Source organism: Triplophysa dalaica, chromosome 6 (genome assembly GCF_015846415.1).
Source record: "Triplophysa dalaica isolate WHDGS20190420 chromosome 6, ASM1584641v1, whole genome shotgun sequence".
Lineage (NCBI taxonomy): Eukaryota > Metazoa > Chordata > Actinopteri > Cypriniformes > Nemacheilidae > Triplophysa > Triplophysa dalaica.
In genome coordinates this window covers 25,844,432-25,966,327 of record NC_079547.1, presented here as the reverse complement: position 1 = coordinate 25,966,327, position 121,896 = coordinate 25,844,432, and the positions used below count along the sequence as shown (strand labels likewise).

The 121,896-nt window shown below is 38.8% G+C and overlaps 10 protein-coding genes across 22 annotated transcripts in view; 6 read left to right on the top strand and 4 right to left on the bottom strand.

Moving 5' to 3' along the window:
• The first annotated feature begins 295 nt into the window (after positions 1 to 295).
• Positions 296 to 10,658, top strand: LOC130424830 (SAM pointed domain-containing Ets transcription factor). The gene is made up of 6 exons (XM_056750779.1): positions 296 to 556; positions 6,231 to 6,672; positions 7,726 to 7,923; positions 8,018 to 8,065; positions 8,143 to 8,277; positions 9,708 to 10,658. The coding sequence occupies exons 2-6, from the start codon at positions 6,237 to 6,239 to the stop codon at positions 9,884 to 9,886; spliced, it is 996 nt and encodes a 331-aa protein (XP_056606757.1). The 5' UTR covers positions 296 to 556; positions 6,231 to 6,236; the 3' UTR covers positions 9,887 to 10,658.
• A 363-nt stretch (positions 10,659 to 11,021) lies between these two features.
• Positions 11,022 to 19,036, bottom strand: LOC130424568 (uncharacterized). 2 transcript variants are annotated; one of them, XR_008906958.1, is made up of 2 exons: positions 11,277 to 19,036; positions 11,022 to 11,105 (listed from the first exon to the last, which is right to left on the bottom strand). XR_008906958.1 is itself a non-coding variant. In XM_056750346.1 (2 exons), the coding sequence occupies exon 2, from the start codon at positions 17,644 to 17,646 to the stop codon at positions 11,752 to 11,754; it is 5,895 nt and encodes a 1,964-aa protein (XP_056606324.1). In that variant the 5' UTR covers positions 17,647 to 18,353; positions 18,525 to 19,036; the 3' UTR covers positions 11,022 to 11,751. The 2 variants fall into 2 exon arrangements, 1 of the variants encoding a protein (XP_056606324.1); XM_056750346.1 differs by having other exon boundaries at positions 11,022 to 18,353; positions 18,525 to 19,036.
• Positions 19,037 to 20,862: 1,826 nt separating this feature from the next.
• Positions 20,863 to 29,949, bottom strand: pacsin1b (protein kinase C and casein kinase substrate in neurons 1b). The gene is made up of 10 exons (XM_056750347.1): positions 28,931 to 29,949; positions 27,425 to 27,544; positions 26,417 to 26,573; positions 26,083 to 26,318; positions 25,563 to 25,718; positions 23,981 to 24,156; positions 22,873 to 22,993; positions 22,641 to 22,771; positions 22,385 to 22,569; positions 20,863 to 22,297 (listed from the first exon to the last, which is right to left on the bottom strand). Exons 2-10 carry the CDS (start codon positions 27,482 to 27,484, stop codon positions 22,188 to 22,190), a joined length of 1,332 nt encoding a protein of 443 aa, XP_056606325.1. The 5' UTR covers positions 27,485 to 27,544; positions 28,931 to 29,949; the 3' UTR covers positions 20,863 to 22,187.
• A 7,702-nt stretch (positions 29,950 to 37,651) lies between these two features.
• Positions 37,652 to 40,022, top strand: rps10 (ribosomal protein S10). 2 transcript variants are annotated; one of them, XM_056750499.1, is made up of 6 exons: positions 37,652 to 37,806; positions 38,498 to 38,647; positions 38,895 to 39,069; positions 39,195 to 39,272; positions 39,770 to 39,825; positions 39,944 to 40,022. In XM_056750499.1, exons 2-6 carry the CDS (start codon positions 38,498 to 38,500, stop codon positions 39,983 to 39,985), a joined length of 501 nt encoding a protein of 166 aa, XP_056606477.1. In that variant the 5' UTR covers positions 37,652 to 37,806; the 3' UTR covers positions 39,986 to 40,022. The 2 variants fall into 2 exon arrangements, with proteins under 2 accessions (XP_056606477.1, XP_056606478.1); XM_056750500.1 differs by lacking the exon at positions 37,652 to 37,806 and adding an exon at positions 37,904 to 37,927.
• Positions 40,023 to 40,624: 602 nt separating this feature from the next.
• nudt3b (nudix (nucleoside diphosphate linked moiety X)-type motif 3b) lies at positions 40,625 to 46,429 on the bottom strand. 2 transcript variants are annotated; one of them, XM_056750498.1, is made up of 5 exons: positions 46,137 to 46,429; positions 45,400 to 45,510; positions 43,263 to 43,307; positions 43,091 to 43,175; positions 40,625 to 42,987 (listed from the first exon to the last, which is right to left on the bottom strand). In XM_056750498.1, the coding sequence occupies exons 1-5, from the start codon at positions 46,233 to 46,235 to the stop codon at positions 42,791 to 42,793; spliced, it is 537 nt and encodes a 178-aa protein (XP_056606476.1). In that variant the 5' UTR covers positions 46,236 to 46,429; the 3' UTR covers positions 40,625 to 42,790. The 2 variants fall into 2 exon arrangements, with proteins under 2 accessions (XP_056606476.1, XP_056606475.1); XM_056750497.1 differs by having other exon boundaries at positions 40,625 to 42,999; positions 43,094 to 43,175.
• A 1,012-nt stretch (positions 46,430 to 47,441) lies between these two features.
• hmga1b (high mobility group AT-hook 1b) lies at positions 47,442 to 50,717 on the bottom strand. Its single transcript, XM_056750766.1, has 5 exons — positions 50,424 to 50,717; positions 50,064 to 50,162; positions 49,887 to 49,964; positions 49,412 to 49,462; positions 47,442 to 48,865 (listed from the first exon to the last, which is right to left on the bottom strand). The coding sequence occupies exons 2-5, from the start codon at positions 50,151 to 50,153 to the stop codon at positions 48,797 to 48,799; spliced, it is 288 nt and encodes a 95-aa protein (XP_056606744.1). The 5' UTR covers positions 50,154 to 50,162; positions 50,424 to 50,717; the 3' UTR covers positions 47,442 to 48,796.
• An 884-nt stretch (positions 50,718 to 51,601) lies between these two features.
• tusc2a (tumor suppressor 2, mitochondrial calcium regulator a) lies at positions 51,602 to 54,023 on the top strand. 6 transcript variants are annotated; one of them, XM_056751243.1, is made up of 5 exons: positions 51,619 to 51,677; positions 52,324 to 52,380; positions 52,538 to 52,743; positions 52,937 to 53,057; positions 53,447 to 54,023. In XM_056751243.1, exons 3-5 carry the CDS (start codon positions 52,595 to 52,597, stop codon positions 53,510 to 53,512), a joined length of 336 nt encoding a protein of 111 aa, XP_056607221.1. In that variant the 5' UTR covers positions 51,619 to 51,677; positions 52,324 to 52,380; positions 52,538 to 52,594; the 3' UTR covers positions 53,513 to 54,023. The 6 variants fall into 6 exon arrangements, with proteins under 6 accessions (XP_056607218.1, XP_056607217.1, XP_056607221.1 ...); XM_056751242.1 differs by having other exon boundaries at positions 51,637 to 51,688; XM_056751240.1 differs by lacking the exon at positions 52,324 to 52,380 and having other exon boundaries at positions 51,602 to 51,677.
• Positions 54,024 to 56,525: 2,502 nt separating this feature from the next.
• hyal2a (hyaluronidase 2a) lies at positions 56,526 to 61,563 on the top strand. 2 transcript variants are annotated; one of them, XM_056751237.1, is made up of 4 exons: positions 56,526 to 56,864; positions 57,426 to 58,394; positions 59,828 to 59,917; positions 59,998 to 61,563. In XM_056751237.1, the coding sequence occupies exons 2-4, from the start codon at positions 57,450 to 57,452 to the stop codon at positions 60,385 to 60,387; spliced, it is 1,425 nt and encodes a 474-aa protein (XP_056607215.1). In that variant the 5' UTR covers positions 56,526 to 56,864; positions 57,426 to 57,449; the 3' UTR covers positions 60,388 to 61,563. The 2 variants fall into 2 exon arrangements, with proteins under 2 accessions (XP_056607215.1, XP_056607214.1); XM_056751236.1 differs by having other exon boundaries at positions 56,527 to 56,864; positions 57,429 to 58,394; positions 59,998 to 61,562.
• Positions 61,564 to 62,227: 664 nt separating this feature from the next.
• Positions 62,228 to 67,413, top strand: hyal1 (hyaluronidase 1). The gene is made up of 4 exons (XM_056750469.1): positions 62,228 to 62,315; positions 63,495 to 64,423; positions 65,150 to 65,239; positions 66,289 to 67,413. Exons 2-4 carry the CDS (start codon positions 63,497 to 63,499, stop codon positions 66,631 to 66,633), a joined length of 1,362 nt encoding a protein of 453 aa, XP_056606447.1. The 5' UTR covers positions 62,228 to 62,315; positions 63,495 to 63,496; the 3' UTR covers positions 66,634 to 67,413.
• A 44,323-nt stretch (positions 67,414 to 111,736) lies between these two features.
• cacna2d2a (calcium channel, voltage-dependent, alpha 2/delta subunit 2a) overlaps positions 111,737 to 121,896 on the top strand; it is a 132,490-nt gene continuing 122,330 nt past the window's right edge. For all 4 annotated transcript variants that reach the window (XM_056749912.1, XM_056749911.1, XM_056749910.1 and 1 more), the window contains exon 1: positions 111,737 to 112,069. In XM_056749912.1, coding sequence (XP_056605890.1) covers positions 111,948 to 112,069 — 122 coding nt within the window. In that variant the 5' untranslated portion in view covers positions 111,737 to 111,947. The remainder of the gene's footprint in view (positions 112,070 to 121,896) is intronic.

Sequence of the window (121,896 nt, the reverse complement as noted above, 5' to 3'; positions counted from 1 at the left end):
GTGGTTATACAAGTCTCATGAATTTCTAGTGAATTTCCATTTTAATTTTTAAAGGAGGAAATGCTCTTAAACCATATTTGATGCTCTGCATTTATTTCACCATTTAATGTCCATCTTGACATTTCTGAGACATTTTGAGTCTTTTTCTTCAGGTGGGGGGGGGTTTGGTCCAGAGGCGTGCATGTCAGAAGCCTGGAGGCATAGAGCCCTGAGACAATGTTTGCTCAGCTTAATAAGGCCTGTATAAAAGTCAATGAAGCAGGCATTCCTTCACTTACTCTCACTTGAAGTCTTGTGCACACCCACATCACCCTGACACACACGCTCACACACACGCAGGCCAGAGGAAGGTTGTCACCAGCAGTGTTAGTCATTATTAGAGTTAGTAATGCAGCTCTCAACAATAGCATTTCATCACATCCACACTTGTGTTAGATTTGAAAGCGTCTTGATTCTGTAAGACCGACCTTAGGCCTCCAATCATCTTCACCTGTTCGTCTGAGAGACCAACGCAAACTTAAAGAAGCGACTCGCAGCGCTCTCTTCACCTGGACAGGTAAGCCTAACCTTCATATTCATCCTCTGTCAAGAAATAAATCATCTGTTTTTAAGAAAGACAAGCAAAGAGTGTGTTTTGACTTTGGAGACACCTAATGTCAAAAGAGCTACGGGTTCATCTTTAAATGCTTCAAATATGGGGATAGCTGGAAGGAAAAAGCAGCCAATAAGAGTCCAGAGTAGATACGACGTAGCCTTGCAAGATGGTTGTGAGAGCGAATCTGTCATTTCTCCTGAAAACCTCATATGACTAACCATAGTCTTACGACAGTAAACAGGTTTTTTATTTGTAGGAATGATTCATTTGCCCCAGGGAAGCTCAAACCGTGGTGTGTTTTAAGGTCACCACATAATTCTTATACTTGCATTTGTTTCATTCTAGCTGTGATGATTTGTTTTTTTAACGTGCGTGTAAACCGTAATAATTGAATATCGTGTTGTGGTTGTGAGTGCAGTTGATGTGTTATGTTGTACATGAGGAGAGGCGGGTGTTTTATTTGGGTGTGCTTGAGTCAGTGTTATCGTGAACATTGTTCTGATTAATTGAGGCCGATATGAGCGCACCTGTTCTCAAAGCGACATCACTCACCTGTGCTTCATATTCACAGACATTCGTGTCACCCCAAAATTAAAGCTCTTAGATTCTCATCTGGCTTTCCCCCAGAAAAACCAACAAACCGCAGATGACTGTTTCTTTCTCCCTGAAGGAAAAAGTGTAAGTGACTTTTATTGGCTGTTGTCCAGTTGCTTCAGAAGAAGGAAGAAAAGCTCAATCGCCAAAGGCAAATGTAAACTTTTAATAGACTGCTCGAAGGCTAAAGAGGCTATTGTGGCTGAAATAGAGTCAATAACTCTAAACACATAATGGATATGTTGAGTTGACTCACAGCTCATGTCAATTATTCCTTAAAGAAATACACCAGTATCCCCAAAATTGACTGATTTCTATCATTTGTCACACGTGTTGTGCACAAAATACCCCAAAAGATCTTTCTGCATGCAATGAAAATATAAAAAACAATGGAAATTTCTAACCCATTGTCTTGAGAATTGGCATTTACACCTGCTGCAGAAACCAATGACATGTTGATTTAAAGGGACAGTACATCTCAAAATAAGAATTCTTTCATTTGTAATCTCATGTCAGTTTGAACCTGTGAATTCTGACCTTCGTCAGAACACAAAAGAAGATTTTTTCAAGAGTAGCCAAACAACACTGAAGCCACTAAGAGCAAAACCACAAAGACATTTCTTGAAATATCTTCTTTTGCTTTGTGATGTCCCTTTAAGAGAATATCTTTCGTTAATGTTATATGGCTTCAAAGGACTTAGCTCACATTCTTTTATCTTTCGAAGAATAAAGTCATTCAGGTTTGGAATGACATCAGGAGGATGACAGATGACGTGATGTTGGATTTCAGCCATTTGGAGATTGACGTGTAGATAAGCCAATAAGAAATGAGCTTGAGAAAAGCTGGCACAAGTGCATCACACCTGCCGAATGAGATGTTGAGGAAGCAGTAAGAACGTTCTAAAGAGAACGCAAGAAGTACCTGAACAATCACCCAAAGCAGAGGATTTTTTTCGGTTCTCTGCCAAAGAACTAAAATTCTTGTGCTTGGAAAGTACTGACGACAAAACACTTTACTCTTAAACTGACGACAGCCAAACGCTACTCATGAACCAAATCAGTGAAGGTTAAACTTAAAACATGAAGCGTAGCATATTTCTGGCATCAGGAAGAAGAATCTGTTGAATATACTGTATACGGTTGTGATGGTTTCTTCTTTGACCTTGAAGGCCGGTCAGTGGCACTCATGGCGATTGTTTAAGATTCAGCCAATGATTCTGCACCACATCACTGGAAATCGGTCACATGGTCGGGAAACTCCACGCTAAACGCTTGTAATGATTGCCAAATATTTTATGTCCTCATGATGTGAACAAGCTGAGAATAAAGCAGATGTTCATGAGCTCAATGAAGCGCAACGCTCATTAATAATTAATCTTTTCCCACAAAACCATCCGTAAATAATAACACACTTTAAAGGGAAATTCTTCTTGTTTTGTTGGTAAATGAGATTCTCCAAAGTCTGTCAAACAGAAATAGATTTTATTTACAAAAAGTTTCAATCTATAATAAAAGGAAGTGTTTGACATCGCAATCAAAACGCTGTGGGTGCTTTGGCATATTTCCTGGTCCCATGGCAACGGAAGCTCTGATGGGTGAATTCCTCCTCAGGATTATGGGTGGTGGAGTGATGCAGTTTGGCTTTTATTGTTCAAATTTTCATTTGTTCAAATGAAATCTTGTAGACCTGCGGCTTCTAACAGAATCACAATCGGGTATCGGTCATGAAGGTTTGATGAAGAACACGACTGAGACTTTGTGAAACCTGCGGTTGGTTTAACTGCACTGTCACACCTGACCTACACCAGCACATTGATATGAAAATGTCTCTTTATTTACCAGGAAAGAAAAACGTCGTTGTTTTCTTGATGTTTTTACTTGGGCGTGAAGTGTGTAAGCAGAGAAGTTATTATTTGATGCTTATCTGTAACTGCCACAGTCATCAAGTCTCATATCTCAGTCAACTCTTAAAATTACAGGTTGAGAATTGAGAGGAAGAGTTTCGCTTTCAATGAGAAAAATGTTAATAGTGCAAATGGTCTTGAAAGGAATAGCAGGTTTACTTTTCGTGATGTTTTATTTTTGTGTTTACATGTCAAGTAAGACTCTTTTATACCCTAAAGTTGGATGACTTGTACGATTTCCAGGCTGTTTTTGTCTCAGCAGAAGGTAAATCTGAAAAGCCAGAGACTCTGTTTTCTCTTTATTTAATCTCAACGCAGTCTACGAGAAACACACAAGACATTAAAGATTGATTTCTCGTTTCTTTCCTCGATCACTGACGCTCTTCTTTCTTGAACCGTGAGAGGCCGATAAACACTAGAGGGTTGAATGCTATTGACCTGGCCAACGGTGCGTCTCTTCACCCTTCCAAAATGAATTCTGGAGTCTTTAACCAAACTCATTTAAGGCTCAGTCATGGGTTTAATCCCTGTTTGCATCTGCTGTCCACAGTCAATATGACTAAATGTGCCTGTCTAATGGGTTTATGGCAAGCTGTTACGAGCAGACTGGACACCGGCTCACAGACTGAAACTAAGCCCCTCGCACATGAATCAAACCTCCATCTTTACTCTGGAATAGTGGGTGGGGGGGGGGGGTGAAAGCAGCAGGGGGGACGGAGGATGAAAACAAGGATTCTTAAAGAAGGATAACTTCATTTCCTTTAGCGTTTACCCCACTGGATCTTCAAAGCCGTCCCGGGCCTCGGTTTGTGTACACGTACAGAGAATGAGAGACAAATGGTTTCAACTTTGACCTTTCAATACATGCCAGGGTCCTCAGCGCCAGCATCGCAGGATAGTCATAAATGTGATGTTTTTACCGTGGTCATAACAATAATAATGTAATTTCCTCTGCTGGGTGTGGAGCCATCTCACACTTTTATGAATGAATGTACAAACAGAGAGTCTCAGAGAACATGTGGCAGACACCAGATTCTGTACACATGACCAAATGCTTCTTATTCTCCATCTGACGATTATGGGCACATATTTACTTATGATATGAACAGAGGACATTACCCAACAAATACCTACACTGACCTGTACATTTATGGCTGGTTTATGGCATAACAACACGTACAAAATCCAGAAAATTACTGAAGACTTACCGAAGAAGAATAGTGCGAGGTGGTAAAAAAATGGAAATTGGGTGGTCACAGATGAGATCGCCTTAACATCTCAGTTATTTCTCACAGACATCAATGAGATTAAATGGAGAGCAAACGGAAACTCGTCTGCATCTCAGATGTTTCTCCAGAGAAAACTAGTCAGAAATCGGACAAATGTGTCTGTCATTAGAGTTTGAGAAGAGATGTCGACAATGTGTCAAACTGAGCTCAGATTTGTCTAGTCTGCAATCAAAAATACAAACACTTAAACCAGCTCATTACTAGTTAAAAACAGCAAAAAAACATCTTAAACCAGCATATACCATCTTAAACCAGCACAGACCAGCTCAAACCAGCTAATGACTAGTTTAAACCAGCACAAACAAGCTTCAACCAGCTAAAACCAGTATGCTTCAAAACCTACCTAATCAGCCTATGCTGTTTTCTTCACATAGTATGTAAATGCTTCTTAATATAAAGCTGTAGAGTAAATAAACGCTGTAAATGTCATCTTTATATTTGTTTGATGAGCGTCTTTAATCATGAAAGACCTGAAAACATCACTTTGCACTTCCACAGATGCAGTTATATGAATATTCAACATGTGCACACGAAGCAGCACGCTGCACAACACTTCACCGACTGTCTGTCATGTAAAACCAAATGATTTATGAGGCTTGTTTCTGAGAGTCTGTGGTCGTTCCTCAGTGGCTTTGGGACATTACAGCGACAGAGCGTTTAATTCTTAACACTACAAATCATTCAGGAGATAATCATCTCAGCTAGTTCTTCCCCTGAGGACCATCGCTCACAGGTTTCTCTTGAGATTTGATGGAGGTCTGTTGTGTTTCATTCAAGTATCAACTAAGTCTCAGATGTTTCTCCTTAAAATAAAAAATAAAACAAATGAAAACATATAAAGCGTCTGGAGATGTAAATGAATGTGGATTGTAGAGGTCAAATCATCTGTATTTAATGAGAAATGTTTGAGTTGACATCGAGATCTTCAATAATTTTGACTTTTGATTCCAGACGAGACAAATCTGAGCTCAGTTTGACACACTGTTGACGTTTCTTCTCAAACTCTCATGACAGACACATTTCCGACTCATTTTCTCAGGAGAAACATCTGAGACACACGTGAGACTTAAGCAATCATTTGTCCTTCATTTAATTTAATGAACATCTAGGAGGAATAACTGAGATATTAAAGATATTAACCCTCCATAAAACAAGCAAAACATCTCATAATTTTCCTGAGCGTGTGGGACGTTTGCCCTGGACACCCTTGACATGTGACTTTGAATGTTTGACTTTTTGGAGGAGCAAACACCGGTCACAGTGTCTTTATTAAAAGGGATTATGTCAATTTCACTCAGAAATCTTTCTGGTTAAACACACTCATCGTATTTATTTATCAGATATTTTTCTGAAAGTCTTGTGTAATGCGAGTCTGTTGAGGTACGTTTGGCACTACAGATATGCTCTCGACTCATCTAAAGCATCTTTAACTCCGTCTTCAGTTTGATTAAAAACTCCCGCTGTCACAGGAGACAAGAGACTCACATCGGCACCTTAAAAGCCGACCTCAAAATCACTGATGTCACTCGCCATTCTGTACAGATGACCCAGAAGTAAACCGTTCAGTCAAATCCATTTGGTTTCCCCAATGCTGAACGCTCTTTTTCTTCCCGATGCTCATTTGGGAGCGTCCCGGGACTCTTAAAGACCCCGCCGCCGTCACACAGACTCACAGTTTTCTTTGAGTAGCTTGAGGTGGTTGTGTTGCTGGCAATGCGTGCGACAGAACTCTTGTGTATGACCGCTTGTTTCTACTAACAAAGTCAAAGGAATCGATCGACTTGATCCTTTCTTGATTTTCTCAGATAATATTGTGGTGTGTGATTTTCATTTCTTCATCTTCTGCAGGAGACGATGGCCAGTCCAGTTCGAATCCACACGGACAGTTCAGGTCTTCAGCTGCCGCGCTTCACAGAGAGCCCGCCGTCTTTCCTCAAGCGTGAGGACGGAATAGTGCAGACATCAGACATGCTCGACCTCAAACCTCGTCCAGACGCCTCAGACCGTGGATATCCAGGACTCTATCTGTCCTGCTTTGATATGTTGTTTACAGAAGACACCACGTGGCTGGTGAGGCTGTCGGATTCATGCGGGCCGGCGGGCGGCGTGCCCAGACTGGAACCCGAACAGTGTCCTGTGATTGACAGCCCGGGTCTGGGAACATCTCCTCTGTCTCCTACACTGGAGGAACAGGTGGAGGAGAGATCTCTGGAGCAGGTGCAAAGTCTGGTGGTGGGAGAAGTTCTGAAGGACATCGAGACGGCTTGTAAACTTCTCAACATCACACCGGGTGAGATATTTCTTTTTGGAAGTCTTTCTCAGATGTTTCTCTCCAAATGTCCCAAATGTGTCCGTCATTAGAGTTTGAGAAGAGATGTCACCAGTGTGTCAAACTGAGTCTCGACTGCAATCAAAAGTCGATATGATTGAAGATCTCAATATCAACTCAAAGGTTTCTCATCACATTGACTCTAATTCAGATGATTTGACCTCTTCAATCGACGTTTATTTACACCTCCGGACTTTTCGTGTGTCTTCTACAATTTCGCTCTCATCTGTTTCTCTTTTTATTCCTCCTAAGAGAAACATCAAAGAAGTTTATACATCAAATAGAAGAGCATTTTTCTTCCGAGTCACGATATGACCACATCACTGAGATAATAAAGTAAAAAAAATTATGCAAAATATGATTAATGAACTATTACGGTGCGTTGTTACATCGTTTGTCACATCTCATCAGGAAAACAAAAGAGCTCGATATCACGGTGACACATATTCAAATGAAGAAGTCATCGCTCATCGTTCGCGCTCGATGTGAGACAGCTTTAAGTTATTATTGAGCCGTGTAAACACAAAGAATGAAACTGTTAGAAAAGGCATTTAGTGAAGAAAGCCTGAGGGCGGCTGAAAGTAAACCTACCAGGATCTGTGTAATCCTCCCAGTTTCACCGAATGGATGTGAGCTTTGTTCCGCTGTCTTTCCTTCAGGACATATAAGCCACTCCCATCACCACAACAATCATCAACCCATTCAACAAAACACAACACATCCAACATCTCGTTCACTGCGGTTTAAAGATGAATATCGCTGCTTTTGAATTCAAATCATCAGTGGATTTCAGGACATATTGCTGTCGATTTCCTGGTGTCATGCCATAATGAACGGCTTTAAAAGGTCACACCACCTTGTGTAAACACCCGTCCCGCGTGTTTGCTTTTTCAAAAGCGCTCTCCTCAGCTAACTTTCTGTAAGACGTTTGAAAACATTTGGAGACTGTCCAAACAAAACCCAATCCCGGCGGCCTGGAAGGACGGTTTGACTCACTCCTCTCTGACGTTTCAGATCCGATGGAGTGGAATTGTGGGAATGTTCAGAAGTGGTTGCTGTGGACCGAGCATCTCTACCGGCTCCCGCAGGTGGGCAAAGCTTTCCAAGACCTGGACGGCAAAGATTTGTGCTCCATGAGCGAGGAAGACTTCCTTCAGCGCTCGCCGCAGTGCAGCGAAACCTTACACGCACATCTGGAGATATGGAAATCAGGTACACGCCTAAAACATGTGTTTGAAAACAGTACCGTTTACTCTCTAACCGGGTTTCTAAACACGATTGTGTTTTGGTTTCTTCATGTCATCAGCTGCCTGGATGAAGGAGAGATGTGCAGTCGGAGATACGAGGATGAGAGGTACAGCACGCGCTATGTATCTGCAAACTTTACCACGCTTTAACCATATCCACTGATGTAATGATGTGATCCCACAGAAACAGAGGAGCTGTGGTCTGAGGCCGACTCATCTTGTTCTGGTCAACCCATTCATCTGTGGCAGTTCCTCAGAGAACTTCTCCTCAAACCTCACAGTTACGGCCGCTGTATACGCTGGCTTAATAAAGAGAAAGGTGAGAACACAACCTCCAGCCCAGTTGATCACTTCACCTTCATTTGATTGACTTCAGTTCAGGTATATTTGAGGTATAGTTCAGGTAACGCTTTACAGTAAGGTACCTTTTATAAATATGTTATTAACGATGTCTAAGTCCTTTAAAAATGCATTATGAAGCGGTTATAACTATAGGATAGTGAGCAGGAATAGGAAAAAAATAAACACATCCCTGACTGTCCAGTCTGACGGCCTATATCGCAAACCACATCAAGAGAATAATGAATCTGCTTTCCCATTAAAATAAAAATGAATAAATACATTTATTAAGAATTTATGGTCACACTTTATCTTAAGGTCCACTTCTCACTTTTAACAAACCATTAACTTCAACTTTTGCTTCAACAAACTTCTAATTTGGTGGTTATTAATAGAAAGTATGATAGTTATGAGGTTTAGGTTTTGGGTAGGAATAGGGATGTAGAATATGGTCACGCAGAGTATGTGCTTTATAAGTGCTAATAAACGGCCAACATTCTAAGCATATGCATGCTAACTTATTAATAGTGAGAATTGGTCCCTATACTAAAGTGTCACCACATTTATAACATGAGGATGTACTTCATTAGAATCCCTCTTTTTATTCATGCAGTTATAACTGCTTCATAATGCATTTGCAAATGACATTTATCATTAATGAACACATTTATAACTGCTTTATAAAGGGTACGTGAATGTAAAGTGTTACCATAGTTTAGATAGTAAGCAAACGAATGTCAGTAGTACTTTTCAATGCTATTACTACAAAACTGGCCCATTAAATAGTTTATTAAAGTAAACCTTTAAGTGCACTTAAGTGTAAGAGTCGTCCATTTTAAATTTAAAAAAAAAATGTTCCTTTGTACAGTCACTAGTAAGTGAACTTACATTCTTACTTACTTGCATTTTTGGTACACTTTGAAGTACACACGCATTAAACTTTCTATGCTTCATATATTCTTTAAATGAACTAAACGTCGGACTTATAGTTTACTCTTTACTTATTATTGTGCACTTTATGTATACTACTGCGTTTACTTTTTTTATTTTTTAAATAAGCCTTGAAGTATCCTTAAGATCTGAAGCTTTAGTTTTACACGTGTTTTATTTGCTCTAAACTATTTCACCTCAAAACTAAACTTGACGTATTTAAACTTTAACTTGAATGAAAAACATTATTTAATAGAGTAAACAGGAATATACATCAAGTACACTTCGAATACTTCATTTTACTTTGACAGAGTTGATCTCCATCAAATGATCTAAGTGTAGAGCGTACAATCATCTAGGCAGAATACTTTTGTGTTTCATTAAAAGTTTATTTGTAGTATTCACTATGTGGTGCTGTCTTTTGAGTGAAGGTTGTCTTCTATGATGTCATCATGGAATTGCTCTGGTGTTTTTACACAGGAATCTTTAAAATCGAGGACTCGGCTCACGTGGCTCGTCTCTGGGGTCTGAGGAAGAACCGTCCGGCTATGAACTATGACAAACTCAGTCGTTCCATACGCCAGTACTATAAAAAGGGCATCATCCGCAAACCAGATGTCTCTCAAAGACTCGTCTATCAGTTTGTCCATCCAGTTTAAGAGATGAGACAACGGCCTCTGAACTGACAGACCTTCAACATTTCATTCAATCTTTATTAAGGAGAACTTTAAGATGTCAATCATTTTCTAAGCATCAAGTGTGTTTGATTTTAAATGCTTTAACACGTGTTACAGATGTGTTGGCTCTTATCTGTTACTTTAAGACCGTTCTGTCACATCATTTATGATGTTTAATAAGAGGTTAAAAACAAGAAAGGTTCTTGGGGTATGTTCAGAAGAGAAGATCACTCGCAGCGTCTGCCTGTTAGTCAACACCACAGAGGGTGGAACCTTCATTCAAATATTGTTTCTCTTTGCACCTTTATGTACATTCAGGACGTTCACATGAGCGTGTGAATATTTTTGAGCAAACCTTCATGACCCAGCCCATGATCTTCTGGGGAAAACCTTCCCCTTCCTCTTAATCTCCGGCCTGCGCCCAGCAAACATCACAGTTTTTCTGGGTTTGTGAGTAATTGTACAGCAAAGCTTTTAACTCTGCCAATGTTAATTCAGCTTTAACTGAAATGATGAATGTTCACCTTTACACACACACACCGCTTAAGATACACGTCATACGTGACGCCCGTGAAATGATGATAATTGATGTCCTGCATCAAGTTTACGTCAAATATCAGTCTGTATGTTTCTGGGGGTTTTTCTCTCGGGTTCTCTTGTGAAGAAATTTCAGTAACAGTTTTACTCTTTTATTACAGATCAGAATCATTTTACGTGTTCATTCTGTTGTGCTCAGACAGTTCTGAATTCATTTATTAAAAAAATCTTTATTTGTTGTTATGTTTTGTCTGTTTCTCTTGGCTTTACTAAACTTGAGTTTAAACCTCACACCAGTAAATATTAAATCCCACTGCACACTTGCTGCTTGAAACGGTTCTTCGATGCCATAGAAGAACCTTTTGGTTTCTTAAAGAACCTTTAACATCTTTCGTGAAACAGAAAGGTTCTTTAGATAGTAAAAAAGTATGAGTTTGTTCTTTAAAGAACCTTTGGCTGAATGGTTCTTTGTGGAACCAAAAATGGTTCTTGAAGGGCAGTGCTGTGAACCATCTTTTAAGCACATCTTTATTTAAGAGTGTAACTGCACTGATCCAATAAATCACGGCCACGAATCATACAGATGTCTTTTAGACTTTTATTTTGCTCTCTCTTTCCTGTGTCGATCCGAAGATGTCACGGTCTAAGAAAGACACCGTGAAAACTACAAATAAAAGACATATACAACTTAAACACACCTCTTTTACAACAGAATCCCATAACAAATAGTCCAATTTGCCTCATTGTTACAATACAGAACACGTTACATTACACACATTAAAGCACATAAACTCAAACATAAAAATTATAACATGCAACAAATATAAACAAATACCGTGTGCGCCTTTAGGACCATATGCAGAGATTATACGTTTTGAAGGAGCCGCACGTGTTACGACCTGTTCGCATCCATTGCTCTCTGACCCACAGTTCTTCACTCCCTCTCTTAGTCATGTGACGCATTACGCATTATTAAAGGAACATTACATACAGAAAAGCTTTTCATTTTTAAACACAATATAAACAATTTATAATCAACAATTTTCTCTAAACATTGTATTTTAACCATGTTTCAAAAAACCTCAATGAACTTTACAAATCATATCAATAAGCATTACAATATGTCATCGGACATTTACACTCCCATCAAATTACTATGATTTATGATGAACTTCAATAAATGTTTGAATAAATCCAGTAATTTTCAAAATCAAACATCAGAACAAATTGTGTTTTTACTTATCCATGTTCATGTTAAATGAGTACTTCAAATTCCATGCATTATTGCATTTAGAGATTACCACACAAATTTAGTTGTTTTCTACAAGCACAACCAATTTATGAATTGGACGTTCAAGAATAGAAAAATTATTGTTTTTGCTTTTGCCCTCTTTACTCGCCTTTCTATCGCCTAATTGAATTGTGACCTTTCGCACCAATCCATCTTCATCTGTACGAACATCAAGCACTCTTCCTAGTCTCCAGCCATTGCGTGGAAGTGCGTCCTCTTGGAGAATGACAACATCTCCGATTTTTACATTTCGTTTTGCGGAATGCCAGCGCTGTCTGAGTGCTATGTTTGCCAAGTACTCCCTTTTCCATCTACCCCAGAATTGCTCTGTCAAGTACTGGACTCTACGCCACCTTTTTTTGGAATAAAGGTCTTCTGCTTCAAATTTTCCTGGTGGTGGCAGCGGTACAGAAGCTTTCATGGTGAGCAAGTGGTTTGGGGTAAGAGGCTCTAGGCTCTTTGGGTCATTAATGGTATCAGTGGTGAGTGGACGGCAATTTATGATAGACATGGCTTCATAAAGGAAGGTTCTTAAGGAAGCATCATCTAATCTGCCAGCACTTTGAGAGAGGACCCAATTTAAGACACTCCTAATTGTTCTGATCTGCCTTTCCCAAATACCCCCCATGTGGCTGGCATCAGGTACATTGAATGTAAAGTCACATTGTTTTTGGGCTAAGTATGCAGTTAGTCTCTCTTTGTCCAACTCGTTAAGTGCCTTCGTCAGTTCATTCTTTGCCCCAATGAAATTTGTGCCTTGATCTGACCGGATTTCTCGTACAGCACCACGGATTGCTATAAAACTCCGCAGAGCATTTATGAAAGCATCAGTAGTAAGGTCTTCCAGCATTTCCACATGAATTGCTCTAGAAGAGAGACAGGTGAATATGAGGCCATATCTCTTGTACTCTTTACGGCCTTGCTTGGTGTGAAATGGCCCGAAACAATCCATGCCACAGTAGGAAAACGGTGGCGAGGGATCAACACGGTTAGCAGGTAGGTCTGCCATCTTCTGTGTTTCTGTTGGCCTGCGAGCTCTTCTGCATGTAACGCACTGCTTAATGTAGTTAGCTACAACTTTACTGCCACCAACAATCCAGTAACCGTTAGCTCTCAGTTCGTTAAGGGTTTGCCCTCTGCCTTGGTGTTGAGTTTTCTCATGGCAGTGACCCAAAATTAGACGTGTCACCGAACCATTCTTTGGCAGGATTATTGGATGCTTCAAGTCCAAAGGTGAGGAAGCTTTGGTTAAACGCCCCCCTACTCTGAGAACGCCATCGTGCAGCACTGGATCAAGCTGGAAAAATTGATTGTTATTTGGAAGTTTGCCATGACTTAGTGTTTCCATTTCTTTTTCGAATGCATCCTTTTGTGCCAATTTTATAAGCGCGACACCTGCTTTCTTTAAGTCCTCGACATTTATGGGCTTTGGGAATTTGTTTCCTTTAGCTAGTTGCTGGATTCGAGCGACCACTTTCAATGCTGTATGCCATTTTGAGAACCGACTGAATCTGTCCAAAAATTGTTCTTCCTTTTCTAGCTTGGTTTGTAGTACCTGTGTCACTTTTACTTCAGGATCACCCACCAAGAGCTCTGGATCTGACTCCGACGTGACAATCTCTCTTTCCCACAAAAACTTGGGTCCAGTAAACCAATTTGAACTGATCAACTCTGACACACTGAGGCCTCTGGAGGCATGGTCTGCTGGATTACTGTCACTATCAACGTAGTACCACTGTGCGGGGTCTGATGTTTCTCTGATTCTTTGAACTCTATTGGCTACAAAAACGTGGAACCTTCTAGCTTCATTATTGATATAGCCCAAGACTACTTTTGAGTCTGTCCAAAAATATTCTTGGTCGATTTTGAGTTCTAGCTCTTCCCTTAACATACTGCTGACTGCTGAAGAAACTACTGCAGCTGATAACTCAAGCCTGGGTATTGTCACAACTTTAGTGGGTGCAACCCTTGCTTTCCCAATGACTAAAGAGCAGTGTACTTTGTCTTCACTCAGCAATCGTATGTATGAGCACTGACCATACCCTTGACTACTCGCATCGGAAAAATGATGAAGTTCAATTCTCTGGGTCGTTTCCATTTTTCCAGATGTGATGCATCTTGGAATCTGAAGACCCTGCAGATTCTTTAGATCATTTAGCCAGCTTTCCCATCGTGGCTTTAATTCTTCTGGCAGTGGTTCATCCCATTCAATGCCCTTTCGGCACATGTCCTGTAGTATTTTCTTTCCCAGGAGGAGGAAAGGAGCTAGAAAGCCCAGTGGGTCAAACACAGAAGCTATAGTTGAGAGAATTCCCCGCCTCGTTGCTGGTTTCTCATCCAAAATAACTTTAAATGAGAAGGTGTCACTATTTGCACTCCACTTCACTCCTAACACAGTTTGGACTGGAAGGTCATCATGCCTGAGATCCACGTCATGCATTTCAGTTGCTCGTTCATTGTCAGGTATTGACTCCAAAACTTCTCTGTTATTGGAGATGAATTTATGAAGATGCAGTCTTCCTTTGGCACACACAGTTTGTGCTTCTCTCACTAGGTTTATGGCAGTGTCCACATCTTCAACACTGACGAGGCCATCGTCAACATAGAAATTTTTCCTTATGAAGTTGGCTGCTGCAGGATAGTCTTTCTCATTTTGGTTTGCAAGATGCTTCATTCCATAATTTGCGCAGCCAGGTGAGGATGCCGCTCCAAATAGATGGACTTTCATACGATATTCCTTTGGCTCAGAATTCGTATCCCCGTTCTCCCACCACAAGAAACGTAAATAATCTCTGTCCTCCTGGCTTACATGGAACCTGTGGAACATCTTCTCCACATCACAGATGACTGCTATAGGGTATTTGCGAAACCTGCAGAGCACTCCAGTCAGTCCATTTGTAAGATCTGGTCCAACGAGCAGATGATCATTTAGTGCAGTGCCATCATACTTGGCTGAACAGTCGAACACTACCCTAATTTTGTTTGGCTTTTTAGGGTGGTAAACACCTTGGTGAGGGATATACCACACATTTCCTGTTTCAGATTGTTGTTCAGCTCTCTCAGCATCACCATCCTTGAAAACACCTCCCATGAATTTGACATAGTCTTCCTTGAACTTTGGATTTTTCTCAAGCTTCCCTTTTAACCGCTTCAGCCGTGCCAAAGCCAACCGCTTATTTTCTGGCAGGTGTGGGCGTGTCCTAAAGGGTAGGGGCATTTCCAAGTGACCATCCGCATTGTAGTTTGTTTTCTCATTTAATAGTTGCATGAATTGTATGTCATCTTGTGACATGCTCCTTTCTCCAGGGTTGGTATCCTTGAAGTCTGATTCAAGAGCTCTGATGATGGTGGCTGGTGTCAATGGTGGAACTTCCTTGACGTGTACGCGATGGCACAGACCTATTACTTCTGTAGACTTTGCAACCTTTGGTGAGCTACCGACAATACTCCAACCTAAATCTGTCTTAATGGCATAGGGCTCATCTTCACCTCCTGTGATGACTTGTCGTGGTGCCAGTGCTCTTGAGCAGTCGTAACCTATCAACAGTCCGACTTTGCAATCCATCAGCTTTGGCATTTCCTGCACTATACTGTTTAGATGATTCCACCTTTTTGCAGTCTGAGAGGTAGGTATGTGGGAACGTTCAAGAGGAATGAAATCTCTGGTATAGGCGGGTGGCAAGTTGACAAGACTTTGAGAGAGAAGCCCTTTAACTCGAAGCCCATTGACTCTCTCACTCTGAATAATGGAATCTTTTCCCATCATTGTGGTAAGCTTTAACTTAACTGGCTCTAGACTCGCACCTATCTCTTCACATACTTCTTTGTCTACAAAGGTGTTGCTGCTTTGGGTATCCAGTAAGGCATACACCAGGATCTGTTTTTCTGGATTTGTAGATGAAGAAATCCACACAGGAACTATCATGGATGTACTCCCACCACAACCTCTGTCAACAGAGCAAGAAAGGGAAGAAGTTGTTTCTTCTGTTTCGATAGCATGAGAGGATGTGTCTGCTGCAGCAGAAGAGCGTTCTTCATGAAGTGGGGTTGGATGACGTTTCTTACAAATGCTACAAATTGCCTTGCTTCTACACTCTCTCGAATTATGTCCTCGTCTAAGACACCCAAAGCAGAGATTGTTATCAAATATAAGCCTTTTCTTCTCTTCCACTGGCTTATTGGCAAACGTCTGACATTTGTGGATGGAGTGGCTGTCTCCACAACACAGGCATGGAACTGGCTCTGAAAATGGCGATGTGACATTTACTTTATTTGATTCCTTTGGTTGATTTTCACCGGCACTGTTCGACCTCATCACTGTACAGAACTTATCAGGTGCCTTTACATTTGTTATAAACGCGTTGGCCCTTTGGCGCTTTACGTCTCTGATGGGCCTTTCTTCTGTTGACTTCAAGGCATTAAAGGAAGTTACAGGGTTGCATGCCACTTCTGCCTCACGGGCCACAAATTCAGCAAACTCATTGAACTTAGGGTATTCCTCCGTTTCTCTTAAGTGCTTTGTGACATAACGGTTCCATTGAGAGGTTACCCAATCAGGGAGTTTTTGTACCATTCTCTGATTCTCTTCACAGTCATTTAACACCTGAAGTCCTTTGATGTGTGGTATAGCATTGTTGCAGGATATCAGGAAATCACTAAATTGTCTCAATTTAACTGACTCCCTAGAACTAATCTTGGGCCAGTTATTTAGTTTTTCTCTAAATGCCCGCTGTATTACAAAGGGATGACCATATCTAGAGTTCAATAGCTCCCATGCCTGTTCATAGGCTTTATCATCCTTTCGGAAAAAGCTTCCCTCCAGTACACATTTTGCTTCACCACTGATGTATTTCTTTAGATAGAATAACCTATCAACTGGATTTGTGCATCGTCTTTCAATCAAAGCTTTAAAACTTGAACTCCACTCTAAGAATGTAAGTGGATCGCCTGTAAAGACTGAGGGTTCGGGTGCTGGTAGTCTGGTAAGAACCATTGCGTCATGCAAGGCTTGTGCTAATGATCCATCATCGTTAGATTGATTTGGTTGCACTTTGTCAATGTTAATGAATGTCTGTTCCTTTTTCATTTCTTTAGGAGAATAAATGGGACTATTGGCCACTTCACTACCTGTGGTTCTACTTTCGTCACTAGAATCAGCTTCAGAGTATGCTTTAAGCTTTGCCGCTATTACTTGTAGATCTCTTTGGTTTTCCAGTCTCTTTAGCTCCTGTTTTTGTGCAGCTATAGCTTCTTCCATCTTAATTTCAGCCTGTTTTGCTGCGAGTTGTGCTGCACATTCTGCTCTTTTTGCTGCGATGCTTAGGTTTTCGGACGAACATTTTGAATGGCTACTTTGGACAGTGTGTTTTGATTTTGTACTTCCAAATATTGAGTTGGCGTACTCTTTATCCAGCACCATGTGAATTCTTGCATTTTCTCCTGTAGCATCAAATTCCTCTAACCCGACTTCACACATACGTACTTTCAGTAGCCTCATTAGGTCTGCTGTTACTGCTGTACAGGAATCCATCTTCCTTCTAATTTCGGTAGAAGGTGCTGTTTGAGAACGAATGGTTTCATACATTTCTTTTACTTGTGTCTCCAGTCCTTCTACGGCATCCATCATTTTACTTAAGTCTTCCTCAGAACACTCATCCTTTATTTTGACACGTGTATCTTTCGCTTGATCTTTCCAACTTTCATAAAGCTTGATCCACTTAATCTCCTTTTGAGAAATTTCTTGCTGCTTAAGCTCCAGCATTTTTTCAGTTAGTTTTCTTTCCCTTGAAGACTTTCTTGGTTCTTTTTTAGAAGGGGCAGAAGTAGAACCTTTCTCTACTTCTTGTATTGTTTCTAACTCTGTCTGACTGGTCTCCATTTGCTCACCTTGCAACAACCTTTCATTATTTGACATTGTGCCTGGCACTTTATCTTCTTCTTGTTTAATTATTTTTTAGCTCTACTTTATATACTCTTTGAGACCAAGACAGTGTTTAACTGAAAAATCCCAGTAACACTTAAAATACCATTTAAGAACTCAGATCATATAACAGAGCAAGAACATGAACAACAGTTGAATTGTACGATGTTGATAATAATAGAAAGTGTAAATGTAATGATAATCAAATAAACACAATTATATTTAAATGAAACGTTTCCCTTTTATCAAAGTCCTTTTAAATGTCCAGAAATTTTAAAGTTAACAGTCAAACCTGATGTTTGTATGGTCGCACTCTTCTTCCGGTATTGAGTAACGTCACACAGTAACGCTGGACTCTGAAGTCTTTGCCGAAGATTTGCGGCGATGTTGTCAACACAGGTAATTCACGCCCTCTCCTGGTAAGACGCGATATCTCTAAAGATGCCAGAAACCAACACTCCCGGTCATCTGTCGATCAGCAAACCGAAGCTCCGCCTACACCAGCGATATCGTCTTTTCTCTTATGGCGTCTTTCTTTACTCTGTACTCTCGTCGACTTCGGCGGTACGTTTTCACTGTAACTGCACTGATCCAATAAATCACGGCCACGAATCATACAGATGTCTTTTAGACTTTTATTTTGCTCTCTCTTTCCTGTGTCGATCCGAAGATGTCACGGTCTAAGAAAGACACCGTGAAAACTACAAATAAAAGACATATACAACTTAAACACACCTCTTTTACAACAGAATCCCATAACAAATAGTCCAATTTGCCTCATTGTTACAATACAGAACACGTTACATTACACACATTAAAGCACATAAACTCAAACATAAAAATTATAACATGCAACAAATATAAACAAATACCGTGTGCGCCTTTAGGACCATATGCAGAGATTATACGTTTTGAAGGAGCCGCACGTGTTACGACCTGTTCGCATCCATTGCTCTCTGACCCACAGTTCTTCACTCCCTCTCTTAGTCATGTGACGCATTACGCATTATTAAAGGAACATTACATACAGAAAAGCTTTTCATTTTTAAACACAATATAAACAATTTATAATCAACAATTTTCTCTAAACATTGTATTTTAACCATGTTTCAAAAAACCTCAATGAACTTTACAAATCATATCAATAAGCATTACAATATGTCATCGGACATTTACAAAGAGTGCAGTATTTACAACAGGTTAATACAGTACCATGTCTGTTATATTGCTGTAACATGGTGAGGGATGTGTACCGAGATCCTGTACGTCTTTGGACCGGTACATATTTATCTCTATAATAATGTCCGAATGGCAGAAGTTTGCTCGACGTATGTGTGATATCTAGGGCCATTTCTGCGTTGTATTAGAAATCTGCTTGTTTTGCGTGTTTAAGAGTGAAAGAGGGGGATGGTTCAGCGTACGCGATTCACAACGAAGAAGCTTCCGTCAAACACTTCTTTGCGGCAACCCGTCAAAATAAAAGTCCTTTATTTGAGAACGAGTCAAAACATTGCTTTAATAATTCGGTCACGGAGTATTTACTTACTTTGGTAAATTGAAGTAAATTTGCTAGTAATTAGAAAAAATAGTACATATAATTAAAAAAATATTACTTCTTTAGAAAATCGTACTTAAATTTATGTAGACCCATAACCATTAAGGAAAAAAGAAATAGGGTCTACCAGCCAAATACCCATAGTGATGTAAAGTAAATATGTTGAATAACATTATGTTGTGCTCTTAACGCATGCGATACATGTTTTCAGATTAATGCGTTTAAAATAATTAACGCAATTAACGCAGCATCTGTTTGTTATGTCATCCTTTGTGTAGGTTACATTATATAATGTACAGGCTTTTAAACCACTTATGCGCGTTTTAAGACAGTTGCTTTGTTCAGTGAAAATATGAAGCTTCTATCTATAGGACGCGGCAAAACGCAACGCGAGGTCCAGTCTGGTCACGCGCTAAAGGCGCGTCAGTGAATCTGTCAGACAGCACATCATTATTAAGTTCTCTTTTGTGCTTAAATGAATAAAAGAAAACAAGACTACGACAGAAAGGCCGTTCTGTCAGAAAGGCCGAATCTGTTCTTCTTGAATCTAATGTTCATCAAAGAACAAAAAGAAAGAGTAATTCAATGTATTTAGTAGCTTTAATGAGAATTCTTCTGTATTTAATTTACAATTTTGCGTTAAAGACTGTATTTGTGTTTGAGAACTTCTATTCAATTGTTGTATATGTCCTACCTGTTAGACAAGATAGTTCTCAATTATACTTTTCATGAATGGTATATTAAAAATAATCAATTTAATAGAGACACCAGTAACAGTACTAATATCAGAATGTTGGCTTTCATTCACACAATGATGCTGTTAAAGAAATCTGTTGTTCTTGCATTAATTTGAATTTTAAATGGGAAATTATTAGATTGTAAAGTACATTTAAAAATATTAATGTTATGTGTGATTAATCGGATAATTGTTTTTAACCGATAGACAGCACTAGCTCTTATAAGTGGTATGTTCAGGAACACACACAAGTTTTGTTATGTGGTATTTTCTGTTTGACAGAAGCATTTGTAAACTGCAGTTCTAAAGCTGCAGCTGTAATAAAGAAACTTAAAATGTTTAACATCTTTTCACATCAAGTGTTTTTGCATTAAATTAGAGAGTGTAGTATTGATAACAGTATTGATAAATACCGGACGATAAGCAGTATCTTAATAAAATCTTAACGATACCCTTCACTAACCATGGTAAACCATCAGTGATGTTCACAAAATGACGTCCAGCTCAACATGAAAAGCAGAAATTCTATTGTGCAAACACTCATAAAGATAAAGATGCTTCACAATACCGTAGAAGAACCTTTTTGTCTAAATGGTTCCATAAAGAACCTTATCAGCCAAAGGACGTTTTTGTTACTGTTCTTCGTTGTGAAAAAGGTTCTTCTGATGATAAAAGGTAAGAAAGAGATGGTTCTTTACAGAACCTTTGACTAAATGCTTCTTTGTGGAACCAAAAAGGTTCTTCTGTGTCCTGGCTGTGAACGACCTTCTAAGCACCTCTTTATTTTCAAGAGTGTAGACATGTCCGTTCAGATTTTGCCTGTTTTAACAGATGTGAACATGTTAGATGAGGTTTATCTGTCAGATGTTTGAGAGATGCTGACCTCTGCTGGTGAATTCAACTCTCTGAATGCTCATCCGACCGTCTCACAGTTTTATTGTGAACTTCACAACACATGGAGAGCATCTGAGCACATCGGTCTGTTCTAAACATACACTATATACAGTCTCATCTCATCCCATCATCATCAAGATTCACGACTATTACTGTAAGACAGAATCTATAAACAGAACTTAATGAATCTGTCATGGATCACATGTAGAGAATAAAGGCAAAAGAACATAAAAAACAAACATTTAAAAGCATTTGAACAGAGTTTAGCTCAACAGTCATGAAGTCATAACTAATATCTGCAGTTAGTCACAAAAAGTCCCACTGAAACGTTCATTCACTTTCAAACATCAAGAAGAAGAAAATGTTGATTTTCAACCAGAATGAAAGTTCATCCAGTGAGATATTAGAGGATTATCATTTTCTCTCTTGAACGTTCCTTCAGGATATTTGTCACAGGCTTTCTGAGCACTTTTCTAAAATGAAACTTTGTCCTTCAAACATTGAACTGAATAAACATGAGAAGAGTGTTTCAATGAAACATGACATGAAGCATCTGCATTAATCCAACATGAAATGTGCTCAATTCATCAGTTCACATAAAAAAATACTGTGGTATACTTTAGCATTTACTACTGTAAACTGTGATATAAATATACACTACACTAGAGTATTTACTACAGTTCATCTATTCACTATGATTAATCATTTATACAATAACAAAGTGTAATCCTTACTATAATGTATTACAGTTTACTCTAGTAAATACTAAAATGAAGAGTTTATTTCCAAAATGAGATCATCTTTTCAAAAATCATGTTTTTGATTAAGTCATGTTTTTATTTTGTTAGCTAGCTGGATTTATGATGTAAATCTTAACAGACCGACTGCAGTTTGATGGATATGAATTGCACATAAAGAAAACATGATTCTACATTTTTTTAACGATTTTGGAAAATTTTGGAACCAAACTCTTCAAATATACTACTACAATATTTTTCTTGTGAAGATCAAGTCTTTTATCGTCTTTCATTAAAAGTTAGATGATGTCTGTGTGAGCCCTCTTTGTTGGTTCTGCCCCTCTACAATAAAACAGATTGTAATACGAAGGGTCACAAGTTTTAACGCTGAACGTTGTACTTCAAAATAAAAATAGTTTTTATTGCATGGCTGATTTCTGCTCATTCCGCTTCACGGATGTACATGAATGTTACACATCAGCATCACAATACTGATGCACAGACGCACGGCTCCTCGAGGGAAATGTTGATGTGTTCGCTTCTTCAGCAGGAGGTTCAGGGAGGGAAAGAGTTGATGTGGATTCTTTAGAAGTCTTTAAGGCGCATGAGAGAGTTAAATGGACTCCACATAGTTGGCGGGATACAAACCCAACTGACCGCTCTTCAGTCGTCCTTTACACCAGCCCTGCCCATCTTCATCTTCTAGTTTAATGAGCTCATCTCCTGTGAGACAGACTTCACTCAGCATCAGAAGGCCACAGATTCACTGATGTCTGCGTCACATTGTTTGTGGTGTTTTAGGATTCTGACCTGCTTTGAAGCTCAGCTCGTCTTGTTCTTGACCGCTGTAGTCGTACAGAGCCCTCACTCGCACTCCTCTGCCGTCCTCGTCAAATCCGACTCCGTTTGTTTCGTCGTCCGGTTGAGCGGAGGTAGGCTGTTCATCATCCGACCATTCGGCAGAATACTGCTGATTCTTCTCATAGCTGCTCACGCTGCAGAAACCAGAGAACATCTCAAGCTTCACGCATCTCAAACATTTCTCAAACATTATCATCGGATTTACCTGCCACGCTCTCCTGCTTTCGGCGTCCCTTGATCTCCAGCCTGAGACACTTGAGTTAATGTCACTCCGTCGGGATTCTTTTTAACCTTTTCTTTCTTATTTATGGAGTGACTCAGATCTGGATTGAACTCCTGGTTTGAATAGGAGACGAGAGGATTTATGAGAACTACAGGAACAGAAGAAGCATGAGATCAGAAGTGGTGTCTGACATTCAGAAGATAGCGGTTTGTACCTCAAACTGTGGCCATTTCATGTGCATGCCAGGCCCGTGAGCGTTATTAAACCACTTCAGATCTTCTTGAGCGCTGGCTGAGGTGATGCTTCGCTCGAGATCACTGTAAACTGTTGCGTAGCTGCAGGAACATGGGTAACTTATAAACTTTTATACTTTTATATTAATTCATTTGGCAGATGCTCTTATTCAGAATGACTTAAAGTGTATTTTAAATCTATACATGTCTTTTATTAATATTTGTGCTCCCAAGAATCAAACCCATCATTGCGTTGCTAGTTTTACAAAAAAAACACTTTTAAAATAAAAATGAACTTTAAGTAGCTGGTTTGTTCCGGTTTAAACTGCCCAGGACCAGTTTGAACCAGCTCTGGACCATCTTAAAGTTTAAGATGCAAATGACCATCTTAAACCAGCCCAGGACCAGTTTAAACCAGCACATGACCATCTTAAACCAGCCAAGGACCATTTTAAACCAGCTCAGGACCACCATCCTAAACCAGCTCAGGACCAGTTTAAACCAGCTCAGGACCAGCCCAAACCAGCACAAGAGCAGCTAAAACCAGCACAGGACCAGTTTAAACCAGCTCAGGACCAGCCCAAACCAGCACAAGAGCAGCTAAAACCAGCACAGGACCAGTTTAAACCAGCTCAGGACCAGCCCAAACCAGCACAAGAGCAGCTTAAACCAGCCCAGGACCAGTTTTAAATAGCTCAAGACCCTCTTAAACCAGCACATGACATGCTTAAACCAGCTCAGGAAGAGTTCAAACCAGCTCAGGGCCAGATTAAACCAGCAAAAACCAGCTACCATGCCTCAAAATCTACCTAACCGGCATATGCAGTATGTTTTTTACAGGGTTGGTCCCAAGAAGTATCAAGTGCTATTTGTTTCCCAATGACTATTCTTTAATTTCTGTCCATACTTCTGTGTTTATAGCAGTAAACGTGTGAAAACCGGTTCATGGTTTTCACAAGGTTTTCATGGTCCATATAGAACGAAGGGTTTTTTGACATTGAAACAGTACAGTTGACCATTAACTCAGTGTATTTGTGTAAGGGTGTGAGTGGATTACTGTAGTAAAGTCATGGTAAATTGAGCTGTCACCTTTGGCTCTCGGTGAGGTTGAGATGTCGTTTGATATCTAGAAGAATCTCTCTGAGAAAGTTCAATCTCTTCTCTTCGAACTGCTGACACTGCTCAAACACCACCTCCATGTTCTCCATGTACTGCGGTGAACAACCACTGACCTCGTCCAGACTCTTCTCATACTTCTCTTTGGCCTGAAACACAAAACAAGCGCCATCAACTCACATGACACATCACATACAGAGCATGGTCATGTGATGTCAGGCACACAAAAAATCACAACGGTATCTGAAAATGTATTTTTCATGTGGGCATGTTGAATTCAAATCAATGAATTTATCAAAAGAACGATGTCACAAAGTGAAAAAGTTTCATTTTTTCATGGATGTAGCAGATCAGGTCATGAATGAAGATGTGTAGTGTCTGTCGTGACCTGTGATCCATATTCACTCATTCCTAATGCAGGTCTGATCTCACATCAGGCACATCTGATCTCCACTGGGATTTAAAGTGTTTCTAACGGATGGAGAGTGAGCTTGAAGGTTAATGAAATGAAATGACTGCGTGATGTTTATTGAGCGTCTGTGAATGTGAACTCTGGGGAGATGAATCTGAATCTGCGCGTCTGTCGGCTCTGTTGTTTTTATTAACATACAGAATGTTGAAATTGATATGAGATGTGAAATGATATCGGCTTTTGATATCACACAATCATTTTGAGGGTGCTGGCTGCAATCTCTTTATAAATCCAATCCAATGACATTCATATATAGACACTTTCTTCTTCACAACATAATCAAACGTTTCTGCGCATTCATGTTCACAAACTATAGAGCGCCTGAATCAAAAGAAACCCAGAAGAAGAGTGACTTTTTTTAATTAAACTGGGATACCGAGCTAAACCACTAGATGTCAGTGTACCATACGCTTTCTATAAAGTCCCAGTGAACAGGAAGTTGCGATCATTTTCCGTATTCTGTATTTCAAAGGAGAAATTGTGTGGGAGTGGCTTGCGTCTTTCACTGCGAATTGATTGGATGTATAAAAACAGCTTGTTGCATTTTGAAATGGAACTCGCAGTAGACTGACGGTTGAAGGGGAGGAGTTAACGGAGGCTCCGCCCATCCTTCTAACATATATCATGTGAGATGGCTCGTTACTTCAGGGCGGATGTGCATTTTCAGATCTTAACTAATGATTATAAGGGCACACACATTTTTTAAAGAAAATGACCCACATTAATAACTATTTAGTATTAACGCTGCTATTTTTTCAATAAAAAAATATGAATTGTATTTTTTTATTTCACTGGTACTTTAAATGCGACAAAACTTTACAAATTGTTCATTTAATAAATTGAACATACAACAAATTTCAGTAAATCGTTTATTTAATAAAATTATTAGACATTAAAATAATCATATAAATTAATATGAACATGAATTAAAGAAAATATAAATAAATTTTAATGAGCTTTAATTTAATGACTGAATTATATTTTATAGGTCAATGAAGAACTGATGCTGTGCAAACACGTGAATTATGAATCTGCATTCCGAAAGTTATTAAAAGATGTTGTGTGAATGTTTTCTGGTCTGACCTTCTGTACGTCATTTTTACTTTTGTCCAGTTTCTCCTGAAGTTTCTTTTGTTGGTCTGATGTCACAGATGCTTCTGCTTTACTGTTGGCTTCTCTTGTAGATGCTATCTTCTCTTCTTTACAGGCCATGTGATAGGATTTCTTCGCTGTTTCCATCTGAGGATTTAAGACAAGAAGATGGTCAATTAAACTCATTCACGCAGCACATGAAGTCAAATCCTATAAGTAAGAAAACATCACTTGGGGATCTCTTTAATGTCTCGATTTTCACACCAATGAGATTAAATGGAGAGCAAATGGAAACTGGTCAGAAATGTGTCTGTCATTAGAGTTTGAGAAGAGATGTCAACATCGTCTCAATATGACACACTTCTCATCACACTTCCACATTCATGAAGTGTTTTTATTATTCTACTCTCATTTCTTTCTCTTTTTCTCTCTCTCCTGAGTCATGAGACTTGAATGAGATACAACTGAGCACTGAGCTGTGAAAGAGAGAACGGGTGTTCTGCAGTCTCACCTCTTTGAGTTTTTTGGCCCAGGGTTTCTGAGCTTTTCTGAAGCCCTCTTCAGCCTCTTTGGTCTCTTTAAATCCGCCCATCATTTGTTTGTGGTACGAATCTTTCTGCCAGTTCTTCACTTTCTCCAGGTCCTCATTCAGCAGATTATTCTTCACCTCCTGATGCAGCTCGCTCACCTTTTCTGCCTCCGTCATCACGGCCAGCCAGGCTCTCTCTAGAGAACCGTACTGCGGTCCTGCGGCGGAAGAGATCGAGACACGGAAGGTTTATTCAGAACGTGAGGTCAAGAGAAACAACAAAACATTTAATGGCATGAAAGAAATAATGGAGTGCCTCTCTCCACGAGCTGTCTCCATCTTTTGGACCAGTCGGTGAGCTGCTGTCCGTAAGCTTTCTCTATTTTGGCACGTTCCTGTATGCAGTTCATCATGTCATTACAGAGACGATGACCGTCCTCGATCCGCTTCACAGTACGCTTGTAGTTCCCGACCTGCAAGAACACAAACTCTTTCAGATCCTTGAGGTCATGACGGAGAGCATCAGAGCTCGATTATCTGATGTTGGCTTGATCACAGCGATGACCACGCGTGTTCCTGTTCAGTTTATTCACGAGAAACATCTTCGACAAAAAGCTATTAATCAAACCAACTGGTTTTGAGATGAATCAATGAAAGCGAGTTTGATTAGACATTAAATCTCTGTGGGATTATAGGTAGTGTAGATCTTCACCAGACACTAAATGGAAATATTCGAATGTTTAAATTAGGGCTGTCAAACGATTAATCACGATTAATCGCATCCAGAATAAAAGTTTGTGTTTACATAATATTTGTTTGTGTTCTGTGCATTATAATTTTGTATTTATAAACACATTTACATACATAAATATATTTAAGAAAAATAGAAAAAATAATATTTATTTAATTATATATAATTTAGGTTATTGGTCATTAAAAATACGTAAATATTTCCTGAAAATATGTACATGTATATGTTTATTAATACAAAATAGATATGCACAGTACACAAAAATATATTATTCAAACATAAACCTTTATTCTGGATGTGATAAATCGCGATTAATCGATTGACAGCCCTAGCTTAAACTGAAGGGAACATGTTTTTCCTCTCTTGTGATCTGCTGAAGTACATTTCTCAATGTGTTGACATCATCCTGATCAATGTAATGTGTCTTTGAACCTTTCAATGACAGACCTGATGAGGGTTAAAGGTCAAACATAGATAACTAGACACATGTCAAAAGAAACAGATCACGACACAAAGCAGCGTCGTGTTCATACACGGAAGACATTTACACAAGTGAAGTGAAATAAAACAGACCTCCCAGAAGCTGTCGGTGGTCTCGTCAGACATGGCGCTCTCATCGTACGCTCCCGACATGATGTGAGATTTGGCGGAGCACTTTTGAAGCTAAAGACTTGAAATGAAATTCACCATGGACTGCAGAGAAACAGACAGATTGTTCATTTAAGAATATGTTTGTCTATTTTCATAAATACTCAGTGTATAAATATAAGGGCTGCCAAACGATTAATGGCGACTAATCGCATACAGACTAAAAGTCTGTGTTTATATAATGCATGTCTGTGTACTGTCCATAATAAATTTGAATTTATATACACATACATGTACATGAACATGTATATATTTATTTTTTATATTTATGTATTTATTTATATTTTCTGATAATTTAAATTATATGTAAATGTTTATAGATATTAATATAATTGTATTTCTTAAATAAATGTGTGTTTTCATTAATACAATATGCACAGTACACAGACATACATTATGTAAACCCAAACTTTTATTCTGGACACAATTAATCGTTATTAATCTTTTGACAGCCCTAATAAATAGTGTGCCACAATTCTAAACACAATTGAATGTGATGGGAAACTGTTGGCTAACTGAATACAGAATAATCATGAACAGGCACTCTGTGAACATAATGATGTCATCCGTCCGGACGAGACGAGACAACACTGTATCAAGATAAAATCACTTTAAATGTCTTTATGACTCACTCACATCATTCATCTCAACAAAATGCTTCATTGATTTTTCCTTTCCAGACCGCACCTCACTTGATCGTGATACTTTGATTCTGCTGTGATTATCACACAAGAATGCATGATGTCACATGAAAACGATTGGCTAACGGTGATGGTGTCATTGGGGGGAGGGGCTTCAAACACTTTTAAATAGGGTGATGGGAGGGGGCCGTAAAATATTTGGGTCAGCTGAGAGAAGAAGATAAGAACATCTGACAGAGACAAAAACAATCCAATGTGTCAGAAATGATGTGACAACACAAGCGTGAGATGTGAGAGAAACACAAGAGTGACTTTCTGTAGGAATGAAATGATCTCCGGCTTTACTCCGGGTGATGTGTTTTGTTGATCCTTTCATATGGAGGGGAGGGGCGGGTGGGCGGAGCCTTTAACACGACACATGGCTCTTTTTGGGATGTCAAACAAAAGACTTGTGAGAGTGTATGAGCATTAAAACTATTGATCGGAAAACATCTGATGGCAAATACAGAAGCAAAACTAAAATCCACTGAAAGCACATGGTTTCTATATTTACACCAAAATAAATAAATAAAAGAAGAACACAACAAATCTCATGAAACACGTGTGACCACACACTTGATGAACACGCCAACAGAACAGCATGTTTAAAACACACGCAGGTTTGGTCAGCAGCATAAGATCATGTGTGTTGAGATGTGAAAACCACACACACACATCAGCGTCCTCCTGCTAACGGCTCCAAAACTCCCATTCAATCCAGACAAAAGGGGAAAGACAACAAAAGGCTTACCCGACCGATCCCCTGTGACGGACCACGGCACACACAACCGTCAGACCCCCGCACGCACGTGCACGAGACCCCTTCAGAAACAATCACAGCTCCTCCAAAGACCTCCAGCACATCTGCTGTAGAGTAACAGCACATCAAACTGTATCTCTGATGATGAAGACACAGTGTGTGTGTGTGTGTGTGTGCGCGTGCGTGAAGTGCTCTTCTTCAATCGCATTTACACAACAATAACAAAGAGAATATCATGTTGTGACCTCGAGAAAGGATTACTAATAATCGAGTACAGGATAACACCAGACAGCGACAGAAGTCTGCAGAAAAATTCAGATGAATAACCAGAAAGACCTAAATAAACAATACATGATCAAATTAAAACAAAGACAGTCACAGTCACAGTGCTCCTAATTAATAACTTCAAAGGCCATTTTCTCAATATTTTCACTCTTACTCTTAGATTCCTGAGTTTTAAACGGTTGTATCTCAGACAGATATTGTCCTATTCTAACAACTCATACATCAATAGACCGCTTATTTATTCAGCTTTCAGATCAGGTAAAACTCTCAATTTCGAAAAATTGACCCATAAGACTGGTTTTGTTGTCAAGGGTCACATACACAACTTTACTATAAAAATGAGTGAGCAACACAAACACAACAAACCTGTGTTTCTCATTTCAGTAAATAAAAACATATTAACAAAAGTTCCACTGGTTCTCTATCTTCAGTTAGGCTCAGTAACCACAAGTAAACGTAATGTATAGTGTAAAGAACTCAAAGACTGATTTCATTTAGACGGAGCAGTTTAACTGGTTTGACAAATCTGCGGTCAACTGAAGTGGGTTTACAGAACTCTGTGAAGTCAGAATCTGGTATTTTTGGCAAGTTTGGATATGCCGCTTAAGACCGTTTCAAGACACATTTAATATGCTAAAAGCCTTTGTGAATCTAACAGTCAAATTATAATCAGTCATTAATAATCGTGAACATCATCATCAACAAAGCAACATTAACATCTATTCTATGTATTCTTATCATATTCCTGTCTTATATCTCTACTCTTTGTTCTAAACGACATTGTTTTGTAAAGCAACATCTCAAAAGCAATAACATCATTTTTTGAATGATTGATGTTGATCTGGTAGTTTAAGTATCGTTTTGTTACAGATTTAAATCAACGGGACTGTAATGAATGGAATGTGATATTACAGATGTTAGAAGGAATGCTGTTAAGATAACTTATCTCAATCTTTGATCAAAGTCTGAAGGTGGAGCGCTCAACACAACACTACACACAATGTGATGTACAGTATGTAACAGTATTGTGCAGTGATGTATTATACAGTGTGTGATGTACAGGGATGTATTGTACAGTATGTGATGTGGTACTGTTCAGCATCATAGCATCAGTGTGATCAGGACTCCTGAATCAGCAGTGCTTGACACTCACATCCAGCGTTCAGAACTGAACTACACACACCCTGTTCACTGCTTCTGGGAACAAATACTTCAAAAACAAATCCTTATTCCTGTTGCTTTGTGTTCATATCTTCTGTAGAGAACATAAAGCTGATGTGACATAAAAAAGTGACACAGGATTTCACTTTGAGCTAACATCTAACTGAATCTTTCTTTTAAAACCACACCGAGGCGTTTAGAAAGTGCTAAAGTGCTGTATATATGCATGAGAATGACTGCAGTAACTTAACTGCAGCGCTCCTGAGACCTGCGATCGATAACTGCAATGACAGCCAATACACCGACCCCACACACACACACACACACAATACTGCAGATACCTCAAACGCCCATCATTCAGCCCTCCCACGTGAACAAAACACATACCATAATTTAGTTTTATTTACTCTAGTAAACTCTAGTATGCTGTAGTATATTATAGGAATTATTGCATTTGTATAGTAGAGTGTTCTGGGCCATTCCAACTTTATGGAACTGACATGAAAATGCTCAGAGAATGAATTTGTTACGAATATATCTTTTTATATTTTACTAAACCCTTGTTGATAGTGTCTAAACATAAAAAAATGTCAGTCTATGAACACATTTTCTATTTTAAAAAAGAGAAATAAACATGCATTGTGGATATGACAAAAAAGGTTGTGTCTTTTGGGAGACGATAAACTTTCTGTCAAATAAAATGCACAATCCTGAAGCAATAATACACAATGAGTGGAGAAGTGATGCCTCTTTATAGAACATCAAATAGTTTCTTTATATTCATTTTCATGTGTTCATTTATGAGGAATATGAAGCGTTATGATGTGACAATCCTGAAAATGACTCTTACCTGACTATTAAAAATCATGAACTAAAAATAAAACAAATACTTGAAGAGAGATCTCACATGGGTATCTGAACCACCAAATGTTCAAATCTGTGCTGTTACCATAGTAAAAAATGTTTGTATTGTTTCGTGGTAAGGTTGACATTTTCATGGAATTGCCCTTCTTTAGTATTAACTGAATTAATAGACTGCAATGGATACTGTAGTATAGATTCATATTTAATCTATACTATATCAATAATAATGATTTTTCAAAACACTACAGCAGCTAGAAATTGGACCTCAGTTTACTATAGTAAATACTGATGTAAACCACGTTGGCTGTTTCTGAACATTTTGCCTCTTAGCTGCGTTCAAGTTATTATGATTTATTTTTAAAGTAATTTAAAGCCATTCCGCAGTTTTGAACAAAATTGGTGTCACATAAAAAGGAGGAAATGAGCCCACACATGTGTATTGTTCCGAATATAATATCCTGACATTCTTGGCCTCTGTTGAACCGCTAGGCAGAAATAATGTGCTTAACCTGTCTAATTCTTTATTTATAAAGCTCTAAATGACCAAGTTTGGCCGTGACCCGCGTTAGAGAGATTTGCTGCTCTTGAAAATGCAGGAGCTGCAGGACTGTGATGTTAAAACAGAGCCCGGGGCGATCAATAATTCAGAGCACCGGCAGGATCACATACGTCACGCCACAGGTCGTATAACCTGAAACACGCAGCCCTTTATTCTCTCAGACTTTAAATGGGGCGTCATGCAATGCATGTCACCGTTTCGTGACGCACATGCAGAGAAATACACGTATGCCTTGATCGACCATGATAAACCTTTGTGTTTTTTGATATCTACAGTGTTTCACATTTACTCTGGGTATCATACTGTAAATCAATTTCATGACAAAAATGTTTCATGACAGCAGAATATCATACAGGTTATGAGGCGATAGCTAGAAAACACTCAGAACAACATAACACATCAACACCCTGCAGTGTAAACCTCCATAACAGCCTGCTATAGTGTGAACGGCAATAAATAAAGAACACCGTATACAGACACACATGTGAAACCAAACACACGTCGTCTCCCATGTATGTTCACAGCGTGACAGGACAGATGTTCACACTCCGAATCACAAACCTAAAGCCAAGAGCAGCCCAACCAGATGAGAGAGTAACGCCAAACACATTGTGAACCCTTAAAGAGCTCATTTCATGGAAAGTCAATATCCAATAATAATGCCTTACGTCACCCTATATATTTACATGATGCATTACAATTATACAAATGTGGTTGTAATAACAATCCGGTTTCTCTACGCAAATAAAAAAACTCACAATCTGTGTCAATTGAATTGATTTCCATCATTTCTGTTATCAAACATGTTCTTGCAGGTCTAACGACGTTTACTCTTCACATATATTAAACATTTCAGCACACAACATGAAATAGGTTTACACTGTTTGATGTAGACCTGAAGTATTTGTTCAGAAGATCATATCTCACCTGGAAAACAGACCCCCCAAAAAAACAGACGTTCCAGGACCTGCGGGTGACACGGGATACTCTTCACACACATCAATGTTAGATCAGAAGGTGTGTCTATTCTTACACCTGTCTACACACGCACGCAAACACACATGCACGCGCGTTCATCCATGGAGTTGAACTTTGACAACCCCACCCTGAGAGACAATCAATCTTTAACCAGAACAATCCAACATGAACACATCACCGGTGCCTTAAAACACACGTTATTTACTGCGTCTATTTAGAACTTTATTGCATCAGAAAAATAACTCACCAACGCTCTATGACCAGCAAAGTATGCTCTTTTAGAAATGTACATGCTTACAGTATAATAATGAAGTGCGCTTGAAACACAAGTGTGGAGGTGGAAAGCCCTTGAGAGACACATGTGCTGTCACGTCACTGTTCAATACTGAAAGATCTGGAGTGATGCTAAATGGCCCTTTGGTGTTATTCAGCAAACAGTCGATCCATGTCATTGACCGGACCAGCGGTCGACAGCAAACTTCAATATATACATACATGTTTTAATATATGTGAATAATTACAATTGAAGACATAACATGTTCCTGAATCCTGGAAATAAAACATTCAGAATTTCTCTCACTAACTCAACTAATAATCATTTCCAAAACAAGAAGCTCTGAGGTTTATTCCGTCTTTAAGATTTAGAGTTCAAGTTCAGTTCACATCAACGATGGCCTTTTCTTCACACCCGGACGTCTCATTTTCCTCAGGACCCAAAGGGAGATTCACAGGGTCTCCTTCTATTCTGTGTGTAAATAAGCAGATTAATGCTTGACTGTCAGATTTCTTCCTCTGCTCATCACAGCCGTCTCACAGCTCGACACTCTTGCAGATGAAAGTCAATCTAACAGACTCACACACACTGAGAAATGAACATCACGGATTACATGAACAGAGCGGACAACATCAACAAACCACTGAGCTGTTTCCAGATCTCTCATGTGCATCTAAACACAATAAGCATCGACACACAAATACATGCACACGCGCACAAACATACACATACACACAAACAAATATACACACACGCACACAAACAGCCCACACACACACAGCCCACACACGCACACACAACTCACACAAGCACACAACAAACACACACACCCCACACTCACACACACAGCCAGAAGAAGTAGCAGGAGACTAAAGGACTAAAGAAAAATGGTTTTATCTGATGGGCTGACGTCTCACAGAAAAATGTGTGCTAGTGTGTGTGTGTGTGCGGTGTGATTTGTGTGTGTGTGTGTGTGTGCTCGCATGTGAATTTGTGTGTGTGTTAAAGCAAGGTCACCGGCAGCTGATATCCGCTCTGGCTCTGACACACATGAGCTTCTGTAAAAACTCTCAGCAATCCCACAAAACCGAGATCTTCTTTCACTGATCACCTGAAGCTTCTAGGAACAGTGTAATCTATCCTTCTGTAACACACATCCTCATGTCACACCTCTGGATTAACATTACCCAAACACACAAAATGCAGGTTTGAATTCACAACCTGATTCCATTCACACTCCTGTGCCTATTTCTATAAAGAAAAGTCAATCATATTGATCTGAATCGTGTAAATCTGAAATTGGCTTCCTTACTACACAATGCTGCTCTTATCGGGCATGATTTCAAAATACAGTTTGTCATCTTTTATAGAATCTATAAGTCCTGGCCTACATTTAATCTTCATGATTCATCACAATCATTTACATTACAAACACAACTCAACATAAATCAAAAGATTTAATCTTGTGTGAATCTTGTGAGGCCAGTAATTTAAGTGATAGAAGGAACGAGTCACATTAACACCTCCCAGCGTCACTCTCGACCCCAATCAAGTTAAAGCATGACTTGACCCCTGCTGACCTTTACACTGAATCACGTTGACCATGAACTTGCTCTGAACAATAAAATTATAAGGATTTACTATGGCTTATGCTGTATTGACTAGAGAAACGTTTTAAACATTATTGCACATTTGATTATTCCAGAACAAGACAAAGGAAATTTGGTTTCCAAATGAAATAACATCTTAAAAATGTTTCAAAAATCATCTTTTTATTGTGTTATTTAAGTTAGCTGTATGTTTTGATCTATTGTGGTTTAAATCAAAATATACATATATTTGATATATGTTAATTGGAATGCACAATTAAAAAAACATGATTTGTGACAAATTTGTAAAACTTTGAGTTTTTAGTAAAAATTAGTTATCTCATTTTGGAACCAAACTCTTCATATTCACATCCAGAAGATCAACACTCTTCCAAAACTGAAGGAACCAGAATTCACAAGAGAGGTACATGCTAAACGTGTTCCCAGCGTGTTTAGTTTAAGATGGTTGTCCAAAAACATCTGTAGACCATATAAAAATGAACATGAAATTTGATTTTCCCTACTGGAAGGCTGAAGTATCGGATGGCCCGTGAGTGATTGAGGGGCGGTTATACAGCTTTCCTGTGGCTCATTGGTTAGAGCGCCAAGATCACCGGTTCGATCCCTTGGGATTGCACATAGTCAGAAGCATACGTGTAGTATAATGCCATGTAAGACACTTTGGTTAAAAGCCTCTGCCAAATGCATAAATGTAAAATGTAAATTAAGTGATGGGGAGAAAGTGGATTCAGGACCTTGGACAGTTCAATGAGAGGATTTCACCTTTGACTTCAGTGAGAAACACATCTGCTGTCTCTACATGAATGAATGAATGAATGAATGAATACTGCAGCTTCACACACACGTGTTGATTTATGATGGACAGATGGGAGACATCAACAATCCACATAACATAATTTACTAATCCAATAGCGCACAGCTGTAATGACTTCAGCGCTGCTCGTTTAATGAAACAGACCTCTTAAGTTTATCATGCAAGGGACCGTCTCTCCAGGGAGCGACATGAATGCTTTAACTGAAATGGTCTGTTGTGTATAAACAGGTGTCCTTAAATGGCTCCCTTGTTCAGCCTCTCACTTTAACAAGTGCAGGTCATTCACTGATATTCAGAAAGGTTAAAAACATTCAATATTGACAAAAATGCATCACTTTCAAGCACACTATTTTCTATTACAGCTGAGCAGCGTCTAATGAAATATTGATAAACTATAATCATATTTTGATTGTAAAGGTTTTATGAAGGGTTGTGTAAACTACCACTAGTACTTTTATACTTTCTGATATTTTGTTAGTGTAAAAAACCCAAAAGGTAAACAAGACTTATTAAGTGTTTGTGACAGAACCATATATACTGAATGAATGAACTGTGCATGCACTTGGAATAACATAGTCATCAATATCTGTTCTCGGTTCTTTTCTGTTACTACATCTGCCCTTTAGACCTTAAGACATTCTCGAGTAAACGAATCTATAGAATCTGTCTAATATAACAGCGCATGTGCCGTAGTAGAATAATATTTTGACCCACTTGATTTATAATAAAGAATGCAAACGTGCTTTTGGTTTGTTCGTGGAGGAACCACACGCATACACTATAACTGCGCAAATCATTTGTGTTTATCATGAATACAAATAAATAACATCTCCAATAATAAATAGACATTTAAACCCACGAGCCGCAATAATAGAGAAATCATGCATCAAGACATACCAAAGACTGGACAGATGAACGACAATCTCAAAATCCTCCACAGCAGTGAAACACAATAAAGCTGAAGAGACCGATTCGATTCAGCCAAACGGTTCCTTTGAACGGTTCACTTGATTCATTGAGTATGTTCACAGAAGCTTCCGTGCGACATTTTGGGTCTTGTTTTTTTTTGTCATATAAAGTAAACATTCAGCTACATGTTTGTTATTTACGACGAATTTAAAGGTTCATGTGATTTACCCGCAGTTCGTACGAAAAGATGAAAAGAGTCGATTGTCTTTAGAATCGGACATCACTAAAGCATAAAGGTATCGGGTGTGTGTGTGTGTCGCTGGGGTGTATCAGATGGGGGATGGTCAGTCAGGAGATCCATGTTACATATTAATGACATTTACTGAAATGAGCACCAGTGTGCAGAGCAGAGTAATGAACTGCAAACGCATGTATTCACAACATAACAGATGATGTCATACAAGAACCTTTTCAAGCAAAAACAATTTTCTTATTCCTGTTATGTTATGAGGACATTATTGCTAACCTTTTTAAACGTTCCAGTAACGATATGAGAATATAATGTTGTTTGTTTGACACTTGCAGAACTTTTAGCAATGACAAAGAACGTTGGCGAACTTTACTGCAAGAGTCACTAAACATTCCAAACATCAGACTTTATAAACACATCATCTGTCAAACACACGCTAGGAAACAGAAAACACTGATATATGAACCCACACAATCCAAAGATGACGCGAGATCTGATACCCTAAACTTACTTGCACGAGACAAAATAAGTTTCAAAGACCGATTTTAAAAACCTGGTTAATAAAAGAAGAAGAAGATTTGAGTATTGACACATTCATTACAGACACTAAACGTGGATATAAATGTTGTGGCCCGACGAGTTGATGTGTGTTTTAGCGATATTTCTTCTTTTATTGTCATTATCTGTCTTGTTTGTTTGAATTCAACCAACACTCGACCGTTCCTTTTCTCCACCTTAACATTATATTTTTGTTTTAATTCCTAACGTTTGTTTTTTTACTAACTCTGTTGAAGCACAAATCATTTTCAAAGGCAAATTGTTTTTTCTTGGGTGGTAGTGTTGACGGCTGCAAACTAATGGTAATTGGTGCTTTACCGCCACCTGCTGGACGAGAGTTGAATTAGTTCAAATACTTATTAAATACGTGTGTGTCTGATAATTAAATAGAATTATCTAACACGATTGCTTTCAGGCGAGATTTATCTTTATCTCTATCATTTGACTACTTTATTTTATGATAAATAAGGGGAAAACCGAACTCTCTCCAGTTCAGTAGGTGGCGTTTCGAGCCTCTTACAGTACTCTGAAAAGCGCGGCCGCAGAATACCGGAAGCGTTGAGTGTGACGTTCTTTCCGGCTCCGGTCTCTCAACAAGCGTAAAGGTAGGCCGAAACAAGAGCCCCAAATCCATCAAAAATCTTCATCATCTTACTATTTATCTTTTCTTTGTCAACGTTTGTCAGTATAGCACATTCTATATCATTTATATTTCCTAGTCTTGAGGTAATTTTCACGATTTAAACTCTAGTTTTGAGGCCGGATGGCTTCTTGCGCGATCGGACAGTTTCCCGGTCCGTAAATCGGCTCGCTAGACTACAGCTTGAATATAAGATTTGATAAAACGACTTCATTAAAAGTACTGCGTGGACGCTCTGAAATCCTCCTAAAACACATTAAGTGTGAGCAGAGAGAACCGTTTAAAGCGCACGGTCGTCCTTATCACCCAATACAGAAATGTTTAACAAACGCAGTGAATCTAGACAGTTTTCTGTATTAATCACAATGTGTTTGTTGCTTTCGGCATGCCGGTTGTGTTCATGTTTATTTAGACGTACTTTGCAATTAAACCCGTAGACGTGACATTAATTGTGTGATGCTGTGTTGTCACGTGCAGTAACGTATTAAAGACCTCTAACAATTTCCATAACACAACACTATCACAGTAGACCTGCTGTTTTAATGGTTTTATGTGTTTTTATTTTTTATAGTTGTGATGGATGAATTTGATCAAGAAATCCTCTTTGTGTTATTTGTGTAATGTAGACTCATGGGTGTGATTTTTGTGTTCTGTAGATGTTGATGCCCAAGAAGAACCGTATTGCCATCTATGAGCTCCTCTTCAAAGAGGGCGTCATGGTGGCCAAGAAGGATGTGCATCTTGCGAAACACCCAGAGCTCGCTGACAAGAACGTCCCCAACCTTCACGTCATGAAGGCCATGCAGGTGAGGCCAGAATCTCTCTAGTCACTAGCTAATAAGTGAATGAACGATTGCATTTTTCCTGCGAGTTAAAGAGTTTGGACTTGGTGTAGTTCTAGTCCAGTGTGTAGCTGTATTTTTCAACTGAGCAACACGTGTCAAGAGTTAAATTGTGAACACTTATGACAAAACTCGCAATTTGATGTAAATGACCATTGAAGCAGTGACAGTACTGCGAGTCAATGTTCAAATTCTCTGTCTTGGTCTGCAGTCTCTGAAGTCACGCGGGCACGTCAAAGAGCAGTTTGCTTGGCGCCACTTCTACTGGTATCTGACCAATGAGGGAATCCAGTACCTGAGGGACTTCCTGCACCTACCCCCAGAGATCGTGCCTGCCACCCTCCGCCGTCAGACCCGCCCAGAGACTGCCAGGCCCCGCCCCAAGAGTACGTTGCCATTAACTTCAGATTTTAGTTATTACGTGAAGTCTGCAAAAATGCTAATTTAAGCGTTAACATCCTTCCAAGACCTCGAGTGCGACGTTTCAAAGCAAGCATGTGTTGTTTTCCAGGTCTTGAGGGAGAGAGACCGGCCCGTCTGGCCCGTGGAGAGGGAGACAGAGATGCATACAGACGCTCTGCAGCACCACGTAAGTACACAAATCATACTGTCTTACCATCAGCGCATTCTTTAGCCGTGGCGTTTGTGAAGCTAACACAATGTGTCTGTCAGTACTGCATGCGTCTGTACAGTTATTGTGTTCCTGAATGTTATTTAATGTGGACCAGTCAGCTGTTAACATTTAGGTTTGGACTCAAAATAGTACGAAAAACAAAGTGATTCATCTTAGAGAAGCAATAATATGTGAAGTGCTGGTTTTAGAGACAATAACTCTTGGGAGAAAAGTGTTTAGGGGGACAGACATTTTGAGAAGTAGATCTCTGAATGCTTTAGGTCACTTTGGATTAAACTATCTGGGGAATGCAGAGATATATCTGACTTAATATTTAGTGAAAACAAGCAGTGGTTTTCTTCTGTTCTGATAGAAAGTAAATTAATATCGACCGGTGATTGCGGTGTTTTGTGGGAGCAGTTTTATTGTTTGGTTCTTTTGAACGGGTGTTAAAGTGAGTTGTGTTTTTCCAGCCGGTGCAGACAAGAAAGCCGAGGCTGGTGCAGGAGCTGCCACAGAATTCCAGTTTGTAAGTGCTGATGTTAGAAAGCTGAATGAATTTCAAGCTGTTTCTGTGCATGATTACAGAGATGAGCTCAACTCAAAACCTCTGACGCTTACCTCCTGTGTGTTCTCTTGTTTTTCAGAGAGGTGGTTTCGGTCGTGGCAGAGGACAGCAGCCGCAGTAATTTTCAATATTATCTGTACAATAAAGCTTCAAAAGTGCTCCTGTGTCTGACTCGCTTGTCGTGTTCTTTCTAATACGTGTGTTGAATTGTTAAAGCTAAGTGCAGTTGGATGGTTGTACAACAGCTAGCCTGATTCTCCTGTTCGAAAAAACTTCAGCTCTCCAGAGTAAAAAAATTCAAGGAATGTATATAACAATATGAAAGAATTGACACGTTGAATAACTCAATGATCCATCAGGTCTGTGAGCAGCACAGCTATTCTTTTGTACATTATCAAGATGTTTAATGTCAAATTAAATAATTACACTTTCACAAAACATATACACCTCAAAGAAAAACAAATTTATTAACTTCATGTGTGCATCATACAAAATATTGTGAGTACAGCATTATTAAACGGGTTTAGATTTTTTTTTAAGACTTATTGACACTCGTTTGAGAAAGCATCTAAAGTGATCTCTAACATTTTCCATCATACACAAACATCAAAATTTATATTAACTTGCACAACTTGAGTGATGAAAAACCACAATGCTGAGTAATTTCAGATGTCGTCGTGACTGGGAATAAACCTTCAAATCTTGTCTTCTCATTTTTAATAAGATGTGTATGTGGACAAAGTCACTGAACACTTGAAGATGAAATACTGTATTTTTATTAGTTGGCACATGTATATTACATTCTCATACGTTTGATTTCACAATCCCAAAATGAGAAAATTAAAATATTCCAGTGATGGGTACACCTGTCTGGGTCACAGCTTTGATGGAGTGTTGATAGATTTTCGTGTTCATTTCATCCCATACACACCAATTACAGAATTTCAAAATATAATTTCCGTGGCCGAACCGTGATTTACATTCAAAGTCTAATGATGCGAGTACGACAAATTTAAAGTGCTTTTATTTTTTTACTGTATGGGTGCTCCATCTGGTTGATTCTTCATTAATAATGCAGCAGTTTAGATTTGACTTTGTTTTCTAGAAACTTGAAATAATATCAATAATCATGCTAAAGAGAAACTGTTCATTATATCTTTAAGATTAATGCAGCCACGTCCACTACACAAAACAATCTTCAGCCATGAGAATGAGACGTACACCAAAACAACCATCACATCAAACCACAAAACCAACACACATATCTCATAATTCACTTCAAGTGTTTCATGCTGCACTAGATGTGAATTTTAACGGCATGATGTAGTGTTAACCAAAGGCTTCAGATCTTAAATCGTGGGTTTGTCATTACTTCGCAGACACGCTAACAATAAAAACCATGAAACTTGATATAAATGCACTTAAAAGTCCAACACTCCGCTGTAAATAAGAAGCCGGACCCTCGACAGTTCTGGGTCACCAACCACCGCAACCTCACGTGTACCACAATCTATACATCAGAACAACAAGCACTCGAAAGATTTGATCTGTACAAGAGGAAATAAAACAAAAGCTAACTACATTGGCTCAGAATTCACAGTTTCACATCAACCGCTGCTTTCAACGAGACTGAAGCGAGCAGTTAGACTTTAAAGACGCCCTTGACGTCTCAAAGGATAAGAGAAGACGTTTCATCAATGATGCTCGTATTAAAATCTGTCCTCCACTCAACTGTCAGGCCTCTCGAGGGTTTAATGAGTGTCTGAAGACGTAAAGTAATATTTCTGAGACATGCAAGAGGTTAAAACAAGCGGACTGAAAGATATTATTTGCTCGAACATAAAGTGAAACGCAATCTGCTGAACATTCTCCAGTTCTGAAATACACAAAGATGTAAAAACTGTCTCGTGTTCACTACAAACACACAATTGAACTCAGCGATTCGGGGGCAGAGATGGAAAGAGCTGAATTGGACGTGTCTGATGTGGGAAAAACCTCTTGGAAATGTGCGATACTGGGAGTCCAAGCACTTGTCCTGTGGTTATTATATTATATATAATGTAAACATTTGCTAACAGCCAGTATTCAAGTCAACATGACCCGGTGTTAAAAAAAAACATTTTACTCCAGTCGTGACATGTCCAGATGCAGCCGGATATTAAATGAGAAAATACATCATCAGTTATCGCACAGGGGAAAATGTTTTTATACAAGCGACTTTAAGCCAAATCATTACAATATCAAAGTCTATTTCTGTTCTGGTTTGTACTATATTAACTCAAGTTTTGTATTCAAAATGGTAATATTACAGTCCAGTGGAATCAGGCAGTCGTATATATGAAACCCTCTGTGTTTTTGGGTGCCCGCAGAATATTTACAAGATGGTAAAACAACAGGAAAAACAGGGAAGTTAAGAACATCTATTAAACACGACGTACAGGTGAAACATTCATGGCATCACACGGACTCATATGACAAATAAATACCAGTGCTCATGCAAAACGATTCACTTCTCACGCATTCCCACGGTTTCATCTCACAGTCACGCTTCTAACAAAACCTCCTTCACACACACGAGCGCAGAGGAAACTCAATATGTAAAATACTGAATGTCACATGCTAATGCACCGTGTGTGTGTGTGTTTACATCACGACTGTATAAAGAAGTGTTCATTTAATCTCGCCCGGGCCGCAGCACACGGCACAAAAGAAAAACGAATCGGTAAACAGCAAAAGTATTCAATTTACAAAAGTATTCCTCCAACGCTTGACGTCTGTGTCAGCGTCCCGGCACTCGCAGAGGGTTGGCGAAGCATTGTTTGTGTCTTTGTTTTGTGTTAAAGACGTAAAACTGAAAAGGAGAAGAGAGTAATGAAAGTAAGAGCGCGAGTGAAGGAAGCATCTAAGTGCGGTTGTTTCGCATTAGTTATCTGATGTCGGAGACGGAGCTCTGATTGATGCTGTAGGTGGGTGACAGATCTTCATCTATGGTGGCCACCAGCGGAGCACCGTTCCGGTTCAGACAGCCCTCCTGAAGAGCCGCGAAATATGTGGCCTGAACGGGTTTGTGACACTGCAACACTTGGATGGCATCCTCAATTTTAAACCACTCCCGTTTTCTCCCTGTCACATCAACAAAGAGCCAGACGATGCAAATCAAACACAATTGAACATCTTTTAACCCGGAAAAATAACGTTGACCTTAACTTTAATGTCAATTACTAACCAATGTTTACAGAATCCTCCCAGTCTTCCAAAACGTCAGTCACGGTGAGAACGTAGACGTACGTTCTGTGTTTCCTATCTCGATTCTGAATGTGAAACAAGGTTTATATCATCAGAACAATCACAAAACTTCAGATAGGGGACATACAGACTCACGTTAACATACAACTTACTTCAAATATTCCTACGAGTCTTCCTAAAGTCCCCTTGACACCGGCCTGTGAAAGAATAAAAGGATTAATCTGACGCCACATTGTCAAAAATATGTCAATCATTTCAACTTCAAACAATTCTAATGTCATAGCACCCCCCCAAATATAAAGTCGCATGAAACGGAAGAAGCGATTGTCTTCTTTTCTAATCGTGATGTAAACCCAAGTGAACCGACAACTGATTAGATCGTTGAAAGTTGAAACATTTGAATTGACATTTGCAATCTGTCAGTCATTGCAGCCCCACCCCTTTAACCAGAAGTGAATAGAGGTCGTTATAAGAGGGGGAGGAGCTTTAACTTTTTGATCAAAGATTACAAGTGCAAATGAATTTAAAAAAATGATGTGCACAGATAAATTATAATAAACACTTCAACACTGTGTAAAACAATAAGAACGATCATTTTTAATTTCATGCAGACTTTAAGCAAACATTAAAACATAACAAACATGATGTATGTCAGGATGATTTCTGGCCATTCTGAGGATATGTTTAGAAAACAATGTGCTCAAAACAGAAAGGTTTCATTTGCGGTTTTAGAAGGTTTCACATACAAAATAATCCGGTTCACACAGATCCATGAAAAGCATGTCACTTTAAAACCCTTTTTAAATGTTTGCATTTCGAGGTCCTCATAACACACCTGTAATGCAAACAAATGAGTTTTCCGTTTTTAGTTGAAAATGGTGTTGTGTAACCACCCCCTGACATTATCGGTCAAGAATGGTGTACCCTCCGTCTATTAATAGATTGAAAATAGTATCTAAACTTTATGTATCATCCAGCATTTTATATAATCCCAAATAGTTTCTATGGTATCATAACTATTGTGTAATACTTTAAATATCAAATGAAATAAAAGAGAGTTTGCTTTGATCTAAAGCTGTGTCTGGAGATTCATCTCATCAGGCCAAATGTCACGTGCTGGTCACACACAGATTGACTGAGTTCATCGCTGTCTATCACAGCCTAAATTTAGTCCTGAACACACACACACACCATCAATATTACACACAAATCAAAATGACACAAACAACACAAGATTCTACAAGTACAGTACAGCTGAACGCATGTTTAATGCCCTTTAAACTGTAGGATGATCATCTCTGTGTTTCTGTCAGGAAGTAAGAGAGTGATGAACGTTAAACCTCAGCTTTACTGTCAGCAGTGAGACTTTTCACACCAGCACAACTAAATATACTGTTTACACACAAACTATACAAACACAACAAAGACTGACAGCAGAGTTATACTGTATGTGCTCGTGACAAGAATGTCACAAAACTGCAGCTGTGTGATACAAGTTTTCATTTGGTACTTTTATTTTGTTTTAGTACACGCCTCATTTGATTGCTTGATTCTGATTGGCCAGTCCAAGACATTCCAATGGTTGATATTTTCAAATATATAATGTTTATTTTCAAATAACAATGGCTCAAAACTAATAGCACCCTGTAACCCCGATGCTGCAAATATTTTTTAGAGGGGCAGTTTAATATTACACAAAAATGTATTATAAATACATATTAATATATTAATAAGTTAAATGGCTTTTCCTCACTGAAGGTCTACATTCAGTAAAAATTAGCTAATAAAACATTTAAAAATCACATTTTATGTCCAGTGTTTCTCATGTGGCAAGTTGTCATTTAATAAGCAGTATAATGTACAAGCAGCCGGCTGTTATGGTGAAATAATCCTCTTCAGTGTACATTATCACTTTTATAACTAACCCCCAAATGTCGCAACTGGCCAATCAGAATCAAGCATTCCAACTAGACGTGTAATAAGACATTATATTTACAAACGATTAAACCAATTTGCCTGTTCGTGACATTTGAACGTCGTTTCTTACCTTAAAACCGAAAGTTAACGAGTTTTTCTCGCGGAAGGTCTGCAGTCGGTAAAAATAATCTCATAAAATAATTCAAATCACATTTCATGTCCAGTTTTTTTCTCATGTGACGAGCAGCCGTGTAATAAGTGGGATAATGTACAAGCACCAGGCTGTTATCGCAAAATAATCCCCTCCTGTGTGAAAAGACCCTCCGCTTAAAATAATTGTGAGGAATTGTAACTTTATTGTAAAAGCCGAACCTCTTCACAAACTTCTCGGACAGCGGCGTCGTTCGGCTCTTCTTCGGGCTCCATCCCCCCCCCGGGAACGATCCATTTGTCAGGATACCTGCTGCTGCTCACCAACAACACCTGTGTGAATACACAACACAACACAACATCATCACATCTCTGTGTCACATCAAGTTCATCTGTCACATATTTGTATTCTGTGCGCGTTCGTGCGTGAAATCACAATAAACACACAAGATGACATCAGATTCTCCAAGTTACTTAAAACACAATAAATCAACAATGTACTCCAAAGAATACCACAGAATTACCACATTACAGCGTCCAAAACACTGACGTTACTAAAGTCTTTACATTGTGGAAATATTATACTAACAACATGTTCAAATGGTGCATATCCTCAAATAAAAGTATTCTAATGGCATGTGTGTAAAACCATGACAATGCGTTGATATTAGTGCTTAATAAAGACGCGATAAAACACCGAGATTTACCCACGCACGGGCCTACCAGAGCGCGACAACGCGACGCGCCCTTCGCTATCCCCGCGCCTCGAGCGTTTCTTCTTCGCCGTGTCTAGCGGACGACTTTGAGCTCGTCGCGTTCACGGGTTGTACGGCGCTAGGCCAACACAGCTGACTAGTCCCGAGCTAACCAGCACTAGCACGCCGCTAGCTCGCGTTTGAACGTCAAACGCTTGAGATCCGAAGGTCTGTGATCCGCGCGACGCGTTCACCGGGACTCACCTCTTCCTCGGTCTCGTTCCTGAAGCACAGACAGGCGGCCCGTTTCTTGAATCCGTCTCCATCATACGTGCGCGTCTGGTTCGACTTCAGCTTCATCATGTCGGGCTGCGCGTCGCGTCACGACTGAGATCGGATCTTGAACCTGCGGCAGATACAGACGCAAAGTCCGCGTGTGGAAACCGCGAGTTTTATTACTGACAATAAACTCTCCTGCGCTTCATTTTCCCGAAGCCGAGCGCATCTCGCACACAGACGCCATTACCGGAACAGATACGCGATGTGCGTAACGCCAACGGCGCATGCCGACAAAAGCACGTCGTGGCGTTTAGAGAATAGGGCATGTGGGCATGAAATTGCGCACGTCAGTCTTCCTTTCTTTCTCTCACACACTCGTGCATGACATTTGTATGCAAACTACATGTTATATTAGAGACAAACCGATATGTAGTCTAGATTCTGGCAGATGTTTCTTTAAAATTGAAAGGCGATAATCGATATATTGGCCGATAAACAGTAGCTTGTCTAAATATTAACATTATAATATATTTAAATAAATTAATTAATGGAAACAAATGGGAAAAAGTGGACTTCTGCTTTTATTTGAGAACATTCACCGCAGAAAACAAAGTAACAATTCATTCTCTTTTTTACCTGCATAAGATGTACAAAACCTCCTTTACACTAGTTAGGCCTAAAGATTCTATAGCTTGTCAACTTGTCTTACAGAGCAACCCAGATAAATGTTCTTAAAAGCGACGAGTCTAACAGGTCTCAAGACAGAAAGCATTCAGACAGCAATGGGCTTTAAACAGTATGCTTTTGTTCAATTTACACATTCATAAATAACTGTAACATCAGTGTAATATCAGTGAGTGAATGATCTCGACAGAAGGACAGGACTGGGGTTTAACTGTGAGCAGCATGGAGCTGAAGTGCTTTGACCAGAGGAAATAATTCATAATTTATCGGCCTCAATTGTGTTGTCAGCTGATAACATTAAAAATAACAATTTGCCGGCTGATAATTTATCGTTTATCCCTAATATATATGTTATATATGTTATAACACTATAAACATTACATATTTACAATTAATTGTCTTTTAATAAAGTCGAAAACAGCAAAAAGGCTAACTTTACTTATGTGTTATAGTTATTTTTGTGCTGTGTTTTTTGTTAAAAAATATAATTGTAACCATTTATACATTATTGTAAAAATTAATATTATATTAATACAGTTATCAATTATTGAAAATGAATTGAAATATCGACTGGTCTCAAAGGCCTAGAATTCATCCATACATGAATCATTTGAAAAAGTATTTTTATTAAGATTAGCACACATTACACATTGAAATAAATAGTTAATAAATGTAATCCACATATAGACCTCTAATGTTGTATTAACAGAACGTCTACTGCAACACGAACACTCACAGCTGAATAAAGGGTGCTTCTACAACTGAAGCATCTGTGTTTTCTTGGGTACGTGCTGTCTGTTCTTCACACCTTAATACCTGAGGGGAATATCTCACGATTCCAAAGCACTAAACACAATCTTGAAGTATTCAAAAGAAAATCATATGGTTATAGGTTTTGTTTCCACTTCCTATTTGTAAAGAAGCCTTGAGGACAATCTCATTTCCCACCCAAAGACTTCTCTCCAGGATCTCTTACTGCAACTGTCAATGATCCGAAATAAATGTATTTCATTCAGTTCTCCAGAAGCACTTTGGTGTGGATAACCTTGAGTTGCTATTGTTATGTAAACAGTCCTGTGAGGAGTAAAAGTGTAAACTAAGTGTGTAAGTGAATGTTTCCATCATGTTATTATCCTACAAACCCAAACGTTTGTTGCTAAAATGGTTACATTCTCCATCAGTACAATAATATTCGGCTCTCAAACGCCTGTTGTTTTATCATGGAATGTCTCACACAGACCATATCTCAGAGATGTGATTTGTGATGCGGTCTTCAAAGTGCAAACTGTACCAGCAACAACTGGACGCCTTCAAAAGTGAACAATCCTTCCAGAAACCTCTGAAGTGTCCTACAAATAAGCATGCACCAGTGATGCTGACTGCCAGGGGTTTAAAGACAATTACACATTACATGCTACTTCCACGCTAAATCTATATTAACACGTGGCCCAGGCAACTTATATTTGATAATAAAATACAATAACCTGCCTCTGAACAAATATTCACTGGTTTTAGAGTCCTATGAAACGTCTCACAATAAGCTAAACTACATTTCAAAAGAATGCATACTGCTGTAAGAGAACGACTGATGATGATGTCAAAGTCAAATGATAACTTCATCTAAAACTAGCCATGGACAGCAGAATACAAAACTAAAGCGCAAATAGAAAAGCATCTCCATTAAATAGATAGATATCTGTGTATATACCGTATAGTAAAATCAAAAACTAGATATCTATATATATATATATATATATATATTTAGAGCGAGAGAGAGAGAGAACAAAACAAGCAAACACTCAACATATATGATCCTGCTTTCTATATCTGACAGAAAAACAGAAACTCCATATGTACGGTGCAGTTGAGTCGCAGAAGGAAGTGAATGACATTCTGTGTTCTTCATGTGTTGGAGAGCAGACGGATAGTTGAGTATAAGGTAGTGTTGTGCGGTGAGTTAGTTACGGCTCTTCTTCATCATCTTCCTCCTCATCTTCAGATGAATCCTGAGGAGCATGCTTTTCTTTCTCCTGGAAGCAAAGCTTCACGTTTGTATGTTAAATTTGACATTCAAAAGAAAGTGAAGGAACACATCACTTAAATTAAAATGCGAAATCTAAAGAAAAAGTAAATCTGTAATTTACTCATAAATTAAGTTTTTATCTCATTTACTATCTGAATTACTGAACTATATTTCTTTACTCTGTACGCTATGGTGCATTTATTATTTCTATTTACATTAATCCATTTGGCAGACACTTTTATCCAAAGCGACTTACATTACATTGTACTGTATTATACATTTGTTTTTGACTATATGCAATCTCCTGTGATCAAACCAATGACCTTGGCATTGCTGGTGCCATGCTCTAAGGAAAGCAGGAAAATTTGATGTTAATGTCTTTTATATCTTAGATCTATTCACCTTGTTTATCCTATTTACATTATATTATTTATTCTGTTTACATGATTCATCTTTGAGAGAGCATATTCTACTAAACCTACAGACTCAAAAGACACAGAGAGAGTCAACGATGGAGTTGTTATTTTTGGGTGAACTTTATTTTCAGACGTACCTCTTTCTTAGGTCTCCCCTTTGGTTTGTCTCCAGAAGAAGCAGATGCTTTCTATTAAATAAACAAACAAACAAAGTGGTTACGAATGACTGACCTCTTGTTGTTCAGAATCGTGTCATGAGTTGATTTTTCTTAAAGCAGCAGCAGTGTTCAGAGTCGACCAGCAGAGGAGGACATTGTCAACACATGGAAACGACAGATGGAAGAGTGCATCGGGTTCACAGAGAACTCTTGAGGCATGCGCTCAGAGCGCCCTGTGTTCACTGCTAAGTGGCTAAACGGAGGGTCACCTGCTGTCGATCTGAAGATGAGATCTCGACACACACTGTTCACTATTAATAATGCATATGACAAAATAGAGACACGCGTGATTGCCCTCCAGTGCAATAGTGCAGAAAGATTTATATTCATGCGGAGGACGAAGCCCAAATACCACAAATAATGGGTTCATTCCAAACACCAAACCTACACTTACTCCCTTTGAAGTCCCTTTGTTTTTGCTGCCTTTTGGTCGCCCCCTCGATCTCTTTGGAGTTGGAGAGCCACTTGATACCTGGTACAAAAAATATGTGTGTTTAGACTGCAACGTAAATATTATGCGTGTATCCTTTTAACCAATACGATCCATTACAGCTTTACGTCACTTTTATACCTTGGGATGTTTCCTTGGTCTTCCTCGTCCTCTTTTCTCAATCCCGTCCTTTTCTTTGAGAGAGACCGCTTGTTTCTCTGAATCACTCATGTTTACAGACTTCCCAAAGAAAAACAAAACAGTGAAGAGAGGTTTATTGAAATCGTAATAAATGCATTATACAAATGCACATAAGCCATTTGGATCAGAATGGCATTATCTCATGGGAAATGACTGGAGATGCACGTATAAGCTCAACGGCTTATGCAACCTCATGTCTATCTTTATGGTCACTGAGCTGTTTACACTTTGAGAAAGACGTGCAAATGAACACTGTAGCCCTTGTGCGACTATTTAAGACACAAGAGAACGTTAACTTACATGCACTTAGTCGGGTGAGGGTAATAATGTTTTCGGTGGCCGCACCTCCCGCGCGCGTAATGTCTGCCGATTGAATTAAAGCGCAATCGACGCTCCGCCAATAAAGCGCAGTGAAATCCAAAGCAAATCGACGTCCACGGATAGAAAAAGAACAATTTAACTCTGTCCTATCCGACGGATACACGGATTAGAGCGCCTTCAAGAATAGCAGCCGTGTCACTAGAATAAAAGGCCAATAGCGTAACAGCACGCGCCGCAGGTTGATGGAGAGGAAGGCGGATCTCCGAGTGCTTCATTTCTGCATGTGACAAATTGGTGGCGCCAAGTACAAACGCATGCAAAGCCATGCTTGAAAAGTGTTTGATTTTAGTTCTTGAAAATAAAAAGGCGTAAATTTAGCACTATAATTAGTTAAATTACATCATCAATAGCATTATCAACAAGAATAGGTCTAGCTAGTCTACTTACTAACTATTCTGGGGTCAGCATGAATGTGGTCCATGGATAAGAAATATAGTCTGTATCCTGGGTCCTGTGAATTTGGCTCTGTAACTGTGTTCAATTTAAAACGTTTCAGAGTAAAATATCATGTGTTAGGGGGTAATAGCAAACCTTTAAATTATTATATGATCTTAATGATTAAATAAATGCTAAAGATACATTTTCTTTAAGGAATGCATATAAAAAATATTCTTATGTAAATCCTCATTCACTGTCTGTCTCAAATCAGATTCTCTATTCTGGCTCTTGAGTAAACACGTGGCCATCACAATAACTGCACATTTGCACACATTCTGAGTCACTATAAAAATAAACATTAAATTCTAACTATAACTTTCCATCACATATTGAGGCGTTTTCTTATAATTAAAAAAGTCTTAGACACGAATAAAAGTCCCAAATTAAACTAAAGAATTAAAATAAATTAAACTTCAAAAGAGATGTAACAAACAAGAAGGCAAAGGTCCTACACAAGCTCAATAAAATAAACGACAACATTCTACACTAAAAAACAGCCATATCAATAAATACAGAATTAACACGCGCTAGTGAATTTTTTTTACAGTTTAAATATATTCCAGCAAAACGACAGCTTTTATTATTTTTTGTATTGACAGGACTTTTAAAAACTACAAACACGGGACAGTGGCACAGTAGGCATGACGCATAGGGGCGCGTAGAGATGACGTATACACTTACGTCAAGACGCATCAAGACGACTGTCCTGAAGAACCAAAAACACTGAGATGAGCTGTATGTATGATGTATGTTTGATGTATTTAGTATGATGTATGTATGAATGATATATGTGCTATGCTCTTTGCTTTTACTGCGATCATTTTTGTTAAGAAACCGAATTAAAGCGTCGAAGGGCAGCGCGAGAGAGATAATCCAGACTGTTTTCATCCATATAACTCTTTAACATTTACTCTTTAACTCGTGCTCATTGAACGACTTTTAAAATAACAGTACAGCTTTGTTTCACACATATATATATATATATATATATATATATATATATATATATATAATTGTGAATGTGTGAATTACAGAGAGGTTATGATGGTTAAAATGGGATTCGTGGTTCTATGTGTGACAGTTCAGCAGATGCTCACGTGTTCATGTGGGAGAGATTGTGATGATTCTTTCATTCATTCATTTATTTCTCTCTTGCTTCATCTGGCTGGTAAACTGGATAATTCTGACATGCTTTGTTTGATTTGATCGACCCTGATACACTAAAGGCCACTTTACAGGAAATACATTAATCTACATTTAAATGTGACACTGAAACATAAAAACCTAAAACACAACTTATGGAAAATACATATCAAACGAAACTGATTTATTTACCCGTTTGTGACTAATCCTAAACAGGCTGTTTATTTACTTTCCACAGGTAGTTTTCTCTCTTGCGTTTGGTGACTGACCATGTAATTTTGGATTCTGCCTGCAGGTAGAGAAGTGCCCTGTTTCAGACTATAATAAACCCTGACCGCAGCGAGTTCAGAGAGTTAGAACGGCAGCTGTATTGCTTTGAAGCCAGACCACAAACGCAGTGCACAGCCATATGGCTTCTGTTTCATAGCGTCCATGTATTCTCTGTATTTCAGGATTGAACTCCAGCGATCTGCCCGCCCCGCCTCCATTATAATGCATCATTTATAAACATGGGAGGCAGCGGATCCAAAACTAGAGGCGTGTGGCCTTTCACCAGCGCCGGAGCTGCAGGAGAAACACCCGGCGTGGTCAGCGAACAGTGTTTAGCTCGGCTGAAGGGATCCAAATGTGGCACACCGTTCATCTTCACGAGGAGAAGGTAAAGGGTAAAGGGATTCTGGTGTAAAGCATGTCATCCATCATCAGTTTGTTCCAACTGTAATAACTTACACGCGTCCTAAATAGCTCGATGATGTCACTTAGGCAACGGATATATTAACCAATGATGTCTCGTTCAAACATTTCACGGTCCATTCAGACCTCATGTCACCGGCTGCTGTCTGTTCTTGCAGTTCGTTGTATTTTGATGAAGATGGTGATTTGGCTCATGAGTTCTATGAGGAGACCGTGGTGACCAAGAACGGACGAAAGAAAGCCAAGCTGAAGAGAATTCAGAAGAACCTCATACCTCAGGTGAGATGTGCTGCTGATCCTCGCCCGGTCACTCATCCTTTCAAATATTTTAAGCAATTTGATCAGTTCATCGAGTTATGAAATACACTGCCTGGGTCATGAAATGTCTTTTAACTGACTGAAACCTCTTATTGTCTAGTTCGTGATTCTGATAAAGTATTTCATTATCCTGAATGTCCACATTCCTATTAAAACAAGCATGTACTGGAAGGCAATGCTACAATTATGTGTAACGTATACACTTTATAATTTACATAATGACATTATTGATAGCTCGTTATGGTTCTGAGTGTGACCTAGACCCCTTGATAATATCAAAAGAATTGTTCAGGTCATTTTGTGCCAAAAGCATGTTTCAATGTATGATGTTATATATTTCGTATTTGCAGGGAACGATCGAGTTGGATCACCCCCGGATCCACGTCGACTTTCCCGTGATCCTCTGTGAAATATAAGAACACATCCAGAACCCTTCTGACGTTCTTCTGCAAGATGCCCCGTGGCTCTCTTGTTACGACGGGACGCCTCGCTTGACCAAAAAGATGAATCACATTTATTGATGTGGGTCATTCTAGACAGTAGACGTGTGTGGTTCTGTCTCCTGTGACGTACGACGAGGTGTACATGTGCAATAAGAGTGTCGGTGTGTGTGTGTGTGTGTGAAGAGCAGGGACTGTACATACATCATGTGTGTTTGTGGATATCCACCAATCACTGTGTCTCTACTTTTGTCATGTATATTATATTCTGTCTGAGCAGATCTGCACTTGTTGTACAGTAAACGAAGAGATGAATTACTTGAAGAAATTAGTTTAGAAGACGAAATAGTTGCATCTGTGTTCTGTTTATTTGTTGTTTGCAGTCTTTAATATTCCAAGTATAATTTTTATGATTAAGATGAAACATTGATGCATATCCCGTCCTGCAGTGTCTATCTCGTAGATTTAAATAAAAGACTCAAATTTTGTGGCTTGGTGTTGGGAGCTTTGAAAGAGTTTTTCAATAGAGGTGGCTTGAATGAAGGCCAGAACCTTTCTTCTACTATTATCTCTATAAACTGTGATAGGCAACATGAGATCAGTTTTTTTATTGCACTTATGCTTTTATTGACCTTATGTTGTTCCAATTGCTTCCATTGTTTACCTCATCTGTAAGTCGCTTTGGATAGAAGCGTGTGCTACATTACTAAATGTTAATCTGCCGATATTTTATTTACCACAGAAACACACCACGTGTTCCCTGGCAATACACTAACAACTATTAAGAAGACTTGTAACATCCTTTTCACCACTTCCTTTTTCTTTAGAAAGACATTAATAATTATGTGATCATATGTCCTATTAATTTTTCATCAAAGCCAAAGATCTCTTGGTGTTTATAATGGAGCATGTCTTGCGTTGGGGGTATTGTGAGGTGAAGTCTGTTCCTGTCTTATATGTTGTTTAAGTCGGCCGTGTCTTGTGTAGTTTGCGTGGCATCAGGAGTTTGGGTGGAGTGATGGCTGAATGTCAGAGGTCAAGCTCTTTGAAAGGTTTCCGCTCTGCTTTGAAGTTCCCTGTTAGGATTCTTCAGGGGCTTCTGCTTTATCAACATGTGATAGACGAGTTATCAGAGGTACATTAAGAACAGATGGACATGATGAACAGGGAATGTTTGTCCCAACCGACCTGAATGAACTAGCCAAAGCTTTAGCCGGATGCCACGTCTGTGTAAACTCACAGACACGGATAACACTGAGAGAATACACGGCTGGACGTGTGAAGGTTACAGCGGCCCTCCAGCGCTGTAAAGAAACGGCACACACTGTTTTCAATGACAAATCATTTTTCTCGTTTTACTTTTCTACCTGGTGACCAGTGGGTGTTGAGCTCTTCAAAGCACAAAAAATCACAGAAGTCCACGTGTCTTATTCTAAGTGCTCTATTATGCCACGTTATATTTAAAGGGTTGTGCGGAACAGACTATTTCTGACATATTTCCAAGTAAAACAGGACGTTCGGTGAGCAAATAATATAGGGTGGGATAGATCGTACTTGATCGTGTTCACAGGAAACTGAGTGAATTGTGAAAAGTGGGCGTTTAAATGTGATGAATAGGCAGCGGACGGTGGAGGAAATCTGCCCCTCTGAGACACCATCACCTTTTCACCCACATCAACAGGCAATCCCAAAAGATAACACAAATCTATCCTTATGTGCTATTGGTGAACAAACATGTAATAAAGATTTCTGTTTTACAAACCACTAGACTAAAATGGTGTCTTAACAAGTCCATCTATTGTCCACGTTGATGTGATGAGGATATAAAAATAGTTTTTTCAGGGAGACGTTTTTGATGAAATGGAATTTGATGAAATCTCTTTGATTGAGCTGTTTCATGGAGATTCTAGAAAAATAAAGCAATTTTTCTACCTCGTGAATCACTCTTATCCAGTGAATCTGTAGAGTGACCTTTGACCTCAGGGTTATTGTGGGAGTGTCTTAAAGGGTGACAGATTTTTTATTTTTTTTCTTTTAGTCATTTGTAAGACGCTTGACTTACAGTGCACTTATTACAGGGACAATCCCTCTCGAGCAACATGGAGTAAAGTGTCTTGCTCAAGGACACACTGGTGGTGGCTGCTGGGATCGAACCAGCAACCTTTGAATTCACCAGTTCAGTGGTTTAACCCACTAGACCACCATCTCACAGATATTGAGAGATTACGCAGGAGTGCCGCTGTTCTTTCACTGTGTCTCAGGATGTAAATTTGCCATTTTCGGGTGGTGGGCGGTGACGTGTGTGTGTGTTCAGTTCCTCTCACATTGTTAAACTTCCTGGCGGTGCCTAGCTGTAACGGTGATGTAAAAGTCAAAGTATTGGGAGAAAAGGAACTGGCTCGGCCCAAGGAAGGAAACGTCTCTCTCTCTCTCTTTCTTTCTTTCATGAGCACACATGAGTCGGCAAAGTATACAGAAATGGCAACAGGATTTTGCAGGTCATTGTCAGAGAGGACCCGTTTGAAAGCACACCAACAGTTCTCTGTTATCTTATCCATCACGTGGATCCTCAGAATTTTATGAATACGAAAAGTTCTAAAACATCGAATCAGGAACTGTGGGTCTTCATTTATTAGTTTACATGGATATTCAATTGCAGGCATATTTGGATTACATTCATGTATTCATAAAAACAAGGAAAGAATGCATATGTTTTTTATTCTTAAACATGTTCAAATGATACAGAACTGCAGAAAGTGCCACAGATGATCATGTTTCTCATACTCCTTAAAAGCAAAAATGATTTTACTACAAATAAACACACAAAACCTCTATGGTTACTAAAGTTTGATAACCACAAATTAACTTCTAAGAATCATGTTTGAACAATGTTACTAGAAATTAAACTCTTGTTAAACATATTATCACTAAGCCGGTATTATTTTATGTTCTCGTGCAAATATGATGGTACTATTACGTAAGTGTATCATCATTCTTATTTTAAAAACTTTACTAATGTATATGAAGCACAAAGTCCGCCCACAGTGAGCTGGTAATGAAGCCACGCCCCCTCCGCCCCGCGCGCACTGTGTCAATGAAAAGTGCTCAGTGAAGCAGTCGCGCGTCTGTGCAGATAAAAGTGTCTCGTGATTTGAAGATGTAAGAAGATTTACTTCAGAGAAAACTCGACATTAATTTCTGTTAGTTCCCGATATTCCCCAAACGTTTAAAGAGAAGAAAACTCGAGAGAAAAAGTCTCTGGCGATGCTGTTCACGTCAAGCTCAGGATGGAGTGAATCAGTCATCTGTGAATGAGGAGAAAACACATGTGAGTTGTTCTTTTTATTACACTATTTATTTTACTATTCAGTGTGAATAATGCTGATATTAAGTAGTTTAAACAACAGTTAGACGTTTACTCTGTTCTGTAGAAAATTTACTGTAGTATTTACTTTAGGTGTTTTGTTTTAAAAGTCCTAGATACAGTGTTTTAAATATTAAAGTATAATATTGTATAACGTTTAACTTACATTATTAACTACAGAATAAACAAAGTATTAAACACTATAATATACAAAACCTTTACTATAGTCTGTTAGGGTGATTTGTTATAGTTCATTGGATAAATCAGTGGAGATCACAACTCCTAAAAAAGTTTTGGAAGGAAAAATTAAGATAAACCATTCATCCGTTACATAATAAAGTAATAAAATAAAAAAATAGTAAGCAGCGTGGTTCAGATCATTGATTTTGATGGTGTATTTGGTGAGATGTCAAATATAAGAGATGACAAATTTCTTTCCGTGCTTTTATTTTTATTTTGAATGAGCGTAGGTTTCATCAAAAGACTTTAAATCGTGACTCTTACGATGTGTTTTTTTGGTTTCAGCAGCGGTGAAGAGTGTTATTGTGAATGGCAAAAGTCATGGCTCACTGGTTTCGTTCTGTTTGGAGAATCTGGTTATTGGTTCCGCTGGTTCTGGACCGTCTGTCTATAGGACAGAATCTGAAGGCCACCCGATGGCCTCTTCATCCTCACAAGCCTGTGATTCTCATCTGGAATGCCCCAACAGAAGACTGCAGACCCCGACACAACGTCCACTTTCAACTTAACCAGTTTCAGATCGTAGCTTCTCCTAACGAAGGTTTCACCAAGCAGAACCTCACATTATTCTACCGAGACCGTCTGGGTCTGTATCCCTACTTTAAGGCAGACGGCACTTCTGTCAATGGTGGATTACCGCAAACGGCCAGCCTCACAGAGCACCTGGAGAAGATGCCGGACGGCATTGAAAAATACATCCGTGACCCGTCGGCACGAGGTCTGGCTGTTATAGACTGGGAAGAATGGCGCCCCCTATGGATGCGAAATTGGGATGCCAAAGATATTTACAAGAGCCAGTCTCTCTCTCAGGTGGCCGAGAAAAACCCAAGCTGGACTTCAGGGAAGATATCCAAAGCAGCTCAACAGGAGTTTGAGATGTCCAGTCGTAGATTCATGCGTGAAACTTTACGTCTGGCCAAAAGCTTACGTCCCAACCAGCTCTGGGGCTTCTACCTCTTTCCTGACTGCTACAATCACGACTATCGCAACAGTCTGGAGAACTACACGGGCCGCTGCCCGGATGTCGAGGTATCTCGGAACAACCAGCTGAAATGGCTGTGGACCGAAAGCACGGCTCTTTTCCCGTCAGTATACATGAGCTCAGTGTTGCGGTCAACATCCTCCGGTCGCCAGTTTGTCCGGAACAGGGTGAAGGAGGGCATGAGACTGGCATCGGACGGCGAGGGACTGGCACGTCCCGTTTTCATCTACACCCGTCCCACTTATGACAACAAATCAGAATTGCTGTCTGAGGTGAGTTTATAGAGAGCAGACAAGATATGCTCTATTCCTGAACCCTCTTACCGTATGTTGTTGGAAATCTTCTGTGAAATTTTGCAAGGAGTTTCTCAAACTGGGGACCCCCAAGATGGATCCAGGGGGCCACAGATTTTGTGGCATTTCATGAAATATAGAAATGAATCATAAATTTGATGCCATCAAGCATTTGAAAAATGAGACCGCCAACAAAATGAATCCATTTTAAACATGTTTTTGGTTTAGTCATAATTCTACATTCAAGATTATAACGCTTAATAATTGGGGGGGGGCGCGCAAAGCGATGGACCCTCCACAAAGGGTTTGAGAAAAAGTTTGAAAACCACTGCTGTAGAGGGTTTGAAGACGGGGCTTAGCAAGGGGTTCATTACAATTCTGTTTAGCTGGATATGACCTGAAGCTAACCTTTGACATGACAACAAAATGTACGGAAATAAATGTTGACCTAACTGACAGAAGATTCCATTCAGCTGCCTTTCATTCCTCAGTGTGTTTGTTTAATGTGTGTTTGTCAATTCTTTGCTTTATTGTGAACTTTCACTATTGTGAACTTATCATTAAGATTGTTTTATGACCTTCACATCTGTGTGTGTGCGTGGGTGTTTGTGTGCGTGCGTGTGCGTCCATGTGTGTATGCTTGTGTGTGTCTGTGTGCGTGTGCATGCATGCGTAAATTTTTGTATGTGTGTCTCTGTATGTGTGTGTGTGTTTGTGGGAAGGTTAAACCCTACAAAATGTCCCCACAAAGTAGAAATATCCAAATACTTGTCCTTGTGGGTCCCCATGAGGAAACAAGCTTATACATCAAACACAATTAACTTCTTAGAAAATCTAAAGGAGCAGAAATTTGTGTGTGATTGTGAGGTTTAGGGAATATGATATACAGTTTGTACAGTATAAAAACATTGCGTCTATGGAATGTCCCCATAAAACATGGAAACCCAACATGTGGTTTATGCGCGTGCATTTGTTTGTGTGTGTGTGTGTGTTTGTTTCTTTGTGTGCGTGCATTTGTGTGTTTGTGTCTAAGTGGGTGTGTGTTTGTTTTGTGTGTGCATTTGTGTTTGTGTGTCTTTGTTTGTGTGCGTGTGTGAGTTTGTATTTGTTTGTGAGTGTGTTGGTGTGTCTGCTTGTGTTTGTGTGTGCGTATACATGCGTGTGTTTGTGTGCGTGTGTCTGTGTGTGTGCTCGCAGGGGAACAGGAAGGGTGCCTCTAATTTTCGTGGCACCACCCACACACCATTCCTGCTTATTTCCTCAATCATTTCCTCTGTTTAAATGGAAGCGTCACCTAAAAATGACATTTTCAACATAATTTACCCTCGTCTTGTTCCAATCATCTGAGTTTCTTCTGTTAAATGCAAAATGTTGTTTTCAAAGATCCATGACTGATACTCTTGTCTGCGCAGATGGATTTGGTGTGGACCATTGGAGAAAGCGTGGCTCTGGGAGCAGCTGGGATTATATTCTGGGGTGATTCGACTTGGGCCAGCACTAATGTGAGCATTCACGCACATGATTATTTTTGTACGATCAAACTGCGTCACATGATAACATCTGTGTGTCTGTCATCTTTAAGGCAAGCTGCTTCAGTCTGAATCAGTACCTGCAGGGTCCGCTGGGCCGATACCTCCTCAACGTCTCCACGGCAGCCGAGCAGTGCAGTCGATTCGTGTGCAGTTCGCACGGGCGCTGTCTGCGCAGACACCCGGACACGGACACATATCTCCACCTGGACCCTCACGCACACACGGTGATGGGTCAGGGGAGAGAGATGCACGTGACGGGAGATCTGAGCGCAGATGAACAGATGAGGATGAAGCAGGACTTTCAGTGTCAGTGTTACAGCAGCTATCAGGGTGAGAGATGTGATGTTGAGGATCCTCTTCAGCAGCGGGGCGAGGGACATGCACTTACAGCGCTGTGGGTTTACTCTCTCACCCCATTGTTACTTCAGATGTTTGTCTGAGACCTTGAGAGTCATTTATATCTAAAGAATAATGACCTTCTTCTGTACAATTTTCATCCTGTCTGATCACGTTTTCAATTTTAATTTCGGAGAATCGTCATGTTTTGTTTAATAGAAGGAAGGCATGAAGCGACACGGAAGTGACATTTTTATTTCCTTTTCCTTTCGTGTTAAGGAGAAGGAAGTCATGCGGGTTTATAATGCAGTGAGGGCGATGACAGAGTCTTTTATTATTTGATGCAGTTTGTTGATTTTTTTTCACGTGTGAAATGTATTGTGGGTCAGTGTTGCGTGTGTGAGCTTTACATTAACATTACAAACACAGAATGATTTCAAGAGATGATGATGTTGTGTGGCTGTGATGTTTCATTGGGATTATGTGTAATGTGTTGATGTTGTGTTGATGTCCAGCTCGCGTGTCATTTCCTGATCACTGCTGTTTCCTGTGCTCCAGGAAAAAAAAAAAAGATAATCGGACCGTTATTTATATCCTGTTATTTAAGACAACATTGAGCAACTGTGGATCGTCTTTTCTTTCCCAGACTGTTGCCGTTTGTAAATAAAAGTGTTTTCACATGCCGGTCTGTATGCATACAGTATTTGTATTGTTCTGTATGTTTGTCAATGTTATTGATGTGACAGCACTTATATGAAATTATGTGAAAGGGTTAAAGACTGTGAGAATATTGTCTGCTGTTATGATATCACAAGCTGAAACTGTTGGGACTGTACGAACTAGATTGAAGCACTATTTCTGCTTTTAAGAACATTTTTTAACCAATAAATGTGTATTTTTGTTGACTTATTAAAGAATTGTAGATTTAATTTGTTATGTAGTTATATTGTCAAACATATTTTGTTCTATTCACACAATGAACTAGTGTTTTTAGTTTGTGGAGCGCTGCCTGAGAGAAGAACTCAACTAAAGAGGAACACATAAACAGACGCCAGCGCATGAATCTGTTCAGCCCAAATTACAGGCTTTACAAGCCAACAAGTTATATTTGTCGCCTTTAATTCTCAACGAAGGAAAGTTTATTTTTGCATATCTTTGGCTCTAAAAAGACAGATTTTTTAGGACATAGTTGAAGATTTGTAATGAAATTAAATATCTCTTGTAGATCATCATTTGCTCATCTCAGGTCTTTAACAACAAACAATAAGTCTTAAGAATATTGCAGTGTGAGAGATTTCCACAGTGCCTCCTTTGTTCAGAGAAGTGCATATTTCTTTCAAATCTTTGTGACATGTACACTTCAAATGAGCTGCATTGAGTATGATATTTTTTTATTTTTATTTATGAGCACAAGTTTAACACAACTGTAGTTGATCCAAAGTGCTTTACAATGAACATGATAATAAACAAAATATGAATTAAACAGAAAAATGTGTAGACAGATGTGTTAAAAATAAAATGGAGCATTATATTTTGGTTCTTGCCCTATACATTTTTTTAAATGGCATAGAGTATGTATGTTGCAGAGAGTATGTTTTAACATTTCTGCTTTGAAGCAGTTATGTCGTATGCACACCCAAGAGGAAGTGTGTAATGCTGCTTCATGTGGAAGGTTAGGTCACTTTGGAGAAATGTCAAATGTAAATGTGACATGCATATGTGCCTGATCCATTAGTATCAACATCAGCCACACTATTGTATAACATTAAATATTCATATAGTTAGATAGAACTCCTACAAGTGTGTATTAACTTTTACAAGATTGATATAAAACGGCCCAGTTTCATAAAAATAACCTTTATCTGCCGCAAGAACGTAAAGCGCTCACGCCCCGCGTCATAGGCAAACGCCCCTAAGCCCCGCCCTCTGTTCTCTATTGGCTGAAAGTGTGACTCACAACCCAGATGATCACGAGCTCATGAGCGTTCCAAACATTTGATATATTGATGGTTAATTCATAAAGATTCGATCAGTGAGTACAATATAACTGAATCCTATGAATACATGTGTTTGATGTGTTTGTGTTGTAAACAGCGTGTGTTCTGTCTGAAGGCTGTTCTGTCTGAAGGCTTTTTGGCGTCTCGGTTCCTCTTTTATTTAACAAACGTCTTTTTTACTCCTCTTGCGAAAAGAACTATAGTTTAGCCAAAGTGACAATAGCTTTGTAGTAAAGTCATGACTAGCAGTGCACAAATTAATAACTTTGTCAGTCTAATAAAATCATGGTTTATTTGATCTTCTGTAGCACTGAAACTTCCGTTTCATAAAGAAATCCGACACATGTTGTTCTTCACTTGGCACTGTTAAATATACTTTTATTGTACTGTGATGGTCTCTGATCTTTTTGTGGTCCTTCCATTGTTTATTTACCACGTTAACATAGTTTATAGTATTTGTAGGCAAACCACAAATTTACCATTAAGGTAACTATACTTTATCCGGTGTATGATACACATTCACTGTAATAAATCCTTGAGTTATTTTAATAAGGACCTTCAAAAATGATGATGCTATAAAACATGTCCAGAATTTCACAGCGGAGGTCCTGATATCGACAGAAATTGTATTTTTGTGGAACTGCAAAGTTCTGTAAGAGTCCTAAAGTCTAAATGACATGACATTTAGATTCATTTGGCAGATGCTTTTATTCAAACTAAGTGACCCAATGCATTCAAATTATACCTTTTATTTCTTATAGCCTATCATGATGTGTATATGTGTACTGTGAGAATTGAACCCATGACCTTTACACTGTGACTGTATTAACCTACAGGAACATCTTCATGTGTGTTTATTACATACACTGTTTTCTCATGAAATGAGGCATGTTGCACACGTTTCAGGTTTGAATTCATTTACACACACGCACGTGTACACACACACACACACACACACACACACACACACGCACGTACGTGTACACACACACACACACACACTTAATGTGGTGTATGTTGAAGTGGATGATTATTATGGATAATGAGTTGTTCAGGATAAAATATACCCTTTGTTCAAAAATTGCCTCTCATCATTGAAATTATCTTTTGAAATTAGACTGTAGCCCAGCTTCATTTCCATTTAAATTGCCTGAGCTGGTGTAAGATCAGGTGTGGAGTTGAGTGCTAAACACTTTGCTCTCCTGTCGTTACAGGGATGGACGGACTGTTTCGATGGACGTGTCCTCTGCTGATCTTCTGTGGCTGTGTGCCGTGCCCTGTCTTTGGTCGTCCATCCGACTCGCCCCCTCTCCTTACCCACCTTCCCTTTTCTGCCGTATGGAACGCGCCTACCGAACGCTGTGCGTCTCGATTCGGGGTGGACCTGGACTTGAGCGTCTTTCACATCGTCCACAACCATGACGAGGTGTTCATGGGCGACAACATCACCATCTTCTATGCCAATAAGTTAGGACGGTATCCCTACTATGATCCCCTGATTGAGCCGGTGTATGGAGGAGTTCCTCAGAACGCCAGCCTCAGCGAGCATCTCCGAAAGGCCGCAGACGATATACAGACGTACATCCCCGATCCTGGCTTTTACGGGCTGGCCATCATCGACTGGGAAAAGTGGAGGCCGCTTTGGGAGCGAAATTGGGAGTCCAAGCATGTTTACTGGCTGGGATCCAAAGCTTTAGTGAAGGCCAAACATCCTCACTGGACTCCGGGTCAAATAGAAACTCAAGCCGTGAAAGAGTTTGAAGGGGCTTCACGGGATTTTATGGAGGAGACGTTGAAACTGGGCCTCGGGGCGCGTCCTGGAGGATTGTGGGGCTTTTACGGTTTCCCCTGCTGTTATAATTATCAGTACAAGAAGAACGACACGTACACCGGCGAGTGTCCCCCTACAGAAACAAAGAGGAATGATAAACTGACATGGCTATGGAACGTCAGCACGGCTCTCTACCCAAACGTGTATCTGGATCTGCTGCTGCGGGGTCGTGATCGTGAGGTCATGCTGTACAGCCGCTATCGCATCCTGGAGGCCCTGAGGGTGAGACGACAAAACGACACCCGCAGCCCGCCGGCTGTCTTCCCTTACGCCAGGATCGTCTACACGTACTCCATGGAGTTTATCTCCCAGGTCAGCCAAACAAACCACATCCAAACTCTCTCTTTAAACTGAGCGCTGGGTCTCAAAGATGAAGGGAATTCCTTAAGTTAACATATTTAGGATTGAGTGGTATAAACTAATATGATCTGATGCGGCGTGAGATCTGAACTCACAGTTTAAGGGGATCAAACAGCAGATTTGCCTTTAAAAAATGTCCTTAAAATGACATTTCATAGCGTGTGTAATGTTGCTGTGTGTGACGGTGAGCAGTCTGCTAAGTTCTATAGCCGAAAGTCAACGAATAACAAAGGCTTCCGGAAAAAAGGAGTCGACTCTAAATCACGTGAACGAGTCGTCTGTTGTTCTCATTTTGGTATCGGGTCAGATTGCGTCACTCGGTGTAATGATCGCTTACATTCCATTTGCGACACTGCACTTGGTAGACCAATCACAGCAGACTAGACCATCTGACCAATCAGATCAGAGTAGGCTGACAGAAAGGAGGGGATTAGACAGATGAATCGCCAAACGAATCATTTGAGAGTGAGTCAAGAAGTGAGGTAATAAAACTGACTATTATTAGAAATGAACTTGTTTTTACACCTTGTATTTACGTCAATTGTTGTTGGACACTCCATAAACCAAAGTAGGTCATAAAAAAATCACACAATTTTGACTCTTTAATTGTTTTTTTGTCCCTTTGAGTAGCATGATTGTGTAACAGCGGGTGTGTTTTTGTTGTTGTGTGATTTTCAGGTCGATTTGGTTCACACTATCGGCGAGAGTGTCGCTCTGGGAGCTGCAGGCGTTGTCCTCTGGGGTGATGATAACTACTCCAGGACAAAGGTATCACAATGATTCACTTCTGATGAATGGACTGTATGTTAGAGGACGACTCATGCTGTGCTGAAATAGATTTTGAAGGAGAATCAATGGTGAACACAAATTTGTGAATTCAATTACGCATTTACATTCATTTACATTTATTTTTATCCAAAGAGACTTACAAGTAGGAGCATATAAACATTTTGTCAACACGCTAAACAGTACCGTTAGTTTACAAGGCAATGCTACTAAGAGTATTAAAGCCGGAGTAAGCAAAGGAGAGAATGAACAACAAGAGATTTTTTTTTAGACAGACAGTTAGGTTAGAGTTTTTCACAAAAAGTTCAGATTCAATTCACATAAAGAGCATGAAAGTATCCATAGCCTAATGTTTATTTTTACAGAGTGTTCTTTACTTTATGTAGGATGATTTTATAACTCACAATTTTACAGCTAACACAAACACTGGAGACATAAAAAGAAAAATGATCAAATACCTGAGATTAGGACCCAGGTAGCACAGGTATGTCTTTAAGATGTCTGCTAAAGATCTGGAAATCATCTGCTGTGTTAAAACATCTGCTAAACATCTTAGAAAAAGCGGTTTTACATCCATTTTAAATCATACACATCTTACAGACATCTTCTAGAGGTCTCCAAGACGTATTGCAGATGAACAAACTATGTCTTGCAGATGTAAAAGCAGACATCAAATAGATTTATATGTGCTGCCAAAGGGCTAAAACAGGTCAAATCTCTGCTGAATAAAAGTTAGCTGGATCGGTTTTAGATTTTTTTAGGAGAAGCATCAAATAAAAATCTGAAAATCTATCAAATTTAATATGAATGCTCATATCCTCCTCAATGCTTTATTAAATGTTAAGAAGGCATGTGTTTTGTCTGAGACCATGAGGTGTTTAATTCTCTTATTTGAGAAAATAGGAGAACATTTTCTTTCATGGATGTTTATATACAAGAACAACAGAAACGCTGTCTTTTTTCAAAAGTAGAAAGTGCTTCTTATTTCACACACAAACACAGTAAATGATGCCCATATTGATGTGTGTCAGGAATCCTGTGAAGCGGTTCAGAGTTACCTGAACGACACACTTGGCCGTTACATCGTGAACGTGACGGAGGCGGCGTATCTCTGCAGCCGGATGCTGTGCTCATCTCAGGGCCGATGTGTTCGGAGGGACCCGAGCGCTGACGTCTACCTGCACCTCGACCCGTCTGTATGGTCCATCATTCACAGATCTCAGCTGTCAGGACCCGTCACCATTGGTCCGTCTTTTGTAGCTTACAGGAGGAGGACGGTCCAGAGAGAAACCATTTCCTCCACGACAGAGTTTAAATGTCAGTGTTTTCCAGGCTGGGAAGGCGAGGGATGCCAGAAACCAGCGTCTACTACATAAGACAGCTGATCTGAGGACAGCATCACAGGGAATGAACGTGAACAAGCGCTGGTCACTTTGGACAATGAGAAATCATCAAGAGAAGTAGTTCTGCATTTAAATATTGAGTAGACCAAACTATAAATATATATTTGAAGAGTTTTGTTCCAAAATCAAAATGGGTCAGGTGTGGTCTTGTGGTAAGAGAGTTCGACTCGTTGGCAGAAGGTCGCTGGTTCAATTCTCAGTCCCACCAGGAACATTGAAGTGCCCTTGAGCAGGACACATTACCCCTGTTTGCTCTGCAGTGATAGCTGCCCACTGCACCCTACTTGTACGTCGCTTTGGATAAAAGCGTCTGCCAAATGAATTAATGTAAATGTAAAATGATGTTTTTTATTGTGCATTACAATTAATATCAATCAAACTGCAATTTTTTATTTTTATTTAAGCCATAATAACTCAAGAAGTGCGGCTAACTAACACAATTTAAACATGATAACATAATAAAAAATATGAATTGTGAAAAAAAAAAATCTCATTTTGGAACCAAAGTCTTCATATATAGCCTAAATATTAAAACGCCGTTCTGATTGACCTCAGTCAGATTGATGAAGGTGTTTATGCAAAGATTTTTCAGTCTGATGAATGATTTAATGTAAATGTGGCTATTGACTCGAGCACTATGATACACGTCACAACTTTAAGTTCTGGGGCGAATAATGTACTGAAAATCAATTCTCAAATAAATGTTTATAAAGTGCATAAAAATTGAAATAAAATGTTTGAGGAATATTAATACTGTATAGTCAAATAGCTCTGTAACACCTTGTTTAGTGGACGTGTGTTGTAATGTTTGCATCCACTAGATGTCAGTAGTAGAACACTATTAAGTGCACTATAATGGCAGCTTGACAATAACGGTTAGTGTGACAGGAACATTTAGTTCAAAGTCACTTTAACACGCATGCATTTACAATTTTAACGGTCAGACGGGATCAATGGCGTGTCAAATACACAATACACACTCGTGAAAGGAAACGTGTTGAATCGGTGACTGGGGCAAGTTGTCACACATTTTCCTCCATTGAATGAGAATGTCTTTGTTTATTTCTCAAAGTCATGTTCTGTGTAGACACAAACCTTGAAGTCTTGACTGCACAAAATTGAACATTAAATGACAGCAGTTTTGTTCTGAAGGTAAAATTACCTCAATACTGTGTGTTTATATAACGCACGCATTATGACTCATGAGAAGCTGATGGGTAAATTGCTCAACATAGAACACAGAGATTATTGAGAAACCTCCAGCAGTTATACATTGAGATGAGATGAATTAGTATGGCCTTGAATCATAGATGTGCTCCGCATTTATTCATAAAACTATATTAAGCATTTGGCAACTCTGTTTGATTTTCAAGAGGTGAAATGAGTTTCCGGACACTATTGACCCAGATATAGCTTAAATTTAACTTACATTTATATTTAACTATTAAAGTAGGTTATATATGTTATATTTTATATGAAAAAATCCAGGTGGTGCATGCGGCCACCATCACCTCTCTGCTGGGATGTGCTGTGTGCTTGATTATGGCCCGGCTCAACAATGTCAATAATTTGTCAAACATTAACATATGATAGATAATGCTTTCTAGTGAACACAGGTTTTAGTTTGATGCTTCATTGTGTGATCATAGACATGAATACAAAGAGACCGTGTCAGACATCTTGATGTGTCCGCCATCTTGGAGCGGTCAATATATCAGCCACCGTCGTCATTTACATAAGAAAAAACACTGAGATTGAAGTTCCTGAAACAAACATAATCTTTCAAAGGTAAGAATGTGTTGATCTGTGCTTTATAAATGTAATAACTCAATATTACAGGTTTTGGAAATATTTGCATTAGCAAACGCCTTTGTCATGTTATATTGTGTAAATTTATCCATAATAATGCTTGTGTCTTCACAACTGCACTTAAAGAGTCAATATTACTTAAAATGACATTTCATGTTGTGTGTAATGTTGCAGTGTGTGACGGTGAGCAGTCTGCCAAGTTGTATAGCCGTAAGTGAACAAATAAAATTATAGGTTTGGGGACAAAAAGAGTCGACTCTGAATCAAGCGATCGAGTCGTCTGTCGTTCTCATTTCAGTTCCGGGTCAGATTTGCGTCACTCGGTGTAATGCCCGCCTACATTCCATTTGCGACACTGCACGTGGTAGACCAATCACAGCAGACTAGACCATCTGACCAATCAGATCAGAGTAGGCTGACAGAAATGAGGGGATTAGAACAAATCATTTGACAGTCAATCAAGAAGTGAGGTAACAATAACTGACTATTATTAAAAAATGAAATGGTTTTTACACCGTTTCTGTACATAAACATGTTGTTGGACACTCCCTAAACCAAAGTAGGACCTTAAAAATCACAAAATATTTACTGTAATATTTAATATCAGGCTTTGACTTTTTCAATATGGTGGATAACTTGAGTATAGAAACCGTCACTAATGAGGAATCTGTGTGACCTCAGATAACCTGATGATACCAAACATAACCACATTCCATTGTCACTCATGTATAGTTGAGAGTTAATGAGTAAAAAGTAAAAGAAGATGTGCTGTAATCTCTCTGTACCATTATTGAATTATCTTTGTGCAAATGCCAATCATTTTCAGATGTGTGGGGGAATGTCTGATCTCAGGTCAGCTATGAGAGATCCAGTAATAGAATCAGGACCATAAAAACCGAGCTGTTCAGAATGTGAGGTCCAGGACTGATGACTGTAAAGATGTTGGAAGTAAAGTCGTGTTTATTTTATTTGATGATTTGAACAACATTTCAACCTTGAACAACAGACATACAATGAACTCTGAGGTGTCAGATGATCATGTGTTATTCAGTAGAAACTGATGATAGGTCACTCCAAAAATGAGAATTCTGTCATCATTTGTTCGTCCTCAAGTCGTGTCAAACCTGTTTGATTTTCTTTCTTCTTCAGAACACAAAAGAAAATATTTTGAAGAATGTTGATATTCATACAACTTTGATTATTATAAAGACTTCCATTGTATGAAAACAAAACCACTGAGACATTTCTCAAAATATCTTCTATCGTGTTCTGAAGAAAAACTTATGATGATGGAATTTGAATTTTTGGAACTCTGCTGTGGAGAAAATTTATTTCCCCATAGTTCCCTGGTGGATGAAGGTATGATGGACTTCATCTGATGTATGAATCCAGTCACATTTATCACAGAAATTTCAAACATTTTAAGGAGAATTTTGTTTCATTCCACATTTGTGTCTGTAAAATGTCATCAGGCGAATGCGACTGGATTCATTGATGAAGTTTTACTCATTCTGGTGTGATAAGTAAACACAGGCCTATAAGTTTTGTCTCGTCCTCGGCACAGATTGCATTGACCCACAGTCATACGTTTGGACAGATAAGCAGCTGTAGGGAATGATAATAGACGTCCCGTTGGGAGTTCTCTCCTCTTCTTCTTGGTCTAATCAGCGCCCAGCCTGAAGTGATGGTCCCTGAAGTTTGAGCATCTCCTCACGGCTGTACAGACAGAAGCAGCCCTACATGCTTGAGACACAGCTTGACTTCATCTGGTAAGTTTCATCATATCCCACAATCCCCTGCGTGTCGTTCTGCTTCTGATTTCATCAAATTGTGTTTGCTCAGAAGCTTCAGAGCCATGAGACGTCCTCTGTGTTATTTACTGTAAATATCATTTGGGATTATAATAATTATAAGCACTGATGGAATCTGAATGTGGGTCAGATCGCTGCATGTGATGTTTCCAGATGTTTCCATATAAGAGTGCTTCTGATGGGACTGATCTAGTTTATTATATCATCTGGGTTATTGTTTTGAGTATGTTACTTGGTGACTCCTGGTTGAAGATCAGCAAGTTTTATGAATGTCCTCTCTCTCTATCTCTCTCTCTCTCTCTCTCTCTCTCTCTCTCTCTCTCTATCTCTCTCTCTATCTCTCAGTCACGCACGTCTCCGTGTCATTCTGGAGGGTTTGGGTTGTTGATCGTGTGATCGTTCTCTTCCTTCATGCGCTTTCTTACAGTCGGCTCTGAATCACGCAAACGAGTCATCACTAGTCCGATTCGTGAACCGCCGCGGACTTACATCACAACATTTAGTCCCCGCCTACGTTTTGCTAGGACTGCCCGCAAAATAATATAAAAATAATAGTGTTTTTACACCTTCTGTGTACATAAACTTGTTGTTGGACACTCCAGAAACCAAAATACTACCTTAATATCCCTAGTTATGTACTCTTTAAATGTATTATCATCAAATCGAATCGTATCATCAGAATCGATACCCAGCCCTATTCAGATAGTCTTTTAAAGTAACGGATCACATGAAAATGAGAATTCTTTCATTGCTTGTGTTTCAAAGCAGAAACGCATTTCTGTACATTTTCAGTGTATGACATTTAAATATTGGGTTTGTACCTCAGATGATGTGTTGTGTGTCATGCCGGAGAATAATTGATGTGTGTTTGGAACAGCATGTGTTACTGGCGACTGAATTGTCACTTGTATGTGATTTAATTCTCTTTAAGAGTCTGGGGCTGTTTGGCTAACCTTTGCTTTCATTTGGCCCATTTACTTTGCTTTCAGTGGCAAAGATAATGCTATAATTTCACCTAATTTTATAATTTGAGAGGAAAATGGAACAAAATGGCTTTCTCGTTGTTTTGAGACCGTGTGTGTCTTTTCCCTTTTAGTGAACATTTTTATTTCCACATCCAAACCTCATTACAATTTAGAGCAGGAAAAGCCCCAAGCCACAGGACATAGTGAGTCCCAAATCATCGTACATTAAAAACTCGCTTTGATGGACCAAAGAACATGAAGTCTTCATCAGACCAGCGATCACCAATCAGACTCCAAGAAAAGGTCTCACCCCGAGTGCCGACCAATCAAAAACACTCAGACAGTTGAATATTGAGGTCAAATATACAATTAGCACATAACAGACATCTATCTGCATATGAACCTCCTGAACCCGTGCCTCATTTAATAACCTTTCATTTCAAAATCTATTATTCGCTATTCATTTCTCCTGCCTCTTCATATAATCAAGCTCAGGTTTTTATTCTCCTGCTGTATTTACTCCCTTCACATTTCACATAAATGTCTCTCTCAGTGTTTATAAACCTGTGCGCGTGTGTGTGTGGATTCTGCGTCTGTGTGTGGATTGTGTTGTTTATTGTTGTTGAAGCGTTTCATTGGCTGTTGGGGCGGTGTTCTTTCACAGTGATGCCGCTCTTATTTATATGAAGCAAAAAACGCAGCCGCACGTCTTCTCTAGAGATTCATATTTATCTGCAATGAGAGAGTCAGAGAGACAGAGTGAGAGAGAGACAGAGAGACAGAGTGAGAGAGAGTGAGTGAGAGAGAGAGAGAGAGAGAGAGAGAGACAGAGAGAGAGAGACAGAGAGAGAGAGAGAGAGAGAGAGAGAGTAAGAGAGAGAGAGTGAGAGAGAGAGAGAGACACAGAGACAGAGTGAGAGAGACAGAGAGAGAGAGAGAGAGAGAGAGACAGAGAGAGACAGAGAGAGAGAGACAGAGAGAGTGAGAGAGACAGAGAGAGAGAGAGAGAGAGAGAGACAGAGAGAGACAGAGAGAGACAGAGAGAGAGGGACAGAGAGAGTGAGAGAGACAGAGAGAGAGAGAGAGAGACAGAGAGAGACAGAGAGAGACAGAGAGAGAGAGAGAGAGACAGAGAGAGAGAGAGAGAGAGAGAGAGAGAGAGTAAGAGAGAGAGAGTGAGAGAGAGAGAGACACAGAGACAGAGTGAGAGAGACAGAGAGAGAGAGAGAGAGAGAGAGCGAGCGAGCGAGTGAATGAGTGAGTGAGTGAGTGAGTTAGAGAGTGAGTGAGAGCGAGAGAGGGAGGGAGAGAGTAAGAGAGAGATAGAGAGAGTGAGAGAGAGAGAGAGAGAGAGAGAGAGAGGGAGGGAGACAGAGAGGGAGAGAGAAAGGGAGAGAGAGAGAGAGAGAGAGTGAATGAGTGATTGAGTGAGTTAGAGAGCGAGAGCGAGAGAGAGAGAGAGAGAGAGAGAGAGAGGGAGGGAGAGAGTAAGAGAGAGAGAGAGAGAGAGAGAGAGAAAGGGAGGGAGAGAGAGAGAGAGAGAGAGAGAGAGAGAGAGAGAGAGAGAGAGAGAGAGAGAGAGAGAGAGAGAATGAGTGATTGAGTGAGTTAGAGAGCGAGAGAGAGAGAGAGAGAGAGAGAGAGAGGGAGGGAGAGAGTAAGAGAGAGATAGAGAGAGTAAGAGAGAGAGAGAGAGAGAGAGAGAGAGTGAGTGAGAGAGAGGGAGAGAGAGAGAGAGAGAGAGATTATGATATGCTGTACTATATACTGCTTTAAAACACTATCACTCTACATGTTCTTTCATTCTACATTATTCATTTAGTATCAACTCATTATGTCAAATAAGATTTCTTTTTATTATTGATTTATATTTACTGTGGCTTAAAACAACCAAGAATTTGTTTAGCAAATACAATGTTGTAATGTGGCTTTACATGTTGAATAATGAACAGTATGTAATCTATTATATATTTGATCATGATTTTGTATTTTGTTTAATTGGTGGTGGTAGATAGTCAGGTAAAGTGCTTTGAATTATGGGATGTAGTGCGTCAGCTCTGGTTGTTTAGTGTGTATTTTGAGGGTTTTTGTGGGTTGTCTGGGAATTCTGTGTGTATACATTCTGAATAATACAATTACATCATGTGTAGTGTGGTAAAATAGCACACTCACTAATTTAAATAAAGACATTATAAATCTGTGTGAGAAAAAGATAAAAACAGAGAGAGAGAGAGAGAGAGAGAGAGATAATGGTGTGGGATCATCTGGTGATGTATTAGTGGCTGAGATCTGTGATAGAATCCACACACATCCAAACATCAGCGCTGAGGGATTTCATCTTTCTTTTTTATAACACACTTTCATTCACATTAGCCCATGTGTTCTTATCACTCACCCAAGTGCATTGTGGGATATTCAGCAAGACTTTCCTCATTTTAATTTACTTGGAAGCTCTCGAAGTGTCACAGAAATGTGTGTTTTTCTTTGAAGAGCAGTGAATGAATATTTCTGATGTTTTTTTAAGACATTGATTCATTAAATAAGCCGTGTCTTTATGAGAAGTTTGTATTCATGAGTTGAAAAGTTTATCATTATGACATCTGGTGCATTCAACTCAATGTCCAAAAATCCCACACAAGTGTGTCAATGATGGAGTAATGTTACGGGTAAAACTCTGATAAGTGTGGTAATCCCCTGCATAGAGCGTTTCAGAGTCTCGTCTGACAGTCATTCTCCTCACAAACAGAGTTGTGTTATTAAGAATGGGTTAGTTGTTGAGTTTCAGCAGAAATGTCAGTGTGCGCTCGCTAACCTTTACTCCAGCATGTTATCTGCAAAATAAATGAATGAATGGGATTTGAAAGGTCCCCATCAGCGTCTGGCCCCGAGCTGCACTGCCTTTTCAGTGCAACACACACCCGCACACACACACACACACACACAAACACAAACATACACACACAGGCACAGACCCGCAGAAACACACACACACACATATGCATATGCAAAAGTACGTATACACACACACACACACACACACACAGAGACACACAGATGTGTAAGTGAGTGTATAGGACTGTGTGTCTGTCAGCGCTGTTTGCAGGTGTTGTACGAGAGCTCAAACAGCTTTGCTCAGCGAGTTTGTTTGGTCAGTGGAGCACTAACTCCTCCTGACAGAGTTTACTGACATCATCATCATCATCATCATCATCATCATCATCACTGCTGAGGAGACGTCAGGTGTCATCTGTGTGTCCTCCTGTGATTTACACCAGCAGGACAAAGAGAAGAGATGTTCTTTTAAAGCTCGAGAGATTTGAGTGTTCTGTTGTGTCTCAATTAGGTCTCAGTTTAGTTTTTCAACCTTTTTCAGCTGAAACATTTGATGAGAAATTGAGATCTTCTATGATATTTCTCAGTTTGACACATTATTGACATCTCTTCTCAAACTCTAATGACAGACACACACGTGACATTTCTGACTCGTTTTCTCAGGAGAAATAAATAAGACACGGATCAGACTTAACTTAAAGTCTTCATCTGTCCTCCATTAAACCTCACTGCTGTCAAAGAGAATACCTGAGGTGTTTAAGACATCTCATATCATCTCATCTGTCTTGGGGTTGATGTGAGTTAGTTTGATCTGCGATCAGGTTTTATTTGTCATTTGGATCAAATCACTGCGGTGTAAACAGATGGATTATTTCAGGATTTGTCAGTCGGCCTGTACCTGTAGCTCAGTGGTAAGAGTATTACGTTAACAACGCAAGGTTGTGGGTTTGATCCCAGGGGATTGCAAATACCTATGTATAAATGTATAGGATAGTGCAATGTTAGGGTAAGGGTTAGGGTTGTACCTCACATCTGTACCCGTGAATTTAGTCATATAAACTTGTTCAACTGCATGAATCAAGTTAAAGTCAGTCTGTCATTATCACAAAGCTTGTTTGAGATTTTCAAAGCATGTAGTAAAAGCACCTGGTATAGAAAGAGAGATCTGCAGATGGTTAAAGGATGAATTCAGTGACCTTACGGATCCGTCATCTTCCTCTATCAGATGTCATGATGGTGGTTTCCGCTGGTTTAGTCTGCACCTGCCGAGCTCTCCGTACACACAAGATTCACTTTTTATCTCTCTCTCTCCCCGCTCCAGTCACCATGCTCCAGAGCCGTAGATTATAGTCACGGGATGCCGTTTAATCTGCCAACCCGTCTATTAATGCCTGTTCATAATTGAGACGCCTTTTCCGAACAGGTGATGTCTGTCTAGCGTGACGAAATGGAATCTCTCGCTCGCTCAATCTTTCGCTCGCTCTCTTCCGTCTTTAGTCATTTTTTATGCATTATTATCGAGAGACCTTTGCCTTTTTGTTTCAGCTGAAGAAAAACTAATGGGAAAGTAATGAAGGCGGTTTGTGAGCGCTGGTTAATTGCTTGTTTAACTGCAGACAGATGAAGTGTCGTTCGGCTTGTGATTGACTACAAAAACTGATTTGATCTGATCGACTCCATCTGATCCGTGTGTTGATTACTCGTCTCACTAACAACATGTGTTAAGGGTTAACCTCTGACGAGACCGGCATTAGACCACTTTAGACCAGCTTCTGTGTCAGACAGGTTTTGCTGTTGGTCTCTGGTTTAAGAACTGCCTATAGGCTTTTTGAGATGATTAGAAGTTGCTCTTCATTGGACTTTTTTGGTTATTCTGAGAGGAGCACAGATGGGTTTTGTTAATGAGCACCTTTACATGGACGTCAGTTATTTAATTATTTGCCTTATTCTGCGTAATCTAAAATTAGGATTAAGGTGTTTAAATGAGTAACTTTTAGAATATACCTGTCATGTTCCTGTTTTACATAGTTGAATTAATGGCATAAATCATGACGTCCCTGAGCGACGCCGTTGGACATTCACTCCATAATTTCATGTATCACAAACTCTTCGTCTTCACCATGGTAACACACACAGTTTCTGGTGTTTCATTTATTTTCTAGAATTGTTGACATCTTTCTTGTTTCCTGTTCGGACCAAAAATGGGCTTTCATGCTTGAAGCCATGTTGTTTGCCGTAAAGCGTATAGTGTGATTAAGATGTGTACATGTCTATACCGCACTTCAATAATGCAAATAAAATAGTAGTACTCCACCCGTCATAATTCCATTTGTGTTTACTATGATTATGAGTTTAAACGGATTAAGATCATTAAAAAGCTCTGTTAACATCGTCCGTTCTTAATCAGTGTTTTGTCTTAATCCTGTCAATATCGGATCATTGTTGTCCATTTATACAATTATATGTTTGAACTGGATTCTGATTGGCTGGAAGGTGTGCATTAAAAGCCTTTAATGCACGGGTAGCTCCAGTCAGTTTGATTACATTTAAAATGTACTGAAAAATAACCGTCATATTCACCTGTTTGATCACAAATGACACAGTAAACATCAATAAAAGCTTTAACTTGGCAACTAACCATGATATAAGTGGGATAATCCACAGCAAGCCGTGCATTAAAGGAATTTGATCCACTCTGTGGAAGCGAAGCGTCAGGTGGTTCTTTCATCTCCACGTCGTGGATTAAAATCCTTTAATGCCTGGCTAGCCGTGGATTATCCCTTACGTACACGTGGTCACTGTTTTGGGTTATAAATACATAAACACTTGTGGCCTAAAGTGATGTCCAACTCTAGAAAATGAAATTGTGTGTTTTTTAGTTGTGTTTGGCGTGTAAACTGAAGTTTAGTTTTGATTAGACTTTAAAGAGGTTTGACACAACACATGAGGAAAGTTGAAGTCTGCTGTATATTCAGAACGGATCAAACTCTACTCAATGTCACTTTTATATCTTAGAACAACGACCAGATTTCATGATAAACTGTAGTTTGGATTACATGACTGCAAATGTAAAAATGTTCTTGTGTCCTTAACGGTGTGAAGGTCACTCCATCAGAACAGTCTGCTGCACCTCTCTCTCTCTCTCTCTCTCTCTCTCTCTCTCTCGTCTTTGCTCTCTTCCTCTTTTCCATCAAGGCCTTTGTTCATTTTGCCCCCACCTCACGCGCCAGCGCTCTAAACCGGAGAAGTGCAGAGGAGCTCTGTGATTGGCTGCTCTGGGTGGCGGCGTTCACAATCGATTATGGCACGCCGGTCTCCGGCTAACAGCTTCTGCGTGCCGCGCGCTCTTCTTTTATACCGCCCCGCCGCCTGTCACCCCACTGCCCTCCGCCGTCCTCAACCAATCTGCTGCTTTTCTATGGTCCTTCCACAGTCCACTGCAAATTCACATCTAACAAAATCACCCGTTTCACTCGCTCGCTCACTCTCTCTCTCTTTCACCGGCTCTTCCCACATGAGAGAAAGTCACAAACTCGCATCTTTTTAACATCTCTGCTCTTCCTTACAGATTCCCTCTCTCTGTTTCTCATTTCATCTGGTTTCACTAGAGGTAACTGTGTTTATTTATATTGAGGACAAAAACAAATACAACAGTGAGTTAGATGTTGTTTTACACCACTTTCATAAGAGAAGACTGAAGTTAAGAATAAACACAACCTTTTTTGATGAACATTAACTGGACTTTGATTTCTATCTTCATATGTTCAGATTTTAACAAGCCGATGGAGTAATTGAAATACTATGTACACTCTAAAGATTGTGTAGACTGAACAAAAAAAAAACAGTTTGCATCAATATTTATGAGATTTGACAACTTCTAACAAAATTAAGTTCATCCAACAAACTACATTCGGTCCGACAGATAACTTTTTTCTCTTGTATTTTTAAGTTACACCAACTTAAAAATTGTTGCTCATTATTGAAATTATTAAATTGTTCCAATTTTTTTATTTATTTAATTTAATTTAATCAAAGACACTGGTTGGAAATACACTTTTTTATTGTAAATCTCATTTTACAAAATTCTTATTAACAATTAAAAGCAAGAGCTGATTGTGTCTAAAACAGCATTTGTGGTCGTTTCTTTAAGCCTAACCATATCCGAAGCAAATAATCTATCCGTCGGGACAATGCTTTATTAAAACACATCCAAAACCCTTTTTATTGACAAGAGAACAAAATATGAAACATTATTAAGTCTCATGCTGTTCTCATCTTGATCAAAATCCATAAAATAACTCTGCACTCCTACATTAACTCTCATGATCCAGTACCATGCAAAGCATGATGGGAAATGGAGATGCTATACTTTGATAAAACAAGCATCAGTCATGCACCCTCAACTGTAATAGATCAAGTTGTATTTATTTTACGTTTTTCAAACACTTGACACATAGAGTTTGAACTTGTTTACGTATGTCACATGGTTTGGGTGGAGTTTTGGAATCCGGAACTCAGAGTTACTGCCACAAATATGGTTGTAAACACATAAACACAGAATTTTGGGTTAAAACTACACACGATATCAACCTTAAAATTATAATTATCAACATTATTAAGTCAGTGCAACTCTTAAAATAGAGTTTCACATTTAAAAGTTTTAATTATTCCAAAACTGTGATTTTTGACTAACACCAATTTATTCAATTAAGATGTGCCAACAGATGCCATGAATAATTTTTTAGAGTAACAGACAATGTAATTATTGATTAGTAATTCATTACTTTACAAGTAATTTCACCCAACACTGTATAAAGTAAAGCAAAGTCTGATGTCAGCTTTAAGAGACGGAGTCACAACATTCACATGATGTGAGTTTGAAATGGACGTGAAACTAAACACATTTGTATGAAAGCATTAACATCAATGTTCAGGAGGACATCTCATAAGAAGAAGGTGTCTTTTGTGAAACCTGTCGTTTCCGTCATGTTTTTTGATGTGCCTGTGGCTCTCACACACTTCATTTAGCAGCTATTACATGATTAGCTGGCAGTTTCTGCACAATCATCTCCCATCAGTCTGGTTTTGCTCTTTTTCAGCCCAGGCACAAAACGTCTCAGATTTAACAAACAGAGAATCATTTACGACAGAATGGAGTTTTGTATTTGACAAATGTGCCGTGTGTACATCTCTCAGGATTCTTTTGTGTGAGTGCGTGTGTTTGAATGTGTTTGTGCGTGTATGAGTGTGTATGTGTGTGTATCTGTGTGTGTGTGTGCATCTGTGTGTGCATGTATGTGAGTGTGTGTGTGTGAGAGTGTGTGTGTGTGCAGAATTGCCTTGAGAATTTTAGGTAAATATTTCTTTTTTTATTTGTGTTTGTGTGTTTTGTTATTATTGAAAGGCACCGAAGCGTTCTCACAGAGGCAGTGAGATGAATGTTGGACAAGGTTCCCTTCGTCTGCTTGGACACAATGTTCTCTCTCTCTTTCGCTCTTTCGCTCTATTCTCTATTTCAATAAGAAAAACACAAAAGTCAAATGTAGCTGGTGAAATCTCACCCGCTTTCATTTGATGTGTGTGTGTGTGGTCAGTGTTGTTATCACAGAAGATTAATCGCATCCCAGCGTACACGGCATAATTATTCTCAAAACTAGTTAAATTGTTCTCTGGTGTGTTGGCTTGATAAAGTCCCCCTTCAAAAATATCCTACACACCCATCTGTCCCTCTCTGTTCATCTGTCTGTCTGTCTTTACATTTATTTAAATTGTAAATTAAAAATGACTCATATACAGTTTTTGCAGAAATATATATTTGAAGATTTTATTTCCTAAACGCGTTAATTCTAAAGTTTTCTAAAATCATGTTTTTTTAATGGCCATTTCAATTCATATCTGCATAACTGCAGCTGGTTTGTTTTGATTTACGCCATAATGACTACAAAATAAATCTAACTAACACAATAAAACACAATTAAAACAATATTTAAAAAAATATTCAAATTGAAAAATATGTTTTGGAAGTTAACTCTTCATTTATATATATATATATATATATACTGTACCACTTTGTAGTACATGTTGCATATACACTAGGGCTGTGCAATTAATCGAAATGAATCGTAATCTTCAACATTTCCCTTCAACAATTACAAAATAAAATAATCGAGGTAAAACAATTAATGTGCCATATTCCATTTAGCATGGATCCTCTCTATTCTTGTGATATTAATCCACCGGAGTATATATATTTATTAATTTTATCTAACCGCATACATAGTACACCCCTTTTCACGTTGTTCAGCTGTGCTATATATATATTTTTGCAGTTTTAAATATATAATTCCCTCTTTAAAAGGCAAGATTTTCAGTTTTCTATGTTGTTCTTAAAGGTAATGAGTAATTTTGTTAAATAATCGGGATCTCAATATCGGCCCAAAATAATGGGGATTATGATTTTTGTCATAATCGAGCAGCTCTAATATACACACACCTATGTGAAATCCATAGACAGACAAGTGTGTACATGAGATTCGTGTCTGGGATGTTTTCTAGGAATAATGTGAGTCAGACAGACGGAATGAGCTGGAGCAGTGAGACGTCTTCAGGGGTTTGAGGATGGTGACAGGACTGGAATAGGGCTGTTTATATTACACCCGTGTGTTGTCCTGTTTGATTGTGTTTGTCATTACCTGTTAGAACACACAAGAACACACAAACAAGGACATTCACAGCACAGCCGGCACATTACATCAACTCTCTTACACTTTGACTCCCACATTTCTCAAGGTCAAGAAGTACATCAGCCTCGATTCACATGTTCTCATAATGTCCTGTAATACACAAAGAGATCCTTTAAGATGAAAAGAAATGTAAGGTTGTGTATTTAATCTTGTGATGTGTGTTTTGGTGTAATGTTTTAAATAAGATTGTTTGTTCAGACCGTCAGGGGCAAGACATGTGTCCTCATTGCTGTCGCACCTCCAAACCTGAGACAATGTTGTGTATTGTTGTGTTAAACATCAGTGCTGAAGAGGTCAAAAACATCTGGTTAATGTGATTCTCAAGATGAACTTGTTCTTGTATCGTTCATGTGGACTGTGATTGTTCAGTAAAGTAGACACACGAGGACACCGCTCACCAGTAAAGTCAATTATAGTTGACATCCAGTGCTCTCACAATCACTGAACTCTAATAACACACACAACACAAACACAAACACACGCACACACACACACAACAAGCATATACACATGACACACAAGCGTACACACAACACACAGACAAGCGCACACACACACGAGCGGACACACTCACACACAACAAGCAAATACACATAAACACCAAAACACGTGCACGAATGCACAACGCTCACATAACAAGCAAACACATGACACACAAGCGTACACACAGAAACACAACCGCACACACACACACAAGCGTACACACAACACACGCAGACACACACAACACACACAAGCGCACACACTTTCACAGACACAAAACGCGCACATGTACAACTGACACACGCACATATGTGAGCACACACACACACACACAACTCACTCAATCTCTCATGAATTCATTTCTCATCATCTTTGTTGATTAAGCAGACAGACAGTGAGTGTGAGCCTCAGAGACTCGTCTGTAACACTAACACAACTGTTGCATTATGAATGTCTTCAAGAAAACACTGCTAGAGTAAAACTGTGATATAAAGTATAGAAAACACAGAGAGGCAGAATCTGATGTTTGTGCTTTCTACAGCAGAACTGAATGTAATGATGATCAATCCAAACCGTCCTGAGATCTCTTTCTGACCGATGATCAGATGGACAGTTCATTGTGTTTGAGACAGAGCTCATGTGAACACAGCAACACAAGGTGTGTGTGTGTGTGTGTGTGTGTCGTAGCGTCTGTTTCTCTTTGGCGTGTGGAGAATAATCACAGTGTGTCAATGTGCTCTGTTGTAATTGGCCCATCAGCCTTCATGTGCAGGCAGGAAGGGACGGTCTTTGTGTGGCTGCCATAGCGACCGATTGAGCTAATGAGAGAGAGAGAGCGATGAGGAGAGAATGATAGAGAGTGATAGAGTGAGAGAGAGAGAGAGAGAGAGGTGCAGCAGACTTCTTTGACTAATGACATTCGTCCATGTGAGAGCAGACACTAGTGTCTTGTGTAGTTTGTCTCTCACATAATAAAAGAACTGTGATTTGATCGTCATTTTTTGTAAAATAATACAACTCAAAATACTGCAGTTTTGTTTACTAGCACGATTTTAATATTTCTGTATTATTACATTTACATTAAGGCATTTAGCAGACGCTTTTATCCAAAACGACTTACATTGCTTTATCCTATACATTTTACATAGGTATTTGCAATCCCCTGGGATCAAACCCACAACCTTGCGTTGTTAACACAATGCTCTTACCACTGAGCTACAGGAAAGCTTGATATATATGTTTTGTTTTTTATGTTTACAATGATATTATCATAGTGTCTTGGGAAATCCCTCAGAAAGACTAACCTTGGTTTAACTAACATCATTTGTGACTCTAACTGGATTTTCAGTCTTAAGTAGCACAGGAACATTTTTAGTAAAAGCCCAAAATACACTGTACGGGTCAAAATGATCGATTTTTATTTTATGCCAAAAATCATTAGGATGTTAAGTGAAGATTATGTTTCATGAAGATACTTTGTACATTTCCCACCGTAAATATATATCAAAACTTTATTTTTGTGAGTGGACGGCATGACACAGCTCCTCTGATGGACAACTTTAAAGGGCATTTTTAAAACGCACCCTCAGATTCCAGTGTTTTAAACTGTTGTATCTCCACCATATATTGTCTGTATCCTGAAAAGAAAGCTTATTTATTTAGCTTTCAGATGATGTTTACATCTCAATTTAAAAATTTGACCCATAAGACTACATAATAGAGCTATGTAAGTTTGGATCCAAACTCTTCATATATACATTCACAAAAACAGTTTACGTGCGTGTGAATTGAGTGTTATGCATGTGAAACTGGCTACGCAAGTATAAATCATGTTTTATGTGTGAATAATTAATGAGATCAAAATCGCTGCACATGTAAGAAAAAGTATCGTGGAGAATTTACATTTCATGTGTTCATGAACCTGTAGATGTGTATGTGAATCATGGTCATCACGTGTAGTTTGTGTACAGTAGCATGCATAGTATATGATGTGTGTTGTGTTTGTATGAATGTGGGTCACGCTTATCAGGAACACACAGACCTCAGTGAAGCTGTATTTCAGCCCACACATCAACATTTATATTCCTAAAACTCTAAACTTAAATTCTGTCTGAATGCTTCCAGCTCTACTTGTTATTTGCAGTCGACCAAATATAAAAACCGTTTGGATCGTAAATTCTGTTTATGTTCAGCAGTAGACTCCGTCTGACCAGCTTCACAATTTAATTCTGATGCTTTAAATCAAGTGTATTTGTCTGAGCAATGGAAGTCAGCGAGACAGTTCATTGTTCTTCAGTGATTTCACCTTGTTAAAATAATTGCAGGTTATTATGAAGAGAGGTCAGAGGTCATGTCTCTCACCTGTCGCTCTGAATTACAGAACTGCATCATTACCGACAGCGACGTGTTCCTCTGACTCTGTTTCCACACAATTAAACTCATTGTCTTTTCATTATCCTCTCTGTTTGATAGCAAACGCTTCACAAACGTCTGACGAATCAAAGCTGAGATGAAAACCCCACAGTCACGTCAGAGAGTGTTTTACCTGTGTCTCACCTGAGAGAGAAATATTTTAACAGGTCAAATTCATTCATTTCATAAGCACACTGAAAACTATTTACCATGCTTTTACTACAGTAACCACAAATAACCGTCATACTAAAACTACAGTAATACAAATGGTCCAAAAAACATGTTTACTACACTTTTACTATAAGAAAATCTCTGTAAATGTTTATAAAGACAGGGTCATTTTGAGAATTAACCATAATAACAACAGAGTTTCTTTGGTTTATTTGTAGTAAAACTTCCATGTGAAGTGAGGGTCTTATTTGGCGATAACAGCCGGCTGCTTGTACCAACATGAGAAAAAAACTGGACATGAAATGTGAATATGAAATATTTTATTAGCTCATTTTCACCGAATGCAGACCTTCAGTGAGGAAAAGCCGTCTAGTTTCAGTTTTAAAGTAAGAAACGATGTTCAAAGTCACAAACAGACAATTTGGTTTAATTGTTTGTAAATATAATGCAAACTAATAACAAATCATTTAGAGAGGGGCAGTTTAATATTACACAAAAGTTAAATATAAATATGTCTTTAAATAACATGTCTGACATTATATTTACAAATTATTAAACCAATGTGCCTGTTGTGACGTTTAAACGTCGCTTCTTACTTATGAAAGTAACGGGTGATCTGCATTCGTTAAAAATTAGCTAATAAAATAGTTCAAATTCACATTTCATGTCCAGTTTTTCTCATGTGGCAAGTAGCTGTGTAATAAGCGGGATAATGTACAAGCAGCCGGCTGTTACCGTGAAATAATCCCCAGTGAGACCCTCCGCTTCACGTCCTGATTACACTGTCGGGGATTATTTCGGAAATAACAACTGGCTGCCTGTACATTATCACTTACATAAGGGATTCTACAGTATAATAAAGATCATTTTCATCAGGTTGTGAGGCTGTGTTCTGCTCTTTTAGCTGTTCTGAGACCCCCTGTGTTTAACGCCCAAGGGAGCGGTTACCATGGTGAAAAGGATCATCGTCGCCATGACAGCGTGCCACCTGACTGTGGTTGATGGTTTCAGTCAGCGTGAGACAAATGACCTGTCATTAGACCTTCAACACCAAACAATAAAACCTCCACCACAACATCAGTCACCTTACACACACACAGGTTTTGATGTTGTTTAAGCATCAGTTTGATTGTTTGAGGTTCTTCCGCTCGTTTCAGCAGGAAATGTGATGTGTGCGGATGAGCCGGTGATTTAGGATGATGTAGCACACCAGACTGTTTTCCTGCCCGCGTCTCTTTTGCAAAATCGATATAGAGTGCAGTGATCCACGGGCGGTTTAATGGCATGTGAAGTCCTAACTGCAGTTATTTTGACTGGAGGAAATGTGATGAGTAGATGTGAGACGCTCTGTGTTTGACTGTTTATGACTCTTGATCTCTGCGTCATCAGAAGAATTTACCCACAGTCCTTCTCAGAAATGATATTCAGCACAATCAATAACAGATGATTGTTTATTGATGATTTATGACTCGAGGGATCTTTTACTTCGTTGTTATTCAAATCATTACCTCAATCAGTGACCTTATTATACGGGCTATAGCGGCGAATATGGAAGAGTCGTAAAGGACGGCAGATTTTTTAATGTATTTCTTTGCTTCATTTGTTCCTGCAGTAAGTACATTTTTTACATCACAGCTGACAGATAACACACATGATTTAAGGATGTGATTTGTGTTTTGTGGCTGTTGCTAGGCGATGTGGCTCTAATGGGATGTGCTGCTGTAGAATGTAGAGGAATGGATTTTGTGCAGTGAATTGGTGTGACCGCGCAGACGGCCCGCTGTTAATCGAGTGAATTATACAGTGTCAAACAGTCCATTTAACCCTGAAAACACACTTAACACCGGACACACACAAACACACACAGCTTTCCCTATGGTCCCCTGTTTGTGTGGTTTGCAGAGTTTTTACAGTTTTGATTTTAGATTTATTTATATTTAAAATTAGCTTTTACTTTTAGCTTTTATTTTATGTTATTTTAGTTAAAGTTTTAGCAATTTTGGTATATGCTTTTGTCATTTTATAATTAATTTATTTTTATTTTAGTTTTTGTTTATTATTATAATTTTACAGCTTTAAACTTTTGTTTATTTTTGAGGAAACATTTAAATTTTCCATTTAGTCAAATCATATTTAGGTCAATATTTACTTGATTTCAATGAACAGGAACGTTTTCAAAGTTTTAACATTTGTGGTTTGTATATAACATACACATGAATCTGAGGTTATCTTTGCCCTGTCACTCACATGTTCAACACGCTGCTAATTTCAAAGAGCAATATGAACTTTACTCAACGTAAAGATGTTTAGAAATACAGCAAAATGTGTTTTTAAAGCTGTGGTGTGTGATCACAAGGATAAGTGATTTTTTATTGTGTTTTCTGGTCAAATTGTGAGTTATTTTCTGTGTTAAATTATGCTGTGATGTTGTGTCAGATGTTCTGAATGTCTATGATAGATCTCATTCATCTTCTTAGAGGATCATTCAGATCTGTTTCAGTTTCTCAGAAGTTGTGCAGTTGTTGATACACATTAAATATGTGTATGTGTTAACTGATTAACCGATTTTATATTTAATTTTCACATTTATTTGTCAAGCAGACGAATCTAAAACATTAATGTTATAACCACTGGTCCACATACACAACCCCAGCTATATATATCTGAAATAAAGGAGGGGCCCACCAACTATTTACTTAACGCTGCTAACACCTAAGTATATTTCCCAGTGTATTGTCATAAACAATAAAACGAGTATGAAAGGTTTATATCTTTATATAAGAGGTTTGCCTTCGTTAACTCAGAAATCATAAACAGAACAAAGTATGAATAAAAAAAATGAAAATTACTTTGACTTAAATCAGTACAGTAAATCAAAAAGAATATAGCAATTCTTCAAATTAAATCTTTAAACAAAAGAATAATGAAATAACAATAACAATAAAGAAACTTATATACTCAGTTCAGGGTTGTAGATTCCTTGGACAAGTATGGACTCACTACTATGAAAGTCAATTGTTAATGATGTTAATGATGTTAATGATGTTAATGATGATAATGATGATAATGATGTTAATGATGATGTCCAGTTCCCCAATGGCTAGTCACATTGACCTTCAAAAACTCAAATAGTCCACCCAGTTACAATCCACCGCATCCAATCCTTAACTCAGGACGTTCATTAATCCAATAGGATTAATGGATGAAAAACCTTCTTCTTCTGGTAAATCTTGACATCCAAAAAGGTGGAGCTTCAGTAAATCGCTCAAATTCCTCACACCATAATGTAAGGTCACCTATAAAAAAATCAATAAGATTGACCTGGAAACTAAGTTTCTCAATCTGGACTCCCAAAGCGTGTTTGCTGGAGGTGCCTCTGGCCACACCATGCTTCCCTCTACCAAACAAAAAACCTCTCTCTTCCTCTACCCTACCACCAGTTTAAATCAAAGGAGCTTTAGCGCTCAAGCGCCCCCTAGGAGTGTGTAGAGTCATTACCTGGGTAACAGCTAACACTGTTACAATGTGATCCATGTGAAGAGAAATGTTTGAGTTGACATTGAGATCTTCAGTAATATTGACTTTTGATTGCAGACGAGACAAATCTGAGCTCAGTTTGACACATTGTTGTGTTGTCTCTTCTCATAACAACAGACACATCTATGACATTTATGACTCGTTTTCTCCATGTTTCTCCTCAATGTCTCAATATTTGCTCCAATTTCTCTACAATACTCCAAAGTCTGCAATTCTTCCAAATGATTTGTGTATTTCACATTTATTGTGTAACTATACACTGTAAAAAACAACTACAGTATTTACTTAATTTATGTGTGTTAAAGTTTTTAAATTAATTTTTACTTAATTTTTTGGTAAATGTTTTGTGCAGTTTTTAAAGGGAAAGTTTACTTAATTTATTGTGTCACGTTTTTGTGTGGAAAAACTTGCACAAATAACTATTGAGTAATATAAAAAATGTAATTCTTACACCATGTCTACACCAGACGCGTCCAGTGTGGACAAAATGTAAAATCATAAAGGGTTCTAATGTGTTCTATTGTCAGGTAGCATCGCACCGCGTCCGGTGTAAATACGTTGTTACTATTTCTTTTTCACAGTGTACACAATCATTTATCAGATTTGTGTTCATTTTTACTTCTGATGAGTTTTAGAAGAAACATGTGAGACGATCTTAATATTTGATCCATTAAGTGTCCTGCAGGGATGACAGAGCAATAATATTTTCTTTCACTTGAGTGTGTTGATATTGTTGTGTGTCTTCATCCATCTGTTGTGCGGTGGATAAGCGTTCTCATGTCCCTCTTTAATGCGATCCGCTCGCAATGAAAAATTCATCGGCATCTCTTTTGGCGGCGGATCATCAAGGTGTTGTGCTCAGGTCATGAGCGGCTTCTCTCTGACGGCTGGCCGAACATCTGCTGGAAATTAGACACCAGATTGTGTTACTTAAACCAGCCGCTACGAGCCGTGCTGATGACTCCATAACCCAGAGTTCAATCTGTCAGACCCCCGGACTCCTGACCACACACACACACCTCTCTGTTTGTTTGTGTGTTTATGTGTTTGTTTTCTAGTGGAGCAACAGATGTCTGTTATATTTTAGAATGGAGGTCGATAGAGTTGATTCATTTTTTTTAAGATGATCTCATGATGTTGAAAATGCGAAAACACTTTTCATGAGCCTTATGTTTAGGACATAAATCCTGTTTTAGTTTTGTGTCTGGACTCAAAGGAAGGAATTACTGTTGTAAACAGATGTGAACGTTTGAGATCTACAGCTGTTCACAAATATTTCATTTGAAAAAAGTAAAATCATGCAGTAAATATAAATAAACAGAGTGATAAATAAAATTAAATATAACTGCTGGTGAATTTCAATCCGTTTTCACTCCTGACTCGTCCAATATTGGACGTTACTAGTTACTAAGTAATAAGTCACTGTAATTTAATTACTTTTCCCTAGAAAAAGTAAAGTAAGGGATTTAATTACAGTTACTTGTGATGCAATTAAACTAAATACTGTGTGTAATATATGTGTGTGATAAAGTTGATCTGACATCAAAATTCAAAGTCTAGCTTTAAAATCTGTGCTTTCAGTTTCTTACATTTGTATACTTATGTCAGTTAATACTACTACTTTATGTTGTTCAATATTTACATTTAAATTTAGTCATTTAGCAGACGCATTGATTTAAAGTGACTCACAGAGAGTTCAGGGAGCAATAAGCAATTATGTTGATTTAATAATATTATTTCACCTAACCCCACCCCACCCTCAACCTAAACCTAACCACTTTTCAACCATAAAAAACAAAACACACCAGTAAAAGTACAGTCACAGGTATTTATTGCACAAACTGACCAAAAGCAGTGTAAAAGTGTTACAAACAACTCATGTTGCAGAGCTTTTTGCCCCGAAGCCGTACGATAACTTTATTTACGCCGAACATTATTTTGTATTTTTGAACGACATTATGAATGCTTGTATCTTGTGTTTTATATAAAGATAAATAAATAAATGACTAATTACTTGCTCAAACTGCCTGAACAGCGTCATTTTAACGCAATTATCCTGGCCATTAAACTTAAATGAAACCCGAAACATCATCGTGGCAAATGATATATCATATAAAATTTCATAACGACGGTAAAATTAAAGGGGTACCCTGAGTGTTAAAAAGTGAAGTCAATGTGTTGCGAATGTAGTCGTGTCATCACTTCAATAAGAGCTAAATGCATTTTGATTGACAGCTGTTACAGCTTTTGTTAGTTTCCATAGCATCTTTGTATCTGACGCAGTAAATGTATTTTCTAAACATATTTTACAACCATCAGTCTATGGCAGAATCTGTGTTGACATTAAAGCTGCATTCTTTTGAGTTTTCTTTGATTTATTGGATTCTGATGTGAATATAAAGTGATGTGAGAGCGCATGAGTCAGACAGAGGAGGATATTGTGGTAGAACGTTATAAATGACTGAAGAAACAACACAATGGCACAGAAATTCATCAGTGTTTTATGACGAGGATCATTCATATATACATCTGTTTTATGAATTTGATCTCAGTCATATGTTTTATTAAAATTCACATCATATTCATGTCAATTCAAGTGAATGAGCCACCTTGTAATAGAGTTGGGAATTTTTGTGAGATTGAGTGCTGCTTATCTGTCTAGCAGGTGTTGCCAGGGTGTTGCTAGGGTGAGCTGGCTGGTTGCTATGTAGTTGCTTATTGGTCCAAGTTAGGAGTCTCTGTTATATTGCTTTCTATCGAATACCCTGTATCTCCATATTTCGTGATTTATTTTTTATTATAATGATTGTTTCAGAATGTATAACTGTAAGTCGTCCTTCTTGTTTGTCTTGGGTTTTCAAATGTTTAATCGCTGAAACGTATTAAACACAGGTGTCTGATAATTAAATAAAAACAGAGTATTTTTTTAAATTCCTGAAAAGATGAGTTGGAAAGTTTCTGCCCAAAAGAGACAATTTTGTAGTTCCTCGTGTAGTGAATGAAATGTATGTTTATGATCTGTCATGCAGGTGAAATCATTATGTGTGTTGTACTGTATGTTTGAAGAAGAGTTACGTCCGATTCACATTACGCGTCTTTTCCGAACGCATATTCGTTATTTTAAATGTAGACGCTATCACTGGGTTCACAACAAACGAGAAATACAAAATCAATGCAAAGACGCGCATGGACGCGAATTCGCTCATCATTTGCATAAAGTTGAACAATTCTCAACTTTTGTCGCAATTGACTCCCGTCGCTGGACACGCCCACTTTCTGTCGTCAACGGTCACTGTCGCTCGTGTTGAATCCAATCGCGTCGCTCTGCCGCTGCTAGTTACTGGTTGTCTGAATGGGGCTTAATAAAGAGCGTTGAGCGCGATTGTTCGCGATTGGTGTGAATCCAGCATAATAGAGGGCGACGCGGATGCGGTGCGCACGTTTTTCTAGGCGCGTTTGGCGCCGCATCGAGATGGAAAACTTCAACTTTTCGGAGTCATTTGAAGAGTGAAAGCGACGCGTCTCGCGTTTTCAGTGCTCTTCTAGACAAGAAATGTGAATCGGGCCTTATGGGATGTTTAAATCACTCGCTGTCTAGCTGTCTCTACACGGCCTTAACAATTAAAAAAATCACACACACATTTATAAACACTGTTAATTTTCATTTAATAGTTTTCCTGGAAAATGTTAAAAGCAAGCAACAGTCTCTCTCTCTCTCTCTCATGTATAATTGCATTGTGCAACAGCACGCACCTTAGAGGAAATAATTACCACCATAAAAAGAGCAATTACTAACCTGGCAGAGAGGAGCTGTGGATTTAATGTGTCTGCCTGCTGACGCTGCCTCATACAAATCTGTTTGTTTATTTCTCTGACTTACAGCCCTGACACACACGCAAAAAAAGCTTCCGAGCAGATGTAGTGAATCTGAGCAAATGTTTCACGATGTGTCGTGTGACTTTACTTCACGCTCGGCCATTTTATTCCACTGTCAGAAGTCAAGACACAATGGCTCATATCCATTTCCATCGAGTCGAGGTCGTTGCATTCATCTCACTGTACTAAAGGTTCTACAAATTGGAAGTGATTGTCAGAGAGTAATTCGTTTTCGTCTTAAAACCCCAGCTCGTCATAAAGAACCGTTTAAAGCGTGCAGGAATGCACGAGCGCGTGGTTCGGCTCATTTGCATGAGAAGCGGGAACAGCGTGACGACGGCGAATGAAAAGACGCATTAAAGAGAGCGCGAGGAGTTCCCGCACCCGCGGCGGGTCAACGGGCCCGAGTCCATGTGGTTTGGGGTTCTGTCAGAAAGTCTCCGTTTGAGAAGACCATCATCAATCAGAGCTCTTCTGACGGCCGATATCATTCAGACCGTTTCTGTGTTGTGAAGTCAACTCTGATTTATTGTAAGAAGTTGTTATTAAAGGTCATCACATCTTCTCACACACGATTACAATCAACTTCTGTAATATCACATCAGTTCCTGTAACACTGAGAACATCTGACCGCCATCTGATGTAAAAAATAGACACGTGCACTATACATTTATACATTTAAAATACGATTTTATTTCATTTGCTTTTATATTATTTTATATATATATAACATCACATGCAGAACTGCTGCTGTACATATATGTTTATCAGCCATTTAAAGTTTCACTCTTTGTCTTTTTACAGTATGTAGCTGTGAATGTTATTTATTGATTTACCGTAGTAAAATCACACGTAACACACCTCTAATGGCTGGTGTGTGTGTTTCTTTGTGTGTGTTTGTGCATGGCCTTGTTTTCATGTGATCATTATCCTGAATACACACCAACTCATGGGGACTCAAGTTACTGTGGGGACCAGAATTGAGGTCCCCATGGGCACAAAAGCTTTTTGGAAACTTAGAAAATCTTAAAATGGCAAAAGTTTTCAAAGATCTTTAGGTGTACGTGTACGGTTAGGGGATAAAATATACAGTTTATACACTATAAAAATCATTACGCCTATGGACTGTGTGTGTGAATGCATGCGTTTTTGGGTGTGGTGTGCGTGCATTTGTGTGTGTGCATTAGTGTGTATGTGCATGCGTGCGTGTGCCGTTTGTGTGTGTGAGTGCGTTTCTGTGTTTTTCTGCATGCATGCGTTTTGCATGCGTGTGTGCGAGCATTTGTGTGTATTTGTGCATTTGTGTGCATGTGTTTGTGTGTGTGCTTGCGTTTGTTTGTGTGTGTGCATTTTTTTATGTGTGTGTGCATGCGTGTGGGGATGTGGTTTGTGTGTTTGTTTCGTGTGTGTTTGTTTGCGTGCGTGTGTCTGTGTGTGTGCGTCGGTGTGTGTGTGAGTTTGTGTGCGCGTGCATGTGTGTGTTTGTCCGTGCGTGTGTTTGCGATCGTGTGTGTGCTTGTCTGTGTGTGTGAGTGCATGAACAGTAGTTTGAGCAGCAGTAATGTTCCAGTCAGTAATTGTGTCATTGGTTGTGTTGATGATCAGAAGCAGATTGTTATTGTGACTCTGAGAGTCTTCTATCACGCTGATGGATGACATCAATTACTGAGCTTTCATCGCCGTTTTAGTGTCGTGATGGAGCCGGTCGTAAGTGTGCGAGTCAACAGGTACATTTCACATTTATTCGTATTAAAATGATGCTTTACTGTCCCTCCGCACGGCATGCTGGGAAATGACTTCACTGGTCACTGATGCTGTTATTATAGCAGATTAAAGACTTTAATGTTACAGTCAGAGCCAATGAGATGATTTCTGTAATGTTCCAGTATTATTATCATTATTAGGGGATGTATTTTACCTTCACAAACACGTCTCTGTGCAGCGGTGAGAGGTCACGTACACATCACGAGACAGCACATATCATCACATCCACACATTAACATCATCTATATGTCACTGAACACAGTGTTTCTTATTCATGTCTCCTTCAGTGTGACACATTGTGGTTTTCTTAAAAGAAAATGGGTTGAGTAAAGAGAGAGAGAGAGCGAAAATGTGGAAGTCTAGAATCATCTGTCAATGTTTGGTGTCCATCTGTTATCATGGGCAAATGTTTTGTGTTGAGAAATGTTTGTTTGTCTGAGAGCTTTAATGGGCCGCTTGATGTGTGGATGTATTAAAGTGAGAACGCCTCTGTACTGATGCTTGATGTTCAGTAATATGAGCTGTGTTTCCCAGCTTGTGATTTGTCATCTGTGTTTGTATTACAGTTTCTCTCCATTACTAACGTACAACTCATGAAACAATTCACAATTTTATTATTTAACTATAAACACATTCTCAGAAAAACACACTAACCTGTACAAACCCCAAATAAAACTTCCTCATTGTGCAAAGGTTGAAGCATGTTGTCATTCAGAAAACACAAATACACACTATATCATGAACTCAAACAGCACACATTTGTCCATCAGCAAGCATTCAGAAATAAAATTGATGACACACGATCAGAATCTCAGAATACAGAAGCATCCCAGAACGTCTACAGGGTTTATACAGGACTACAGTAAACATACAGTATAACTACACACTTTATATAATTTGCTTATAATTTGAGACGACTGCTTAAAGAAAATCTGGTATACTTTTATCAAATTGGGCCAAAGGTGCCGAGGACGCCATGTTTTAACATCGCCTCCTATTGACAAATCGCTTCACTGTTTCCTTTATCTTCTCTTTTAGTGGCTTTCGATAAATGTCTGAATGTAAATGTTCTGGGTTCAGTTGTGTACTGTATTGCATGACCAGTTCATATTGTTCTTTGTTTTTTGAACTCTCATCTACTTTCATCTAAGATCACTTTACAGTGATAAAGTTTATTGTTCCGTAAAGCTCATTGTTGCATTTTGCTCCATCTGCTCTCTTTTATGTTGTATATGTCTTAATCTTTGAAATTGAGATTGTTACATCACCTGAAAGCCGACTAAATAAGCTTTCCATTGATGTATGGTTTGTTAGGATCGGACAGTATTTGGCCGAGATACTACTATTTAAAAATTTGGAATCTGAGGGTGCAAAAAATCTAAATATTGAGAAAATCGCCTTTAAAGTTGTCTAAATCAAGTCCTTTCCAGAGCATAGTACTAGTACTATAGTTTTGATATTTTTACGGTAGGAAACTTAAAAAAATTCTTCATGGAACATGATATCCTAATTATTTTTGGCATAAAAGAAAAATTGATTGTATTTTTGGCGATTACTTCAAATGTTCCCAAGTGCATATTTCAAGTGTCTGTACTTTAAGTGTGTTTACTTTAGAAAATAACATCTTGCACTCAATTATAAAGCATATATCATATGTTTACATTTCTGTTTTACATTTCAGTAATACATTTGTACATGTTTTTGATCTTTAAAACAGTTCTAAAAATAAGTAAAAAATGTGCTACTTTCCAATTTTAAAAAGTAATAATACTTACATTCTTTAATGTACCTCAGTATTAATTAATAATAAGTGTGTGTGTGTGCGTGACGTGTTGTTTGTCTGTGTATCTGTGATTGAATCAGTGTTCTGTTGGACACACTTCCATTAGTAGAGATTGTGTGTATTTTTACGTTTAAATGAAAACTATTGGTACAAATTGAGCACAATTTGTTTGTTTGTTTTGATTTTGTCATGACTTTAAACGCTCTGTTTTTTTGTCAGTTTAATGTCATTTTGACCTGTTAGTAATATTAATAGAAGAGAGGACAGGGACTGACGTATGAACGAAAACAGAATGAGACGGACAGAGTTGTGACACAGATCAGATTTACCAACACAATTCACAGAATATCAGATTTATTTCTCTTCCACATTATTGAGATAAAAGATGTCTCATCTCATGTGTGTTTCACATATTTATTTATATATATCCAAATATATATTATGTGCTTTGCAGGTACGACGTTTCAGTTGATTTACAGGAGTTTTGTTTATTTTGAGATCTTGATTAAAGCATCATGATGTACTTCAGCATTATATTGTTTTCACAGACACATTGTGATGGTGCTGCTGTCAATCTTCTGTAAACCTGTCACAACAGTTTCAATATATTCTCTATTACATTGTAAAATTCTTCTTATCTAGAGACGGCAGTATGTATTTAATTCTCCGTCCCGCTGTCTATCTGCTCTCATAACCTCATTTTGTGCGATATGGTCTCACAGGTGAATGTTTTCTCTCTCTCTCAGAGTCTTTTGAGGGCAGCTCAGAGCTATATTTATCATCTGTGCCTCTCGCTTCAAACACTTGAAGACTTAGTTATCGTAATTCATCCTGAGATTTAGTCAGCACCTCAATTAACCTGCCTGGACTCTCTCTATAAACTCATCTGTGACGCCCGCTCGCTCCCGTCCTTTGACACACACGCGTGTGTACATGTGTGTACACAGCATCATTATTAGCACATATATCATATGTGTCTCAGAGAAGAGCGCTGCTTCATTTACATTATATTTCTAAAACACAAATTGATCTTTAATAACTTGAGTGACACACAAATATGTGTTCATGTCCATCGCCACTTTAAATGTGAAGTGATGTAATGTTGTGTAGACTAGACGCAGTGTGGAGATCTCATCTAACTCTGTTTCTTTTAGGATAATATTTATTGTTTGATTTGTCAAACTGAACACTAGTGTAAACACAGTATGTAGAGCCAAAAGTGGTTTATTTTGTAGAACTACAGCGTATTGACAGTATTTAATCAAGCTTCAGTGTTTGTGTAAAAGTGTGTTTGTGCGGGTGTGTGTGCATGTGTGTGTTTGTGCATGTGTGTGTTTGTGCATGTGCATATGTCAGAGTGTGTGCAGGTGTGTGTATGCATGTGTGGCTGTGTGTTTGTGCATGTGTGTGTGTGGTTGTGCGGGTGTGTGTGAGTGTGTGTGTGTTTGTGCGTGTGTGTTTGGGTGTTCGTGCATATGCGTGTGTTTATGAGTGCGTGTGTGTGTACGAGTGTGTTTGTGTGTATGCATATGTGTGTGGGTTTGTGTGTGTGTTTGTGTGTTTGTTTGTTTGTTCATGTGCATATTTGTGTTTGTGCGTGTGTGTTTGTGCATATGTTTGTGTGTGTGTTTGCTTGTGCGTGCGTGTGTTTGTGCATGTGTTCATGTGTTTGTACGTGTGTGTGTCAATGTGTGTGTTTGTGTGTGTTTGTTTGTGCAGGTGTGTGTATGCGTGTGTGGCTGTGTGTTTGTGCATGTGTGTGTGTGGTTGTGCGGGTGTGTGTATGAGTGTGTGTGTGTTTGTACGTGTGTGTTTGTGTGTTTGTGCATCTGCGTGTGTGTATGAGTGCGTGTGTGTCAACGAGTGTGTTTGTGTGTATGCATATGTGTGTGGCTTTGTGTGTGTGTTTGTGTGTTTGTTTGTTTGTTCATGTGCATATTTGTGTTTGTGCGTGTGTGTTTGTGTGTGTTTGTGCATATTTTTGTGTGTGTGTTTGTTTGTGCGTGCGTGTGTTTTTGCATGTGTTTGTGTGTTTGTGCGTGTGTCTATGTGTGTGTTTGTGCGTGTGTGTGTCAATGTGTGTGTTTGTGCGTGTGTATTTGTGTGTGTGTTTGTTTGTGCAGGTGTGTGTATGCGTGTGTGGCTGTGTGTTTGTGCATGTGTGTGTGTGGTTGTGCGGGTGTGTGTATGAGTGTGTGTGTGTGTGTGTTTGTACGTGTGTGTTCGTGTGTTCGTGCATATGCGTGTGTGTGTGAGTGCGTGTGTGTACGAGTGTGTTTGTGTGTATGCATATGTGTGTGTTTGTGCATATGTTTGTGTGTGTGTGTGTTTGTGCATATGTTTGTGTGTGTGTTTGTTTGTGCGTGCGTGTATTTGTGCATGTGTTTGTGTGTGTGTGTGTGTGTGTGTCTATGTGTGTGTTTGTGCATGTGTGTGTCTATGTGTGTGTTTGTGCATGTGTTTGTGTGTGTCTATGTGTGTGTTTGTGCATGTGTTTGTGCTTGTGTGTTTGTGGGTGTGTGTTTGTGTGTGTTTGTGCATATCTTTGTGTATGTGTTTGTGTGTTTGTGCGTGTGTGTGTCTATGTGTGTGTTTGTGCATGTGTGTGTCTATGTGTGTGTTTGTGCGTGTGTATTTGTGTGTGTGTGTTTGTTTGTGGATATGTTTGTGTGTTTGTGCGTGTGTCTATGTGTGTGTTTGTGCGTGTGTCTATGTGTGTGTTTGTGCATGTGTTTGTGTGTGTTTGTGCGTGTGTTTGTCTATGTGTGTGTTTGTGCATGTGTTTGTGTGTTTGTGCGTGTGTCTATGTGTGTGTTTGTGCGTGTGTGTGTCTATGTGTGTGTCTATGTGTGTGTTTGTGCATGTGTTTGTGTGTGTTTGTGCGTGTGTTTGTCTATGTGTGTGTTTGTGTGTGTGTCTATGTGTGTGTTTGTGCATGTGTTTGTGTGTGTTTGTGCGTGTGTGTGTCTATGTGTGTGTTTGTGCATGTGTTTGTGTGTTTGTGCGTGTGTCTATGTGTGTGTTTGTGCGTGTGTGTGTCTATGTGTGTGTTTGTGCATGTGTTTGTGTGTGTTTGTACAGTGGTGTTGGATCAGAGGGAGATAATGAGAGATGAATCACAGCCGTGTGATAATCACACCTGTCTCAGCAGGACGACGCCTCTGTTATCAGCATGTCCCATTTTCTTAAGTCATCGCCCCATTCCTGTCTCCCCTCTGTATCTCTCTCTCCCTCCATCCTCCCTTTACACACACAGAGAGAGAAATGGACAATAGATAAAGAGCGGATGCTGCAAAGACAAACATACCATGTGTGTGTGTGTGTGTGTGTGTGTGTGTGTACGCGTCCTCATAGACCCTGTTTGGCTTTTATTCAATTACACTTGCCGGTGGGCATGGGCGGCTCGAGGCTGATAAGACGTGAAGACAGCAAAGGTCCAGCTAACATGAATCTTTTCGCTCTGGAGGTTGTTGCCACAGTAACCGCTTAGCTGCCCCTCTTCATCCCACCCCGTCCCACCCCCAGTGACCGCCCAGGACCACCTCGTTGTTCTTTGTATCTGCTGCTAGGTGGAGCGCTGGCGTCGGGCCCTTTCTATGGTCGGCTTGGCGGTCAGACTGTGCGCTGCGGTGATAAGACTGAACAAGAGCCGCCTGTGAATCTGCAGCCAGCGTGCTAAACATCCTCTGATAATGGGCCGTCCAGCGCTCCGTACAGCAGTTTGTCGCCGCCGGTGTCGGAGGGAAACAAATATGGCATTCTTACCCCGGGAATTAGCCGTGGGGGCCAAAACAGAAATCTTCCAATTTAAAAACATAAGAGCGTTTAGCGTGTTGTTCCAGTCGGGCGTGCTTGCCGAGGCTATCATTAACTCTAATATGTAGTGTTAAAACACAAAGCTGATGAAACGAGCATGCTTATTTATTTCTCTTCAGCTGGCAGACTGTGTAATATAATAAATGCTGCTGAGGATAAGAGATGTTTCATTTGGATAAGTGATCGAATACTGCTGTGGTCGTGCTGAGATTCAGTACAGCTGACGGAAAATATCTGAAAAACACATATTTCACCTAATCTCACTCAGCAAAAGTAAAAAATAAAGATTAAAAAGCGAATCATTTAAAATAAGACATTTTTATTTCAATTAATATAATCACATTTTAATACATTTAGTCATTTAGCAGACGCTTTTATCCAAAGATTATTGATCTCCACTTTTACATGTTTCAATGAATCATTTGAAGAGTTTGGTTCTGAAATGAGAAAACTCATAATCATTTTTCAAAAATCATGTTTTTATTGTGTTAGTTAGCTGTATTTTTTTAGTTATTATGGCTTAAATCAAAACAAACCAACTGCAATTTGATCGATATTAATTGGAATGCACAATAAAAAAACATGATTTTCAAGTTATCTCATTTTGGAACCTAACTCTTCATTTACTCATATATTTGTATATTTTGTGTTTTTCTTTATTGATAAGCAATTCCAGCGTTATGGACGTGATATAAAAATGGTCAGAGAATGAATTTGTTACGATTATATTGAACCCTATATTTTACTGAACCCTTTTTGATAGAGTCTAAACATCACAAAATGTCAGTCTATGAAAAATATATATATTTAAAAAAGAGAAATAAACATGCGACAAAAAATGTTCACGGTTTTTGGGAGACAATAAACTTTTTTTAACGATAAAAAAGGATTTCTGTAAAATAAAATGCACAATTCTGAAGCAATAATACACAATGAATGGAGAAGTGATGCCTCTTTATAGAACATCAAATAGTTTCTTTATATTCATTTTCATGTGTTCATTTATGAGGAATATGAAGCGTTATGATGTGACAATCCTGAAAATGACTCTTCCCTGACTATTAAAAATCATGAACTAAAAATAAAACAAATGTTTCACAAATTTACAGAGAGATCTCACATGGGTATCTGAACCACCAAATGTTAAGATCTGTGCTGTTACCAGAGTAAACACCAATTGTAAAAACTTATTTTTTTTGGTGGTAAAGTAGACATTCTCATGGAGCTGCCCTCCTGTTAACCTGAATGTGAAGAAACATCCTCATGAATGCTCTTGTGTCCAGAACTCTCAGAACACCAGACACAGTTTTATTGAGAAGCAGAACAGAAGAAATGAACTTTATTGACATGTGTTTTGTAATCTATTATTTGTTGACGCAGGATAAGCAGGTCCTGGATCAGTTTATGTCTGCCGGGCTGCTCTTCTCTCTCAAGGACATCAGCAGGTGTCTGTGTTATTGTGTCTCATTGTGACCCGCAATCCTCAGAGCCAATCAAACAGCTTGTTGTGTTTGTTCATTTAAACCGTTTGCATAAGAGACACGCCTACAACACACAAACACAAGAGAGACGAGAGTGAGGTGATACGCTTGAGATGAGTTTACTTCTCAGCTGATAAAATGTCTCGTAAGAGAGTACACTGATAAAAATGATTCTCTTACTAAACATTTTTCTCTTGTTTTTAGTCCAAATATGTAAAACTTCTCAAATCAATATTATACAATTAATTGACAAGAAAACTGAAGCAAGATGTTAGAATTCAGTAAGTTTATGGTTAAAAACAAGCAAAAAATTCTCCCGATGGGGTGAGAAAAATACACTTGAGAAAAGGTCAAACTAAATTCAGGTTTATTTTTCTCACCCCATCAGCAGATTTCTTTGCTTGTTTTTAACCATAAACTTACTTAATTCTTATATAATGTTTCATAAAACAAGACTAAATATCTTGGTTCACTTTTCCTGTCAAGTAATTGTACAATATATTGATTTAAGAATGTTCAGATATTTGTACTAAAACAAAACAAAAACACAGAAGAATGTCATTTTTGGCTGTGCATTATTTTTGTTTGTTTGTTTGTTTGGGTAAAAAATGCTTTCTCCATGTTTATGTGTTGCTTCCATCTGTACATATCATAAAGCAGTTTTCCATCAAAAATCAATGCAGAAAACATTATTTAAAAACACTTCAGTGTCTAGATCATGTGTGTGTGTGCGTGCATGAGTGTGTGTGTGGTTGTGTGTGTGTGTGCATGAGTGTGTGTGGTTGTGTGTGTGCGTGTGTGAGTGTTTTTGTGGTCTTGTGTGCATGCTGGAGTGTGTGTGTGCGTGTGTGCATGAGTGTGTGCGTGTGTGTGTGTGTGTGTGTGCGTGAGTGTGTGTCTGTGTGAGAGGACAGAGATGAAATGAGATTCAGTAAAACAGGTTTGAGTTGTAATATTTACCTTCTGTTTTGAAATTGTGTGTTTGTGCAGGTGTATAACACACACAGATTTACATGAAACACAATCTGGCCTTCATTCATGTGAGATTTACACAATGCACAAATGAAACTGCATATATATGAAAACACCACTTAACATGTAACACATGAAACTCATCAACAGTCAGTCACATGCGTCTTTAAACACAATGTTGCGTTTGATTGATTTGTTTTGAGTTTTGATTTGCTGTTGGACCTCGAGGTCTCTGTGGATCTGCTGGTTTCTTCATGCAGTGTTGAGATAAGAGTCGTCTGTATGAGTGTTTATTTGTATTTCCACAGAGCAGTTGGGCATTTGGTTCAGATGAAAAAGTTTTTGTATATTTGTTGGCGTTGTAAACTTTTTCTGGATCTTTAATCTGTTTTGTAGTTTTGTGTTTGTGCTCATTGTTGTTCATGTGGCGTGGGGGCAGGATCATGTAACCTTATGGCATAAACGGCACTGCTGTTTACCCGAGATTAACCCCGGACAACAGAGGTCAGTGAGGAGAGAGATCAGCGGGGGGAGCTTTAGCACATCTCTCTCTCTCTCTCTCTCTCTCTCTTTCTCTCTCTCTCTCTCTCTCTCTCTCTCTCTCTCTCTCGCTCTCTCTCTCTCTCTCTGCTCTTATATTATTCTTTGAAACATATCAGATCAGAAAATCTGAGTTGAAATCTCCCACTTTTAACCTCAATGCGTTCCAGTCAACCACACGTCACGTCACATTATGAATGGTCAAACCCATATTTACTGTTTAGATATATGGTACATGTAAGGGGCGATTCACATTTCTTTTTTTATGTAGACAAATGGCAGGCGTCCACAAATAGGGAGTGACATGGTCGCGACACGCACATTTTTCTAGCCGTGTTTGTGCAGCATCGAGATGGAAATAGTTGTCAAATTATTTTTTGTTTTTTTTTAAATATGGTCAAATGTTAAATTACAGAAAAGTAAGCAAATTTACAACAAACAAAAAAACGGGGGGGACTTGTAATTTTACAGGAAATTTAATTTATTTTGCAGTTTATTTCTACAAGCTGCCAGAAAATGTCTATTTTTACAAACAAGATTTATTTTTTACAGTTTCCTTTTGAAATACGGTCAAGAATCTATGAAATCTATGAAAATAATTCCTGGTATATTTCTGTTCCTTCAGCATAGAGGTTTTTTTTACATTGCAACATTCTCTGGCTGTAATAATCTCATGAGGTCCAGAGCCATTGAAGAGAGAGTTGCGTAAAATTTGTATACTCCAATGGAATGGTTTATGGAAGTTATGGAGCTGCGACTAATCAGACCAACTGAGGTAAACTTCTAACCCAATTAAAGACGAAAGCCATTTAATGAATTAAAAAATGAAAGAAAAAAGCATTTAAAGAGAAAACATCACATCCTGGATCTATTTGAATTTCCATGAATCACGTGACGCTACACATTTTGGACTTCCGTTGGCAGAACTCTCTCTCTCTATGGCTCTGATGAGGTCATGTGGTTATAGTTGCATTCTGTCAATCAAAAGCACAGTCTGAATGCACAGATTTATCTTTGTTTTATCCAGTGTGCTGTAGAGAATCGTACATGAGGTTCAGCGCTTCTAAGTTATTACACAAGAGGAACATGTTTGAATTTAAAAAGCACTCAAAAAAAACAAACTTTTATTATTGATCATTTCTGTACATGCTTTTCATTGAAACTTTTCTCAGCCTTTATGGAATATGATCTATAAGTAAAGGACATCTTCTCATGCGTCATCACCTGAAAAATATATCCACAACGAAGTTGATGATGAAGACAGAACAAGGTTACGATGGGGTTGTTGTACCTCTTGCACAATATTGAAGTTTTCCACCGTGTCTGTCGTCAGGTTTACAGTTTTCTTGGGGATCAACCATTCAATGGTCTGCTCATAGTCATGTCTGTTTTAATAAACTGGGAGGATAGTTTAAAAGACACACTTCAGCTCTAAAAAACAGGGATTGAGCAAGTGATTGAGGAATTAAAGCTCTTGACTGAACTTAAAGCTTGATAAACGCTCAGAGAACGATGTGTGCTCATGTGAGCGGTGTGGAGTTGAAGCAGGATTTGTTTTATTGAGGTCTGTGATGGAATTGCAGGAGCAGGTAAAGCAGGCATGAAATTGGTGAAGGGATCAGAGGAGAAGGTGAGAGACGAGAGACCCCGCCGGCTGAAGGTTGCTCTGGATTACAGGACTTTTGGGCTCTGGAGAGATGTCGAGAGCCAATTTTATTCTCTGCTAACTCGATCGAAGTCAAAGTTACTGAGGACTTCATGAGGTTGACGGACAGAAATAGAGTCCTTTCTATAGACAGCAGATGTCAGGTGGTCTCAGAGAAGTGTTTCTCTTCATATGTTGCCGATTGACAGTAAATGTTCAATGATGATGATTTGTTTATTTAGAATGAACACACGTGAGTTTACTGACATTTTATTCAGAGGAGCGCTCAGATCTCCATTTGATCTCTTTACTGTTCACTTAACCTATTGAGAGAATAATTGAGATGTCATTCTTGAGTAGACAGAAAGAAAGAAAGAAAGACAGACAAGACAGACAGACAGACAGACAGAAAGAAATAGAAAAATATATTCTGAAAGACAGAAAGAAAGAAAGAAAGAAAGACAGACAGACAGACAGCAAGAAAGAAAGACAGATGGAAACACAGAAAGAAAGAAAGAAAGAAAGAAAGAAAGAAAGAAAGAAAGAAAGACAGAAAGAAAGAAAGAAAGACAGACAGACAGAAGAAAGACACAAAGATGGAATGACGGAAAGAAAGAAAGAAAGAAAGGAGAGAAACAAAATGTTTATGTGATGATGGACTTCAAACAGACGTGATGCTTCATGAGTTCAGTCGCGTCGAGAGCCGTTCAGACTCACTTGAGTCTCAAACTTAAACTCTGCATTCCAGTCAGTGTCGTCCCCTCATCAGTAGACATCAGACTGGCAGACTATTACTGTTACCATGACAACTACATTATAGCAGGGAAGCAAAGTACACACACACATGCTAAACCTCTTCAGTGTTATTTTCACGTGATCATGTGTCTGTGAGGTTGTTTTTAATTAGTGGTGGGCCGTTAACGGCGTAGTGAGACTTTTATCGCGCGTTAAAAAAAAATGTCCCCGTTAATCTATTCTCAAAGTTGGGTTGGCAGCTGGGTCTATACTACGCAAGCTATGATGACTTTCACCTTGATATTTTAGCGCGGATGTATACCAGCTTAACTGCACTGTACGGAGCGAGAACGAGATTTTTCAACTCGCGTGATTCGCGTCATTCGCGGAAGCAGAAGCCGCCTCATCATCTCATAACCAGGGCTTCATTCGCGTCCTTAGCGCCGCCTCATCATCTCATAACCAGGGCTTCATTCGCGCGATTCGCGCAGCAAGTAGGTCTATTGGCTCTTTGCATTAACATATAAATCACTCGCGCTTGACACGCCATTCGCGTTTGGTCTGAACACAACATAACGTTACTGTGAAATTACCGCATCAAACGTGACGTGCTAACATGGATGCAGCTATGAAGCCGCCGGGTTTGTTTCAGGGAATATTCATTTTTAAGAAGCTTCCCAATAGAAACATCGACAAGACTAAGGTTGTTTGCACCTTGTGCAATGCGGAATTGGTTTAAAAAAAACACTTTCTCACAACAGGTACTGGTCTAGCTTTAGTTGAAACCAGTAACTTTGTATTGAGATCTAATGTATTATGGCTCCTGTATGACATATCGCTTGTTGCTCCCTCACTCTTTGTAAGTCGCTTTGGATAAAAGCGTCTGCTAAATGACTAAATGTAAATGTACTGTAGGAGCTCTTCCAGTCTCAAGTACCACCTAAATGCAAATCATCCCTTAGCTAATGCGGAAGTAAACACAAGTACATCTTATTGAACATAATTTAATTTTCATCACCAATTATCATAGTAGAACAGCTTTCTCAAGCAGTTTGTGATGCATTTTGGAAACAGGAGATGAGCCCCTGGTCTAATGCGCCACCTGGCTTGAGAAACCCGTTCTCAAAGACTTACTTTTAGTCATTATTTGGGTAGCACACATATTCTGAATGCCTTCGGCAGAATTCAAATGAGCCATTTTAATCTAGATTAATCTAGATTAAAAAAATTAATCTATGCCCACCACTATTTTAAATACTGTGGTCTATGACTGGTTCTTGATTCAGGGTTTAGCTTCAGTCATCTGTATAAATATTACATTTGATCCCGAGATAAAGACTTCATCTGCATCTGTACAGCTGCTTTACAACAATACAAAATATAATAAACCCTGTAGAAATAAATCTGCGTTTAAGTGAAGAAGTGAAGAGTTTATTTGCAAAAACAAGTCAGTTTTTATGTGATTTTTTTTTTTAAATCATGTTGTTTTATTGAGTTATAATATTTTTTATTGTGTTTCATCGTTTTAGATAGCAGTTTCTTTAAAAATGTGTAAGTTATTATTACTTAATCGAAACTTTAAAAACATGATTTCTGAACATTTATAAAATCGGGGTTATCTGTTATCTCTTATCTGTTTGCAAATGAACTCTTCAGTATAATGTGTCACTATCATCCTGAAGGTTCTTCTCCATCCAGCTGTAATATTGAGGTCTTCTGTTTCAATGTTTTCAGTTTGATGTCATTTTGAGGAGCTCGTCTGTAGTTGATCGATCTTCATTTTCATAGCGAGTGTGTGTTTGTGTTTGGTCCTCATCAGAATTCTGCTCTTGTCAGGTGGTAAAGTGAGAGAGAGAATTGACTGTCGTTCCTTAATTGATAAAGTCAAGCTCTCTTCACACACCAGCTGCCAGTCAATATCCATTGTGCTTCTGCTCAGATGAGAAGATACTTCTGTTCAAAACGAACACACACACACATCAACAAACTTTCTCATTTTGTGTTTCACAGAAGACAGAGAGAAAATAAGCACAGAACTTTGAGAACTAAACTGTATCTTGATGTTTTGTAAGTTGTCTCTGCTTTATACATGTACTCTGTGTGTGTTTTGACAGAATTATTGTGTGTTAAATGTGCACAGGGATTTGCTAAATACTGAAAATTCATGATGTGCTGCCAGGAAATATTTCGGACACATTTCCAAACGTAAAAAGATTTTTTGGAACAGATAAATGGAAAGAGATTTTAAAAAGCTAAAGTGTGTGCCCGGAGAGAGAGGGAGAGAGAGAGAGAGAGAGCATTAGTGTAATTGATGGACGTTTGCCATGATGTCTCATGTGAAGCTGCTGTGCTTTACACCACACACAGAAATCAACAAATCATCACACCTGATCACTGATGTCTGGAGAAATGATGGAGATCATATTGACACCTTCAAGAATATCGACTTTTAATAGCAGACTTGCTCAGTTTTTAGACATTCTTTAATAACAGTGAGTGTATGTCTGTGTGTGGATGTGGATGTGTGTGTGTGTGTGTGTATGTGCGTTTGCGTGCATGTGAGTGTGTGTGTGCGTGTGCTGCCTGTGCATGTGCGTGTGTGCGTGCCAGTGTGCGTTTGCATGTGTGTGCTCTTTATGAGTGTTTACACATGTTATTATGTTGTGGATGTGTGTGTAATTATAGGGATATCAGTTGAGCAAATGGTTGTTTGTGTATCTGTTGCATGAGGTCTCCAGTGTCCTGGACTCAGACGCACACACACACACACACACACACACACAGTCTGATGATGAGATGCACATGGTGTGTGTAATGTGACCTGCTCACCGTCACACAGCATATGTGCCAAAACATCCTGCGGGACTGAGAGACGCATCTGCAACTACATCACAACACACACCAGACCAGACCAAACCAGACCAGACTGAACCTCTACACAAAGCCTGAGTAAGAGAGAGAAAGAGTGAGCGAGTGAGAGAGAGAGAAGCAGAAAGATGGAGAGAGGGAGAGAGAGATTAACTCTGCTTTTGTCAAATGTTTTTGAAAAGTCACATAAACACAAAAATAATATAAAACAAAAACTATGTACTAAATATAAAATGGTTCATATTTATATCATTAACACAATGATTAAACGTTCTATTGACAAAGTATTTCTGCATACAGAATTATTCTCTGGGGTGTTTTACAGTACAGTATGTATGTGCTGGTGTGTTGATCATCATGTGTTGATGTGTGTGAGGTTTCTTTGGCTCATGTGTTACCTCCTCATGTTTCTCTCTTCTTCTCCGGCTGTGAGAGTTCACTCTCAGTCTGATATCTCTCCACACGTTTGACCCCAGCACATAATCTTTCAGACAACCCGTCTGCGCTGTGAGCCAACCACGTGTAATGATGTTTGTGTTACCTGGATAACCTGTTGAGCACACACACCGTTGTTTTATAATGAATCATTTCAGAAAGCATCATGTCTGTATTGTATTTTTATATTATTTAGAAATTAAACTCAGAATTATCTGGTGTGTGTGTGTTTCTTTGCGTGCATGCATGCGTGTGTGTACGTGCATTCGTGCATGTGTGTCTGTGAAGGCATGCATCTGTGCGCGTGTGTGCGCGTGTGTGTGTGTGTTTGTGTGTGTGTGTGAATGGATGAGTGTGTGCACATGCATGCGTGTGATTGAGTGAGTGAGTGTGCGTGCATGTGTGTGACCTCTTAATACTCTCATGTGTTTAATGTGTTAATGGTGATGTTGTGTAAAGTAACAGACAAATTGTCAGATAATAAAGAGGACTTCACTCCAAACAGACGACACATTCATGAACATTTTAATAAACCCACACCATTCAATATCTGTATTCACACAGTCATATAGATCTACACATAAACATGGATGATTTGAACGCTCACACATGTTGTGTATTGTGTAACTGAGGGTGTGTTAATGTGCCTTTTTCTGAAAGGCGTTCACTGACCGGAACATCGTCCAGCTCAAGTGTTCAACAGTCCTCAATTAAGACCAGCATGCTTCTCTCAGATCCATTTCTCTAAACGTCCACCGGCAGGTTTTAAAAAGCACCTTTCAGTGTCTTCACTCAGAGAATAACATGAATCACAGCATAACTCCTGAGTAGAATCAAACCTCTCTACAGGGCCGAAAGATGAATGTGAACTGTGCAATATTCCAGATTATAACATATTCTGTCTAGTGTACTTCAAACATGAATTTCGACTGTCAAAATATATATATATTGTGGAAAATATCAAATATTGTGTGACCGGCCAGCATGTGGAGGGTTTGGAAAAATAAAGTGTGTATTGTATATTGAAATGTGTTTATGTAGACTGAAGGGAAGGTCGATCTACAGTAAAACAATGTGTGCTGCACATCTCATACAGAATGATCTGCTGCTGTGTATTCCTCTCCGTGTGCTAAATATGTGAAGTCGTCCTCTGTATGTTAACATCTGTTTGTTTCTTTCTGCCATTAATCAATTTTTCTTGTCCTACACACACACAAGCACGCACGCATGCACACAAACACACACATCGCTGTGGCGTGCATGTAAGAGGATTTCCTGAAGACCAAAGCGCACCATTACCCAGGGGTCATTAGACCACAAGTAGAGCATGTCAGCGCTGTAACTCTATTTGTGTGTGTGTGTGCGTGTGTATTACACACATTTACATCAGCCTCTCTAAATGCAGGAGACAATTGTGTAGTCGTGTTTGCTTGTAGGCACAATGAGTTCAGATAAAAGAGTTTTTAGTTATGCATATTTATAGGGATAGTTCACAAAATCACATCATCATTTATCCACTCTCATGTGTTTGTTAATCTGTATGCGATTTCCTCTGTGGAACACAAAAGAAGATATTTTGAGAAATGTCTCGGCGGTTTTGCGTTTGACGTGACATGAGGCTGAGCGAAGGATAAAAGATGTCTCAGTTTTCTTGTATTAGGGTGTACAATATGAAAATCATGTCGATCTGTGTGTGTATGTTTGTGTACCCATGTGACTCATCATCATTTTTTTGAAACTCTGGCATTCTAGCATAAATTCCCAGAATGCCCTGCAGTGTGGTGGAAAAAGAACTTTATTCATAAGAGAATGCTGAGATCTCTTAAATATCAGGTTTGTTTCTCTGAGACAGTAATGAGTGTGAATTCAGTGTGTGTTATGGTTGTGTGGTCTTCATCAGAGCCAGAGATCTTCACTTTAGGTTTCAGATACAGAATGAGCGGATGATGAAATTTTATTGAGAGAATATTTCTCTACTTGCCTAGGTGTGTGTGCGATGTCAACATCCTCTTGAGTCGTCCTGTATAACCCTGCACAATTCTTCCTCTTTTTCGTGATCAATATGTGATTTGTCTCTCGGAGCGCCGGGGGACTGATGGAGTGTGAAGCCGCGTGTTTTGTTCTGGAGCGGGACGTCTCGTGGGACGGGTGATGTCTGGAGTCTGGTTCTACCTCATATCCTCCTCTGACTGTCATTCTGTTGGAATGGAAGGTGATCTCTTTAATATCTCAACTGTTTCCTCTGGACTGCAACGAGATTAAAGGGAGAACAGATGGACCTCTCGAAAGTAAGAAAATCACATTTCTGTTTTATTTGTCTCATGCACAGCTCATGGACACGAGCGTTTTCAGCGTAGATGAGGAACACTAGTCTAGTCTCGACAGTCCTGAGACCTCCATTAAGCGCTGAGCAGTAGTGTTTCTATCTCGAGACTCATTTAGAAGATCTACTGCAATGACAAACACGCTCCATCGCTCTTCTCAATGCTCACTTGAGCTGCTCGTCTGGAGAAGAAGGATCTCTGTCTGCTTCACGTTCTCTACATCTCAGCGATCGATACGTTTCTGATGCTCGACTGCATTCTGAAGGGGGGAGAGGTTTGTGTTTGGGGGGACACTAACGCTTAATGTGTCTGAGCTTAATAAGTCCTGACCCATTGACTCCATTTACATCAGTATTTACGGCAAGATTTAATGGGAGAGTCATTTTAACCTTTCTCAAAGTTCTTTTTAAATAGATGCTTGATCGTGTAGATATAATAATAATAAAAAAAAACATGCAAATCTACGAGACTTTAACAGATTTAAGCAAACTAAACACCACACAAATGAATAGTGATGAAAATGTTTTGATGTAATTAGTATCGCGAGATATTTGATGGTTTTAAATAAAGACGAAGTGGATGTAAATTATAAACAGACACAGCGGGGAATAGCCTCACAACCTAAAACATCTATCAGATCAGTGCACATAAAATATAGAAAACTCTAAAAGGAGTGTGTGTGTGTGTGTGTGTGCGTGTGTGTGTGTGTGTGTGTGTGTGTGTGCGTGCATGTGTGTGTGTGTGAGAGAGAGACTGACAGTGTGTTTGGTGTGATCTGATCAATACTGAGGCAAGGGCACCTGAGAAAGCATGTTTGAGTTAAAGTGTTTCTGATCAGACTGTCTGATAACATCCATATGAGCAGGCCTGAAGGACAACTGTGTTTCACGCTCCAACTACAATAAACTAAGAAAATAAACACACAAATGAACGGAGTGATTCCCACCAGACTCAATGAATTCCTGCTGTCTGCTCACATCAAGTCTTCATGTGTGTGTGTGTGTGTTCATGTCATTCACATGTTGATTTTAAATGATTTCAGGAGATGGATGATTGATCTGATTATGTAAGGGATACAAAATGTGTTTCATTTCTTAAAATAAAATATGAAACCAAGTGGCATCTGCATCCACATGAACTTAGAAAACATTAGTGTCCAGATACTTTGTTTATATATTATTTCTTTCTTTCTATATAAAGCACAATTTAATACAACTGTTGTTGTCCAATGTGCTTTAGTAGAATACAAATATATTTTACAAAAATACACCCAACACGTCTCTACGACACATTCAATATGTAGTACAAAACCTGATTTTTATTATTTATGAACCTCGTAAAGTTACGTGTGTCTTCTCAATAAATCCTGCTTGTGTTTACATTGGTTTTCCAATGCAGTTGAAATGAAAGTTACTACTTCCACCAATGATTTGAATCATTTTAATGTCAAATTTGTAAACATGAAGTTGAGCTATTTCTTAACACACCATGATAGAGGATACAGTGTTTTTGAATGACATTCTGTGAGATGTCATGATTCTACCAACCTGCATGAATCAAACCTAACAGTATACCATTGTACTAAAAGTATGATGTCAGCCCTTCTGTGTTGTGTTCAGGTGTAGAAGTGACGGAATATCCTGGTAATGCTTCTGCACGTACTGTATGTATAGAAAGCTGCACATTTATGTTTTAAATAAACTAGATACTTTAACTTTGCAATAACATTTGTTCAGAACGTGAGCATGGGTCACTGACACACGACAATCGCTCGCCCCGCCCACTCCACGCCCCTTTTCTCACAGATGTCCACGCCCGTTTTTAAGACGATTTTGAGGTATATTTTAGGTGTTTTATGATCCTTTAATTATAAATACATCGTGTAACGCGTCTTTCTTATTTTACAGGTGTGGTCTGGATAACAAGACAAGAGGCTCGACACCAGACACGCGCCCCCGTCCGTCGCTTTCTCAGTGCGCGGTCTGTTTGCTATGAGAGAGAGAGAGAGAGAGAGAGAGAGAGAGAGAGAGAGAGAGAGAGAGAGAGAGAGAGCGCAAATAAGGCTCAGCAAGAGCAGGAGCGTCAGCGCCAGTGGCGACAGCAGCGTCAACGCATCTGCGCGTCTCTGTATCGCCTCATTTCAGGCCAGTCACTGAATCCCTCCGTTACAGATCGAGATTTAACAGCGCGTTAGGATCTTAACGCGTCGACAGCTCTGCGTCAGCCTCAGTCTCGAGACCGCCGACTCCGTTCATACTCTCAGTCTGTTGAATGTTTAATGGGAAATGGCGATGTATCTTCAGTCCTCCGGTCTGTTCTGCCTCCTCTCGTTGCAAACCGCGCTGGTCGTGTTCCTCAGCGTCTCCTCACCGGCAGCGGCGACGCTCCGCTTTCCTCAACACTACACGTAAGTACTAAGTACCTCAGGAGCGCGGAATGAAGCGACGCACGCATCCCACTTTCCTCGCTCACGGACGGTTTCACATTTATCCTCGTGTATCTTGTCCGCGTTCAGGTTTACATACGGTTACGCGCACTTCTTCAGGAGGTCGTTCGTTCAATTATTGATGAATGAAGGTGATTCTTAGGTTTTCTAGTCGCTTCCTGTTTTTCTGCTGTCACGTTACCGAGCGCGGATCCGTTAACGACCGGAGAGCATCGCGCGCGGTCGACGGAGCGCTTTTTATAGTTATTTCTCAACGCAACATGCATCGATACGCGTTTGTATTATTAGAAGAACCAGAGTTCCGGCGCTCACGAGCTCCTGGAAGATCAGACATTTTATGAAATAGAGGTTTCAAGTATTCAGAATAGAAAATAAAATAACTCGTCACACTTCTTTATTTTTTTAGATTGAAATATTGATTTATTGTAAATGTATTTTAATTTAGGGTGAATTCCGGTTAACTGACTTTGGACACTCATCAATTTGTCCAAAATGTCTTAATTTTCCCGAACTCACTTTATTAGTAGATATAAAAGATTGAAAACTATTTTTTAAAAATGGGAAATTTGGGTTTTTTTTGTGGCCTGGAAAAGTAATGAAATACTCTCAGGCGAGGAACATACATTGATTCTTTCTGTTCGATTTGTGATTTTCATTATTGGCAGTGATGAAGGTTTGCATTCACATGTTTTTATTTAACAGAATATTCAGGTGTATAGTAGCTTTTATAGCGCAGGCCACATAATTCAGTTTTTCATCCATTTTTTTGTTTTTCCTTGAAAGAAAAGAGATGAGATTCAAGTAGAGTTTGTAGGTTGCACATTTACACACTGAAAGAACATCGTCTACAAACATGATTCTTGTTATACAACCACACACACAAGAGTGGATGGTCATGATGCACAGAGCTATAAATGAACTTGGTTACTATAGCTCAGATCTTTATTTTGTTGAGAATTTGATGATAAATATTTGGCTTGATCTGAGCATGGTTTCAGACGTCCTTGAGATAAAACATTAAGACGCATCTCTGAGAAAAAAGCAGTCAACTTTTTTCAGATTTTCAGGCTGTTTTTCTGTGTGTTCCGTGTGTTCTGGTGTGGAGATGATGGCAGCTGTGTGGCCGTATGGGGCAGAGAATTTGTCCTCTCTGTGCCCACACACGCCGGTCCTCGCTGGATTAACTCCTCGCTCTTATTCTGTATGAAATCATAGAATTTTCATGCTGTTTATGTAACGTATGTTATGTAAGATGCAGCGTTGTGTGATGATGTTGTAATTTCACTCATTCTTTATTATTCAGTATGTGTGTCATATTTTATATTTATTTACTTTATATTTAAATATACTCAATATGAGACTCTTACGTGATGTTCCCAGCATATCCCTTTTTGTGGTTTATGTTTAAACGTCACTTCAGTGCGATAAGAATTGATTTATTCTACATTCAGAACAACAGTTATAAATCTACAGAGGTTTAAAGTAAAGGGATTGTTTTACAGAACAAACAGCACAACATATCTCATCCGTCAACATCGGTCAGTGTCAGACGTACGGCAGAGGAATAAAAATCCAGCTCATGTCTGTAAAGTGATAAATCTGAGCCGTACCTCATGCTGTATTTAACTCTCGTGTGCTTAATAACAGACAATCTTCTTAATATGTTGATATAAGAGCATCTTTTCTTCTGGCTGTTTGTGTGTTTTTCTGCTGGCGGGACTGTGGCCTGTAGTTAAGAGATTTGTAACGCTTATTTTACACTGCTTTTGAGTCTCCGACTAACCCTCTTTACCAAACCCGACCGCTTTAGCAAGCATGACCACCACCAGGACAAAATTCAACGGCTTTATAAAATGAGATCAAAGCAATAAACTCAGAAATTTTGTCTTACGATCATCATATGTGATGATGAACACAGGCAAGTCTGTCAACGGCAGACGGTTTTAAATCTCTCCGACACACTTTAAATATTAAAAATATAGGATGCTGTGTTGCTTTTACTCACTTAGCATTTTTTAAACGGATCATCAGATGTTTTTTGTAGGTTTTGAGCTACAGGTCAATGTCATTACGCATGACTGTTGGGGTGGGGCTTGCTCTTTTTGCGGTTAATGGATAAATGAATAAGCATTTAAATGATTAATTCAGATAAGAAAGTCACATTAGCCTGTCGTCTTCTCTTCATTTTTCCTGTGATAGAAGATCATTACAATTTTTTGTAAGATTTGATATTGTAACAACAATGCTGTAGTAATAGGGAAGAATCTTCTGGTTTGACATTTCACAATGTACATTTAGAGTTATGTTGTTGATGTATTTATGATGTTAAGACATTGACTGGACAAATACGTATTTTAATCTCACAGCAGCTATTTCACGAGGTGGAATTTTGTGTATTTTTTGTGATTTGCTTTGACACCAGTGACTGTGACGTTTAGGGATGAGCCTCTTCTAATCTTACATTTGCAACATTCAAATTGTATAAATTGGTACGGATTAGCCACCTCATAAAGTAGTTTTGAATTCTCATGAGATCAGGCTGGAATACCTGCCCTTGATTTTTGTAATTTTCCTGATATTCTCTGGAGTCATTTATTCATTTGGCCTATAAATTCAACACTACAATAAATTCTAATTAGGTTTCTGATAAGTAATGCCACAGATTGAACTCTAGAGAACCAATAACTTCATACAGACAAGTGTTTTTTTTTATAATAATAATGATTATTCTTACAGTATTAACAGGCAGAACCTCATTAAGTGTAAGCTTCTACGTTCTTAATCATTTTATTTGAAATAGGCAAGTGAATATGTTGCATATTTCATACATCAGTTACATCAAAGGGCTTCACATCAGAGGTATTACAGTTTTGAATCAGATTTTTGTTTTATTTCGATTTTTAATTGGCTTTTATCATTTTTATTTTTTTGTCATTTTGTTATTCCTTTTTTAATGTTTGTTATGTTGTTTATAAGATTAATTGATTTTCATTTGAGTTTTTTTATTAATATAATTTAAGTGCTATTTTTGAGGGAAGTTTTCAAATTTTCCTTCAGTTAGTTTTTCCAATCATTTTGGAAGATTTTCCAATCTTCCTGTAGCTTGATGTTAAGAGCATGGTGCTAATAACGCCAAGGTCGTGGGTTCGATCTCAGGGGATTGCACATACTTCGAACAAATGTATAGGATAATGCAATGTAAGTCACTTTGAATAACAGTGTCTGCCAAATCCGTAAATGTAAATGTAGTTCAGTATTTTATTTGATTTTAAGTTACAAAAACAGAGTTTTCATTTTAGTAAACCGAAATAACCTTGCTTTGCATCGAAAGGATTTACAAAAGAGAGATGAGAAATAAAAATAAGAGTAAATTGGTGAGACTTTATTTCTGACTGTGTTACTAGTCGACCTTCTCTCAATTGTCACACTGCGTTTTTGGGGTCTGATTTTAAATCGTTCATAACCAGCTGTTTAATGTTACAGGGCGTTGGCTTTATTTTGGCTTATTGTCCTGTATTTGTTTGAATCTATTTGAGTTTTGTATCGCTATATTGAGTATTGTGTTAGTTTGACTCCCAGTGAACACAAATTCAAATAATTTAAGGGATATTTGACCCAAAAATGAAATTTCTATCATCGTTTACTCACCTTTGCATTGTTCCAAATCTGTATAAATGTCTTTGTTCTGATGAACACAGAGCAAGAATGTTTGTAACCAAACAGATTTCGCCCTACATTGACTTCAATAATAGGAAAAATTACTACTCTCTGTTGAACACAAAAGAAGATATTTGGAAGAATGTAGGACAGCAAACAGTTCTGGGGCACTTTTGACTACCAATGTATTTTTTCCTGCTATGGGAGTCAATGGGGGGCAAAAACAAATATCTTTCTCTGTGTTCATCAGAACAAAGACATTTATTCACATTTGGAACAACTGTAAGGCGAGTAAATGATGACAGAATCTTCATTTTTGGGTGAAGTATCCCTTTAACAGTGCACATTTAATGGCGATAGTGTACTATATGGTGTTTCAGTGTAACACGTTTTCCTTGTAGCAATTGTGACTCAATCTTTTACTAATCTCTCTATCCTTGTCATTCAGATGAAGCTGACATTTCACAGTGACATTTCTTTTCCTCTACTATCATCCAATGATAAATGACCATGTCTCTCTCAGCTGATAGAGAAGACAGACCGAGAGTTGCTTGTGACGTTACTGTGGTGGAGTGAAAAGCTGCATTAATGAGAGTTAACATCTGAAATCTTTGTACAAGCCTGTGTGTGTGTGTGTGTGTGTGTGTGTTTATTCAGTCTTGAATAAACTGTGTTAGAATCTGCCATTACTGTGGTGTTAGTGGAAAATCTCAGTGCTTTTTTTGAACAAGCTCAGCATTTCAGATGTAAGTGATAGAAGCCCGTGAAGCTTTTAGTGTGTGTGTGTGTGTGTGTGTGTGTTGGGTCTGATAATACGTTCATAAAGCAGCTGCTAAATACACTTCTGTTCACACTCAAAGAGTGACTCCACGTTCCAGAAGTAAAGTGAGTCTCTTTTGTTTTCAGTCTGATGTGGGCCTACACTCATAACCACACGCGCTTTACAGGTGTCAATCACAAATGTTCCAGCTGTCAAAGTTTGACAAGTTAGGAACAGTGTCAGAATATGAGAGTGTTGTTAGATGTGTGGGAGTGGGATGAAGTGTGTTGTCTGTCTCTTAAAGTGTAGACTTCCTGTAGAAGAGAAAAATGCAGCTTGCCCAAGAAACGCTTGCTGTCATGACAGCTTTATGACGTTCTGTGTTTATAGGTGTCCCTCGAGTCCCTTACACTCACATGGAAAAGAGTGTTTTCATTTGAGGTTCGTCTTAGTCTCGGACAGGGGCGTAGTTTATGGGGGGGAGGTAACCCCCCCCAATATTCAAATCCATCAGTTACAACCCCTCCAATATTTCAACATGAAAATCACAGTAGATCAAATGAAAAATATGTAGAATTACTTTATTTTGTGGCAATAATTTTGTTCCTAATCAATATGAGTGTGTCATATAAATTAGACAAAAAATATTCCCCCTCCATTGAACCGTTTGGGAATGCCCAACCAAGGAGTCGCACTCTCACCAAAACAACGCGAGTGGTGTTTGAATGAGAGAGCACTTAACTTAACATACGCCAAAAATGAAGAGAAGCGCTGCACAGCGGACTATATTTAACTGCTGGTCAGAGAGGGATGCAAAAAAAATATAGCATGTACTAAGAATGAGGTATGAGAATATTGTGTAATAATAGCTAAGTAAACACCATATATGTTAGCTAATCCATTGAAATGTATTTAGCTATAACTATGAGTATAACAAGTTACCAAAGCAGCCATCTGTTTTGCTAGTTCATTTTTCAATAGTGTCTGTAAATATCTATGACAAAAGCATTCACATTTCCTTCTTTTTATAATCTCTTCTATGTTAGAATTTATGTCAGTTTGACATACTGTAACACGATTCAGACATGGAAGGATTGAGGCGAGAACCGGCAAACATTTAACAAAGTTTTAATATTAATAATAACAGCCAGCGGCCCCTCACGGACGACCGCCGGCAAACAAAACATAAATATAAAACACAAGACCATAACTACAAACGTAAACAGGTTCGGGCCCGGTCCTCTCTCTTCGACGGTCCGGTCGCTCGTTCTCTTATATGCTCCCTATCTCCTACGTGATTTGACTCAAACCACGGTCTCACCCCGCCTACTCCACTACACATACATTCTAAATCATTACATCTTAAAGACATCTTCTAACAGGAAACGTCCTATAGACGTATTGCAGATGACCAAACACAAAAATATGTCTTCCAGATGTAAACACACACATCAAATAGACGTTTCCGTGATGTTCGTGTGCTATCTGGGACGTTCAACCCCCCCAATGTTCATACCAAATCTACGCCCTTGGTCTCGGAGGTTTCTCTTGAAGTCATTTTGGAGAAATAAAGAGAGAATCAAATGAAGACACTTGAAGAGTCCGGATGTAGATTGAGGAGATGTGATAAAAAAAGATTTTGAGTTGATATTGAGATCTCAAAAGATCTTTGACCTTTGATTACAGAAGAGACAAATCTGAGCTCAGTTTGACACATTTCTGCCTCTTTTATTCAGGACAAATATCTGAGACGCACATGAGACTTAACCAAAAGTTTCTGTTTGCTCTCTTTTTAACTTCATTGATGTCTGAACGAGATCTCATCTGTGATTTTTCTGTCTCACTTGGAAAGACTTAAGAAGCAGAATAAAAACATGAACAAATCTGAGAGGACGGGAAGCAAAGGTTAATGTTTTGAAAAAGGAACAGAAGGATTTATATTTCTGATCACTGTCACTATGGTTACAGGCATTTCTTGTCAGTTAAAGGAGTCGTCATTTTAATCTTGTGTGATTTTCTTCTACGAAACACAAAATAAGATATTTTGAATAATGTTTGGTTCCCATTGACTTCTATTTGATGGACACTTTTTTTTTTAAAAAAAATTTTCAACGTTTAAAGTCCCTGTGAAATAAAAAATTGCAATGCTTATTTTTCCTGAAATATCGCAGCATTTATTGTAAATAGTTTATACGGTTCGTTCTCTTTTTAAAATGTGTAAGTTCAAAGTTCATAATCTTCTGTTCGAATCTGAAAAGCACTTGCGTCCTGTGACGACTATCCATCTTTAAATGACCTGTGTTAGATGGCTTGGGCGGAGCCTCCGTTAACTCCTCCCCTTTAACTGTCAATCTTCTCCCAGTTCAATTTCAAAATGTTTTTATACATCCAATCAAATCGCAGAGAAAGACGAAAGCAACTCCCACTATTTTTCTCATTTTAAATTCCAGTTCATTCAGAAATGCGTCAAAATAAGGAAGTAAAAACAATCAAAACTTCCACTTCAAGGGGACTTCAAACAGAAGAAAGACACTCGTACAGCTTGACATGACAAGAGGACGTGTATTGTAAATATTCACAGATTATGAAGGTGAACTGTCCCTTTAAGAGATGTGTTTGTTAGTCAAACAGACATAATTCTCTCTTCTGTGTGTTGTTGTGTGATCAGAGAATCACACGTGTGTAATCATTCGTGTGTAACAGAAGGAACACTGGTCATGTACATACCGAGAGATTGCATTCTGTTTAGTGTCTCGTGTCGGAGACATCATCGTCTCACACATCCGCTTGTGAGTAAGAATCTCGTTGTGTTAAGAGCTTTTAGTGCTGTGTGGAGAGATATAGAGCCCTGATCTCCAGACGTTTGGCTCACTTAGCAAGTGTTTCTGCTGCTTATGGAGGCACTTCTGTCAGAATGAAGCTTTCTTTATCATTCGGCCCTTTAAACATCCACTTACCGCCGCCAACATCCCAACATCTCACTGCCAGACACCGACCGAGAGAATGTGTTGGAATGGGTGAATGCAAAACTCACCTCACTAAGAAATCTTTCTGCTTGTTTGTTGCTTATTTTTATTATTACATGTTCTATTTCAGTCATTTACATGATATAAGGAACGCTTTATGAAACGCTTTACCTGCAGATGTCCTTGTATATGAAAAAATGAAGAGGAGAATTCTGATTTTAGAGGGAAGACACACTTTTACCAAAGACATTTTCTATTAAATTTTACAATTTGCTATTAAAGTAGCAGGTTTTAGTCATTCTTATCTAGTAGATAAGAGCGCTGGACACACAGGCGCGTGTGCAGGGTTTGTTTGGGGTGATTGTGAAGCTGTGTAACACAGATAAGGTTCATTTCTGACCTCAGGCTGTGGCTGCAAATCTCTGACCATTAGACTCCAGCAGATAAACTGTTCTAGAGATCCTGTGACACTGCTGAAACTCCACTCTAATGTCTCACAAATGTCTTCTACAGTAGATGCTGAGCGAGATAAATCAATTATTTAAAGCCTTCATTCTCTTTAATGTGATGATGTATAGGACGTGTTAAACCGCTTGTCTGATTTTTCTATTTTATTTGACTTCTAAGTGTGATTCTGGATAAATTGAGAATCATATTTTTTCTTTCAAATAGAGATTGCGATTCTGAATGATGACTAAAAGCAATACATCATTTACTAGAGGTTCTGCAAAAAAACTTTTATTTAGGTATGTAATATTTATGACTTTTCTTCGAAATATTTTACAACCAATACCATAGGTTAACTAAAGTTTTAAGTTTAAGTTTAACTTTAAATGCAAAAGTTTAACTTCCTAAAAAGTATTAACGAAGTAACTTATATGAACTTGTATATGAAATATTTCTACAGTAAAACAAATTCATAAGGTGACACTTGCAATTAAAGGTCTTTAGAAAGATTTATCAATCTTTGACAACTATGACATCTACAGGCTGCTTGAAGTGGCATTTAAAGAAAGACACAACTGATGAACATAACAACACCGTATTATCACCCGTACACAGTTTAAAATGACATGAGAACTTGAATTGCTGGGCAACTTGATGAAAAGCGCTAATACCGCAGCTTCTCTATTATTGTAAATACAGTGTTATAAAACAATCAGAATCGGGTCCTTGATTCTGATTGGATGAGCCGAGTTATAAAATACCCACTATTTATAACGGCTGACGTCATTACAATGCCTTAATATTAGGGATGAACCGATTGGATTTTTTGGGCCGATTCCGATTAAAGGAAAACCTATCGACCGATACTGGTATTGTCAACTGCATACAGTACTACACAATATTAGCTCATTTTTCTGCATTCAATTAATTTTACTGAACATGAATTGAATCCATTTAACTATTAAAGAGAGGCACAAGTATAGATGAGCCTAAATGTACGTTAAGATAAAAATACAATAAGACAACATGGCAATCTTCAAAGATGATTTTTAATATAAAATATTTCTTTCAGCGAAAACATTAGATCAAATTTGACTTAAAATTTAACATTTCTTTAATAAATTTAAATAATGTCTGTGGTGTTGCTATTTACAGTAATTATTTTGCCCAGAGAAAAACATTGGATATTTAGACATCCTACTCATTGCCTCCATGCAATTAATGAATAAACCAGGAGCCTATATGAAATCCATTTAATTTTCCCAAATTCCTTTTTTTTGTGGTGTACAAATATTCTAATATGAACCAGTATCTTACATCTTGTGTTTTTTTCTTTTGTTGTTTTAAGTCTACTTGCATTTAATAACTAGTTTTGTAAATTTTTTGTTTCAGTTTTGTTATGTTAACTGGACTTTTATCTTGACGACAGACTTTAATTTTGACCGCTTGCCGCAGAGTTTGACAGCAGCTTCTCTCAAATGAAACTGTAAAATGCGCCTGAGGTAAACTCTTTATAGCAGCTCTGATTCACTTTATGTGTTTGTGTCCACCAGATGCTAAAAGTCCACTACAGTACACAAAACCACAATTTGAATTTGATAAGATGTTCAGTGCTACTTTCCATCCGTGTTTGCTACTTAACATCTGTGTTTTCCGCATTACGGAAATCATAGGGCCCTAATAGACCTTTGCTATCTGCCTTTTTACACGCTATTGTGTCGATGGTGTTAAATTAATACAATATCGACCGATTATTATTGGTGGCCGATACATCGGTGCATCCCTGCTAAATATAACTTTATTTACTTTATTTCATGAAACATTGCAATGCATATGGAATAACCGTTTTATAAAAGCAATAAGCCTTGCGAAGTTGTTGGTTACAGTGTATTTTATTACACTACAAGTTTACGCACTACAATTTCTGTTAGTTTTGTTTAAACCTGTCGCATTAAAAT

What these genes read in the sequence shown, in the direction of transcription:
- hmga1b (XM_056750766.1), bottom strand. Translation starts at nt 50,153, where the DNA reads ATGAGTGATTCAGAGAAACAAGCGGTCTCTCTCAAAGAAAAGGACGGG. An exon ending in GACCAAGGAAACATCCCAAG is followed by an intron (nt 49,965 to 50,063) that starts GTATAAAAGTGA and finishes TTTTTGTACCAG; the next exon opens with GTATCAAGTGGCTCTCCAAC. An exon ending in ACAAAGGGACTTCAAAGGGA is followed by an intron (nt 49,463 to 49,886) that starts GTAAGTGTAGGT and finishes TTTATTTAATAG; the next exon opens with AAAGCATCTGCTTCTTCTGG.
- LOC130424568 (XM_056750346.1), bottom strand. Translation starts at nt 17,646, where the DNA reads ATGTCAAATAATGAAAGGTTGTTGCAAGGTGAGCAAATGGAGACCAGT.
- nudt3b (XM_056750497.1), bottom strand. Translation starts at nt 46,235, where the DNA reads ATGATGAAGCTGAAGTCGAACCAGACGCGCACGTATGATGGAGACGGA. An exon ending in TCCGAGAAGTTTGTGAAGAG is followed by an intron (nt 43,308 to 45,399) that starts GTTCGGCTTTTA and finishes ATTCTTTCACAG; the next exon opens with GCCGGTGTCAAGGGGACTTT. An exon ending in GACTCGTAGGAATATTTGAA is followed by an intron (nt 43,176 to 43,262) that starts GTAAGTTGTATG and finishes TTTCACATTCAG; the next exon opens with AATCGAGATAGGAAACACAG.
- pacsin1b (XM_056750347.1), bottom strand. Translation starts at nt 27,484, where the DNA reads ATGTCGGGAGCGTACGATGAGAGCGCCATGTCTGACGAGACCACCGAC. An exon ending in GGGCCAAAAAACTCAAAGAG is followed by an intron (nt 25,719 to 26,082) that starts GTGAGACTGCAG and finishes TTAAATCCTCAG; the next exon opens with ATGGAAACAGCGAAGAAATC. An exon ending in TGAAATGGCCACAGTTTGAG is followed by an intron (nt 22,772 to 22,872) that starts GTACAAACCGCT and finishes TATTCAAACCAG; the next exon opens with GAGTTCAATCCAGATCTGAG.
- hyal2a (XM_056751237.1), top strand. Translation starts at nt 57,450, where the DNA reads ATGGCAAAAGTCATGGCTCACTGGTTTCGTTCTGTTTGGAGAATCTGG. An exon ending in AATCAGAATTGCTGTCTGAG is followed by an intron (nt 58,395 to 59,827) that starts GTGAGTTTATAG and finishes TTGTCTGCGCAG; the next exon opens with ATGGATTTGGTGTGGACCAT. An exon ending in CGACTTGGGCCAGCACTAAT is followed by an intron (nt 59,918 to 59,997) that starts GTGAGCATTCAC and finishes GTCATCTTTAAG; the next exon opens with GCAAGCTGCTTCAGTCTGAA.
- hyal1 (XM_056750469.1), top strand. Translation starts at nt 63,497, where the DNA reads ATGGACGGACTGTTTCGATGGACGTGTCCTCTGCTGATCTTCTGTGGC. An exon ending in CCATGGAGTTTATCTCCCAG is followed by an intron (nt 64,424 to 65,149) that starts GTCAGCCAAACA and finishes TGTGATTTTCAG; the next exon opens with GTCGATTTGGTTCACACTAT. An exon ending in ATAACTACTCCAGGACAAAG is followed by an intron (nt 65,240 to 66,288) that starts GTATCACAATGA and finishes GATGTGTGTCAG; the next exon opens with GAATCCTGTGAAGCGGTTCA.
- LOC130424830 (XM_056750779.1), top strand. Translation starts at nt 6,237, where the DNA reads ATGGCCAGTCCAGTTCGAATCCACACGGACAGTTCAGGTCTTCAGCTG. An exon ending in ACTTCTCAACATCACACCGG is followed by an intron (nt 6,673 to 7,725) that starts GTGAGATATTTC and finishes CTGACGTTTCAG; the next exon opens with ATCCGATGGAGTGGAATTGT. An exon ending in CTGGCTTAATAAAGAGAAAG is followed by an intron (nt 8,278 to 9,707) that starts GTGAGAACACAA and finishes GTTTTTACACAG; the next exon opens with GAATCTTTAAAATCGAGGAC.
- tusc2a (XM_056751240.1), top strand. Translation starts at nt 52,595, where the DNA reads ATGGGAGGCAGCGGATCCAAAACTAGAGGCGTGTGGCCTTTCACCAGC. An exon ending in TTCATCTTCACGAGGAGAAG is followed by an intron (nt 52,744 to 52,936) that starts GTAAAGGGTAAA and finishes CTGTTCTTGCAG; the next exon opens with TTCGTTGTATTTTGATGAAG. An exon ending in AGAAGAACCTCATACCTCAG is followed by an intron (nt 53,058 to 53,446) that starts GTGAGATGTGCT and finishes TCGTATTTGCAG; the next exon opens with GGAACGATCGAGTTGGATCA.
- rps10 (XM_056750499.1), top strand. Translation starts at nt 38,498, where the DNA reads ATGTTGATGCCCAAGAAGAACCGTATTGCCATCTATGAGCTCCTCTTC. An exon ending in CAGACGCTCTGCAGCACCAC is followed by an intron (nt 39,273 to 39,769) that starts GTAAGTACACAA and finishes GTGTTTTTCCAG; the next exon opens with CCGGTGCAGACAAGAAAGCC. An exon ending in CTGCCACAGAATTCCAGTTT is followed by an intron (nt 39,826 to 39,943) that starts GTAAGTGCTGAT and finishes CTTGTTTTTCAG; the next exon opens with AGAGGTGGTTTCGGTCGTGG.